Source organism: Dufourea novaeangliae, unplaced genomic scaffold (assembly GCF_001272555.1).
Source record: "Dufourea novaeangliae isolate 0120121106 unplaced genomic scaffold, ASM127255v1 scaffold21, whole genome shotgun sequence".
Lineage (NCBI taxonomy): Eukaryota > Metazoa > Arthropoda > Insecta > Hymenoptera > Halictidae > Dufourea > Dufourea novaeangliae.
The window spans coordinates 7,077,360-7,199,568 of record NW_015373910.1 but is presented as its reverse complement, the minus strand read 5'-3'; the positions used below and the strand labels follow the sequence as shown (position 1 = coordinate 7,199,568).

The following is a 122,209-nucleotide window of genomic DNA, read 5'->3' as shown; positions in this document are numbered from 1 at the left end:
TCTCGTCATTCCTCTATTCATATTTCGTTCGAAAGCTTCTTTTGGCACTGTTTGGCCGTCTATTCGGAATCGACACGCGTTCGTTAATATCGGATCGATTCAGGCGAGACGCACGTCTGCGTACAATCATCTTCGATCAGGCGTCAATTTAATTATACCCGTAAAACACTTGCTTATTTATTTTCTGAACGGAAGGACCGCGCTCGAAATTTCGTTACGCGATCATCTGTATCTTTCTAGTTTCCCATATTTTTTTTATGCTTCGAATTATGATCCACACTTTCAGAATTGATCGGTTTGAACAGAAACGGACAATGGCACAGAACGTTTTTACTAAACCTCGTTTACCGTTAGCTTTGATTCAGCAGTTTGTTTTCGTTTCTTTTTTTCGTTTTTAAATTATTGGCAACGTGTGACGCGCGTAGCATCCGTTCGTCTCTTTAAACATTAACATTTTCCCAGTGAATCGTTCCCCTTAATCGTTCCTAGTCTAGTTTCTGCCGATTCCTGTTTCGCAAATATCTCTCTCACTCACTCACTCTCACGCATACTTTCCGTTTCTTTCTCCCTTGGATTCTTTCTACGAGTTTCGGTGTTGTTATTATTTCACCCCTGGCGGGAAAAGTTCCCACCATTTTCGTTCGCGTCTCTTGGGTCATTGTGCGTCCTTGGAAATCTTGACTAGCACATGGATTCTCGAGCGAATAAATTGTCGAACGCCTTTTTTTCTCGCAATTTCGTGTCCCTTCTTTCAAACCCTCGCGACGACCGTAGACGACGAACAGACATATACGATCGTACATGCTCTATAAACAGAAATGCGAAAAAAAACCTATTCTTAAAATTTATTCGTCCCCACTGATGGTACAGAACAGATACCAAATGTATCGCCATCTTTATATATTTCACTTCCGAAGTAAACTCTGGTCTGAAAGCTACCGGCGGTTCTCATGTCTTTGCTCGTTTTATTGCAAGGTGCACAGCAACCTATCAGACAGTCTGTATGTACCAACGATGTTTTGTAAATCGGCGAGCAAGCGTATTTAAACGACACGGTTTTATACAACGTTTTATCCCCCGGGTATCGATCACCAGTCTCGGCTATTCACACACGTAGATATTCACCCCCCCCCCTCCACACGCACAACAAACGTGGGGTATAAATGTCCAATGTTGTATATGATTCTCTCAACAGTGATGTCGCACTGTCAAAATGGTTCGAATCAAACGGGAATTACATTCCTCTCGAAGCTCCGCAATCAACCACTAATAAAGACGCGCACAACGATACACGGAAAATATCTAAATATAATATATGTACAATATATAATCCTTAACGAGTAGCAAACAAAAAGAAAAAATTAATTCAGAAGTATATAAAATCACAAACGAATGGACGAGAGGCACGATACTGTTTCTTTTTTTTTTTCAACGCGAGCTTCTTTCGCGCAACGTACGGGGAAGGGAAGATCTCTTCATAAAGCTTTCTCTCTCTCCCGCAAGATATAACGCTGCAACTTAATATACCAAAGACGTGAAAAATCTTACACCCTAAAACGGTAATTGTCCCTGCATCGACTGACTGTGAAATATATTAAAAAGAACAACGCATCTCTCCTACGTAACACACGCGCGTGTATACCGATACAATTAACTGTAGACTACAAAGAAAACAGAAAAGAGAATATCTGAAACTCTTAGGACGTTGCAACGTGGTATAAATTCTTTTTTTTTTCGGCAAACAAAACAATGAGTCCGCGATTATGCACACCGGCTGCTTTATCGGTGCAACATCACTGTCAGGAAGTCCAGCCGTGTCACAGACATCATACCACATATACAGAGAAACACACAACAAACACCTCCCTTGCTGTCAAGTAGTACAGATCAGTCTATAATAAATGTTCGAAATGAAAAAGCTCTCTCGACTTAATCGTTTCCGAATCGTCACGGATTGGACTTACTGAGGAAGCTAAACAGCATTCGTTCATGCCTCGCACTAAGACGAGCGAATCTCTTAAGTATCGCGATCCGAAGCGTCGCGGTGTTTGTTGTTAGTTAATTCTTGCTATTGCTACGCGGACTCGCCGGCTGACTGTTCGCCTGTTGGGCGCGTTGTATGTAAATGTTCAAAAGTTTTAGCTTGCTGGTATACAGACAGCTCAGATGAGGCTTCAGTACTTCCTCACCGACAGCCAGGTGTATCGCTACCATACAGAACACGGCGCTCTTGCGCACTGCACTCTCATTATCGTCGTAAGCCTGGATGAGATGAAAATGATTGTTAATATTTTGTACAAGATTTGATAAAACCCAACGACAGTACCCCCAACCCAAACGTAAATTATTCAGCTTCCTAAGTATAGTGGACTCTATATTGCCATGTTGCGCCGAGGCCGAGGCTATGACGATAGAGCTTAGCATGGGGGGGGGGCCTGAACTGATTGTCATTTTACTCCCTTCCAGCCTCGACCACGGCAATATAGTTAGAGTCCACTGTATAAGATACTCGTAACATATTTTCTGAACTTGCCTTAATAAGACCGGGCATAACCTTAGATAGATGAGGCTCAATCGCGTCCCGACCCCAGTGTTCCACTACTTTGTGCAACATTTTGATTGCCCCCATGTTCAAAGGATACGGTTCAGTGGTAATTATAGTTGACACTAAGTGTATGATTTGCTCTGGCTTTAAAACCATCGCTATCGTTGCGGCACACTTTTCTGCCATCCAGAGAACCTGTGGGTTCGTGAAGCATTAACAAGAGATTCGAATGCTGGATCATCGTTTCAGGAAATTGATATTATCCGATGTTAATACGTGTATACATACCGGGGATCTTGTATTGCTGCTACCGCCGGAAGAATCTGGTTTCTGATCGTCCAATTTGTACGCGTTTATTACTTTTAGAACGAGCAGTTCGGGGTAACCCGAGAAACTGTCTACGAGTTCTGGGCACTTAAGCATGTCGATCAGCGTCTGAAGTACTTCCACTTGCATTTTCTTGCTGTCGTTAGTCAAACTATCTAACAATGTTTTGAGCAGTTTCCTAAGAAGTACAAAAAAAAAGGAATAGAAAGTCTTAACAATTCGAACCGAAAAAGTCTAAATGTCTATCCAATTCAAAAAGTCTAATGGTACTGAGAAACACTTACTTGAAATGTTGTTTTATGTACGAGGCATCTCCTTCCCGAACGTACAATTGGAACTCCTGCAGTGCTAATATCTTTTCTTCGGTCTGGGTCATCTTCGACTGCAGTGTCTTAATCATATTATCTAAAACTTCTGGCCTCTTTATCGAGTCGGGCGAAGACCCTACACGCGAGACAAGTTAAAATTAACTCCATAAAATAAGAAATAAAATTATTTATACTTCTTGAATGTAGAGGCTGTATATATACCGTGTGTCTTGTAACCATTGTTTTCCTGAGGTAGAATGAGATCGCCTGCGATTGTATCGCTCGATCCGTTAACAGTAATATTCGCAACGGACCGTCCTCGTTGAGTAGGCGACGAAACGGAAGACGAACGACCCTGGCGATATTAAAAAGGAAACAATATAAAAAAACCCGTATTCATCGGACAATACGTACATTGTTCATTTTATTACCGAGTTACACAACGTAAGACCTTCCATCTTCTCCTCCACGTCTGCCATATTGCTGATCCCGCTGTCTTTGCTGGTGGTCGCCCTTTCTAAACGTTCAAAACCGTAATTCTGAATTTCCGCAGTGGTGCGTCTTAACGATCTGTGGGAAGTGCTTTAAAATTAAAATGACAAACAATTATAAAATTAACGGGTCATCGGCTTGGACGTCCATCAATCCACTCACTTGTAAACCTCTTCCAGATTTTCGTCCGCGTTCTCCACGTCGCCTTTCACCTTCGAACGAGCCGGCGAACTTTGAGCTCTCGGAGGAGGAGTACCGGGCGACGCTGGATTACTGGACCCTGAGGACTTTCGCAGGTGATTCTGTACCAGTGGTAGCGCCGCCTCCTACAATGCAGAAATTATTTCTGTTATAATGACCCGTTAAATACAAGGTTGAGAATGTACACGTTGCTACCTAATAAATTATCGTTACCTGATAATATTTGGGTAGATCGGCCAGTACCATGGTCACTTTTGGGGGATTCAGATTGTACAACGATATTACAGCGTTCTGTGCATGCCTCCGAACGTCTTGGCTCTTGACGTCGTTCGACCAATCGAGTAACCTGGCAAGCGCTGTCCCCGCTGATGTAATTAACGCAGACGGTTCAGCTGTCTCTGCTATTTGCGTGATGAACGTAAGGGTGGCGATTTTCACGCGGGAATTCGGCGTCTGTGTCGGATCGGTGAGATACCTCATTACAGCGGGCAGTAATTGCTCCCCTGGGAAACATTCCCTGCAAAGAATGTTAACAAACAATTATTGAATGAGAACTACGCCTTAGGATGTATAGTTTAAATCACTTATATGGCCACGGTGTTTGCCTCACCTGACGACATCGAGGGTCTTGTGAATTTTCGCCTGGATCGAACCAAGCAAATCGGTGCCCAATTTATTCAACAGCCTCGCGCAGAGCACATAGAGCCAATCGCCGAGATCCTCGCTGTGAGTGGCGACCAGCTCGTTTAACGTGTCCAAAAATAAACTGAACACCTTCGTATGGGAGTCCATGAACATTTTCGTGAATATATCGGTCACCTTACGCAATTCCGTCGCCGTCAGCGTGTTCCCGTTGGAGAGGAAATGTTGCAAGCCTACTAAACCTTCTTTCCTGTCGCCCCAATGCTTGTGCGCACAATTCTCAATAATTTCCTTAATATCCTAGAAATCAATGTTTCCGTTTATGTAAACACCAATGGGCACAGCGAACAAACAAGAAGGGTATTTCTCATACAATCTTCATAAAGAGTATAAGGTGCATTTTCGATTCACTTTCGAATAATCGCAGAAGAGTATAGTATATTTGTATGGAGTAAATGGATATGAATAGTAAATTGAACAAACCTTCGGGATAGACTGATCCCACATATCACGGTACAGTCTTTGCTGGGAGCCACTCCATGAGAACGACTAATGTGGGTAGAGATGGACGATGGACAGATATGGAGAACAGAACACCCGGCGCATCGCGTTAGTCCAAACCAAACAAATACGCCGCAACAAAACCAAAAGAAAAAACCAGACATGCGTTATCTACTATTTTATCGACGGATGCCCGAAAGCAATGCTCTATCTTTAAAGCCTCTGATCGAAATCTACCTTCGAGTGAGGTCAGGAATCGCTGGGAACACTGGGTATGTTTAAGGATTGAACGAAAATAAAAAGAACATAATCTAATAAAAAGGAATCTATGTGATTCTATATTATACTCTGAAATAAAACTGAACATACTTTGGTCCTGTATAAAAACAAAATGATCAAAAACAATGCTTTTAGCGAGGGCATTATATGGCGTGTGATTATCCGGAACACCCAACTACGTTTGAAGACGTGTACGTTCAAAGCATCTTCGTATTGCATAGCAAATGTGGGTACCCCTTAAATGAGAATAATACAGCAGCCGCATATGATATAATTTTTATCGCACATAACATTAGAGAAGCGTTAATAAATTAAGTAAACATATATATATTAAGAAAGCGTGGTGTACAATAATTGTCTGGAGTGTGTCTGTAATGTCAATGCAGAAGTGATTTTCCTGTGATCATGTGCAGCAAGTTCATTCGATCCATACAAGCTTCAAGAGCATGAGCAGAGAAGGTTTCCTTTTCTTAGATGTTACAACAAATTCGGTATAGGTATGCAACTGTAATTCTATGTGGCTACCGAAACCAGACCCTGTAATGTCAATCGAATGTCTCCTGGAAAGAGGACCTTCTACGTCATCAAGCCTTGAAGTCTGTACAGAACGAATCAAATGAACTCAGTATACGAGAAAATAATGTATAGTGTATTGGAATTTCATTTTGTCTCACTGGTCAGACGCCCAGTAACGCACCCAATCATGTACCCCGTTACTATTTAACCCTCATCCTTTCCTCATTTGCCCAACGGAATTTGTCCGTCGGTGTCAAATTGACACAGTGTTAGAAAATTTATGTAATGGAGAAATAGTTAAATTTGCAAATTCTTTAAAATAAAAGTCGCGGAGCCTCAGCTGAATTTACCTATACACGACAGAATAACATAATTTCTTAGGATGAAAATGTGTCAAATTGACACAAGGGGCGGCGGATGAGGGTTAACAGAAAGTCTGAGACATCAAACGGTCCAATGTATCGAGAGGCGTTACTAGACTCATCAATATATTATTTATCACTTAATTACTTTACTCTTCTACTTTGATCATAATAACACGATCATTGGCTCAGTTTATTTTTCCAAATTCTGTAATATTCTTTCCACTCACGTCATTCGGTCGCCTAAAGCTGTCCATGCTCCTCTCCGAGCATATGCTGCTGGTTTCACTGTCGTCACTGTGGTCGCCTTTACCCCTCGGTGTTCTCGTGTAACTGTCAATGTTATCAAAAGTGAGCGCGTCCGCCAATGCTGATTCGGCTTCACGCGACTGTTGGAGCATTTTCTGTGCCATGACTGGCCTAGACTGAGGCCTGTCTGTCGGAGACATGTGTAAACTTCTTCCCCTACGAGTACAAAAACACATTTCTTCTAGATAATCGTAGATTGAACTCAATGACACAGGCCCTGATTAATGCAACACATCATTATCCAAATAATGAACAGACACAGAGATAGGAAGGAAGATCTTTAAGTACAAGGCTATTAAGTGGTAAACTAAATCTTTGGTTTCATGAATTTAAAGAAAACCCACACAAAATTGTAAATCCATAATAAAAAAATTACACGTAGAAACAATGTTAAAATCGCTACACAAGAATTCCTATGCAGGTGTTGTTTATATCAAATGCTGTGTTTTTCTCGAAGGTGATAGATGTTTTTTTTTCCAAATAACTACATATCTTTTCCTGTTACATCACGTAGTTAATGAAAAAATATATTGTAATATGTATTATGTTATGACCTTCAAATGACCTGTAGTTATTATAAAAAAAAATATCAATGACCTTGAAAACTTAAAAAAAAAAACTGACCATTTAATACAATTCAAATTACGTATAAAATATTTATAGCGTTTTCACAATTAACAAAGATATTTGGAGGGCCACACTTAAAATGAGACACCTCTATATTCGTAATCACCATATAACACATGTAAGTGAAGAAAAAGAAACGCAAAGCTTCAGTTTACAAATGTAATGTTACTCTACAAGAGCGTCATTGAAAAATCCTTCACATGGATAACAAATCAAGTAACATAACCTCCTAAGTCAATTCCCGTTTTAGTACATTTTAACGATCCTTATTTCACTGCACTAATACGAAGCGCATAACTGTGTAATTCCGATGGTAAATGCCATACCTTATTTTACTAGCGAAACTCCTATCCATTCCGAACCTTTGCGGGCTAGGTTCACGGCTGTTGCCGGTACTTCTGATTCCATGTCCGGATAATCGTCTGGGTCTCGCGATCAAGGATTCCCCCTCGCGATTGTACGTGGCGTAACTAAGCCTGGACGACGGTGAGCCCGACCGACTACTGGCTGTTACACCGTGTGTGATACACAAATTTTAAAACCATTCCGACGGAGATCATATTTCATCTCGAAGGGAACTATTCCCCCACTTTCTTTCTACTTACGCTGAGATTGCGACACACCGGCGATTCTCGTTCTCGTTCTTGCGGTTCTTTCTGGACTGGCCACTGCTGTGGTGTCTGGTGATTTACTGGGGCGTGCTGAATGAAGAAACGATGTGTGTCAGTCGCCTGAAGTGGATCGCAACGGCACGAATAGTAATGGGGGTCCACGAACAAACAGCCCAAAACGTGTTTGAGCTTCTAACTGAACACGAGAAGTTTGAACAGTCCGAACAAAGTTTGATTGTGGCTTGACTCCTAAGTAGTTGAGTTTAAACTCCTCGTCAAAAGTTCAGACACGCTTGAACGGTTCGATTATACCCATCACTAGGTACGAATAAGAATTTCAATTAATAATACTCACGAAGCGATGCTTTTTGTCGGCTGATGTTCGCATACATCATCCTGGCTTTCGCTCTTTGCGCCGCCTGCAGATCTATGGCGCTGGTGGATCTGACTCCAGACGTTCCGCGATCTGAGAAAAATTATTGTGGATATACATATATATGTATGTATAAAAATATATTGACAGTACTCTCTGTGTATATATCGGATGCATGGGTGCAATAGTCTAAGTCGCGGTGATGATTGAAGCAACACAAACAAGAGCATACAATTATAATGATGTTCAGTCGGTCTTTGGAGAACTGGAATACCAGACTGACGATAAGACCGTGGCAAGGACGGGGTACGTCTGAGCGGGCCATGTGGTTGGCCCGAAGTTTGATGCAAATTTTCCGTACTACCTTCATACGTTTAATGTAAAGAGGAGTCGCAAAAGCAGCATGAAAAAAAGTGAATAAGTATTTTACACTTGCGTTGCTCTCTTACTGATTGATCGTTCTCCATTTACATCTAGTCTACTTACTTAGGTCATCCCATAAATTCGTGTTCCAAGATCTTGAAATCTTAATCGAATTATCAATGCAGAGAACACAACGGGGAATTTATAAAATGACCTAATGGCGTTTAGTAAAAAAAATAAATAAATACCATACTAGAATTTAGGTTATGAAATTCACCTGTGGCACTCATTGCTGGTCTGGATGTCCTAGGACTGACACTCGCCGATCTCGTGACTACATTCAAACTGTTAATACTACCACTATTGCTCAGAGACATTAAAGAACGTTTGTACGCGGTGTCAAGACTGTTGAGTAGGGCTTCTGCTTGCTCCGGGAAATGATCCTTGAATGCCCAAAATGACCTGGAAAAATATTTAACATTAGTATTTAGATATTTTTAAAAACAAGGGGGGAATACTATTTAATAATGCTCGAGTATTTGATTCAAAGAATTAGTTAGTGACACTCACTTCCTAGCAAATGCTCTAGCCTCTGAATCCGAATCGGCGATGCCCTTTTTAATGGTGTCTTGTAATACTTGTACATGTTTCTGCAATATCTGGGTAGGCCAGGTTTGTAGAATTAAATTCAGATACTCGCAGGACGCCCGACGTATGTCTTTGCTTTTGTTATTTAAACAGGACGTGATAATTGGCACGTAACGACTGCAATGCGTATTCTGTAGCATAAACCTCACAGCCACCGCGCCAGCTGTTGCCACAACCTGAATATGTGCATATTCGTTTACAGACACACATACGAGAGTTACACTCCATTTCGTTACAATTCCCATCCGTCAAGCGTGACGACCGCCGACGATTTATCACGAATCTTACCTTGGCACTATTTTGTATCAGGTTCATTAAGGTGAGTAAGACCGCCTCTCCAAAACTGGCGAACTTATTTTTCAAGTGTTGACTAAGAAACGCTAAAGTGATACACGCCTCCCTTACAACCTGCGACCTCAGATCCGTGCAGGCGACTTCGAACGGTCTCTGTATGCTCTTCAAACACTCCAGAAAGTTTTCGTAATTCGTACCGCCCGCAATGATAATCGACCGTAACTTTTTCATCTGTTAAATAAATTGTACCCGAATTATATACATTTTCTGAGTTCATATATTAGATAGTTTGGGAATAATGTAATATTTTCAAGACGTACACTCTCTGTCCTCTGCTTCCAATCCTTTTTGTCATCGCCAATGCTGTCCCTTACGGTTTTCATCTGTTCTTCAAGATCCTTCGCTGAGAACAAGTTAATCGATGGCACATCTTCGAACGCTGTGAGGAATGTCTCCTCGTCGACCGCACCAGCCTGACCTGTATATATCAATAATAATTTTATACACCTGTGTGCAATAGCACACGAACTGAAAGTACTACTTGCCATAAAGAAATTTCACTTTGCAATTTTTATATGACCGATTACGATGTTTCGAAAACATTTTATGGTCTCTTTTATGATACACTCAGGAAGGTTTAATGTATTTCAGCCTTGAATATATGAATGTTTGTACTGGTAGAAATTCTGATTGTATATTATACAATACCTTCATGATCCTAAACATTTCGTGCTTCAAAAAAATATGAAGTGAACGTGACACAAAAAGCGGTGCAAAAAAAATATTAAAAACGTGTAAGCATCTTATTGAATTCTTTTTTCAAACAAAGGCGATAAAGCAAGGGGTTTCAAATGAAAATATGCATGGCGGCATACAATTAGTGTCTCTGATCAAATTTTAATAATTTTCGTATTCTTGTTATTTATACCGTGATGGTTGTAAGGGATGAAAATAAAAAATATATATATAAAGATAATAAGATTTAAACGGAATATACATAAACTTATTGTGGGAACCATCACGGTATAAAATGAAACTAGTAAAGCCAATGGAGTTTTAGATACCTGTTGCTGATTTTACCGATACGTTTCTTTTCACGGTTGCTGCCCTTGGAACCGTTTGCTGAGTATTACCAGGTTGAGCTGTCATGCAAGCGAATAATTAGCATTCTTGTCACCCAAAAACGTCAACGGTGAATCGACATTTTATCGGTGATTGTTGGGAAAAGACATTATTAATATTATCGCGAACGCTGAGCCACACATTTAGAGTTAAAGCATAAGGGTTAATTTATGCACGCTTCACACCTGTGCAATGGATGCTAGGGAAATATGTGCTTTGACAGAGTTAATTGTAATATTTGCAACACTCGTCTGAGGTAAGTTGAACACTGATATTTTATGTATGTAGGCTTATAGCACACAAAGCACTTTAATTAATATACAACGCAGCATAAACGGAAATTTATTAAAGAAAGATTAATAATTAAATATATTACTGAAGAATTATGAACAGAATTGAATTAAACTTCTGAGGTATATTAGAATTAGTACCTATTTTAGTCCTGATGTGTCTAATTAATATACTTTGATGTATTATAATAACATTTTTTCTATACTTCTATTTGATTATAGATCTACATCAGGTCAAAGTTATATTAGCATACATATGTTTTTGTATATTGTAATATACCATGCTCAAAATAAAACGATAAAAAATTATGATCATAATACCTTCCAATATTATTGATTTACAAAGGAGTACATTTATTATTAAATGTCTATCAAACCTACATGTACCTATAGCAGAAGTGGGAGTTTTTGCAGGTCCAAACTGTCCTCTTTTTGGGGGGATACCTGACCTCTTTACAGGAGCCGACTTAATCTGCAATTAGTAAATTTATATGACTTTATTTAATCTGTGAACATTATAGAGATCCTAACCTTTTTAACAATAATATCTGTAACACTTACCGCTCTGTCCGGCTCATCTGTGCTCTTGCCGACTGAAATGAAAAATATTAAAATGCGCATTAGTTTAGCAGAAGTGTTTTCCTTTTCCTCTAAAAGGCAACTGATTAATTCATGAAGTTATAATCCATTGTATTCAATGATTTATCTACTTTTAGCACTGTGTACCTAAGTCTGGGTACAGCCACGGTGGCTTGTGAATGTCACAATGGCATCCTCTGGCTCTAGCACCCGGATGCTTCACAATATTATCCCATTGAAGTATCCATCTACTACTTGGATCCCATAGTTTATGATCAATACTGGGATATTTTTTTAATCCTCTGTGTAAACAGCGATGGCCAATCGGCACTATAATACCAGCGTCATTCATTTTGCAAGGAACAGATTATCACACAGTCAATGAATGGCACAGCCTTTGAAAAATCTCTTATGTTGTATAGAGTACAACTTAGACTTCAACATGATTTCAGAAGACACCATCACAGTGTGAGAAATCTTCATTGTAGTACAGTCACTTAACGTAATCTTCTGGTTTCCTTAAAAGTTAGCATCTTGCTAATTAAGATGACACACATTGATAAATGACGAGATATTTTCGTAATGGATGCAAGTTTCCATTTGGTCAAAGAACAAATGATATGAAAAAACTTTAGAATACACGATTTAAAAAAAAAAAACGAAGGCTCGTAATTTAATATTACAACATTCATCCCCTTATTAAATTCCATTATTTTAATCTCTGCAGATATTACAATTACCTGACGACACCATCTTATATTAAATAATTACTTTAAAAAATCATCAAAACTATTATTAATAACAATTATTGTAGTATGTAAAATGTATATTTCTCACATTTTTCAACTGAGTATTTTGTAACACCGTGTAGCTAACGATCTATATTATCGACAGACACATCGGAGAAGGTGATTTTCACTGTTTTGTAATTGACAAAAAAAATCATTCTAATTAGTATTCCATAATTACTTTGATTTGAAATGAACGGAATTTTATCAATAAGTTCGTTTGATTGGGTTGCAGACACTGTATTGTAGGAACAATACCAACACTACATCTTTTTATGATGTTTACCCAGCCGAATTACAGATAGTTATCAACGAAGGCAAACATTTATTCAAGTTTACAATGTAACAACAGGGAACCCAGTCTGAGAAGTCGCAGCAACTTTAAAATTCTAATCTGTTTCCGTGATTGCCGAGACATTTATCATTCACTGGTCTGATTATCCTTCATTACACAAGATCGGAAACGGCAAAGGCAACAATTACCAATGAAAGACATATAAAACATCATGAATGGTTGTTACCGATTGAACTCCGTATTGAGTACGAGTTCAACGCGCTATAAGGTGAGAAGCTAGATTTGCATCCGTGATATCACTCGTAATAACTGCGGCAATGAGAGAGTTATTTTCTCACGTTACAGATAACGCGCGCGCGCGCGTGGCAGCATCCTCGTCTTAATAAATTGTTAAAAAATACTAATATTTGGTGCCAACTATTCTCCAGGTCAAGTTTAGTCGGTCAAGATTTAAAAAAAAAAAGACAAACGAATTTCCCTTCAAACGTGAAAGAAGCAACAGCCTTGAAAAAAACCGCGCTGTCCCCACCCACCGACCCGGTCGATAACGCCAGAAAAGAATACATTATCACGAAAAGAATAAATTTCAGATTAAGAATTCCTACGTCAACGCGATGCTGATCATCTTCGCAGTTTTACGTAAGAATTTTTCCACAGGTTGCAACCACACAATCGGCAATACATTTAACGGAAAAAATGAATTGCATTTCCAAGGATCATTGCGTCACGAATGCCGCGTGCGGCGTTTACGAGTAATTCATTACCACACACACATATACACACATGCACGTGTTCAAGCACGAGCCTTCGCCTCTAATGCAACGTCTTTTAGCATCGTTGATTTATCTCTGGAAAATCTATCCACCTTTCACGCGGTATAATAAAATGCTACGGGGGCTCTCTGCCTAGAGAATCTAATCGGAAGTACAGAAGATCCACCTCCAAACAAAAAACAACGGTTTCGTTGAAAGTAAAATTCTCGTTCACCGTGACACGCGAGAAAGTGCATTAATAATTCAAACGGATTATTATTCCCGAACTTTTCGTCGACGTTACAACCGCTGCGAACTTCACCACACAGAATCACAACACACACGTTCGTTCAGCAGGCTGGAGAACTATGGCGACGATTCGACGGTTATCTTGCCGACGAAAGAATTGCTTTCGAAGCCGAAACGAATCGACAGACGCATTTACGGGGACTCGTCCGGCAGCGGAACGAATCTATTCCATTCTCGAAAACACGTCGGTCACGATGACTGTGTTCTTCGCGGGGGACACACGATTGTTCGTATTTTGTTTCTTTTTTCCCCTCGCCAAATACCACGGGCCTATTGTAATCACCGGAGACGACAAACAAAGGAATCGTTTTCTAACACGCACGGTTTTTTCTGCTTGTTTTTTTCACCTAATTACACAAAGCACACTGAACGACTGGTTTTATCGCGAAAATATTCTTTGCCGCGGCGATAAACCGGTGTGTGCGTGCGCCGGCGGCGTCGCACGAAACGTTTGAAAACCCCGCGTTACCCAACGCGTATGCAGAGGATGGTTCTGCGACTAAATTAATCGTCGGACTGGAAACGTCGAGGGTATATAATATCGTCCCGATGCAGCTGCGTGTCTCGTCTGATCAGGTAAACAAACAATGTGTCGTCGCGGAGAAACTGAAACGATCGTCCTTGCCCATTGTGTCCGTGAACAACAGACGGTTGCGTGTGTGTATGCTTCTCTGTGTATTCGCTAGAGAACGCGTGCGCGCGCGTCACTCTCCCGGAGCACTCGTGACACAGAAAGAAGAAAAAAAAAAATACGATCAAGATCAAACACCACTGGGGGACACGGACGTTTTTTTTTCCTCGCGATTCCGGAGAATCGTTCGGGGGGGACCGCAATATAGTGCTTAGAAACACGGTCTAGTATCGAGATACACGCGTCTCTCACGTTGCTAAATGGCGACTCTCGTTTACTCTACGAGGAACTCTCCCGGTAAGCGGTGTGCTTACGCGCGCGACGGGAGAGGAGGGGGGACCTTACCCTATCGGTGGCCCTGATTGGGGGGGCCAAAACGAGGGGGCCATCGCGTAACACATCACCTCTGTCGGTTACGAGCAGCTGACGATTAGAGGATCCAGATTGAAACTACTTTGTATTGGGCCATCGCGTAACACATCACCTCTGTCGGTTACGAGCAGCTGACGATTAGAGGATCCAGATTTAAACTACTTTGTATTTTTTTTTCTGTTTATGTTTGATGTTTGATTGTTGATCAGCAATGGAGACGAAGGAACGGCGAGGAATGATTCGTGCCGCGGTAGGCTCCCAGGCTTATGGCCGATACGACAAGAATCATTTGTGTACCGGCATTCAAATTACTCACTGTGAGTGATGTAAAATTTTCTGGGTTATTCAGAACCCAATAAGATACTTTAAAAGAGAAAAGAAGTTCCTACATTTGCTCTTGTCTTAATAAATTACTTCATAAAATGTCATTTTGAATAAAAAGTTATATTTTGAAAACAGAACGAAGGCGATCGGATTATTTCCAAGTTTCCATACTCAGGGGCGGCAGTTTTACCAAAATGGCGTCTTTGAACAGCACAATGGACCTCCAACGTGAGTAAAGTGTCGCGATACACCTTGAGCAAAGTTCGTTATCGTGTTACCAAACTCGATATCGAGAAATTAAAGGGGGGAAATTTTATAGGCCGGTAGCCGTGTTCGAATATCAGGTTCAGGGGGAAAGAAATCCCGAAACAAAAGCTTCTGGAGATCGGGAACTCGATCGGTCTTCCCCGTCCCCGGTGGAATTCACGTTCTCCATACGGGACTGGTGTCGCCTTGAATCGTGGCCGGTGTTATCGCGTCATTTATCAGGGAACGAATGACATAATTAAACGTGGGGCCGCGACCAAATATAAAAACGCGGGTCGAAACGACTCTGGTCGTTGCGAAATCAGCCGACAAATCGGTCAATCCACGTGAACCAAGGCGACTGATTTAATGCTGGGGGAGGGGGCACAACGATGGGACCGCAAGTTCAATATGTGCTCATAAAATTCGGATGTTTCATGGCAAATAGCATAAAAACAAAGCATTTCATAAGAAAGTATTTTATACAAAAATTGTTTGGTTTTGAGGGGGAAAAAAATTACATTATTTATGTTTAATCTAGTGAACGTTTGAAAGATTGTTTGAAGGTAAACCTCGTTTTTTTAAACCGATACCTACACTTTTTTAACCGAGATTATTAATCCACGCAAAAAACTTAACAATTCTTGATAAGTTATATATAATAAGTTAAAAAACACCGTAATAATTTCAATAATAGTAAAATAACAAATCCGAATTTTCGACGGGTTTGGTAGTTCTAATGTTAGAACAGGACACTGCTCGGTTTAACTGGGTCCCCATTATTATCAGCTATCACGAGAATCTGCGCCGCCTGTTTGAAAGTTCCGTTTCCTGGAGCTCGCGAGAACGGAGGGCAGACAAACAGCGAGAACCCCAGGCGAAGATTGATGTCGGCTGGAATCAGGAATCAGGTCGCGGAGACACCGAACCCGCGTGAAAATGTCCAGCTTCGATACGTGCGTCTAATAGTAGCTTTCCGGCTTGGAACCTAAACAGGTGGTACCACCTGACAACTGTCACGAAGAAATGACAATTTTTTATGTAACGACGAGTATAATTGTCATGAAGAGATGGCAATTTTTTATGTAACGGCGAGTATACTCGTCGTGAAGGAATGACAATTTTTTATGTAACGACGAGTATACTCGTCATCGCGTCGTTCTAGCGATACTCTACGTAGATGCACGCTGTAAAAGCGCCATCAGAACTAAGAGGTTAAACGAAACGAAAAACGAAAAGAAAACGACTGATCATTCGGTAGCCCAGTATTACCATTAACGTAGCCACATGGTACATATATCGTGGGGCGTAATTAAAGGATCTACCGCGGGCATGGGAAAGAATGTCGCCGGATCACTTTATGATTACAATGTTCAAACTGCAATAAGCCCGCGGGCCCCCCCCCCCCAATTGGGCCGCGCAAAAGTCGCGCAAAACACACGCAGCCAGCACTCGGTTGTCCCTGTTGCATCGATGAAGAAATAAAACATGTTCCACTGGGACATCGCGATCCGGACATAATTACACGGACAAAATGGAACATCAAACAGGACAATTAACGTCTTTATTCGAATGGACCAAGGGAGACAACCTGATAAATCACCCATAGCGGACACGTATGCACACCAGGCCCGCGTTAAGATTCCTTGTGGCCTAAGGCTATCAAATTTTCGGGGCCCACCTTGCTTAGAAAGTTGAGGGGGGTTTTTTATAATACAGCACAACAAAATACATAAATCTTCAGTAATTGAAATTTATTTTAAATGATAATATTTTTAAATAATTGTTCAAGACAGACTGAATGTGTAATGCACAAGTTAGTTCTGCGCAAATTATTTTAACGCGTAAATGGGCCTTTAGGCGACCATTATATTTACATTATTCATAAATTTTCGGCAATTTGCCTGATTTTCCCTGGAACTTTTTGACGAGGGCCTAATACATCTTTATGGACCGATGGTTCCGGAACCAACCGCTCCGGATAGCAATGTGGGTCGCGACGGATTTTTCCTCCGCGTCGATCTGCCGAGGAAAACCGGAAACTCTCTTCGGGGCTCGATCCGATCGCGACCCGTGTTTCCTCACCGCTAGACACGGATTTATGATCGCGTGCGTGTCGGGAATATCGGTAATTACCGGAGCAATTAACGCGTAGCGGAGACCACGCGTGGGTCGGACAGAGGCGCCTTTTCTTTCGAGGGAGGGGGGAGATTTCAACGCCTCAAGCCGTATCTCCACTACAGGCGCTTCTTCGATGCTCTAGAAATTGCGGACGTGTATCGGTTTTGTTCGATTTTTACCTCGACAAGGGACTGGTTCACTGGAGAATTTCTAATCCAGAACTATTCCAAACAGTTCACTTCTCAAGTAACACCACTGAGTTGAAAAAAAAAAAAAAAAAAAAAAAAAAAAAAAAAAAAAAAAAAAAAAAAAAAAAAAAAAAAAAAAAAAAAAAAAAAAAAAAAAAAAAAAAAAAAAAAAAAAAAAAAAAAAAAAAAAAAAAAAAAAAAAAAAAAAAACAATTTGTTAATGACATTTCAATACAGTATTTCTCTGACGCTTCTGAGACTCCAACAAAACTTTCGTATCAACTAAATATTTTCATTTGCAAAATTTTCAGGCATATCGTGCTGGTCATCGTCCAAGGAGAGTGTGGAGATCGGGGACTTTAGAAACCGCGTGTTACGACGAATAAATTACGGATAGAAAACGCGAGTCCGCGGCGATTCTTTCAGAAAATCGGTACACGCAACGCGAGTCTGTCGTTCGACCGGGTGAAAGTCCACGGTTATTTATTGTTCCTGGGGAATCGAGCAACTTCCTATTTCCCATCGAGCCTGGACGACACATTTAACCCTGGGTCACTATGAACTATCATAAATATTACGACCTCGAATTGCCGATTCTCAGAAGGTTGTCGACATGCATGTCCAGGTTAGGCTGAATAATTACTGTCTTTATTTTTCATTATTTGTACGTCCGACTATCTTAAATACTTCAACGTGGATTTCGTAGTAGGACGAATATACTTGTCGTTACGTAAAAAATTGCCATCTCTTCATGACGAGTGTACTCGTCGTTACATAAAAAATAACGGTTAACTCGATTCCAAGCATCCTCTCGTTATACTGCCGGATGTTTCCCCACGGCACACAGTACTCCAGAATTAAAACTTAACAAATCGTATTTTTTTGAATACTCACTTGAGTTCTTAAGGTACTGTCCATGAACAGTTTTCCACGTGTAAACAGATAACTGAACCACCAGTGCGGCGGCTGCGATGAAAGGGACACGCGAGAGAAAGAAGCATAGAAAGGGAACACACGAATGCCGATTCCATCAATTGGTTGTTAAATGTTGTTGAAAGGGGAATCGCCCACGCGTGACCGCGCATCGAAGGCGATAATGGTAATTTATAGTACCCCTGACGTTACGTAACCGATCGTTCAACGACACCGCGAAGAACGGGTATATTATCGCCCGGAGGACCGGTCTTTTATCGTACGGCGAGCTGTTGGTCGCGGGTCAAGAAAACAATTAATGCCCCATTAGGGTAATCTGTTGGATTTTTATCCCTGTTAAGAAAGGTGAACGCAAAATCAATAATTATCAAATTAGTAAATAAGGTTTCTTAATATAATACCGGTTTGTTTTCGTTTCGGTAGAAGTCCCTGCTCAGTAGTGGGAATAACGCAGTTGTTCGTCTCGCATTAATCGAAGGAACACTGTATTGGGAGAATCGAGAGGCTATACACGATCGAAAGCGACCCGTCGTCCCGAGACACCTTTGATCAGACCTTTTGTTACCGAGATTTTCCGCCGGCGGAATGTCAGCTCGAGAATCGAGGGGGAACCCTCTCGATAAAAAGGGCATCCGCGGTATTCCATGGTTAATATCTGATCTCGCCGGGGACCGTCGAACGTGTTCCGAGCGCCGTGGGCCCCAACACTCGGGATAGACCCAATCGGCGCTACCCTACACCTTTCACTTCGCGATCGTTCGCTAGCGCCCGTGTAGACACGAGTGTCCTCGGGGTAAGGTCAGGGAACAACACAACGAGGAGGCGAGCACTCCCGCGGAATCGGTGTGGGTGCTAATTTTGATCGATACCGGTGAACGGGACAGGGTGAATAATCCGTGGCGGCGTTGTCGCGGGAAAACCGGTGTGTTGCAGAAACACGAGATTCCGATCCGTGGGCCGTCGCAGAAAAACGGAGGCGACCTGGATGGCGACGAGGGTAGGGTTCAATCGATACCGCCAAGGTATCGATACTTTTACTTCTTGCTAGTATTGTATGAAGGTGTCGATACTTACTCGGTATCGAAACAAAAGTATCGAGTAATGTACTCGTATTTACTTGTACCGATTCATCCCTAGACAAGGGGGCCCCTGGTTCGAGGTTTTTGGTCGGAACACTACCACTTTGCGAACAAGGGAACTTCGGTACCCAGAGAATTCAGAATTTATTGAAACTTTGTAAGTCTGTAGGGGACCAGGATAGAAACATCGGGCAGTTTTTCGTTTTTGCTGATATTCGGTTCTTTAGGGCGAAATCAACCCTTAAATGTTAATGTGTCTTTTATCATTTAACGATCCACGGGGGCAAGATCGATTGACCGAATGGCGTTCCCTTAAGGGAATTATGGACGGATTTTGTAGAATAAACGCCAGCTGGATAATGCACGACACCGTTAACCGGCAGAGAAATCGGATAGTGTAATCGCGATTCAACGCGGACCTCTGACAAACACACACAGAGTCTCATGTCGGGTCACAGGGATTTTCGCGAACACGGGGCTTATGCAAATTTTTCTTTGCGTCGTGCTAGCGCTCAACCTTTCCGTGTCGCGTACAAGGATACTGTTGTGTTCGGATTCCACGAAACTCCAACGAAGAATCCAGGACGTCTATCCGCGACAAAAAGAATTCGAGTCCGCGTAAAACTCCTCGAAACGACTATACGTTTCATTCACATTTCTTGAATGAAAATTATCCTTCAGAGACATAGATTTGGGGTTAAGATATGGTATACACTTTGGTGATTATATTGCACCGTTTGTTCCATTCGTATTATTGTTTTAATGTTGTTCAGAGGAAGTTAAAATAGATCCTGGACTAGGTTGAAACATAGTCATTTTATTATAGAAATTTCAAGGCCTTATAAAATTATTACTTTGTCAGGCCTTATAAAAATAGTTACTTTGTTACATATATGTAAATGCTTGTAACTATTAGTACGGCTGTTGCTAACTAATAGTTGCGGGTACTAACAGTGGAGACATAAGAGTACCAAATAAAAATTATTTCAGTTAAAAAGAAATATTTTTTAACCGTCTATTTTTCAATTGTTTTAAATAAATGCCCTGTTTTTATACCGGGGAACTATTTAAAAATTTGAGAAAAAATGATGATATAGCCCTATTTGCCCTCTTTATAGACATATGTTCACAAATATGGACACTTTAAAATCGGCCGTATGAAAATTAATTGAAGTGAACGCTGTTCATCACGATGAACATAGGGTGATCTATTTCCCTGCTGGATATTTGGCAAGTATACTTTCAACAGGAAAACATGTCGGGATAGGTGTACGCGGAAGATCCTCGTTAGTTGTTCACGGTAATTTGGCGTTCTATTAATATACCTGAAATCAACCGAGGAGCCGTAATTCCTCTTGCCAAGCCCATGTATGATCTAATCGTGATCAGCGTGCATGCGCACGACCACTGGAAGAAGAAACGTGCCGGGCTCTTAACGCGGACGACCGCTAACTCACGAATTTGATATGCGGAACAGAAAATGCTCGCGAGCATCGTTTTGCGTACCGTTCTTTTTTTCGCAGACTACCGGATTTTTCGCATACCGGGACACTAGACATCACTTTCACTTCTTCTGCTCGAAAGATCGTCGAAATAGTGGAATAAATCACTATCTAAAATTTAGGCGATCATTATAAACTCTATTCGAGAAATGCACAAATAGAGCGATTATAGTCAACACGACATTCATTTAGTAAAACAGGGGAAGTTAGTAAAACCTTCGATAAAGACACTAAGTTCTGTCTATTCTGACATGTTCGTTCTTGAAAATCTGCATAAATATTATTTAATCATCCACTTCGTCTGAATGTTATTTAGATAAAACTTATTCGACGTGTCGACGCGTCCTCAAAGTTTCAATATACGTAAGCACAGTTACGGTGCATTTTCAGGTGACAGTAAAAGTCATGGCTTTTGTTGTCGTGACACTGTATGACAATGTAAATCAATGTCACAACGTGATATCTAGTTTTCACGACGACAAAAGTCATAATTAAACTACGGATTTTGTGTATTTGTAGACTATTGGGTTCCGTGAAATTCAATGAAAGACAAAACTCTCATCTGATATAACAATTTTTATATTTTATTCTGAACCCAATAAGGTACTTAGTGTAAGAAATTCCTAGATTTGCTCTTGTCTTTATGCATTACTTTAAAAAATGTCATTTTGCTTAAAAATCCGCAGTTTAGTCGTAACATTTAGCGCCATGACCGTAAGTGACAATCCACTGTCATGTGAAAACGTACCTTTAACATTAGACCTACCAAGCAAGACAAAATGACTTGTCAATACACTTTTACGACGATTAAAATGTTATAACAGTACATTTCCTCAGATATTTTGCACCTTTTATTACGATATGAAAATGAAGAAATTAGTCAATTTCCAAATTCCTAAATTTTCAAAAGTTTTTTACGTATATCCACCGATCGAAGCAAATGTGCGCTTATCGTCGGTAGTTCTAGTGTTAATAATACTTATTCAGGTGATCCTCGAGTGAAATTATCCATCGAGCAAATAGAAACGTTCCCGTCCGCACCAAAAACGTTGCTCAAGGCAGAATCGGTGGCGTTTGTCTTTTGATCGGTTGTTACGTAAGAGGAGTCCCTGTGTCGATTTTTTGCGACGAGACAAAGATTGATCGTGCAAACCGAGGGAATGCGTGCGCGCGCGTGAGTCACCGGGAGTCTCGATTTACCTTTTTCTTAGCCCCTTTTTCCCCCCACGCGTCGCGACGGTGTTTTCACTTCCCTTCGTTTTATTTTTTCTCTGTTTGTTTTTTTCTTCCTGCTAGGACAGAACTAATATATGCGAAGTATTCGATTGCCGGCGACACGTAATATTCGCAATCGAAATTCGAACAGGCCTCTGTGTGTTGTGACGCCCGACGACGATCTTACAATGTTACAAGACCGACCGTTTGGAGAGCCCGAGAGGCCGCCGGTCCGGTATGAATTACAGACGCCGTTTGAAACAATACACCCAAGCGATATTGCACCTCGGTCCGGCCGTGCCTATGGGAGGATTATGTAATGCCACGAGAACCGATAAGAATTGGCTATCTCATTGCGCCGCTAGGAAACCACGCCTGGACCCACTGTGTTTAAAATTCGAGTGCACCTGGGTAATGGTTCAGGATCTCCTCGAGATTACACCTTGTATCTTCTAAGTGGATGTGTAACTGAAACTGGATGTATTTTGCATTGTAATCTTCTATACACTGTCAGCTGACACTGTGGTGGCTAGCTGCCAAAACTTTATGGGTCGCCAATTGTGTCAAGGGATTCTAGATAACACTGATGCTAATTACATTCAATTGCTTACTACAGTTATTATTGTAAGCGGCTGGAGGGGATCCCATTCTTTAGAGCTGGCTTTAAAGCCTCTGAAGTCCTAACCTACTAGCTAAATGTTGAAGTAGATTCTGTTCTTTAGCTAGCTCTAAAGCCACCAATGTCCCAAACCCTAGAGTTAGTAGCCAAAGGCTTAAGTCAATCCCACCATCGATTGAATTTCCTCCAAATGTGTTGCTTGGAACACCAGATTCCTGGGAAATTTAGTCAACCATAGGTGGTTCACTGTCACATAAAGATCCTCAAAGATCAATTCCAAGTTACTCAAGACACCCCGGGCCAGCAGCCTGTATATTGGGATGTTCTTCACGTTGATTACCCGTTTTTGCTGCCCGTTTCTTTCCCAACGTCACCGGTTCCGTCCCCGAAACGGCGGTCCCCTAATTGCGCCCAAATTTGTACAACAGGCCAATCCCGGGGGCCAGTTACGTGCCCAAAGAAAAGGAAGGATGAATCCCACTCTCTGGTCAGTCGAGGACAATTGAACCAGAAGTCGGGAAGAAAATACACGACGGGGGCCGGCCAGGCGTAATTAAATTCAAATTGGCCGTGTTTTACCGTGGCCGCTTCGGCGGATATTCTTATCACGTTGGTGGACAAGCGGTCCTTGCTAAATATTCATCGTGTGTACTCCGGTGAAACGTGAACGAGAGAGGCCGGGGAAAGGAGAGAGGTGGACGGGCCTGTTCCGCGAATACGAAGAAGGTATTTTACTGCCGATTGTGTTCGTAGATGGCAGCACGACACGGATGGAATAACATTTACCGGGTAGAGGTGACACGTGGGCCTTTTTCTGCTTGTCTCCCAACCCTCCCAAAAATTTTTCTTGTACTCACCGTCCGAGGACATAGCCAGAGGCAGCATATCGCCGGCGGCTTTCAGCTGGTCAAACTTCTCTATTAGCAGCAGCAACCTGGAACGTCATATGGGTACTGTGAATTATCACAGAGCTGTATTCTTCTCTGAGGTATCATGAAAATGACCCGTGGCACATATACAGGGGTATTTCGTGTCCCTGGAAGTTGTATCAACGACGAGGTATAGTTGTATGACTTGTCACCTTACCGGGCTTGGCGGTCCACCTAATGTCTAGTACTGACATCTTAAAAAATCTGTGATTTTAGTGACCTCTACGTTATAAGAACGGTGTGGGCAGTGACACTAAAATCGTAATGGGGCTCTAGAGCCCCAGAAATGGGGCAACGTTGCCCCAGAAAAGTGGGCCGCAAGAATATATTGGATCTTAGGTCTACTTCTACATCTCGTCGTTGGTTCTATAGATTGGCAATAGTAGTAACTGACCAGGAAGATTTACATTGAACATTGTAATCGTGGGAAGACACTGTTTTCCGGATTGAACTGGTCCAGGCCAATTCTCTTTACTTACTTAGCTTGCGGTACATTGTGCTTTCTCTGCAAATCGACGCGCAGCCGTTCGCCAACGTGTCTGTAAATGTCCGCCAGCGTGTTCATCGCTGTTTCACGGACTTTTTCGGATGGATCCGACAGCAGCTTCACGATGCTTGGTATCACGCCCGACAGGATCATCTCATCCGCGCCATGCCTGGAAAAGGATTCATGGTGTAGTTTACAATCACATTGTGGTTTACAAAAATACACTTTTTCCTTTCAGACAGACACTACTCGAGGTTTCTTTATTACAATAATTGAGCCAAGTAACGCAAAAAGCTATAAACCCTCAATAATCGGAAATGAAGTAAGTTTAGTTTGAAGATTTTAATCTTTAACAAAAATTTATTTAATAGTGAGTAGTATAATTAATATTATTTTAAATTTTTGATTATGAGAATGGCATAACTCAAACATCTAAAAAAAACTGGACGAATCATTTTTTTGCATTTTTACAGAATAATTAATTGACTTAGGCCACTTGCACAATCAGCGCCACAAATAGAGACCTCATCAAAGTTTACTGAATACTTCAGTGTACCCAGATTAGGACAATTGGCCGTGCAAGAAATGTACAAAAACCACAGCTTAATTACAATAAACAAACGTAATCTACAACATAAAGGGGAGTTCATATGCATCCAATAAAACGAATCCTTACTCGTTCAACGTAGTCGTCAGCAGGATCAGAGCTTCTTCCCTTAATTTAGCGTTCTTGTGATTGAAGGCCGGCCGTAATCTGTCCAGAAGCTGCTGAGGCGACATGCAACCCTTCTCCATAATTTTTAGGAGTACCAACTGCGCTTTTTCCCGGGTCGCATCCTTACTGTCACCTGTGGACATGTCAAGCTTAGAATTTCCTTTCGTCACAGGCCAAATAAGGCAACACCTGTGGGTGCCTAGGGGAACTGAAGGGGTCAGCAGCGGTGGACATATCTACAGTGCTTGTCCATTTTCTAATAAAAATATACAACGAACCTCCTTTTGTTCTATTAACAAGGAAATTATTTGATTTTATCGGTTCCGACACGTGTCAAACGATAAAGTTACAGCCGAGACATGCCGTCTACAGGACCAGGGCGAATAGTTTCTCAATTACATAGTCAACTAAACGCAAAGGATGCTGGAAGGTTGCGGTTTAATCTCTCAATTGTCAAGAATAACGTACGGACACAGCGAAGACAAATGGCGGGACAGGAGAAACCGCAACACCTACCTAGTCTATCTATCGTTGGCTGAATAATGGTGGACACGTAAGGCTTGAAGTCGTGGCCCATTCGGTCCGCCAGGTACGTGAGGATTTCCAAGCCGTTCTGGACAACCTGCAACAAGGAACAAGAAACGCTTTTTTAACGGACTTTGACTGACAAAATACGAAAGAAAAAACCACCTAGAATAAGTTAGTAGAATAGTACTCCCCTTCCTTTTCTTTTTCCATCTTATCTACTTTGCCTAAACACTCTTCCACCTTCTAGTATGGATTTATAACCATATAACAATATAAATATCAAACGTTTACTAAATAATAAGAACTATTTTAAAATAAGAATAATAAAAATTAGAGTAAGGATAGCGCAAGAAAAATTATAATTTAAAAGCTTCGAATTAGTGTGCCTAATTAAAGGCTTCCAAGAAGAATTCTCCATGAAATCGTGAATGTAAAATGTTACCTTTCATTAAAGAAAAAAATACTTAAACGTTAATAAAGCTATTTCAGTATTTTTTATCTTTCGATCAACTAGAAATCAATGAAGACTCGGCTGCACGAGAGGCGTCGATTAAAGACTCATCAACGGAATTAATTTGAATGTTTCGCGGAGGAGGGGTGGGGGGCTTGTTAAAATTCTCCAGGCAACCAGGGGTGTTAAAGTGTACACAGCACCATGGGGTCCAGCACACGTTATATTGATCCAGGCAAAGACAAACTCTGTCAGCGCTTCCCTTAAACCAGAAAAAAATCTGTAAACCCCTAGCGCGCGCTTTCCCTCTTGCCCGTAATTATGCTTCGTCTGCGAGCCCTCTCTCCTCTCCGCGTGCACTCGTAATGATTACTTCACGGGAATTTTTTTTTATATTTTCTGTGTTTTTTTTTTTTTCACCTCCGGAGGAGGACGCCGTCATCAGAAGCGTAATTGCGGAGGTTTGAGCGAATCACGCACGCGTTCTGATTCCGTGGTTGCGCACTGGAACCCCCTTAATGCATGGGATTTAACCCTAGGATGCATAACGTGGGTGTTTTATAGCCACTTGAATATTTATTCTTAGATTTTTTTCTTGTGTAATGGAACAATCGCGTATGTGACTTTGTGTATTCCTTCCTTACAAATTCATGTATATAATAATTACTTCTTAAGCGTAATAACAGAATAATTAAAGGGAAAATAATTATATATTCAAAAGTATGAATATTCGAAATATCAATATTTGAATTGAAAAGTATCGATATTTGAACTGAAATATCGATATTGTAACGCCCATCGCTACCATGAAGTTCGATGAATCGTCGACGTCCAGACAGAGGATCTATCTAAATCCACTGTCCCCGCCAGTCAGAGGAGAATCGTGAACGATCAAGGCACACGAGGTCTCGGGCGTTAATGATCGAGGCGTGTGCTAATTATATGGAAGCCAGGACACCGAGAGAGAGAGAAAAACGAGAGATAAACGAAAAGCCTCGGCGCTGAGCAATGATGTCACAGGCCAGACGACAGGCCCTGAGAGAACGTTTACCCCGCGGGGCACTAAAATAGGTTGATATGTCTATGTATAGCGGTTCGTTAATGGTATTTAAACCGTCGTCGCGGAGTAATGGACGGTTTCGTAGACAGGGAGTGACATTGGATCGATCGTGGACAACCGGCTGAAACCGATTTTTCTGCCGTTAACGAGACACTATCGAATACAGGTTGACGTCAGTGTCAGAGAGATGAGTTTGAATTTTTATTTTAGTAGGACAACCAAGCGGAAAATTTTTGAAGCTCCAACGTTTTAGTGACTCATATAAATGGACACTAACAGGGGAATTTTAGTACCCCGAATATTCCGATTTTTTTTTTAACTAGTTTTTAGGAGATCTTAATAGATGCAACTGTAAATTTTATGTTGTTACTGATATTTGGTTCTTCGGGGTGAAACCACCCCTTAAAGGTAATCGTTGTCCAATTATTCATCTCTGAAACGACACGTCTATGTTTAAGGGTTAATCTTCAATGAAGGATGTACGAGTCTGTTCGAACCCTTTCTATCGAACTAGTTAAAAAACTTCGTTCTCCCGAAGCTAAACAATCAGTCTGAAATGTTTATACAGTTAAAATTAGTATAGGTCAGATTAGACTCAGGCACCGTCCGCCGTATGGGTATTGAGACCACCAGGGTTGCGATGGTTAAGCCTCGTTATGGCTCAAGGAAAGTCGAAACGACGGGTTTACTACCGGCTAGGGGGTTGAACCGAGGATAAATGCACCGCGCAACGCTACACTTGCACTTTCTATATTGATCTGGCTCCTCGTCCTCCCGTAGGAGCGGTTCGTTCACCCTTCGAATCCGTTCGCGTGTTCATCGTTGGACGGTTTACTTATTAACCACCAGTCTTGTGTGATCGTTGGGCGTGGTTATCGTCTGGAAAGGAAACAATCGAATGGAAATTGACGGGCTGTTCGATGGATGAAAAAGATCCAAGATACCCGAAGGCTTATCGTTAGTCCAGTGCTCAGGGGAGCAGCCCTCTAGGCCATTTGCTTTTCCAAGTTTGTACGCTAACTCTTGTCAAAAGCAGATCTCGGTGTTTCGGATAGGATCAAAGTATTTCAGACTTGCTGATCGATCGTTTGAAAGCATTCTTAGAGGACAATCCTTAAAGATTAATTTAATGGTGTAGAAGATGAAGTAACAGTGAGCAGACAGTAATAATCTGAAGTAGTATAATATGTGAAATAATATTTTCTGTGACTTTTGAACATTCAGAAATGTATGAAAAGCATTACAGACGCCTCTCGATTATTGTCTGGCTTGTTCTACACGATTATTGTCCAGGCATTATTCCCATCACTTCGATGGAACCTGTCAAGCGCATACTTTGTTGCTGAAGCATTTCTCCCTGCAAGATTATTGTCCCAGCGCGGACACGAGTTCGGGACAATAATCGAGAGGAAGAAAGAGGTGATTTGAACCAACTGTTTCCTCAGCGAAAAACACCGACCAGTCAGAGCGCGAGTCTGCCCTGCTGAGCACTGATTGGTCGGTGTTTTTCGGTAATATCTCGTTAACGAAGCCTCGTAGAACTTTTTCGCTAAGGAAAAAGTTGTTTCAAATCACCCAAGGAATCAACCCTTACAAGGATTTACACCTGTTTTGGGACACCTTGTATGGATCGAGCAACGGCACCTTGAACTCTATCTGGCGAATCTGCTAGCCCACTGAGTTCCCTCTTGAGGGGCAGAGAGGCTCTAGGCGACCTCTTCGCCGAGCGACAAGTAGATCACGAACAAGGGAGGGGGGGACGACAATAGATCGTACGTGCACACGGTTCGAAGATCGTTCGGAAGGCACGACGCGTGGGCGAGCTGTCTGGCCTTATGCTCGGTCCAAGCAGAAAGCGGGGTCCGTTAAAACTGTTAAAGCCACGTGGGAGGGCGGCTGCTGCCTCCCCTCTTCTTCTTGGCCCGTAGTGCCGATCGCAGCCGAAATGCATTCGCATTTTTCCTTTCTGTTTTCTCTATTTTACCCGGTATTTTCGGCACTTATAATTATACCGGGTCGTTACCGTGTGCTATGCTCGATTTTACTGAGGGTAAATCTATTAATTCTGATCCAGACAATTGAGAGAATGTAGCCAAGTCTGGGGTGGAAAGGGGGTAGTGCACAATTCCGAATTCTCTGCTGCATTATCCACGCTTATTTAACGTTTCTACGGCGACCTTTCGGTCGTGTTATCGAGCGGTGTGCAGTAAGGTGCACATCGACGGAGACGTTATGCAAGTGACAGTGTATCTATGTGTGTGTGTGTGTGTGTATGTATATACACACGATCTGACGCATGTAAAAAGCATCGAGATCACCGTCGGTCGCGAAGGTGGTGATGTCATGGTTTTAATTCGTAAAAGGAAACGTTCGTGGCGATTGAAAAAAAAAAAAAAAAAAAAGAAAGGAAGAGAACGACCGATAGAGAGAGAAGGGGGGATCGTGAATGATCTACAGTTGTCCTGCGCCCTTGACATCGATACACCCGGTGCAACGACGCCTTGGAGAGCAGAAAAACAAATGGCTCGGCTCTCCTCGGGATCTTCCATAACGAGTGGCGCATTGTGATCCAATTCCAGGCGTGACGGTCGAACGAAACCGATACAGGGTGTATACATACGGAAACGATCGTCGAATGGATCGTTCTCCTTGGAGGAGCTGTGTGTCCTTTGTTATTTAACACTGGAACCGTCAGACGTTGAATTTTCAATTGTGTAATATAGTTATATACAGGGTGTGTCACCTAATGTTCGCACCTCAAATATCTATGTTGTTTTTAAAGATACGTCAAATGTCTTGAGAACAAAATTGAAAGGTTGAATGGGGCTCACACGATGTCAAAAAAAATTAACTAATTCTTTACAATTCGTATATTATACTATACTAAGCTATACTGCATTATATATTACAATGCTGTTAATTTTAGTGTTAATTAAAACATAGGATAAAGAAGGTCCTCGTGTGTATCTAGGAGATCAAGTAGATTTTCCTCGTGCGTAGTCAGACACGGGCAAAATCGGTCGATGACGAATTCATAGGTAAACTGTGTGGTTCTTTTAAAATGGAGATTCAGGTTTTGTATAGTTTTTTTTTTTCAAGTCTGTATAAATTTATCCTCCAGACTTGTGAATTGTTGAAATTTATGCCAAATTAACATTCGATTTAACATTTATATCAGTACTTGAAATAAATTTACCAAATGGTAGAAGGCCTTTCTCTTGCGCCACTTTTTCCCCTAGCGGAAGCCAAGTTTGCTTGTGAGGGTACATGTTTTTATGGCGTACATCTGATGGTGATAAAAAAAATCCTATGAAGGTCATTTTAACGGTTTTTTCAAGGTCGTTGTATTTTTTTTTTGCATATTGACATGTACTTTTTATAAAGCGACGTGGTAGTCGGCGTCAAGATGAACTCAACAACCCACACACCATGCCCTTAGAGTGACCTTGAAGGCGAAGAAATCAGCTTCAGTTTGAAGAATGCAAAAGTAAATAAACGTATTAAGTAAAAAACATTTTATCACCATCAGAGGCACGCCTTAAAACCATGTACATCCTATTGAGTTATTTTTTCTTACTTTCAATAGTAGTGGAATAATTTAGGTGCTCGAGTTAAAATTAACACCCTCTATATAGCACACTGGAACGATCGATATTTATTATCTCCGCTGCTATTTAATGCTTATTACGTAATCGGACGCATTGCGGTTTCGTTGTAACCAATTATAATCTCGGAGGATACGGTGGACAGAACCGAATCGAAAGCTTGCGATTCTACACGTTAATAAATTCGTGCGAACTCGACACTCGAGCTACAGTTTTGTGTATTTCGTCTTGTTACGTCATCGTATTTTTACGTGACTCGAGACACGTTGCAGGATCAATTCGTCTTACGAAGCGTATCGTGGACAACTGGCAGCTCGTGATAAATTCCGACAATGAAAGCACGTTCTGACCGTATGGCACGAAAGATTGAAGAATTAATATTTTTTCGTGCAATTTGTCGAATATTAACCTTTTAAAGAATGAATAATTAATATTGTTTGTCCCGTAATTACATTGTAATTAGATTACATTTTGTCCAACTCTGCCAAGCATGTGTCAAATAAGTACTAGACTGTTAACTTAAAATTGTATTCTGATTCATAAAGACTTAATTAAGAGGTACAATTGTCGCTTCATTTTCATTTTTCCTTAGCTTCTCCATCATGGCCCCTTCCCCTATAGCAGAAAGAACTTAGGCCTCCGTAGTTTGTAAAAGACCTGAGTCCAATATAAGATCCAAAATGGAGATTGCAGCAGGCTCGATCTAATCCATGATGCAACCAGCATCCGGAAAGAAGACCAAACAGATCCCACGAGCTTCGTGCAGAATTGAATTTAGAGGTAAGGAAGCTAGGCCTGACAAGGCTACGAAAATTCAATGTCGATACTCGAGAGAGGGAAGGCTGAACTCTCGACCGCAGCGTAAGAAACATTCGAGCAGATCGATAGGGCCTATCCTGGCGAAACACAAGGTTTCCGAAAATAACTTCGACACCTGGAAATGAGGGGTTCTTGGGGTGATTTGGAACAACTTTTTCTTTAGCGAAAATCTTCTCCGAGGCTTTGTTAACGAGATATTAACGAAAAACCCCGACCAATCAGAGCGCGAGTCCGAACTGGTCAAGCTTCCGCGGTAGCGTTGGCTACGCACTATTGGTAGCGGTAAGCTCGGCTGGTTCGGACTCGCGCTCCGATTGGTCGGTGTTTTTCGTTAATATTTCGTTAACAAAGCCTCGGACAAGATTTTCGCTAAGGAAAAAGTTGTTTCAAATCATCTCAGGAAGCCCTCATTTCCGAGAGTCGAAGCTTTTTTCGGACACCCTGTATAGGGAGGAGGGCTGATTACGTAGCGGCCAGCAGGCTGTTTGCCAAGATCACGACAGTGGAGAGTTTCGCCGAAAATTAAGAACGAACCGTAATCCACCAGCCTTTTCGATGCATCTTTTCCAGGGATCTAGCTGGCAGATCCTGTGATCGTTTTCATAGTTCGTTATTTATTGTTTTAACGTGTATTGGAAGTTTCTTGGTGAGGTATTTAGAGGATATGAGAACCTGGGCCCTTGTTATTCTACAATTTTAAATTCTGTAATGATTTATTGTATAGTGGGGGTGCTTTGAAAATGTTTGAAGAATAGAGGACATGGAAGTCTTTATTATTCTATCATTTTATTTCTCTATTGTTTTCCTAGGAACTGAAAGTTTATCGATGATATTCGAAGAGTCTAAGACCTTAAGTTTTCACTATTCTACCGATCATTCTTTCTTCAGAAATGTCTATTTCAACCCCCCTATGTCCTATTCCTACGTAATTACTGCAAACTTTCCAGATTCGGATGGAAAAACAATAAAACTGTGAATTGATCGCCTCATAAATCTGTTCACGCTGGATTTTCACGTGAAACTTTAAGGCACTGAATTATACATCACTGAAAGCGTTGCATTATTCCTTACAGATCCTACAGGTAAAAAGAAAATTGAGTCTTATTACATCTTGGATATAGCAATGAATTAATTAGTTGGTTCTTCGAGCGTATTGTTAAAATCGTGGAAGAATTAAGGTGGTTAATGTATCAAAATTACATCTATGAAGTTCAATGACATTTCCATTGATCATTATATTCTAAACAAAAAATATATTTTGGTTAGCTGCGTTGAAAACTGAATTTTTTACAAGCTTTTCCTTATTTATTTCATCGGCGACCGAGTCTCAAACTTTTTTTGTGTCTGTACTTCGTTCTAACAAACAATCTGTATGAATTTTATTTAATTATCTAATCTCCCGAACCACCTCACGCGGTTGGATTGATAGAAAGTAACCGATTCGCGTGGCTCGTATCAGTTCCACCTTTTGTACGAGCAAATAGAGTGAGTTCCTCGTTTGTTACGGGCATTCTCGAAGCTAATAACGAGGCCTACAGCAACAAGTGTCACTGGATAATGATGGTCGCTAGTAGCATATGCTATTCAAATGCTAATGCATCCGGTTACGGATCCCGAGGACTAGACAGACTTCTAGGATCCCCAATGCTACCAGTTCCCGCAACTTTGGGCGGTATCCAAGCTGCCCACTTCCGAAACATTCGATTCAACCATGTCTAGTACTTAACAAGCACTAGAAATAATACTGAAATATGTTCTCCTTTATCAGGAGAGTTCCAAGTGAAATGAAGGTCTTAAAGTTCCAAGCGAAGTGAAGGCATTAATGTACCAAGTGAAGTGAAGGTCTTAAGATTCCAAGTGAAGTGAAGGTCTTAAGGTACCAAGTGAAACGAAGGACTTATTGAACTCTACTACATTTCTTATTAATTTGTATCCTTCTGGTACCAGTTCCTGTCAACTAACCAAACAATTTCTACATTTTAAATGCATCAATTCCCTATTTCTTGGTTTCTATTCAATTCAACCAGTTAACACATTAAATTAATCCCAAATTACCTATCTCTTCGTTTACCATTTTATAATATTGTACACTGAACTTGATCCGATTCACCAAACACCCTAGGCTGGATCTACTAGATCACTGGATACCGGTAGCATTGCAGTGAAACGGGGGTAACGCGATCAACAATAAATAAAAACAGAATACGGCACGCTAAATATAGAGAGGGAACGGTCAACCGTACGTTATAAATACGGCCGTTTTCAATGTGCGTTCCCCCGGTGCACTACACACGCTCGGGGAAGTGTGTACCACGGGATGTCGCGCCTCGGTTCCTCATGCATTATGGAACAAGCTCGGAATTTTCATCGGCAAAGTTCACAAGGGTGGGCGCGACATTTTTGCGTTTCGCATGCAGTCCCGACCGTGCGCGGCGGATGACGTAAGCTTTATCGACCGACGATATTTGGCCGGTGACGATTTTTTTTTTTTTCGAGGTTCCACGTGCTTTGACGTCATCGCGGGGCCCATTTCCGTTAACGGAATTGGCACGAGCGTGTAACTAACGCCTAAAGACCGACCATGTACCATTTTGTGCCGTTATGAAGTCTATCCTACCATTGCACAGTTTTTGGTACCATTATACAGTTTGTGGTATCACTGTTTAATCTTTGGTACCATTATGTTTTTGACATATCTATAGAGTCTGTCGCACAATTATAATGTTCTGAGTACCATCAAAGTCCTTGGTACCAGTGTAAAGTTCTTATTTTCATCGTAAGATATTTGGTGCCATTTTCAAAGTTTTTCATACCGATGGAAAGTCGTCAGTGCCATTCTAAAGTCCCTTTACCATACGTTTCCCACAGGAAAGTCACGAAATTCGCGCTCCTGTAACTTTCTCCTGGATATTTGCACGTCTCGGAATGGACACAAAGACCCTGGAAACGCGACTGGAATTGAATTTCCTGGCCAATTGGCGTCGAACTGGTTCCATCAGGTCTTGAATGGAAGATAATGGGAAAAGTCCCGTTACCATTATCCGTGATACGCCGTTTGGCAACTATTCCTGATCCGGCCTTATCAAGCGACACATTTCAGCTCTTCTTACCGTTAAACATATCCCCACAATTCATTCTCCATGGTACCAAACATACTAATTAATAGACCACGAAAGTCTATGCAAATCCAGAGTATGTAAATAATTTAAATGGAGCAGAATTCTGTGCCAGAGGCTTCACGTTAATAACATCACATAAATGGTACTAAATTTGATTTAAATTTTTTAAATCAAGAGGTGCTATAAATGCATAAACATTCGCAGTCTACTAATTAATAACAGAATGCGTAAAAACTCATAAACTGCCCTTAATTCTTTTCATTCATCGAAATATAATTCTTATCGAACGGACAATCCCAAAATTTTCATCCGTAGTGTACTCGAACCTAAACAGTTCTGTCCTCGCTGATACTGCATACGATCGAGTCCATAAATCGAGACCAATTAAATCATTAATATCAATACGTTCATTCAAACATCCACATTCGAATTCTCGTCGAGCACGTGATCCCAATCTTATCGCTCATAACGTCATCGAGATTAAGCGGCATCGTTGGAATTATCTAGTAGATCGAAAGACGCAAACCGAAGAGGCTCCATGCGTCCGTCGTTTCGCGAGCTATCCGCTTCCACTGTTGTAAATTTACAGCGAACATTCAATGCAACTTTGAATTAGAGGTGCCACTATCAATTATCGACAAATTATCGATATCTTACTGATACATAACGATACATGTATCAATAATATTGTTAAGGCGAATAGAAGCGACGTAGGTAGAATGCAAGTCTATTTCGAACGGTCCTCCTGACCAGATACGAAATCTTTCCGCGGCAGAGACCGTACCCGCCGCAGGTGACACACACGACTCCAAAGGACAAACGCCGCTACGTACATGGCGTGAAAGTTTTCTCCCTTAACGGGTGGTTCCCCGACACGAGTGACCGGAGGAGATTTCGCAGTGACGGCGGATAACCGGGCCGACGGATTCGTGGTAAATAAATCGTTTGTAATGGCGTGGCTGATCGACGATCGCTGTAATTGGTAATAACCGGCCCCCGCGAACGGCCGTCACGCGACAACCACCGTTGCTAAAGCCTTAAGGTCGTGGATAATATTGATTTTGGGCCAGCTCAAAGGCTCCATGGGTGCAACACATCGTGTATTCGTGTTAATGAACGTTTATTTTCGTCTGTAATCTGAGTGTGTAAACGAGGCACCCTGAGGCACTTTTATGGATCTTGATCAAAGGTCACGATGAAAAGCGTTACAATTGCATATGATTAAAAACACTGGGGTATTTCAGTCGTTTGAGGTACTCTGGAGGTTGAGAACCACTGGAATATCCTGATAGCATTATACCAAGGTAAAGAAAAGCTCTATTGTTAGACTGAAATGTTCATGGTGGAGGAATAGAATTCAAATTTAGATTGATCGGGATAATGGAATTCAAGATACTCTTGCGAGCATTCATGCTCGAAAAGGGTTTGGTTGTTTAATGATGATGCAATACCTTGCAACGTTCTGAGTTGGAAAATATGCAGGAGGTAACAGTGTACCCTACTGAAAAGTGTTCTTATTGTTGCTCATTCTTTAATGTAGGTATTATCGATACTGTATAACACATATTCTCTCATTTCTTTTGCTCAATATCCTGATGTTCTTCTGAAATGGAAACTTCTAATTGTTCCGAGCACCTGATTCATGTCCTTCAATCTCACAGTAAGATCTCCCATGTATTCTGAGGGATATATTCAATTTGTTTGTCTGAATTATCCAACCCAATGGTCTCATTACTATTCTGAGAGATAAATGCTGATTAGCTTCCTAAAGTGCCCTCATTTATATATTAGTCACAAGTGCTGCCGTCAAAATATCTTCAATAACACATTTAAAACGTTTTCCTGAATTGCATAAAGTAATGCAAGCTCCCATTCCTATTGGGCAATGTACATGTCCTCCATTCCCCTGAACCATGACCACTGAAAGCCTTCGAACTACAATTTGAGAGAATAAATATAGTTTCTTTTCTTAAATCTTTCAAACCAACCGACTAACCTGTTACTCATTCTGACCAGTGAATATGACTCATTTTCCCATACATGGACAGAATCCATCTATCCTTACCTTGAGCCACATAATTAATTCTCTTAAATATATTATCCATAATATTTTCAACAATACAGTACTTATCAAACACGCTATTTACACAAATTCCTATGTGTGTGAGAATTATTCAGAGCACGAGATTCAGCTAATCTTGTATCGCTTGGACTACTGAACCGTCTAATCCACCAACGCGTCTAGGGGTAAAAACAGCGAACAGATGATAATGCTGATAAATTAGTTCGGCCGATCTCCTAACGGCGATCGATTGTGCAATCGAATCGTTGCGACGAATCTTTCGTAAGATCCTTGTCTAAAAACCGAGCCCCGTCGTACCTGTCTTTTCTCGCGTGGCAAACGTTCATTTTTTTTTCTTCACTTAGTCCACGATGCGTGAATCCGAATTTAATTTACAAATCGGTCCACGTTCCCTATCCCGCGGATCGTATCGTTCATTCGGCAAAGGTATCGAGCGTAGAAAGTTTCGAATGCACACGGGTAGATATAAGGTCGACGAAAATAAAATGTACACAAATACTGTCTTTCGGGCCAAGGGAATCCCAGACGACCCAAAACTATCGGCCATTAATCATCGACGATATATTAAGCACGCGTATTAACATAAATTCTATAATTAAACACGTTTATCTATTCGTCAGACGCTGATTAGCCATTTTTCAATTTTTCCACGAAACTCAACGACGAATGAGCACCGCTGCTCGTACGCACACACGATTCAACCAGTTTTGTCACCCGGCACACCCCACTACCCATATTTCTACAGAGTCTCTTTCAATACGTTTTATCGAGAACAATTCCAACAATTCATAATCCCTTCTGTTCTTTTTTCATAACCGATATATAGAATCACGATTAATTCGTTATAAATATTGAAAACGTTATTATGTATCTCCAATTAACGTTGAGAAATCGAACAACGACAGTAGGCGGTTTTCACGGTCTTGTTTACATATCCACGTATATTTAGTATCTGTAGAATCGCCATCGTACGAATTCAGTTCCCGAAAAACTGCGAAAATCGAAGGTTTGACAGAAACGTTATGTACAGCGATTCTAGTGAACCGTATTCGGTGTGGGATTATAAAGGGTACGGTACTTTCGTATGAATCAGCTGGAACCGTAAATGTTCGAGATCCGTCCGATGATTTCGGTGATTAGCATCTGGAAAATTGGTTGGAGGATCGTTTAAAAAGGCATACCTTCGGATTTCCGTTGCCGAGCCATGGTATGATGTTGTCGATGAACTGTCCGATGTCCTGACACTCGATACTCTTGCTCACGTCGCCCAAGTAATTCAACAGCAAACACCCAACGTTCAGCTTCTTCTTGATGTCCGTCGTTGACAGGAGCGGCATGAAACCGTCCATATCACGCGGATTCACCGCCATGGTGGCCTGACCACACGTCGTCCACAGTATTCGCGCACCGTTTTACCGCGAGTCTTTCGACGATAACTAGATCTCACCCGCTCCACTGGCCGGGGCACATAGCTCGTTCGTGGTCGTTTCGCGATGCACGAGGACCGTACGGACGGCGTCTTTCCTCGTCATGCCAACGAATAAAGGCTACGTAACAGATCGACAATTCGCGACGAGACGAGGCTGCGGTGTCCCGTTGCGGATTTAAAAAGCATATAACACCAAACAGTGTGCCCGTACACCTTTGTCCCACCGTTTTGCGGCCCGTTCAACAAGCGCAAAATTTTTAATCGAGCACGCGCCAAAACGACGTCGTCGGCGCGGTTTTTCAAGCGAGATGTATTTCAACGGTGGTTACGCGATCGTACGCCGAACACCACATGCATTTTAGCCTTATTACGCACGAAAAAATAATAACGAACGCACGAACCCAACGAAGAATTATCGGCACCGTGCACGCGACGCCATTTTCATTTCTAGATCGTCCGTCTCTTTTTCTCCATGACCGTAGCGCTCTGTAGTTCCAGCGGGCGTCGCCGGAACATGGGAACAGTTCGTTGAGCGAATTACATACGATAAATCCGTGTTTAAAATTTGTGCCCAAATTTTCTTTTGGTTTTTCTACACTTCTAGATGTTTCGTGAGTATAAATACGATTAATTAATTAATTGGAGGTTAAAGCGTCTGACGTCTGCTTGAAATATATTGATAATAGATGTGTAATTGTGTGCATCTATTCAGATGTATTCGTGACACTCTGTAGTTTAAATTCTCCTACTTTGAATTTCATCGAATGTCTTAAATTTATTATTTATTCTATAATAAACAGTCTTTCCGATAATTGAATGCAATTCAGACATTTGTTAGTTAAACTGTACGCTGGATGTCTTTGTATATATGATATCGAGTAGTCGCGATCAGTTGGTTCCATACGTTGAAAAAAAAACCGTTAAATTTTGAACACTGTAATAAGAAATACTAGTGAACTGTTCGTTACTGTATGTTAATTTTGTAACCGTATTTTAATGAGGATGACGATATATACATAGTTACAGTCACATATACAGTATTATGTATTTACAATTGTTATTGATAATTATGCGCTCGCGTTATATGTAACGTCGTCATCGTCACATTTTAGCCAAGAAAATGTCTAGTAAAATATTTAAGAGTATGACCGCTCTCGACGCAGTGTCGAAGGTAACAATTTCCTTATGACAAATTTCGACGGCAATGTTTGCATAGTTCAATATTATTTATTTGTAACATGACGCCAAAGAATTTCGGCCGCGCAAATACTTGTTCGATCGTTTGGTTCATGAAAAATCACACAACTGTATCACAATATAACGATATTGGCTCTGACAAACGAACATAGTCGACATTAAACTTTTCCCGGTATCGTTTAAAAGAAATGCAATGATGATCGTTATAAAAAAATATTTTTAGTTAAAAGATATAAATTTCTGCAATTTTTGTACAATTCATGTATGTATATATATATACATATATGTATACATACATATATGAAATTATTTTATAATTTGATAATAAAAAAGATATAAATATGACTTATTAGTTAATTTACAAAGATACTTCACGTTTTCTTGAAATCATTTGCTAAATCAACTGAATTAAACAAAGTTATATAAACTTTTATTTTTTTTGTTTGTAAATTGCACTTTATTTGCCTTTGGTATAGATTTTTTGTATACTTATGTATACCATCTTTAAAAAATTAATAAATATTGCTTGCAGAAAATTATGTAATAAAAATAAATAGTATCTGCATATGTATATATACATATATGTATATATTACTCTCTGTAAATAGCATATTGCATGCATCTTCTGTTTAAACTACTTTGTTACTGCAAATAGACAATCCAACTCAATATCTGAGACGTATAACACAAGAATATGTGCACTTATATTTGAAAAGAAGGATTAAAACTTATTCTTAAATTTGAGTATTCTGTTACGTAAATTGAGTTGTTTGAAAGTATCATTTATTCAACTGATTTCTGGTTGGATTGTCTAGTTTCATGTACGATAGTTGCTTGAATGTATTAATTATATTTTAAATATTTATATATCCTGACAACTACAAGGTACTTAATCCATAAATATTTATCTATGTATATATAATATACCTCGTCAGAGTTGAGGAAAGATTCTTTCGAAATGTTTTTGCTGAGCTTGGCAGATGAACACTATTACAATCATTAATTATTATTAAAGCTTGGTATGTGAAACAGTACGCTCGTCGAAGTCACCAATCTTCTCTTTAAAAGCGTCTTGTTTCATTTAAACAAGTTCTACTTAGCATGTACAAAAAAAAGAGCATATAACTTCACCCAGATTGAAATTTTTATGCCTATAATTTTCAATATTGCTCTTTAATATAAAAAACGAATTGCTTATACATAATAGTTGTACTCTCAACACAGACAGACAGAAAACTTCCTAAACGATGAAGCTGTTTTAATAAGTCGATAGAAAAAACGATTCCATTTCTCATTATTCCTACAATACATACAGCTACGTCGGGCGCGTACAATAAGTACAAGATCAAAAAAAAATGATCTTTTTTAATGAACAATACAACTATCTAAAATTCACTACGTATTGCTTCTCTAATCGAGTAAGTCTTCCTAATTCTCAAACGAATTCAATGGAATGACACTTAAAACTGCCCCAAGTAACAATTACGATGTTTTCTTAAACATACGTACAGAAACTGTCATTAGGCTTCCAGGATATTCACAGTGTTATGTATACAACACGTCAATAATTAAAATCAAACATTTGTATATATAATATTAAAAAGTTCTACGACGGTTGAATATGTACAAATCATGTCTAAATGGAGTGGAACGTAACTATGGTTCATATGAAGATTTTCGTTAACGTCATGGATTAATTATGTTCCTATGATACCGGACAGAAAATTAAATCCTCCGTTTCTGTCACGAGTAATAAAAGTGCAGGAACTAATTAGGTGGCAAAGTCAATTGTAAATGAAGTTATACCTTAACTAGTTCGTTCCTTTATCATGGTTTCTGAACACTTTCTATTGTTGTATAATTTCAATTCAATCGAATCAACGTCGTCACGTGAAGTGCTATTGTTGCTGTTGCAGTTGTTGCAACAATGGACATACTTCGACTAAGGGTGTTCCTAAGATCTCTTGGCATACTTGATTCATGTCTGGTTCCATCATGAGCGAAGAGATTTGATCCTCCGTTAACATCTCCACACTATTTCCAATACAATATCAGTAATAAAATTCAATTGATTATAAACAGGATAAGATATTGGCAGAGTAATACTATACCTTGCTAAACTTTCACTGTCGGACGTTTCTTCATCTGCATTCAGATAAGTCAGGGTCTTTTCTAGTGGACTAGGAACCTTTTTCCCCTTTCCTTCTACTCTTTCAGACTTCTCAAACTTATCCTTATCTTTTTCGACCGTTCTCGGCTCGCTGGAACGTCTTTCGGCAAGACTAGAAATATTCAACATCATCATTCCATGACTAAGCAACTCTTTCACGCGTTCTCCAGTTCCGGCGCTCCACAACATGTCGAGTGACTGCCTCCTACTGGAACTTGCTGTAATATCGTAATTCAACGTTAAACATTCACTTTTGAAATGAAGTATTTCCTCTTTGAAAGCGGTATTCAAAATTACCTGAACTACTTGCACTGGCCTCACCACCAGCTGAACTTCGAGTTATCCAATTAGCTAAACTACTATCAAGCTTAGTCTTGCTCTTTGTCGATGGACTCCTTGTGACCTCAGCCTTCTTTTCGGCGCTCAAAGTAACTTCGTTTCCCTTCGACATCGCAGGCAGAGACTTTTGTGTTATTAGCTTCTTTCGACTACATACATCACCGAATGGCTGAATACATCCAGCAGTGGCTTCTGGACTCAGGTCCATTGGTAACGGTTTGTAGGGAATTTGATCGTCTTCGTCCGAGTACACTTCATTGTTATAATACACTTCGTCCGGAGAACTGTTCAAGCTGATCTCCGTCCACTGTTCACCATTCTGTACGGCCGCGTTGGTGTTGTTCGTCTCCGCTGGTGTCTGAATAGTAACACGCTTTTCTATAGGCGAAATAATATTCGTTAAATCCGACAATCGTGATGTCGACGAACTGGTCTGATTCAGGGATATGATATGTTTCGTGTCTGTTGCTGCAATACTCTTTGGACGGTCTCGTTTTATGTACTTTCGAGGTTCCGTGGATGAGAGGTTCAGGTTGTTTAGGCCCAGATACTCGGAAGAAGGCTCTCTGTCAATCTAGATAATAGATGGAAGATCAGTAAATTAGTTAATTCTTCTCTTAGGCTAGTAATTTTGTTTCTGTTGGAAAAGAATTTAAAATACTTACTCTTGTAGGCACAGGGCATGGTGTATTAGGACTCATTTTGTCAGGAAGGTGTAAATATTCATCGCTAGTATAATCGGTACTATCAGGTGACCCTGTCACACTGGAGTCCGTTGAATTTTCTGTCTTAGGTTGAGCACCAGTCTGGTCAACTGTGTTGTCTCTCGAATGTTTACTGAAGTCGTCCGTTCCATCGTATCTTCTAGTCTGTGAAGACATTCAAAGTTATTATAAATAATTCTTAGGTTTTGTACAATGTAATTTCAAACAGAACTGAAAGACGTTTATACCCTATGAATTTCATCGCTAATTTTTTCTAAGTTTCTCAGTGCTTCTGCATAAGTCATTTTAGCTTCACCCACTGAACTTTCTAGTGCACTCACTTTCAGCTTTTGCTCTTCCAGCATTTGATTAAAATACGCTTTCATCTCGTAGTATGGTCTGTGTAATGAACGATTTCAGTAATTAGTTTCTTAACAAACGAAGGCCTGCTGTTCTTTTAAGATTTTATACTTTATAAAGTAATAACTGTAAGAAGCATGGTCAAATGAAGCAGAACTTATGTATTTCAGTTTTCGTCGAACTTTTTTAGAACTCGTGCTCAAACATGGTGAATAAACCAAAAATTAATTGATAAATGGGAATTGTTCATAGCACACACAACTAAATAATGTGTAAAAAAAATGAAAAAAAGAATATCTATCCTACTTACAACATGAGCAAGTTGTGCCTGTAGGCGATACTGTTTATCAGAAGCAAGCTGCGGCGTGCACCCATACTGCCAACATGAATATAACCAAAAGACATAAATATTCTAATATCTATAGAAAATTAAAGTAACATGATAAACATTCAAAAATAAATTACGGAGTATTTATATACGGGTTATTAATTGAATGCAATACATTCCATGCATTATTATGTAAACTAGAAAATCATTCAATGTCACTAGCCAAAAAATCAAAATCGGTGACAAACACGTACCTAGATTTAGCAATTGCACGTTTTAATTCACGTTGCAGTCTTTGCACTTCATGTTCAGCTTTATGATACATAGCAGTGGTATGTCTGTGTTCTGCTTCGGATAAAGCTCTTTCATGTTCAGACTCATTGACCCTGGAAGTTGCATGATTCAGCATTTCCTGTGAACATTTTTATGAATTAAATTTCTTCAAAGTGTTATTATATTAATATCTTTATGTGGATAGACCAATACTGTTTCAGTTACCTGCCAAGCATGGTCAAAACATCTTCCTTCAGTTCTTAAACCTTCTTCAGCTAAATAAACCATTTCTTTGGCTGCTGCATGCTGGCTGTTGGCTCTTTCAAATCTAATGGCAGCTTTTTGCGTTTCTTGTAAAGCCTCAAAGAAGTCATTTACATATTAGATTAATACTTGGAATGCATTAAATTACTTAATTCATACAAAAATGTCTTACTTCTTTGGCCTTAAATCTGGCATCATAGTACGGTCTAGATTTCTCAATACAAGCACCAAGTTTCTTAGCTAAACTGTCAATCTTCACTGTAGATTCACAAAGTAATTCTCTAAAACTTGCTCTAGCCTCCTAAAAAATAAAAATGCAATGTTCATAAATGATGGAATACCAAAAGTTTAAAAACATCATTCATGCCTTTATGAATCTTAAGTTCTGACAATAAATTGAATGGGTATGACGTTTTAAGTCATGAAAACGTTTCTTTAGACAACACCACAAATGACTACAAGATGATCTCTCAGACCATTATCCATTTACTCCTGCCAATCACCTCAATGAAATGTAATCACAACCAGTTTCAAAACCTGTTCTTAATTTAGGTTCACCAAGAAGAGTGACTATTATTTTAATTGGTCAGAATGGAAAATTATCTGTGAATAAAAAATTTATAAAACCAGTCAAGTTATACTTACATCCAAATCAACCTCAAGCTTGTTGATATCATCAGTAGCAGTATTTAATCTTTCAAGTTCAATCTGAAAGGGTAATTGATAATAAATACATTGATTCTAACATTTATACATACATTTGAGGTAACAATATATTGCATAAAAACTATACTCATTAATTTTCAGCTTATCGGAACTTGCTAGTACAGCGTTACTATGGCAAATCTACGATCAGTGAACGGAGCAATCACGAAAAACATAGATCATTTTGCAACGTGGCAAATTGAACGTATAATCGTAAGGAGGTCAGTAGTTTGCAGTATTCGTAAGTCAATCGAGGAACAGGATGATCGTAATGTGTTCTAACGATAAACGAGATATAATCAAGCATTCTGTCCGAGTCAACGTGGAAATGTCAATATCATAAGTGGCTGGCTTCTGAAAGCCTATGAGTTATTTCTTGAGGAACGCAACGGTTTACCTGGACTCTAGGATCCACCGCATCGTCAAGACGATCAGAATCATCGGCACTGTCCTTCTGCACACGTCCACTCATAATTCAAGTTAGAACCCAATTTTATTTACAATTTTTCATACCACCTGTATCGTCTGCTACATTATCAGGTGGCCATGTTGAATGTTAGAGCGACTGACAGTACCGTCCACGTCGAAACAATCAAGGGCGCTTGTAAACTAGGCGTTCTACTTATTCACTCTTTTTCTTGAGAAAGTGTAACGAAATGTGTGTATAATTTCTTTGAAATATTTTCTGATATGATCGAACCATTTTGAATAGATCCTACAATGGCTTGTAAATGATACTTCCGTTCTGAGTGCCACTTAGAAATTTTATTCTAGGTAAGCAAATATGATATCACCGACGAGTACCTAGTTGGCGATATTATGTATAGACGAGTATATAAAATTGCAGTATATGAAGCAATTTTGACCGAAATATTAATGTTTCATCGCTTGAAATATGCAGTGTCTACGTAAGTAGAAACACTATGTTTTGTTAAATATAATGTACTTATTTTTGTTGAATGCCCAAAATGAGAAGAATTATAAACTATGGTGTTTACTATATTTGTACACTATTTGTTAAAATATCATTATTATCTAACAAGCATGCATCTAAACGAGTAATGTAATTTAGTTGTTTACATTTTTCATTGGAAAATGATACTATGTTATTTAGAAAACATCGACATTTTTATAAGTGCTTACAAAATTAAAAAAAATGCGATAATTAAATTCTTTATGAGAGGTCGGAGACTATACCATCATTCCCTTCAATTTTCAACAGTCGACTTCTGCAGCTAACTGCAGTCACAGAGTGAACGCTAAAAGTCTACCGCTTGTTCAATTATAACATATAATATAATATAGTGTATAATATATATTATTACATAATATTACATAAATAATATATATTATACCATATATATATATATATTATTATCACATATATCATAAAATGGGTCGATTTACGTATTGATCAAACACAGCAAAAGTTCAATAATAATCAGGGGATGCTTTATTAAACTCATAAATAGCTCCAAAAGAAGTTCTCATTCGTGTTCTAAACAGATACTTTCTTTCAGTCGTATACGAAACATGCCGCCACACGAAACTTAGTAACATGGCGACCGTTGGGATCCAAGATGGCGGTTCTGACGTTGTTCGCCAATAGAGGGGGCTGCCTACTCGACGGGCCCGCCTGTACTCTCAAACAAGACTTTTTCTCATTCGCATCGGTGGTTTCTGTGCCGTCGGAACAGGTGGATTATTGTGTTCAGGGAAAGCGGACGGACCCTGGTGTAGAAACGTCAGTCGGCGACGTCGGCCCAGTAATTCATCATCGGTGAGTGAAACCATTAAATTGCATCCAAGAAGTGAATGATTCGGTCCTCTGTGATCGTGATTCGATCCACCGTATCGCGGCCGGTGTTTATCCAGGGGACACGAACGGAAAGGTAGCGAAAAGAAAAACAAAACGAAAAAAAAAGAAGAGAAGGAAGAAACAGGATAAAGATAAAGGGGAAAAGATTTTAACCGCGGAGACTTTCTATTTCGGTATTTTTACGCGCGGGCCCGTTGTGTACAGCCCAGCAACGGAATAGCGAAAGGCAAACGGGGAGACAGAGATGAAGATATAGCGGTCGGAAAAGAGGTAAACGCGCAAAGGTCTGTCCGTGATCCCTGGACAACACGCTGGCAAATGCAACGCTCCTTCAAGCCTGGAAGGCGATCGCACAGGTCTCTCTTGCATACGTGTGGTTTCTAGGTGAAAACCTTGTTATTTCTATCGCGCTTTCATTTTCTTTCTCAAGCGGTTCTGGCCGTTTCAAACGATTCGCGCTTCTTCGGGTTATTGTGCCATGCGTGCTTTAGCCTGGCATATTTTCGTACGTACGATGGCCGTTGAGATCGGGCCAGATTGTTATCGAAATGAAAAGTCTAGGGTATGGCGTGAAAAGACAAGAAACTTTCTATCATATATATCGTGTAAATTTACGAAAGAACCGGTACAAGTGAGACCCTGTTTCGAGTAATCTATTCGTTACTCGAGTAATTTTATTTAAATGAATGGTATTTTTGATAAATTATATTCCTTAGTATACGGACAATAGGTTCGTTTATTTTGTAGAAAGAGTTAGGAACTTAAATGTATCATATTCCTGTACACTATAAATAATTGTACAATGGAAAAGTGTAATAAGCTACTTTAAATAATTTATTTTGGAGCCTTTATTTAAGAGAAAATACTGAATAAACAGGAATATTGGTTTTCGTATGTCAAACCAGTACAATTTTATTTGAATAACGATCGACAACATTCATTCAATATTTCTTGTTCTCCAATCACCTTTATTTCTCATTGAAACAGTATCGTCAGGCCAACAAAATTCGATCGACTCCGGCTACCAACTATCAATCGAGGCCCAATATTTACTTAAAATTTAGAATTGCTACGGGTGTGTCCAAAGAAACAGAGTACGAGACGAACAATAAAATTTATTCTAACAATAATGGTCCTCTACAAAAACACAAGTAAACAAAACAATTCTGTGATTACACGTCTCACGGAGGATCTCCGTCAGTTCCACATCGCGAAATTGGCTGAATCCACGATCGATGGAGGTTTCAAACTCTTGTAAATATTGGGAAACGGTTCCAACGGCCAAATCCAAGTTCGGTTGTGGCGTGGTGAATCGACTGAAGGACGCAACAGGAAACTGTGAATACCACACGGGACGTCATAAAGTCTCCTCGTAGCCTTTACGTGTTGTGTGTAGTTGCTGTCGTCGTTGTCCGTTCTGTCACAGTTAACTTATTTCGTATTCGTGCGGCGAAAATGTATCCGATGTCACGACAAACGACGCGGCGGTACGTGCGCACGCGATGGTCCCGCCACCCCTTTCGTTGTGGCTGATTCAACGAAGTGGTCCCATAACCTATACATATACAGGGTGTCTCAGGTAATTTGATCACCTCGAATAACAACTTAACGGTACACTTTATGAAAGTTTGAATGAATTGAATTTATGACATTTTTTTTTAATTTTGAGGCATGGATCTTAAATGGCATCAAGTGGCACATCTTATGAGGGACGTGCTTTTGTTCCGGGTGCAGGAATTTCAGAGATTTCAAGGTCACCTTGCTTTTTTTATAACATAGATCGATAGAGTATCACATTCGGAGTAAAAATTTGTTGAACTTCGTACGTGCTGAACCTAATAGTTGACGAGATATTTACAAAATAATTTTTAATACGTACAGTGGACTCTCACTATATTGCCATGGTCGGGGCTGTAGGGGAGTAAAATGGCAATAAGTTCAGAGCCCCCTTCATGTTCAGCTGCCACTGTACTTACTATCTGGAAGCTATAAGTGTTCGAACTGATGACCCTCAACTTCAATACAGTGATTATTTTTTAAATATTTCGTTAACTATATGGTTTAGGACGTACGAAGTTCAACAAATTTTTACTCAGAATTTGATATTCTAAACTGTACAGATAAGTTATTATTCGAGGCGATCTTGTTAGCTGGGACACCCTGTATATGTACAGAGAGGAGAGATTGTTTGCCGTGGCTTGTCGTTCAATGAAACGCGAGCATGTCGACGGCCGCAGATAACTTTTCTATATCGCGCGAACGCCCACTAAGTTCACTATCGTCGTGCCCTGTTTCGATCTTTCTTTCTCCGGGTTCGTACACCCGTTTTCACACATTTCCCGTTGCAACGAAATCGCAGCAGTGCTGATAAGTATGATTCAGATAAGGAATGGATGCAAGAGATACAGGAATAGAGTATAACGACTGTAAAAGGGAATCTACCGTTTTGATTGATTATAAAGTGGCTTCAGAGTAATTACAGTAAATCCTCGATGAGTGTTCGAAAGCTCGTTGACTTCAATTGAACGTGTGCTTCTTCAGAGTGAAACCACCCCTTAAATGTTACTATGTCCTTTCCTATTTTCCTTTATATCTTCAGAACTATAGTAGATGTAAAAACATTGTTAGAATAAAAATTAAGTGTCTTTTTATACTCTATAAATTATGTGATGAAATTGTTAAAAATTTGTTTACTTATTTAACAGTTTCTTTACACATTTTATGACATAAGAAGTCATTAAATTTGTATCCCAACAATTTTTTTATATCTATTACAATTTTCGAGGGGGTAGTTTCACCCCGAAGACCCGAATATCAGTAAAAAAAATTAATTTCCCAGCGTTTGCATTGGGGTCCCTAAAAAAAATGGAAAATTTCGAGGTACCAAAAGTTCGCCTGTGTTTGTATTTATGAATTTGGAGAAATTCCATTCAGGATTGACTATTTTCTAATCAATGACTCTGTCCCAAAGAATTTTTAAACTATATACTTGGTGATGTAGGTAGTTTGGTCATTAGATTTCAGCGGAATACCGAATAATTCCAGGACCATTTTCTTTTTTTCGTTCCACCTCCAACGGACTGTTATGTCAGAGACCGCTCTGTGCTAAATCGTTGGTAGCGTTTAATTTCTCAGTGAACATGAAACACACAAATTGGTTTGATGTAACGTGGTGCTAACCATTGGTCTGTCAATTACGTGACTCGTCGAATCGCGTGGCAGCGCTCGTACGGTCAACTTGATGTATACAGGGTGCAAAAAAAATGTTGGATGACCCGGAAATGGGAGACTCGTGAGGTGATTTGAAACAAGTTTTTCCTTAGCAAAAATGGTATCCGAGGCTTTGTTAACGAGATATTAACGAAAAACCCCGACCAATCAGAGCTCGGTCGGCAGACTCGCCATTCAACGATGGCGACATTCAATGAGTCACCCGATAGACACGTGGGAATATTCGTGGTGCATGCATTTCGTGGAATCAGGAAGCCTCCCCTACCTGTACCCGCTGGGGAAAAGCTTTTTCCATCCGGAACGTCTTACCTTTTGCTGCTGGACCCTATTCTGTAACGATGTCACTGCATTTCGTATCTATTCATGGAAACACCAATTAAGTTGATGTTTTTTTTTTGGTTTGAGTTTAAATCGTCCTTAAACAATAAATAACGTAGACGTTTTGTATATTACCGAAAAAATTCAGCATATTATTGTCATTATTAAAAGTGCTGAATCGCTCGTTTCCCAGAACAAGGTTCTTGCAGTGCAACGTCAATTAGTCTTAGCAGGCCAATATCGGTATGATGATCGAGTGTCCCCAAGGAGGATTTTCCTGTTTCTCGCTGCATCCAAGGAATGTGAACAATAATTCATACACGCATCACCGCGCCCAAGGATGACCATATCCTCTTGAATGGCAAATAAACGAGTGAAAATAAACGAGGGAACGGCGTTTCCAACGTGGTGAATTCTACATAGAAATTATTCGATTCTCCGAAGTGATCGTTCCATGCGCGATTCAGCCACGTGGCTCGAGAATCGCTTCCGTGGTTATCGTTACACAAGACACGTAGGTAGGTACTATCAGTTGGGGCCTCTGTATCCCCAGCGCGCGTGATTATTCAGTCGCGGTGCACAATGTAATTAGAAGGTTCTGCGTATTAAAATGAACCAGACGTTCGAGTACGTGTGCACCCGCAGTCGCGTTGATCATTATTCGTGTATATAGGCACTAAAGAAAGAACCGTGCGACGCACCATGCCTGCGGCGTCTTCCTCGTGCTCAATGGGAATAGGAAACGCGCCTGGAGGATTCTATGGATCGTCTAGATATGCAATACATAAGCACCGTTGTCGTCGATCTTTTGCATGGAGATAATGGCACGGTTAGAGACGCGCGTGACTCGCCGTCAAGTCGTGAACACACGGTGACAAAGGCGAATAGTGGAGTACGGTGATCATTTCTGATTTTATGAGCGTGACAGTAAAGTTTCGAGGATAATTCATTTCAACGTTTTGGTAACCGTTTGAGATCTGAATTTTTTTTTTTTTAAGAGTAAGAAGGAAAATTGTATTACACATTTTAACTCACAATGGAAGGCACGGAAGTGTCCCCCTCCGATTTTGATGAAACTTCGTATGTCTGTTAAGCAGTCAGAAATAAGGTATACGTATTTTTTTTTATCGGCTGAGACGCGACTTTAAGGGATGAAACCGCCCCTCGAAGTTTCGATCCACTGTAGAACCGGGCACGTATAATCAGCTGGTTCCTATGGCCATGCTCTTGACCGCCACCAGACGAGACCCGCCTTCGCCCGCATTTTTGGTGCGACGACATTTGTGTCGCGTTCGAACGGGTCGATGGCTTCTCTATACCGGGTGGATCGATCGCGTGTGTCACTGTTCGTGTGTTCGTCGAGTAAAAACACAGTAAACTCGCGATAATTACCCGTGTTGGAAGCTCTGGAGATGGGCAGTTCTACGAACGGGTAATTATCGAGAGCCAACAGTAGGTATGCGGGATCTCAGTTACCTATCGATAACACGTAACAATTAACAATATATATAAATTCGAAATCGACCAATTTGCGACCTGCGATTTCTTAAAAAAAAATTCATGCCAATTTTCATAAAAAAGTGGCCCAAATATTGATAAATCGTCCAATCTGGCAATATTGGTAACAAGAATTGTATTTTCGAACTGTTGTAATTGCCTTCTGGTAATTCACACAGGAACTAGTATCCCCTTATGAAAATATTTTCTATAGCGACCGACACGGGTTTCTAGATCTGTATTGTAAGGAGATTCCTCTCTCCGGTGGAATTCAATTCTCTGTCTTACACAGGCTCCCCCAGCCGAAAACGAACAAAAGAAATGCAATTCTCACCGAGAACGAGAAACATACACGAGTTTCTTCCGGCTGGTAGGAGGAAAAGGATTCAGTTACTCTCGGAAGGATCGTTGAAAATAGTCTCTCTTTGCAGTAACACGATTCTCGCTCTTTATTTTCTGTCAAACGTTATTCGTGCACGACAGTTTCCTTCTCTTCATGTTATACCATGGAATCCCCCCCCCCCCCCCCCCCATAGAGGGAATAAAGTGGCTTTTACCTTTCTCTAAAATTCGATTTTACCCCCTTACCCCCTAAAAGAAAAAAATAATATGAAATTTACCTTAAGATAACTTTTGCCCTCCTCCCCTCGACTAGTAACTTGGCCACGCCCATGTGAGTTGTTCGCCATAATGGCGATTTCCATAAGTTAAAAATCGGTTGCCCTCGTTCGAAGACATTCGTCCGTATAGAGAGAGAGTCGTACCGATCCCTCCAGGTGCCGTGATATTCAACCTGTTCGCATTGCATCGTGTTCCTGGATCTCTCTCTGTGCGCGCGATTTCCATGCATTAAACGGGGGGGGGGGGCGCCTATGCGTCGCCCGGGCAATATCTGTACTATGTGTGTCAGGCATAGTGAATCGGTATACATACATACATACTTTCCCTGCTTTCGCGCGTATCCACCGTTCGAGACGAGAGCCTACGCTAGACGGTCGAGCATTGTCCGGGGTCCAGTGGGACAGGCAGTGAAACCGGAACTCGAGAAAGTTCCAAAAAGATCGACCAGAAGACGGGAGGATTGATCCTGGTTCAACGATAAAAGCTGTAGGTAGCTATAGTTACTTTGAAGATATAGCCTTAGCCATGGGCGTAGCTCCGAGTTATCAGTCGAGGCGTGGGGGAGGAGGCAAAATTATAAATTATACTGCAATATTAAATATTACGAAAAAATTTTGTAACTCTAGGAAGGAAAGGGGGGTGTAAAAATCCAATTTTTGTTGTAGGATGGAAGAATGGATAGAATCACTTCGTACCCGCTTGCACATATTATTCGGCCGCACCCCGTATACAAAAGTGTGCTTGAATGATTCTTACCGTTCCAAGCGGAAGAACTTACGGTCCAAAACGGCACGAATCATTCAGGCATCTCGTTTTTGATCCACTGTCCGCACGACGAGGATTACCAGCGTGAAATCGGAAGTGTTCGCCGTAAAGACGATCAAAACAAAAATTGTGCAACCAGCGTCCCTTCGTCGATCGATCGTATAATGAATGAGAGGAGGCGCATATACGTGGTATACGCGAGAAAAAAAAACCGGTTTTCCGTTTCGCGTGCTGAATCATAAACTGAAAACCTGCTCCCCGCATCTTTGACATTCGCATACGAGTCGGTGACGTCCGTGACGATACCACGTGCAACACGCGGAGAAATCATACACAACCAACCATGGGCGTAGCCAGGTTATCAATCGGGGGGGGGGGAAGGGGGCAAAAATATTAACACATCGACTGCCACAGTGAAAAAGGCCGTACGTAGCCAGACACACTTTATTTTGTTTTTAAAGTCATAAATCGTTGAAAATGTATGCGTTCTGTTAATAGAGGCTGTTGGTTGTATTTCAAATTATACTGCAATATGAAATATTACGCAAAAATTTTGTAAATCTGGGAAGGGAGGGGGCAATTCAATTTTTTTCTTGTAGAGTGAGGCAAAAGCCACTGTTTTCCGTCTAGGGAAGGGGGCAGGTGCCAAGCAACCAACGGGGATACCGCTAATTTTTCACTGATATTCGTATCTCGACGATTCGGCGTGTTGGCTTGTTCCATCACGTCGTTGTTACGTCTATCCACTGGAAATTCCGCCGATTGGCCGTGCAGATTGTGCGCGGAATTTTTACGCAAACGGTGCTGTCTTTTTTTTTTCATCGAAGTCCTTTGTTCTCTCTGGTAATCGTTGGATCTTCTAGGTTTCTGAAGGATCATGACACGTTTTATACAGTTTTTTTTATGAAGATACCTGTTTGCTTGTACCCTCGCGAACAAACTCGGCTAGGGGAAAAAGTGGCGTAGAAGAAACGACTCCTACCACTTAGTAAATTTATTTCAAGCACTGAAATCAATGTTAAACCGAATGTTAATTTGACATAAATTTCAGTGACTTCCAAAACTAAATGATATTTTTCGAATGGGTTTTCACCCGTATGAATTAAATTAAATTAAATTAAATTTTTCGATTTAAAATTCCAAGTCTACAAAGTGGATAAGTACCTTAAGATTCCGATTTTTCACCTATAGTACAACCAAGTTCATCGAAAGGATTGGAATGTATGGTATTTCTATCCATGGAATACAAAGTCCAACCACCAGCCCAGCCCTAGAAGACCCAGATCGTCTGGGATCTAGAATTCCAAGGCCCCTACAGGGACCCAGCTTTTTTTATCGTTTCCAATCGGATGGATGTCGACTAATCGCGATACGCTGGAACTTTTTTCACTGAATAAACACGAAGATCGACGACTTCCGAGGCTGTACGAAACCGTAGAAGAAGATTTAGGACGAGACGCATCCGCGACAGGATGCTAGCCGGCTTGTTGATGATTGCGCGCGCAATCGTGTCTCTACGCGTGAGAAAATAAACGCCGAATTACAAAATCTGCAACCACACGGTTATGAAAGTAGAGTTCGACGGAACAAGAACGCAAACTTTTCGTGCGAACCGCTGCCATGGGAAGTCTGACAATGAGAAATTCCTCGATTTCCCTCGACGATGATTCTTACGTGCTTGCGCGTTTGTTTACGAGTGAATCGAGTTCTTAAAAGCTGACGAAAAATAATAAGTTTTCGATATCGTCGTGGATTTTAATACCAGCTCGAGATCTAAGTGTAACATTTTGAACAGTCCTGCTTCTCTTATTTCTGAAAAAAGGAAAACGCAGAAAAAAAATCAATTTTTATTGTCAAAAAATATTTTATTATGTTTTAGATTATCGAAAAAAAATTGTATGTGCTGAAATTTTACAGTAGTAAAAAAAAATTGTTTTGTCCAGCTAACATTTGTAATTGAAACACTGTACGACGCGTTGAAGTGTCAATTTTCAGAATACGTATGTAATTTATTAATTAGGAGCAGTGTTTTGTACTAAAATCAAAAAAGTATCATCCTACTGCAGAAGACCAACCCAATAGTTTCTCCGTTCGAATAAAAGATATAATAAGTGTATGCAAGTAACGACTATTACAGAATATGGAGAAAGTTGGTCAATAATAGAAATCGAACTGGGGAAAAAAATGCTGTTATCGCTATTCGATTGATGTCATAAACGGATCGTCGCGAGAACGCGCTATCCTTCGCTCTCAATGATCCGTGACAGAAGAGGACGGACAGCTTTGGTCTCGGTCGTGGCTGGCACCACCATCCTCCTATCCCTTCTCATTCTATCATCTACGATCACCGATCGTGCATCTGTCTTCATTCCGTCTGTTCTCCTTCGAAATCTCTCGCTTCGCCGCCTACCGACAACCTTCCGTGGACACGCCGCAGTACCACCTACAATCCTCGAAAAATTATGATACAATCATCTATCTTTTCTTCTAGAAACAGGTCTTCCATTACAGTCGACAATAAATCACAAAATAATGAGAATCGCGAGTGCGAATGGTAGCGTTTGATTCGGTCTTGAAAACTAGGGATCGAAAATAATTATGGAACCTTTTAATAGGTTCTATTTAAAACATAGACCGCGGAACTATTCTTTTTTTAAAAAACGTTCTCGCATTATAAGCTTCTATGCAGAACTTATAGAAGAGATAAACAAAAGTTTTCAAAGTGAAACGAAACACTTAAAAGGAGTGAAACAGTTAATGAGATTAAATAATCGTTTCCCACAGGTCTACTTATTCAAGCATTAGTATTATTTTGTAATTACAGAAATTGGAATTTCCACGTTTAAACGGTGAAAAATGATGAATCTTTTTTTCTATCTTTTCTTTGTTAGTCGAATACGAGATAAGGTAATTCCACCGTATCTGCTTCCTGTTAGGACCATCTCTAATAACGATCAATTGCAAACGCGGCTGAAACTGGATGAGGAGGACCATGGTCTCGGCCGTGGCTGGTACCACCACCTATATACACGCATGCATCGGGTACCTCCTCATTCCACCGAATAATCTACCGCCAGCAGCACCGATTCCCGACTCCCACGACTGGTTCTCTCCCACTCTCGACGATACACCATTCGTCGATTCTCCAGACTCGCCTGCTTCGGATTTGTTCGGTTAATAAACGCGGGCGCGCGTCGATCAGTCCATCACGAGCCGTCGAGCGGCGTGTGTCACCTCGACTTTTTCGTTATTTTCTCGGCAACCGGTCGCGTAGGTATATTATATACTCTGTCCCGCGAATTTTTACGAGCATGTGTCGCTAGTTTTTCATATTGTTGGAGGCTTACCCCACCCTGTTTGGATATTGTTACCCGATCGCCTGTGTATCTTGGGTAAGCTGAAATTATATATTTCTGCGGTTTTTGTACGAAGACGCTTGGGAATGATGTTCGTAATTGTTGTTCACGGTATTTGATGAACTTCGAAGTATTTTCCGAAGTATCGTAAGAATCGTATACAGATATAGTCTTTCTACTCGACAGTGTTACTTAGGTAATTGAGGTGGTTGTTAATATCGTTGAGGGGCCTGTCTTTTGGGAAATGTATATCCTCTGGTGTGCACCAGATTGGTCGAGAGTACTTTCTGCAGGTGTGGATACGCACCTTAAAGAAATGTATACAGTATTGTTTTGCACATGTGGGGTATATACTCATGTTGTTAGGTACATATATGATCACAGACTCCTCAGTGGTTCGAGTTTACATTTGGATACTCCGAGGATTAATTGTAAAGCCTAATACGCAGTTAACGGTTGTTTTATTGTAGAATTGTGTGCGGACAGTGTTGTGGTTGGTTTGTCCGTTTTAAAAACTGTTAATTCATACATGTATTCTGGAGTTCTAGTCTCGTAAATTTGTTAATCTTTCGTGGTACTTATTTCAGACTGGAATCTTTGCATCCAAGTGGGTACCAGGCTTAAGTCGGAATATACACAACTCTGAAACATGTTAAACGTTTTGAATAATACTGTAGATTACGTGGAATAATCGTAGGATATTTCCGCGACATACAGTTTAAGGCCTTGAACTACAAAGAACAACATAAAGCCCAGTATCCACTTGAAACTGCTGCACTGTCAAAGTTAGTAAGTTAGTTAAGTAGTAAAATTATTTATACTACACGAGCGTGCCCAATGTTAACGTAAATGTGACAAAAAAATTAATGTTAGTGTTCACTTCTGTGAGATCAGATGTATTACGTTCAAGTGCATACCAGCCTTAATGCGTCTCTCGTCTATTCAGAAACTGTGCTGTCCCCGCGTGTGTGTCCTCTCTTTGCGCGCAGGCTCGCCTTTGTTGGAATGTTTAATTGCCAGTGGAACGGTGCCATTGTGCGAGGGTATTCGAAAGTCATCGTTCCTACCTGTTCTTCCGTAATTAATGGATCCAAGTAACTGTTTGATTGAAGTCTTAACCGACGACCGACGGGACGGTTTACCGTTGAGTCACTCTACGACGGAAAACTTTTTCTAAACTGCGTCCATTTGAATGCTTAAGCCGCCCGCGACTTGCTCGACTTACCACCGTGTGAACACACTCGTTCTTACATTGTTAACCGTTTAAGTGTTTTATGCCCTTTTGAAAATGTGCACTTGTGTGCTCAATTACTTTTAAACTGTGACGAGTATACTCGTATACTATTTTCTTTTATCCTAAGATATTCTAAAATGAGTCAAAATTACGAATATGTTTTTTGTGTTACCTAAATGTTAGTTTAAATAACAAATGAAAATTTTTTTACTTGTTGACGAGTATACTCGTAGTTAAATAAAAAAATGACATCTTTTTCGTGAAGAATATACTCGATATAAACATCGAAGGGTTAACCGACCGAGTGAAGCATATCATCGAAATCTGAGACGGTCGTACAGAAACAGTGATGAAGTCGATTTAGCTCTTTGTTGGTACTGTGAGTCATTGAAGATCCATACAAAACGCAGTTGCTCTATAAACGTCTTCAGCATCTGATTCCTTTGTCCGATGCAGGAACAACTGTGTACTTGTTCCACTTACTGATTTAACGTACAGAATGAATCAGAATATTATGAAGAATTTGGTTGATCTTCTCAAAGTGTTTAGATCGATAATTCTGTCATAGAGATTTATCGCAATACAAGCTGTATCGAACTGTAGGTCATTTCATAGATGAGTTGTCACTCCACTACATTACAGAATTGTTCCTTAAGCGAAATGTTTAAAAAGTTTGTCAATAAAAATAAAAACTCGGAAAAATATCCAGAAAAAATGGGAAGTAGCTTGGGTCATTAACGACCCACATTGCCTACGGAGAGTTTGGTGCACAAAAATGAATCTAACGATTGAGACTAGTTGATGCATTATTCTTTCTGCAATTTCTCTCTTTGTTAACGAGTGTACAGTTTTGTAGATTATTCTAGTACTGTCCCAGACAATGTAATCTGCTTTTCACGGAGGAAAAAACAAAAAAAGAAGGCAGCACGGTTTCACTTTTCATTGACTAACCTGAGCAGCGGCGTGGCGGTTCGAAAGGTTTATGGGCGAGATTACGTTATGCTTTTTGTAAGTGAAATCCCCGGCCTCTTCTCTCAAACGTTCTACTTTCTACCAGCACCGCCGTGCTATTTACTTTCTTGCGTAGAAATTGCCCGCAATTGATCAGACCGCCGCCGCCGCTGTTGGAATCCAAGGAGGAACGATAATAAACGTGGAAAATTCGAGGCTCGCCGCGGTCCATTTAGATGCGTTGGCCGTTCGTTGACCGACTGGGGGATCCCTCTCGGTTGACAGTAATTGTCGAGATTTGTCGTGTCGGTGAATTAACCAACGCCTCCGTGCTCCTACGAAACTTTGGAAATTTCCGAATTCCAACTAGAATATTATCCAGAAGATTATCCAGAGAACAGTTTATCTAGATTATCTAGAGCTTGGCTCATTAGTGATTACATTGACAATTTAAGAATATGGTCGAGGTTTAACTTGTTGAATATTGAAGTGGCCTAGTGGAATTGCATCTGATTAAATTATTATGCTTTAGGATTATGAATATTCTCGTTCTGTCCACATTAAGGATGAGAGACTTTATCATATGTAGTATCTGGAGTAGACACATCGTAGATGGTAAATTAAAGAATTAGTCTCTAAAGAAGGATACAATATGTCACTTTAGGATGGACGTTGTTGCATAAAAGTACAAAGAAGAAAAAAGTATTTGTATGATCTGACGATACTGTTTTCAATATAATATTAGGTTAAGAATGGTTTCCCTTTAATAATAATAATAAGCAACTGTAACGATTAAGGTTAGTGTCGATGTGGAACTACGTAATTGGAAATGATTTTCATTTGACCTCGCACCAAAAAACAATATTATCATCAATGCATAACCTTCTTTCCGTCACTGTCTGTTCCGGATAGATATCACGTCCAAAGAATCGGATGCGTAAAAATCAGTTCGCGAGATATCTCGTCCACGGACGCGTAAGGGTTAAGAACCACGGTAGATTGTGGCAGGTTCCGCTGACCTGGTGTAACGTCCCTGTATTCTTCTCGCTCTAGATGTGCTTTTAAACGTCCTCGTATTTTATTCCCGTATCTCTCATTACGGTAATCGCCACGCGGCTATTGTGTTACCGGATCGCCGCCGAGCGAAGAACTAGTGGGGAGAAAAAAAGGACGAAAAATCAACACCGAACGATTCCCCGCGCGTTTTCGACGGATAACAGTAGGTTGCGATCGCGTTTCGAGACAGGTTCCGTCCGCGAGATGGACCGGTTTGAACGGCGGAAGCTGTTTGTGTCATTTGTACGGATCGCGTCGGCGGGGAACAGAAAAGAAATCGATTATGGCGCCGGCCGATTAGTAATAATCTCTCCACCAATTCAATTCCACGAACACGACCCCTGTGACACCACGGTTTTCGTGTCGGTGGCCTCTTCTGTCGCCGATAACTGCCTGGCCTCCTTGCGTGTATGCAACGACAATCGAGTATTTTTTTCTCTCAGTCGGCTTATCGTGGCTGTCGATACCCTTGGCGCTTGGAATTTTCTACTCTATTTTTTCTTCTGGAAATGTTTTGTAAACTGTAGATCAGTGGCTAACCCGTGCAGACGTGTATATGTCATATGTATCCACGTGAATGTAGGAGTTTTTTTAAACTGTACGTATCGAGAATCAGGGCCGTTGGTCGTGAGTTTAGAGTTTTTTTTTCTGTGGATAGATGGTCACTGGAAATGGGTAATGCGCACTGTTGACACTATGGCCGTTGATTTTTTACTATGCTTATCGGGAATTGGAGTCGTTAATGGCTTATGTGCTATTGGGACACGCTGTTAATTGTTAGACATAACAGATTTCAGGGGTTAGAACTGATATTGTGCTATTGCGTTGTTGTAAGTGTGTCAAAGGATGATTGATTGAATGGTTTAGATGTGATTCATAGAACTAGTCTTATGCGTTTGGAATTGATATGTGATAACCCCCTTGTCAAAATACGGTATCAGTTTGAAGACGAAACACCCTATTTATTAAAACATTTAGGTATATTATTTTAAAATTAAGCATTGTTAATTACAAAGTCTTAACTAGACTACGGATGTTTATGCATTCATAGTATCTTCTAAATTGACAAGTAAAAAGTAAAATAAGGGATATAATAAAATTTAATATTATGTTAAATGTGTGTCACTATCACGATTCACGGAACAATACAATACAACCTGCGTGCGCGATCATTCTTTTTTTTTTTCGGTTTTTCTGCCTTGGACCACCGATTGAAATCATTCACGGCGGTCCGGGTGAAAGTGCGTGCAAACATTTTCTAATTGCCCGCATCCGCTGGAAAAGTGGCAGGCAATTACTGTTCACCCTGTTGAATGTATAGTTAATCGTTGATTAACGGCGCCAGGCGGTTGTTCCGACGGGTAATGACTCGCGAAAGGAGCCCGGTAAGATGTTCCCGATGTTCGTCTTCGTTTTTCCTCGGCGTTCTTAGCTTCCACGCGCCAATGACTTCGCGTTCGATTTCACGCTGCTCACAAAATTACTTTCGATGAACTTTGGACTTTTGCTTCAGGAATCAAAAAAACAAGTTGAACCTCGCCAAAGGTTCTCTGAGGAATGATGGACGACTCTCTTGGGAAATAACAAAGGCGAAAACTCGATCAAAATTGTTGTTTCTGGAAGCATAAATTGACCGAAAATGTGTTCCAGGTTTTATGGATCCAGAACATTGTAAGAAGGAGGACTGTATCAAAACTAATCACGAAGGATTCTGGGAATTCCTGAAAACCTTGGAGTAAAATGAGAACAATAATCATTCCTGGAACTGCTTTTCCTTGAAGTTGCCCTAAAAAGCTCGATGCAACGAACACTCTGAACACTATACCAGCGACACACTGGGGATCAGGGATTAAATTAACAACGACAACTAATTGACAGAGACCGTGTACAGGGAGAGAGATGCGATGACCGCAGAGCGGTGAAACGCGATTCGCGCGATAGAGGGGGAGTGTTTCACCTTGAACGTGTATTATGCAACCAGATGATTAACATATGGACGGCGGAGCTGTCGTGGGTCGTCTGTGTTGGGGGTTAGTTCGTGGAATAACTGCGTCGGTGCCACACATCTAAACGGTACCAGTGTCTCTCGGACGAGCAATTAGAAAATTCCATGGAAGCGTTTCTCCGCATCGCTCGCGAGCGAAAACAGACTCTTCTGCTCTCTCCTCGGATACGCTTTTTCTCGCCTGTAAAACTCCTCTTTTAACGGTCATCTAATAGAGCAATTACCCCAGCGTGATGTTGTTTACAGTTAACTTGACGGTCTAATCGAAAATTTCAAGCGTGTCCAAAAGAAAATTGGGGGAACACGCGTGATCGATCGTACACGAACGAAAGTCGGCTCGGTGCGCGCCGCTTCCGTCGTTCGCCTTATCAGAATTCGTTCGCGTACGAAATTGGTGGCGAAAGTTGTTGACATTAAACGGAGCACACGGTCTAGCGGCAGGGTCTCTACGGTCGTCACACCAGCAACGTTTTATTCATTATTCATGACGTAGAGGTTCGCGGTAATTATACATTTTAATGATTCGTAAATGGAACCTCTCCGTGATGACGTTTCGGGGACGGCATTCTTTCGATCGGGTTCATTGAAAAAATGTTCCTACGGTTTGAAACTGTTAAACAACAAACGATATTTGATTTACAAATGACGGTGGAAGTTTATGCAAAATAAAAATTTTAAATACTAGTACCTAACAATGAAAATGGACCAGAATTTTGAAATCGATAATAGAGGCTTTACTATATTAATAATGACACATAAATAGTATTGAACTTTATTACAATATTTATTTCATTGCATTTTCCAAGTCACATAAACGTCGTATTTTCCATAGAGGTGACAGTTCCATGTTATTGCCATTTTAACCATATTTAATGTTCGTTTACACAAAGTAACATTGGACACTTTTTGTCCCTGTACTCTTCAGATCGTAATCCTTGCCTTTATAAAGTCTTTTTAATCAATTCTTATGCTGTGGAGACACTACTACACATATATGCCAAAGATGCGTATCCACTTGTTGCGTACTGATATTTTTGGTGGATTTTTCGAAAGGGGAGAAACAAAAAAAGTTGTAGTTTCGTTTTGACTTTAACAATTCGGTAAAAGAAAATGTGTAGAAGTGTCAGTAGTGCCTTTCAGGAATCGTTTTGGGAAGAACCGTAGAGGGGAATGGGAAATTTCGAGGCCAGAATCCCGCGAAAATCCTCGATCCTTTTCCATCGACACAGATTTTTCTGCGTTCCACGTGGATGATGCGCTGCATCGAGCGAACGCATGCTAATAATATCGCGCGAAAGTCGGAGTCGTTTCGCGTGTGTATGCTCGCGTGGAATCGCCTTACTGGGATCCAGTTTTACTGCCGGCTACTTTTCCTACGTCGACGAAAGACGGTTGACTGCAAGAGAGATCTAATAGGTACATCACGAAAATATTGAACAATATTTGTACAATGGGTTATGCCTTGGAATTTTTTTCTTGTCACTTGAGAACGGGGCGTCTTTTTTTTTTTTAAATTAATCCTTTGGCCACGTGAAGTATCAGTATATAGAAATGGATTTTGTTATTTCTACCAGAATATGAATCTTTATGCAACTTTCTCGAGTTAAAGTTCATCAGAGTTTAATCTGCAATGTATGAGTTAAGGGGCCCAAATTTGGCACTCCTAAGATTTTTTGGTTCTTGTTCGAAAACTAATCTACATTATAGTCTGACAAAGATTGCATTGAACACTCTAATATGTTGTCTATAATCGCTTTCAATAAAAATTAATAAATTTCAAATGATTTTGACAGAATTAATGCCTTGCATTCTACCTCAGTCGTTTCTATTCGTTTTAATAATATCTTAACGATATTATCGACAATCGATAGTTGCACCTCTAGTCGGAACTTCGATTCGCCTCCTGCGAATGGGAACACCCTGTAGATACTCGTGGCAGCCGGTGCAACAGGTGTTGAACGGATCGCAACCGAGGTATGTGTGTGTATGGTTTTCGTTTCCGTGTAGCTACGCCACAGCTGGCTCTGTGCACAGATCTTGCCTATAGTTTTTGTGAGCCATGAAAATTCATAAGATGCATAGGAGCGAATACCTGAAACGTACTGTCGAAACGTGCGAGCTTCTTATGAGTTATTGTGCATATTCTTGGTAATCTCAGTGATACGAAATCGTCAGTGGACTTATTTCCCTGTAATTAAGTATAAAATGTGAATTGTTGAGGTGACTTTCGTATTCGTTCAATTTGGGTTTAATTCCTTGCAGAATTTCATTTCGAGGTACCATTTGTTTGAATTACTTTTCTGGCCGTCTTGAACCCAATAATACAATGACTAACAAATTTGTTCATGAAAGACCGTAATATTTATTTAATTAAATTACATACCAAAATGTAAATTTATATTTAAAACTCAGAAGAATTTATTATAAGTGGAATTGAAAGTAACACGAATAAATAATTAAGAACGGTGTAAACATTTTTTTACACTTGTCCTTTCGAAAGTATGCTAATAAATCTGTGACGCACTGTATGGTTGATAGAAACGATATTTCATGAATTATAACGTGTCTGCACTTTGATTTGGTTATTGAATTCTTGTCCAACACATCATTTCTTAGGATTCGTGTGGTTTATTAGCAGAAACTGAATATTTGATTGGTCTTCTGGAAACGGATCGAGTATTAAAACTATTCAAAAGAATATTCGAAAATTGTAATATATCGGTCAGGATTATGCTGTTCTATAAAATACAACGTAACGGTGTCGTACAATTTACACAGAATAGACCACCAGAGTATCCAGTTTCTTCGAACTCGACGTCCTCACGATTAGAGCGAGCTCAGTGACGGATGGGAAGTCATTGTGTCACCGAGAACGACAGAGCCCAGTTCTCATGAGGTCCAGGACCTAGCGTGTAGGGGAACACACGCAATCAGAATGATTTCCATCACAGAGGAGGAAGCAGACTTCGAGTTAAATGGAAAAAGGACTAGGGTACAGTCGAGTATGAAATAATACATTCCATCTTCGAACTCTCGAAATTCACTGCTTATTTAGGGTCCAGAATAGAGGAGTGAACGATATGCAGTAAGCTCCAACAAGAGGAGACCGCGTGATGTGTTGAGAATTACTAGATTCCAAAGGGATAGTTAGATTCCAAATAGACAGCTAGATTCCAATTAGACAGCTGGATTCTAATAGGGCAGCTGCATTCCAATTGGACAGCTGGTTCCCAATAGGGCAGCTGCATTCCAACTGGACAACTGAATTTCAAAGAAAAAGCTTAAAATTTCGAATGTGTCCTTCAGAAAATTGTTTTTGCTGATCACACTATTAATTTGACCCTCCCAATAAAATATTTTCCTCTCACATTTTCTTCTACCATCAAAAACAAGTGTGATATTTAGGTGCTCACGTTAGGTGGTACCACCCTCCATTGCTCCAACCAGTTTACCCTCACGAGCAAACTTTGCTTCCGCTAGGGGAAAAAGTGATGTAAGGGAAAGACCTCCTACCAGGTGGTCTCGGAGTTATTAAAAATTATGCGAAATTAACCTTCGGTTTAACATTTAATTCAGTGTTTGAAATACATTTATCAATCAGCAGGAGGCCCCAACTCCTACATTGCTTTTTCCCCTAGAGGAAGCCGAGTTTGCACGTCAGTGTACAATCGATTCCTCCCCTATCACCTGCAAACTTAGCTGTTTCCCCTCGACCAGGAAGACTATTGCAGGGGACTGTACGCGTGGCAAGGGCATACGTCCAGTCACGGAAAGGCGCACACACACATATCGGGTACCAGAGTACCATTCGGTTCGCCCGACGGGTTCGCAGAACCGTGTGGCAAAGCGATACGTAGGGGCGTTCGCAGGCAGCCGCAGCGCTCTCTGCTCTTCGACCTCTTTGCGGGGCCTACGTGGGAGGAATAGGAAGTCGTGCATTAAATCCCGTACCTCCATCTTTCAACGCTTTAAACGCTTCTCAAATAGAATGTACAGGAGATAGATACCGGCCAGCACCGGCACAAAAGCGGGATCTCGTGATTGCGCGCGCGCTCATTTTTCAGTTAGTACACTCTCGCGAAACTCGTGCTGCGCTCGCTCATTTTTCCCTTGCCGCCGCTGCACAATGGGACGTGACGGGTAAATCTCTGGACATTCAATTTTCTTCTAAACGACTAATCATATTTTTGCCAAACTTTTTTTAACTTGTGAAAATTTTTGACATAAGGCTCTCCGGTCGCAGCCACGGATTTAAATCGGTATATTATCGAAAACCGAAATAAATATCGGTATTTTTTCAATTTCTATAAGGGTAGGGCTTATATAGGGTTTATAGGGCGAAGGTACAACCGAAAATACCGGTATAATAACGGTATTTACCGTTTTTTACGTTTCGGTAGAAGTCCCTGGTCGCAGCAGCGTCGATGCCACACGGTTGATCTAATTGAACAACACCAAGCGGTCGCGCGAAGTGTGAATAGTGTCATGCGCGAGATGATGAAACGCGCGAAAGGGTTTAGCCTTCGTGTCCAAGGCTGACTGCCTCGAACAATCGGCCGTCGTGCGTCGCGTTTAAGCCGGTTTCACGCGGTTCGACAGTAAGAAGCCTGTGATTCGACGGAACAATATGATTCGTCGTCGTCGACGTCCGATCGTGAACGAGATTTCGATCTCTTGACGACCATCTTCCAGCGTTATTGGGTTATTTCCACTCATAGGGATCGAAAAATCATTTTTTAAAAGTATAACACCTTGAAAATTTGTTCTCCAAGTGATATGCTTCAATTCATTGAAATGATGAAGTTTTTAAAAAAAAATGAAATAAGTAAATATTAAATATTTTAATTGGTAAATTGATAGGATTTTCGTATCGATATTATCAATATTTAAAAATTGTGCATTTTCTGTTCCAGGTGTTCCCGTGATCAGGTGACAATCGCAGGCCAACAGTATGAGGAACTCAACGCTACTGAAGTGGGCGCAGAACTCGGCGAATAGCAAGAATCAAACGAGCAAAAACGGTAAGTAACGTTCCGAGCAACGGCGTGTTCTCTGAATACAATTGACCGTTCCCATTCGGTTGTTCGTTTGTTATGGTAAAATCGGTGAATTGTGTTTTCAGGAACGAGTAGGAACTGGATACACCCACCGGATGCGCTTCAAAAAGGCCACATCGCCTATTTGGTCAAGGTACTGACCGTTTTCCTCCTTAATTGACTCATTCAATCGTACAGACGTGCCACGAAATTGCCGCGTAACAATTCCTATTCGAAAACCAACGGATCAAAAGTATGAAGTAATGTTCGTTAACGTGATTTCACCAAAGCCACTTGGCCAACCCTCGATTTCACGGATTTCTCCTGAATTCTTTGTACACCTCGTTGCTCATAGGTCACGCAGAACGTTTCAAAACAAGTGGGGCTTATGATTCCATTGAAAATGAAACGAATGAAACCATAACTCATTGTCCGTTGAATTAACTGCTGATTATACAGGGTGTCTCATCTGACGTGATAGCTTTAAATATCTCATTTGCTTTTGCTATGCAGAAAATTTATTTTAACAGATTCTCAAAAACTTCAATTCCTATTTGCACTAATCCCCCTATCGTAATTGTTTTATTATTTAAATCTACTCCCATAAATTTCTGGATTTTTCGTTCTCAAGGTCACACGAAGGTCACGCAGCTATACGTATAGGTTACTAGAATGGTTTTGATGTCAGCTATCACGATAACAAAAATATATTGCCCATATTATTAAATGTACCTGAAGATATACACCCCACCCTGACTGCGCTCATGTCACCAATGGTTTTTCAATTTCACAGATTTCTCCGTGGCAGGTCTTTGCGCCGTTAATTGCTCCCGTTACAGAGAAAATGCAACGAACTTAGTCCTTCTTTTTATTTTTCATTGATTGGCGAAGCGTTGAAAACGCTCGAGCCAAGGACAAGAACTTATACGTACGGGGACCGTAGGTAGACTTTCTAACTGTTTGAGCGCTGGAAGAATTCTGTGATCATAATTCTGAAGTCAATTGTGAAACACTCGAGTATTTCTTCCATCGAGAAGACCTGTCGTTATCCTACGTACAGATTTTAATAAAAAAAAAAAAAAAAAGAACATCCATTCTCCGCGGCATAATTCGCAATTTTTCGAATCACTAAACATAGAAGTTAAAGAATATTCGGGAAAATTCGTATTCAGTAAACAAGTTTCTGTTTAACTTCAATCTCTGTAAATCAGTCCGATAAATTTGAATTCCATCGTGCGACAATCGAAAAGGGGAGCCGCAGCCTCGTGCCCGAATCCAAGCACTCCATTTATACAAAAAAATAATTGAATGAAATTTTGTTTACTGTTCCCCTTTTAACACAATTAGAAATCGCACTAAATGTAGAAACAAATGGGAACATAGTTATTAAAATATAACGAAGCATTGTTCGTTATAATCAAACGTTCGTTACGATGAATGTTGCTTAATTTTATTGCAAATTTATGTACTTTCTTGTATATTTTATTTTGTCCCCCTCCTTTCAACCAAGAGATCCTTCAAAGGTTTGATAGCTCCGGGCCTAAAAAATCATAATCCAAGCCTGTACGATGCTATGTTGTCAGTGGTTCCTCCCGTAAAGTGCACGCTAAGCGAGAACACGCCATCAGGGTCGACGACGACCAGCGAATTTAGCAACACGATCACCGAGGTCGGGCGTGGTTGCAAAATCGATCGGGATTCGAATGAAAACAAACAATTTCCAATCCCGACGCTGCCCGTATGCACTAGAGATGTAAATATTTCGTCGAATCTCGAACTTTCCGCGAAGAGTCAAGGTCACGATACGACACACTTCTGCTATTTTTCATTTTACCTTGTACCCGCCGTTGTTGAAAACATTGAAATTCGCGTGTTCCGCGAAAATTCAACGACCACGACCCGCGATCGTGATTGCGAGAATAAAACCGTGGATTTAAGCCGTTAGATAAAGACATAATTTATTGCTTCGTCCACGGATCAAAAGACAAACGAAGATTCCGTCTCGAAACGCGTGAAAATCGTATCCCACTGCGTTCCTTTCTGTTTTACAATGTTTTAGGTGTCTGTTTACAATTGACTAAATTTAGAAGGTCGGTCTGCACACTCCAATACGACCATTAAACACTAAAGATAGATCAGCTGAATCAATCGATGATACAATGTACTAATTGCATACAGGCATTGCATTCAATAGACGTAAGAGTCTGCCTTGACCATTGATCCCTGGGTGTCATGGCCTGTATCATCTCTATTGCTTATAGAGCAACGGTTTATGATAATGATCGCGAACGAATGCAAACGGCCCAGAAATGAACGGAGAAAAACTGTGGAATGCATAATGAATCTAGACGCATACATTTACCCTACATTCATAATCCTATGTTTATAATCTATAACAGTAATACCATGCGTTATTCGATTAATAAAACTATCAATTCAGTTTACTAACAAAGCATCTGTATCTCCCGAGTATTACGTAGAGTTTTTTTTTATGAATGCTTCATATCAATTCGAAGTCTGTTTGAATCCAACTATCAACATTTTAAATGACAAGTAAGTCCTTCAAGTGTTCCAGTTCTTAGAGAAAGGGTGGTGTAACCTGTTATCATCAATTAAATGATCAGAGAGATCATAATTTGTGTATTAAATGTTTTCAGTATCTGGGCAGCACAGAAGTTGACCAACCAAAGGGTATTGAGGTGGTCAAAGAGGCGATCTGCAAGCTGAAATTCAACCAACAGTTGAGGAAAAGTGAGGGCACGAAGACTCCGAAGGTGGAGTTGACCATCAGCATCGATGGTGTCGCGATTCAGGAGCCAAAAACAAAAACGACACCGAAGGTATTATCGAGTTTCTGGATTCCTATTCAGTTTTCGGTATTAAAGTGATCCTCGAAGGGTCGTTTTTCAAGTCGATGTACACCTTTCAGCGGATCATGCATCAGTATCCACTGCACAGAATATCCTATTGCGCCGACGACAAGGGCGAGAAGAAGTTCTTCAGCTTCATCGCGAAGGAAGAGGACGCTGAGAGGCACACGTGCTTTGTATTTGTCAGCGATAAATTGGCCGAGGAGATCACGCTCACCATTGGCCAAGCGTTCGATCTGGCGTACAGGCGATTCTTAGAGACGTCTGGGAAAGATTTGGAAACGCAGAGGCGATGCATGGTACTGCAACAGAAAATAAAGCGACTGGAACACGAGAATAATGCCTATCGTCAGCGGTTGCAGGACATCGCTGCCATTAAAGGCTCGGTTAGTTCCAAAGATCACAATGATATCTTGCAGATGTAGCATAGGGTTGAATGTAAAGATTGTGATAGATTTAATTTACCTAAATGTGGATGGGATAACCACTAAAAGTGTTGGAAAGAAAATGCTAATTTTAATTACACACTTTAATGAAGATTAATAAGCGATAGTCCGTCATCTATTCTTCTGTTAGGCTGACGTATCAGCATACCTGTCGCAACACAACCTGCCAGATATCCTGCACGTTCCTGGAGCATCGAGCGAAACAACGCAGGTAAATGGAACGAGTAACAAGTCCTCCAGTAGCGCGAACAGCGATACCAATGGAAATACCTCGAACGGTTCACAACCACCGCCGGTACCGCCGAGAAGTTTTGAGAAGACGTTCGACGATAATTTTATGGGGTACGTAGGAAATACATACTAGTATTCGTGTGTTCGATAAATATTTAACGAAGATACAATGGTTTACACGATCAGAAGCGAACCAGCTTCTACGCCGTCGGTTGGTACCAAGTTGGAAGGACTCCTGATGGACGAGTTCGAGGAAGATTTTAACCCAAGAGCGTATGAAACCGCGACGAACGGAATCGTGAATCACCAGACAAATCATAATTCTCTTCTGAATGGTCAGCTATCCTCGAATTCGAACTTCTTCTCGCAGAGCAATGGAACCACAAGTCCTCCCCCGTTGTGTAAGTGTTAATAAGGTATTCTTGTCTGATAGAAAAAGATTCGAGGTTTAGACGTCTGCACATTTCTTTTTCGTGACGGTTTAGTGGCTCCGCCACCGAAAGCGAAGGACTCCAGACGCCAAAACGGAGTGAAGGAGGATTTATTCGGCAGCGTTCCCTTCAATCCGGCTCCATCATTGAATACAAAGAATGAAATGAACGATCCATTCGAGATGGGTGAATTTGGAGCACCGACGACGATTTCCAACCCCAGTCAACAGGAGCTCGAGAATGCTATTGGTCTTTTAGACAAGAAACTACTCGAAATGAAGGTATATAGATTATGATTTTATATAAATTTGAAACAAACATTCACGGATATTGGCAGAAGGAACTGTTATGATTGATATTTCAGGATGGTTTTAGTAGAGGTCTTTCCATCGATACCGACGATTTCTCGTTGGAAAGCTTGGATCCCCTACGAAACTGAATGGAGAACACCCTCCAAGAGAGGAAAAACAAGGAAAAGGCCAATTATGCATTGTATGTTCGTTAGAGAACATAAAAGTCCAGGAAACGAATAGGCAAATTAGAAACTACATTTATACGAAGCCAAAATTAGTCAATTATTATTATAATTATGCTAATCATATATTTAACGTGATGTCTGATATTTATCAATTGTCTACTAAATATCGATAGTAGCTTGAGTCTCGACACGGAACGGTGCAGAGATTGTTCATCGTTGATAACATTGGAAAACAAATGGTATTCATACTTGTATAATTCTTCTATTAATACTATTTGTTTTTTGTTTGTTTTAGAAGAAATCGAATTATTTTAATGCGATATGGGTAAACAAAACAGTCTATTGTGGGTTAATTGAAAAAACAGGTTCCTGAGTCAAGGACAATAAGAAAAGAAGGCTTTAGAAGTCTTTGTATTTTCTACTTGATTACTAAGTATATAAGTGGAGGAATCAACTGCTACGAACTGTTAGAAATCTCAATATGAAAAAAATATTTCGTTTGATGGATGAAATAACGAAACACCAGGAATGTTGGTAGCATTTCTATTTAAAGTTGCCAACGAAATAGAAATTCCTACCATTAAACACGATCAACTTTCAATCGTAACAAAGTGGCAATCTTATATTTTTTTATCAGAGAATGAAAGTAATGCTGATAATAGTCGTCCCTATTACCATAAGGTTCAAGAGAAATTAATAATATATTTTTATGCAGATATAATCTAACATAAGGTCAATTATGTCAGTGCATTTTTTTCCGATGCGAATTCGTAGAAGAAAACAGAATTGAAGGACTAACTGATGTAGCGATAGATATCATTACTACTAATCGATGTATGTATGAATAACATCTGCAATCCTCTCATAAAAATCGTCACCTACTTTCCTTTGATTGTTCTTCCACTTCCCTTGGAGATTCAAGAAAAATGCAGTCTGGCACGAATGTTAAGACTTTAGTCCCAGATTTTACGGACGTTTTTGCGATATTTGGAGACCGAACAAGCCGACGTGTTTGATACAGTAAGAGGGAGATTATTAATTGTGTACATATGAAATGCTGTTTTATTATTGTTGCTCTATTGTTTAAGCATTATCGTTAAGAATATAATGCGTGAATATTGTAATCAAGAAATCTGTTTTTCTTTCACACTGTATCCCATGTATTGCGTATAGTCCCAAATACAGGGAGGGTGCACCATTTTAGAGGGCTCTTCAAGACGTGTCTGTCGTTTTCAGTGATAGATGTCGGAAGTGACCCATTTATTTTAAATAAAAGAATCATACCTCTTAACTTCTAGCTCGTAGCTGTTCAAGACCAATCCATCTGGGTGTATATAACATTAACAACACGATCTTCACTTTCAGTGATCAAACTAATTCACGACAATGATTTCTCATTCATTTAAAATCATATAAATGATTCAGTTGATTTCCAGATATTCTAACTACTAGATTTCATTCAGTAATACTTTCACTTTCTATAAATTACACACATGCGATACATGGTCTAAATATAAACATTATATCATAACCATTAAACCGTGGATTTTCTGCGTTTGTAACATACGCAACTAACAAGTGAAACACAAATTTCACATTCCTCTTTGCCAAGTAAAACCTGTTCATAAATTAACCCACGCAAAAATGTAAATGTATACAAATATCCGCAGTCTAAACAATAATTCTTCAGAAGTCTCGGAAACGTCAGTTTTCAATGTTTCCCGCGCTGGGAACCGTTTCCCGCCTTACCGACCGCGCACCAGGTCACCGTTAGTTCCCACACTTGTCGCCGGGGGGGCGCCATTGTCGTAAACGTGGCGCGGCACAGGCTGCGTCAGTGTTCCGCGAGCTTCCATCGCGTTCTGTTGAGTGTGCGTCGTCGAGGAAGGAGAATCGTGGGTCCCGTTCGTTCGTGAACTGCTGCTGCGGAGAATCGCAACGCAAAGAAACAGACAAACAAAAACAAAGAACGAAACGAGTGCCTTTCCCCAGTTCGCTACGGTGCAACGGATTCGAGGATGGCGGACGACGGCCACGAGAACGGCACCAGCAACGGCGACGTGCCCGAGATCGAGCTGATCATCAAGGTGAGTCTGGCACGCGTGGAGACCGAGAAGACGAGGAAGGAGCGAGCGAGGGAGACAGGGGGGAGGAAAAAAAGGCTATCGTTCCGTGCTGCACGATATGGGCGTGGAACTGGACTGGTTTCTTCCTGTGCTCTCTTCTTCCTGCACGGCTTCTTCTTCGTTTTCGGTGATCACGAGCGTCGTCGATACACGGACCCGGTTGACAAAGAGGATAGAGCGCGTGCATCGTCGTGTGTCGTTTTGTCACCGAAAAAAATAGAGAAGCTGACCATTCAGTGGCGTGAGCGCGCGTTCGTTTTTGCCTCTGTCCTTTCGTCGGTCCCAATCGATCCGGCGGATCGATCGTCATAATCTTGATCCGTGACATTACACCAAACCGTGTGTGGACTTTGCCTCGCGGAACATGGTGGCGGCCCGCGGCGTCCAGGGAGAGAGAGAGAGAGAGAGAGAGAGCTTTTCGTATTCGTCGATGACTAATTGCAAGCACGATATACGTACATATATTTCAAGCGTTTTTTACGAAGAGAGACATTGACGTAGAGAACCGGGGGAAAGATACTTGTACGTAGGATTCTGAGATGTAATATAGAGGGTGTACTGACTTCATCGCCTGAAATAGGTGATTTATCCTCTGTTTATCAGACGTAGCAGTACCTGATCCACGATCTTTTGTGATGTGTAATTTTCTATTGTACTAATTGCTATTTGAGCCGAATCCCAGCGAACGGAGAAAATCGTTCAAATTCGAAACAGCTTCCCGCACTTTTCTTTTTTAAAAATGGCGGAGCGTGTGTTGACGGGAACCGAGAGAAGTGACAGGTTTCTGATCTTCTGGTTCAAGAAATAAATATTAAATTAGACAAAACTCGTTGCATTGCTTATTGATCCGCCTAATGCTTGCGGTATTTAGTTTGAAATGTTTCTATGACGTTTTATGGTTTCCTTGGGGGGGTATACTTGTGCCAACGAATACACCTTGGTAAGATTGAATAAATTTTGTAACAGACGTATTACTTATTCGAAATTTAGCCGACTGTATACAACCAAACATGTGTCACATTTCAGCTACGAATGTTTGACATTGCAAAATGGAAAATACTACTTTGGAGTGACTGAATTTCTCTCGAAAGAGAGAGAGTCATGTTTCTTTAGAGTTTAGCTACAGTTCAAGGTCAACCGGAGCGAACGGAGACCATATGTACAGGAAATCATGAGACACCATAGGTAGAGTGGTATTCAAATATGTACTAGGAATGTTCTCTACGTTCGTAAATGGGTCATTCCACGCGAAATCAAACAATTTTTTGGAGCACCATTTCGGATTGCCTTCAAATATGGATATAGTGTAGTCTTTATCGATATATAAACGTATCTCGAAGGATTTTTGAAAATTTTTAAAATTATAAATTTTACAGCTGCTTGAAATTTAGGGTCAACCTTTTTTCAATAAATCATAACTATTGAACTAACAAACTGATCGAAATGAGCTTTGCAGGTACTTACAATGAAGATATAGGAGTAGCAAATAAAAATGATTTCAGTTAGAAAAAGATATTTTTCATTTGCCCTGTTTATGGACATAAATTCAAAAAATATGGACACTTATATGGAAAATTAAAAAGTGTCCGATTTCGCGTGGAATGACCCAAAGCTAAGTTAGAGAGACTCTCTGTATCTTTACTACGTCATCGGTGGTCTTCTACATTAGAAGGACAGAAACCCTTGACTCTCCTATCTACAGCGATACGCGTCCCTGGCGTTTAATGCTTCGTTCCTTTTTCGGTCGAGAAGCTTGTCGCCGTTTGATTCACAGTACATACGTACTCTGCTCGCGGTTTTCCTTTTTTCCCGCGTAATTTCGTCGGGTAAAAACGAAAAGCAGAAGAACAAAATAACAGATACGAGCCAGTCGGTCAATGACGACCGCGACGCATTTACACTGGCCGTATATTAATTTAACCAGATTAGAGTCGTATGCACGTACACAGCGAAGCAACGGATAAGGAAGGCTAGCGGCGGGAGGCTCTAAATGTCTTCAGGCGATTCTGCGATTCAACGTTAAGGCGTTGCTCGAGTGAATTCTGTATGATTTATATTATTTTCAGACTTCCTTTGAAAATGATAGTAGTAACGCGTATTTATAGCATAACGTGTAGTACAGTAGGATGTAGAGACGGTTATTACAACATGGCAATCTTTTTGATAAAATAATAAGGTTAGAATACAGTTTAACGATATCTATGTGTTATTATTAAGGTATATAAATTCTGTCTATTCTTGGGTTTTATACATTAGCAACATCCGCCGTTCAGTGATGATGACGCTACACAAAAAAAAATTAGAAAATTGTATTTTGTTAAATTAATTCAACGTGCCATTTTCACTTCTCTGTGTTACTACTACAGTAAATTATCGATGACATTTGTTGCAGCCGCATACGATCATTAGTTTATGAAATATTTAATATTCAGTGAAGAAAAGCCTTCGGACACTCATCGATGATTTACTGTAGTACATTAATTTAACAAGAAACAATGCAGTCAAAGATAATAAAACGTAAAGTACGCCAAATCAGTTTACATGAAAATTATCGAACCAAAGTTTCAGTGAAAGATTAAGGAACATCACGAAAGTTACCTATCCGATATCTGTTCCAACATGGCGGCCAGTGTACCCCGGTGAAAACGATCATTAAAGGTTTCGTGAAAACGAGGTCGCTCCCCCGGGTGATCCTCCGTCACGACACAATTGATTACCCGTCGAAGACAATTTCGTCGCTCTAATTCTTAATTGTTCTGCCTCCGCTAGTTTCCGAACTGAGAAAACGGAGTTCAAAGTTTACGCAGTTTAATATCATAGAAGCCGGAAAGTAGTGAAGTAATCAAACACACTATAATATCATCTACTAAATATCTATTTATAACGATATTTAACAAAATTTGATCTTATTATCAACATAAAATTTTAATTGTCAGTATTTGGTGATTCCAACGTTAAGAAAAAAAAATTCCCAAAAAAATTTGAATTTTCTATATATTACGATGCATTTGTATTCTTTGGACCAATAAGACGCGCGTAGATCGATTAATTAAATTTTTATGAAAAATGGAGCTAGAACAGTTACGTACTCTGGCGACGATTTGTCCAAGTCCCTTGGCCAATCGGTGTGCACACGTATTGTACGTATGAAAAATCGCAGATACGGTCGCATTCTTTCCCCTGCCGATCTAGATAATCGTTGTCAGTGGCTAACCGGCTGCGATCGATTCGATCGAGGGCGAACTCGATCCAGCTTCTCGAAACGGTCTTTCACCGAGCTACCTCATGGGAAACTTACGCTCCTTAAAGGGAAAGAGGCTTCCCTCGATTGTCCAATTACGAGAGCCCAGCCGATCAAACTTTCGCCAATCCAGCGATCCGCTAGACTCGCTTCACCTGTGTGCGTCGCTCCTAATCGAGGATACCAGCCGTTCCCGCGGCAATGTCAAACGGCCCTAATCTTATCGCGTCAGCAGCGACTGGTCGCCGATGAATCCAGAAACAGCGCCCCATTGGCAGTTGGTAGTTTTTCTCATCTTGAATGAGCTTCACCTTAGTAAATAAATAAACTGGCAGACGGGGTGGATTGTCGTCTGACCGAAAGGGGAACCTTGATACTCTGAAAATTTCGATTTTTTCTCGTAATTTTCGATTCAAGGAGAGCTTTAAGACGATGGTACCAAATTTTTCGTCAACCCCCTTTTCCCAGAGTTTTTAAGGCCACTTTCAATTTTTTTTTATCCATAAACCTGTAACTTACACATTACTTTTTTAGCGGATACTAAGACGAATTCGGCAAGCATCATAACGAATATTTGGGCGTAAAAAAATTATAGGTTTATCTGTAAAAAAAATTGAAGGTGACCTTGAAAGCTCAAGGACAAGTTGACAAAAAATTGAAATAATTATCTTAAAGCTCTCGATAGTTTAGAATCTATATGCGTATATGATATCATGTATTTGATACTTGGACGTTTAAATGACCCCACGGTCCCATGGCTGGGTCACAGGCGACCTTTCGACGAACACAGTTCAAATTACTATTTTTTTTTTCAATCTTTTAAATCAATCTGGATATACCGTTTAAAATTGAAATACCTTGGCAACAATTCCAATTGTCCCGAGAATCTCCGTTTTGCAGATAAACATTTATCTCGTTAACCAGGGGAAAAGTTTAAATTCACACGCGTCTGTATTGTTCTTATCAGCTGTCGATAAACTGATACGATACCAGGACAAATTAAAAGGAACGTTATACACGATCGTCACGTAATAAACGTCATCGTTGAATGGTTACGATTCACGTGTAATTACAGATCACCTTAGAAACGAAAGATTTTTTCACGATAAGTACGATCCATTCCATTTTTGGCGATTTTCTGCCAACAAAGTGTCGCTTGTTGTGTTTTTAAAAATCAGTCGAAAAACAAAAAAATTACAAATTTGCAATAATTATACAAAATACATGTTATATACCATATAGATTACAATTTATAATAATTTATTCATTACTCTCCATTGCACCACATTATTCCCTTACGTTATACGATGTAACATTTCTGTTGTCGTTAATATAAAATATATAGGTTATCTGACGCGTGCAAAGAACCGTTGCTACGTTCTCCGTTCTAATCAGGTACGATCACGAATCACTGTGAAAAATCATCGCGATTGGGAACGAACGTGAACGAATCACACGTAATTCACCAAGTATCATTTAACGCCATCTCGGTTTATTACCCTGACGTATAATTGTCGCGCACGAAACGGAAACACGGGGGCAAAGAAAGAAAACGAGATAGCCACGGTTGGAAAACGGAATCCTGCGGGAAGCGTTAGGAATATGGCCGATGATGTTTCCGTTTACTTACACGGGGAGAATTTAATGGTAACTGGCCGACCTTGCACTCGGAAGGCGATCATGCGGAGGTCTCTCCGGTAAGTGTGTCAAACGGGATGAAACGACGGGGGATCTGAGCCGAAGTCCTCGAGATTCTACCGTTAAACGATGGACTCCTTTGCCTTCCGCTTTGCTCCCCCCACTCCCCCCGCTTTTGCTGCGTAAACGCGCTTCTTTTCCCCACTCTCCTACAACACCACAGTGCCCCCCCCCCCTGACGGTCAGTAATTGGGGTTAGTTTGCATTTCCTTCACGATAGTGGTCGTTGACATCGGGTACAATTTCTGCACCTTTGACTTCACCACAGACGAGGTACATATAGGAGTAAACATTTCCGTAGTACAGACACCTTAAAGAGCCTATAATTTTAGCGACCTCTGCGTTTCGAGAACGGTGAATCTGCGGTGGGTAGTGACACTAAATTTAAAGGGGGAAGATCCGTTTCATGGAATCACTCGCTGGAAAATTATGAAACATCGACAACAGGAAGAATATCGCGCGTGTCGAGAGCGGTTACAAATAAAATCGATCGGATCTTGCGGCTTTATTCTTCCGTAAGGTCATTACACAAGCGTCACCGGTATGAGGTGGCCTGACGACCGTGAATCTTCGAGCGAGGTCACGGAATCATTCTCCAATGATTATACATGAATGTTTCTTTCTCTCTGTACCGATTATCCGCGAAAGCCTCGTATCAGAACGATTCTTCCTAACAGAAAATATTCTACGGTTGGTCACAAACGTATTCGTTGGTAAGAAATGATTTCGTTACCTAGTGTAGACGCAGCTTTACCGCAGACGCTTTGATTGGTCGGGGTTTTTCCTTAATATCTCGTTAACAAAGCCTCGGAGAACTTTTTCGCTAAGGAAAAAGTTGTTTCAAATCTTGGTACACCCAGTATAGACCGCCTGAACGATTTCTTGTCGTTCATTTGTGTATACACCGCCTTAGAGTCCCTATAAGAACTAGTCATTTGTATCTTCCAAGACGTTCGAAAACGATACGCAAAGTAAAAGTCAAGCGTTCGGAAAATGGGGGAACCCGAACAATAGTGATTACTAGACTGCGGATTTTATGCAATTATAGCCTCTACTGCCCTGTCAAATACAATAAAATACAATAGTTTCATCAGATGCAACTAGTTTTCTATTTTATTCTTGACCCAATAAGATACTTAATGTAAGAAAGAAGTTCCCATTTTTGTCCTGGTCATAAAATGTAATTTTGCATAAAAATCTGCAGTCTAGTGATTAGTAATGCTAGTGGAATAGAAGATTTTAATACATTCATTTCAATAATTATGGAATTTAATGTACATAAAAATAATGTAAGGGTGGGAGGGCACAGTAACTGACACACTTAGCCTATGCGTTCAGAAAGACGATTCACCGTCTATCTGTGGGTCATAGATGCACCGATGAACGCAGTTTCATAACGCACTTGTCTCCCCCTCTGCAGTGTCGAGGATACGAGGCGTCGTTTCTTCTTTTTGCGAGCCTGTTTCCCAGGCCTGTGTCGTTCATTAGACACTGATACTAGGTGTTCCGTAATAAATCGCGTTGCAAATGAGAATCAGGTGATTTTACGCGTGGAAATAAATTGGACAGAATATAGCTTTTGTAGCTGCTCGCGCAGGTTGAAATGTGAATCCAACCCGCTTGTGTAGGTGCACCGGTTGCGCGGAGAAACGCTTATTTCGGAAGAAATCAGGAATTTGCTTGGGTCAACTGCCAGCCAGGAGAGGTTTCATATCCCACCGGTGGGCATTTCGAGCAGCTTGCCAGGCGAAAAATCGCGACACGTGAACTGTGTGTGTTTCATCGTCCAAAATGGAGACCAAGTTATACGATGACGGTTATTCAATTACAATTTACATTAACCTTTGTCTGCAGGTGCAAAACTTGTCTCAGAGATGAATAAATTCAATAATGATTTACTTCCTTGACATTTTTAATAGCTAACTGAAATGTTATTTTCCGTTATCGTTTCGGAAATAGTGTGTCACTCACTGTCAATCGAAAGTACTCAAACGCCTTGAGCTTCAAATAGGTGGTGATAGTGAAAGAAAAATTCAAATTCGTGTCTGCGACCAGTGGTCTGCGGTTCAGGTTTTTTTGAACTTAACAAATTCCTTAATGGAAGGGACAAGCCTCTCTTTACCTTCTATTCTTCAAGGTTTACTGCGAAAATTTGTAATATTTTTATTCATTTTTAACGTTTAAGTAGAAGATTCATCCTCTGTTGTACTGGTTCCAAACAAAATGGCGGCAAAATTCATCGTAGGTGTTACTAGCTGTACCAATAAACAATCCACTATCTTTTTTTTTTTTTTTTCATTTCTACTAAAGCGTGGTTCAGATTAGAAGTAATTTTTTTGTTCCTCTTATCGGTACACCTAAATAATTTACGACAAAGACCGTGAACGTTGATCGCAATCGAATTGGCGAACTTTCGCAAGAGAGAAAGGACGTGATTCGCGGGTTACAACCAACGATCACGCGCGCGTTCGAAGATGAAAGACGCTCGCAACGTCTTCGTGACATTTGATCCACCGTCGACGCTTTCTTCGCCACTGATATTTGATGACACGGATACCTTTGCCGGTTTCCGAAGTTGATCGAAGCCGCTGGGATCGATTCAGGCCCCGTTGGATCGTTGAAGAAAATTGCAGTCGATCGTAGAATTTCAATTCCCATTTTCATTATTTCTTTCGCAAGAATCGGGAAGTATTTACTTCGTCACATTAAGAATTAGTACTAGAACTACAAGGAAGATGAACGTGTTTCTATTCCTATCACTTTGGTAAAATGTCAAAATTTTTGAAAATATACAAATCGATAAATTAACGAACTTCTTCAGTTATGCAGTAAATCTTTGATTAACGCTCAGAATTTAAGACCACTTTGGAGCAATTATGGCAGAGGGACACAATTTTTACACTTCATGGGCTGCATTTTGGACCGAGTATTCAATGTGGAACCACCTAGTAGTGGGGATGAAGCAAAAGTATTTAACGTAGAGATTTCTCGGAGCAGTTATCGAGAATTTACTGTATATTGCAATGCAAGTTGAGAAAAGTCTCGGAAAATACATTGTTATGACATTTTAATAATTCTTACTAGAGTTTACGTACCAGCTATTTCAACTGCTTTGGTAGCTCTAGTATTAACTAAAATTTATTCTGATATAACGCTGTCCACTTTACATTGTCCACGGATCCATCCCCTAAGGCTGTAGGATCATTTAGTAAAAGATACCAATTTTTGCATTAACAGTCTTATATTTGGAATATCTAGAATCTATCCTGAATCGTGGATCAGCAAAACGGTGGAAAACCAATAAAACCGTACACCCCAAGTCATCCCCTAAAGCTGTAGGGTCTCCGCCCAAATAGGGACAGTTCACCAACACTTTGATGGTTGGACTTTTTGAAACTTGGATCAATAACCAACTAAACAAAATACCCTCTACATCTGTAAAACAAAACTGTGCAAAATAAATCACGACTGACTGGTAAAAAGAGCATCAACATTGCGAATAGAAGCCATTTGGTAGCCAAATGTTAGATGGACAATTTGTCATGCTGGGACTCGTACCGTGATAATTATCAGAGTCATGCAGGTTCGTTTTCCAAAAATCATGCGGAACTAACCGACCGCGAAATCGTTCTGACCTTGGCCAAAAAGTGTACACCGTCGATCTTGGCACACAGGGAACGGTCTCTCGTGTTGCACGACTCTAACAGAGGACGCGCTGGCTTACGTCAGACAGTGAAAAAAATAATCTCGTCGTGTGAACGCCGCCTCCGTCCATTCCGCGGGTTTTCCCCTTTCCGCGCAGTGACGGAGAAGTCCCGATACGCTGGGAGATTTCGTGGATCCGATACCTCTTCCTCCACTCGCGATGTGCGTTCACGAAACTGAGCGAAAATAGAAGGGACGCTCTTGACGCAGGCTGCTGGCATGCTGCCGGGTTTCAATTTACTCTCGAATCGCGTTAAAGCTCGATGATCCTGGTTACGATCGCTTGACAAGCCGAATAGAGGGTTTCGCGACGGAAAGACAAAATGGTGTTTGAGTTTTTATCTTCTAAATTTAGAGACTGTGGAAGCAGGCACCATTTATGAGGTGGGACATAACCAGGCTCCAAGTTGGACCTGGGCAATGTTTAGGTCCGTGAGCAGTATTTTCCTTAGAAGACTCAGTGCAATGTTTATTACAGTAGAAACATATCCGAAGGGCTCCGAAGAAATTTCTAAACCTAGTTTTCAATTTTCCAATTCTACGAAGAGAAGCGTCCCGACTTCTGAACAAAGTTTTCGCCAAAAAAGATTTTATGATTTCCTTGTATCTAGTCCATCGGGTTATACGTTCGTTTTCTCACATATGTCCGTCGTACTACACAACATATCTGGGAAAGAAAGAAAGCGGGGTGCGTCACCGAGGTAATAAATAAACCGTGACATCGGGGAAAATGAGAGCGGAGCGAGTAGTCTAGATACACTCGACCTGCTCGATCAACTGGAGAAAACAGAGCTCCGTGTTCGTACGTTCATGCCACGATCGGTTCGTTGTTGTGGACACCGTCAGGATGATGATGCAGGAATTGTGAAGTCTGTGACTGCATAATAATAGGCACTGATTTCCCTATCGTTGATAACAATTGGCCCTCGCAAAACAGACTTTCCTGATGATCGAACAGACACCAGTGACCGAGTCCAAATAGACCCCTACGCATCTGCCTTTGAATGCATTTTCGAGTCTTGAGTCAGAATGGACCCAGACACCGTCCTCGGGGGGTTAAACGACGCGATTCGTATTCGAATACAATTTCCAATGTGATAAATATAATGTTTATGGATTTACAGGCGTCAACGATCGATGGTCGCCGTAAGGGCGCCTGCCTCTTCTGTCAGGAGTACTTCATGGACCTGTACCTGCTGGCCGAGCTGAAGACGATTTCTCTAAAAGTGACCACGGTCGATATGCAGAAACCACCGCCAGACTTCCGTACGAATTTCCAGGCGACACCGCCGCCGATACTGATCGACAACGGGGACGCCATTTTGGAGAACGAGAAGATCGAACGACACATCATGAAGAACATACCAGGTGGACACAACCTCTTCGTTCAGGACAAGGAAGTGGCCACGCTCGTCGAGAATTTGTTCAGTGTTCGTAGAAATGACAATTAATTACAGAAATAGGGAAGCTTATGAATCAGTTGTTGAGAAGAACGTGGAATTTTGCATTGCAGAAATTGAAGCTGTTGCTACTGAACGCGAAGGACAAGGACAAAGACCCGAAGTCCTCGTCCCTGATGGCACATCTGCGCAAAATCGACGAGCATTTGGGTCGCAAGGGTACGCGTTTCCTCACCGGGGACACGATGTGCTGTTTCGATTGCGAATTGATGCCACGGCTCCAGCACATCAGGGTCGCCGGAAAGTATTTCGCCGACTTCGAGATCCCGGAGACTTTGGTACATCTGTGGCGGTATATGCATCACATGTACAGGCTGGACGCGTTCCTGCAAAGCTGCCCGGCCGATCAGGACATTATTAACCATTACAAGCTGCAGCAGGTAACCGATTCGCGAGGAAAAAACATCCTGGTACCTTGAGTATATACACTTCTGGTGGAAAAGATCCGCTGTTGTCATGAAATTGTGGGGGAAGTTAACGTAAAACTGTCTGCATTCAATGTCAGTACAGACTCATCTCGATTATCGTCTGGCTTGTTCTACACGATTATTGTCCAGGTGTTATCCCCACCACTGGGGGCGGGGGAGGGGGTGCGGAACCTGTTAAGCAAATACATTGTTGCAGTTGTTGTGGAAGATGCTGTGGGGAGCAGCTGTATCTATAAATTTCCCTTGAATCTAGATATCTTTTACTTCTGCATGTATCATTCATATCTACAATCATGTCCACGTATTATGATCTACATTCTGGGTAATAGTGTACAATTCGGTCGGTATCTCCGATTTTCATCAAACTTTCATATGTTTAAAGGGTCTGTCTAAAAAGGCAAAATATCATTTTAAACAATGTCGCCAACAATTATAACTACCTTTAATTTCAAGTTAAATCTGTAACCGAAACCTAACATAAACGTCACTATAAATGTAGATTAAGTGAAAGAGCTTAAAAGCTGTATTAATAGACTTTAAAAACTTAAAAGCTTTATTAAGCTGTAAACCGTAAAAAAGAGATTTAATTGTTTATTCTCAAAGCATTATAGTGATCAGAGTTGGTTAGAGCTAGTTTAATGAAAAAAAAATAATTTTCAAAATTGTTTACATCTTTTAAAATGATATTTTGCGTTGTTAGAGAGCTCTTTTCAACATATTAAAGTTTGAATAAAATCGGAATTGAAGAAATCGTACACCCATCCTGAGTTTATCATCCCCAACGTTTCAGTTCTGAGCAATTGTCATATTGCAGAGTATGAAGATGAAGAAACACGAGGAGTTGGAGACACCAACATTCACGACCAGTATCCCGATCGAGGTCAACGACGACTAGGCTGGACCTGTGCCGTCGAGTCTATGATCTCGCCCACATTGATTCAGGAAAGATCATCATCAATCGTGTCGTCGGTATCGGTGTGTAGACACGGTGCATACACGATGGCGCAGTAAAACACTTTTTTTATAATCGTCTTGGGACCCTTCCATATGCAGGAAGGAGATCTAAGTATTTATGAGGAAAAAAAGGAAAAAAAAGAGTAAGAAAAAGTATTTCGAAGCCCGTGCGCTCCAAATCGGACATTTCCATCGTTTTTGGTTCCTTTGAACGTATCGGTGCCGCCTACACCGATTTCTTATGTAATAACACTTTTTTGCTACGTATATATTCGATAAACCTCACCGTCGACGCTGTTCTATGGCCTAAGTCGAAGTGCCGACTAAGTAGCTTTTTTACCGCATGAGACAGGAAGAAGATATATATATATATATATACGTACACGAAAAAAAAAGAAAAAATGTATTAAGGCTTTCAGAGACGACCAGTACGCGTGTTCCAGAGAAACATATTATTATTTTTTTCTTTTCCTTTTCTTTTTCGTTCGTCGCTGTTTCATTTCTTTCCCTTATTCGCTTACGTACGAAATGCTCGTACGTAGACCTGACTTTTGATTAGCGTTATTATTAGAGAATGGCATTTTAATATTTTACATTCTACTTTAGAACGAGACCTTGTATATTTTTTAAGTGTTTAGACGGTTTCTCACCGATCATTTTAACTGGTGAGTAATCGAACGAAGAAGGATTGCTAAAGAGACGTATGCATTTTTTTCAACGGCCATTAATCGTCGGCTGTATTAATATATTCCCTCGTTTCGTTTTTCTTGGAAAATCCAATAGGTTCGGAATTATGAATAAAATGACACTGCAGTGTTTATTCTTCGAGAAACACATCCTTTTATTGGATCCTGCAATTATGGTAAATAGTCTGTGTGAGAAGGGATATTCTAGTCTGATGAATTTTGTGCAAGATTGAAAATTTCTAAAGTAATATTTGATGTTTCAACGAAATAGTGCATACGTTTCTTACGGGTTAGGTGTATATGTTAGGTATGATACGGAAGTTCTTAGTTAAATTCATTTAATTTGAAATTAGTATGTTCGTGAATGGTTTTGTGAGTGGGAGGAATTAACGAATACTATACTTTGTTGTTACAGTCCTCTTTGTAAATGTTGATTTAGAAGAGGTGAAAGAATCATCGTCCCCGGAAAATAGCGCTTCTATTAACTCAGTCCAACGATTTAACAAACTCGGTATTTTCGTATTAGCAATTATATTATTATTATTATATTCTAAACGATTATTATTGCTATTATTGTATTACTTTGGTTTATACTCTTAGAAATGAATATACCAGTGTTTACAATAACTGGGCCTGATAATGTATTTATTGGTGCTCCTTCACAGACACAGGATAGATATTTATATATTTACAAAATAATTATATTTTTTATCGTGCTGTTTGTGGTTACAAGATGTTATAATCTATATTAGTCAATCACGAATATTCTACATTATGGAAAATAAATGTAATTGTATTTTTCATGGGCGAGCTTCGTATCTTTCACATAATGTGCTAATATATAACATCTTGTACTAGTATAATATACTGATATAAATATTAAAACAATATAATAAGCATTATTATATTGTATAATAATATTTATGTTACTATACTATACTAAATACTAGACTGCGGATGTTTATGCAAATTTACATTTGAATAAATTCATCTTCAAAACCAGAAATTGAATGGAAACTCACTTCCCCCGTCAATGGTGTTTCATTGGGTGAAAAAAAAAACAAGGGAACATATCTGAATACAATCCGCAGTCTTGCAATAATATTTACATTCGAATCCGTGAACATGTGTGAGCGTGTATTGTACATTTCCATGCATAACCGCGCAAAATTATAAATTCCACTTTGTTTTTTTTAATTTTCAGCAATTATTCGTTACAATACAGCTTGTATAAATTATCAAGAATTATGCAGAAGAATCTGACGATAATGAAAAAGAACATGTCTTTACACCGTAGACGTCGGTGTCCATTCGTGCAAGTTTTAAAATAGCACGCGTTTCCCCTTCCTCGTGACTGCGCAACTATTACGACGCGTCTTTCCCATTCATAAATAGGGAAGCAGTTGTCCGGTGCGGGCGGCCATTTTGACTATGTGGATCAACAAAACCTCTTTTATTTCGATCGCCGGAAACCCACGTCTCCCAGCGGGGTACTTCGAACGCGAACCCCCAATAAATTACAACGATATACCTGCGTAACGGTTTCGAACCGCTTTTTCGTGGAACCGTGGGTTTACCTTCGACACTTCTAGTTGTTCCGTTGACCACCGTCGTGCCAGTACGCAGTGCACAGCTGATCAGTGGCCCCAACGGACGGTCGCCGCTCGTGTCCGTGCTTTGAAATCCCCGAAAAACGACTGAAAAGTTACTGTTACCCGCGTCGACCGTACAGTGACAGTTGAAATTTGAATCCCTATCACGTGGAGAAACGTTGCGCCGTCCGTAAAGTGTCTCTGTTCAGTGGCCGAAGTGTGCGTTACCGTTCCCCGTTCGTTGGACGTTTCCAATGGTTGCCGTCCGGTGAGTACAAGGCGCACGATTTTAAACCGGGTCCTTACCCGTTCGAGATGCAATTACCCCGGTGCATCGACTCCATCTTTAAAAATTCTTCGATCGTTCTATTTTCCATGACATTCCGCATTTAAAAAAAGACACCGAACGAGGAAACTAGAGGCGGAGGGTGGGGGGAAGGAAATTGAACTTAAATACTTAATTTTGACTTTTAAGTTCGAACCACACGCGACACGAAAATACATAATCGCGACCGAACGCACCGGAAGTGCCACAACAATGCGTTCGTCGAATGTTTTCTGAACACTTTCGATGGGCTAAAGTAGCCTCTGTGAAACGTGGTGATAGGATCCTCTAACACTTTTCTGTCTGGAAGTCTTTTAGCAGGCTTCTGGATTTTGGTACTTATTTACGAGGAGTCTAGTGCTCTTTAAATGAGAGTTCAAGGTGAAAGTGTTACACCCTGGTATTCGAGCTGACTTCTCATTTTTCTAACCTTGTTGAACCTCGTAGACCTTGAGTAAATTTATTCAACTTATGATTTTGGTGTGAATTTAATTTCAGATAAAAAGTTGTGTCGGTTACATTGTAAGTGGGTGACATAGCAATCGGAATGTTAATAATCAAAGGATTGTTTTGACTTCCGGTCAACGTTACGGTATTAGTAGTGTATGAACCTCTAAGAAGCCGGACTGATCAAATTCGTAAAGTAAAGAATGTCAATCATATTATACATTGCTTTTCAAGTCCATTTTTTTACGTGTAGTCGATCAGTTTAGCCAAGAAGCTCATACCTCATATTCGTGTATATTCTACTACGTACAAATCCTTATCAATAACCTAATCAATAGCCTCGTTTGTTGACTGTCGTAATGCTTCGTCAGACGAAGTCGGTATATTTATCGTGCTGTGTGTATTTATGCGAATATTATCATCGAAGTTCACTATAGGTTGAAAGCTCTTTATCTGCCGTCGGAATGGCGTAGGAATGCGGTTGTTCTTTCGAGGGAAGCAGTCGCGAAACACTTTGGAAACTTACGAACGATTGTAATTCTATTTTCTCGAGCGTGTCATAGGCATAAGAGGAACCAGGGTCAATCGATGTTACGAATTCCAAACTTCGTCCGACGATTTTAGCCACACTGACGTGCCACTCGATTTAAAAACTACGTAAGCCGATTTCATAGAACAAAAGTGACCATAAACGATATACCGGGTATTCTGTGAAAACAGTGTTTTTGAAAGAAGTGGTTAAATTGTAATACACTCAGGAACAGTTCTATCAACTACGGTGGAATTGTTATAATGCTCATCCAGTTAAATATACTGTTTTAACACTGTATTGATAGGATATTTTTTACAAACTTTTTTCGGGTCACCGTGTATAGATTTCTTCTTCAAATATCTAACCATGGAAGAAGTATTATAATTTCTCAAAAGTTTAGATTCTTTCTAAGGTACATTAAATAGCAACAGGACATTAAAAAATAAAGGTTATATTCTATGTGACACTATATTTTCCAACTAGATTCTGTACTTTCTGAATAACATTCATACAGTCAATTTCGCAGAATGTATAAGACCTCTTCCTTATCATTGAAAAAAACTGATAGTTTCTGACAGTGTTACTGGTACAGGTTATGTAATCGTACATAAACAGCTGCTCCGTCGGGATCGTTTCTAATTAGACAGAATCGATCGAAAGCGGTCACCGGATGGTTCCGAATACATAAATGGGTTGAAAAATGGAAAATTTTTTGGCACACGCGGAAACGAGACTAAGCGCCGGGGCTATATTTGTGATCGGCGTGAAAGCGAGCTGCTTAGAGAGTCAATAACGAGCTTTACGGGGGCCCCACGTGAATTATAGCAATCATAAAGAACCGGGCGTTTGAAAGCGCACGGCGGTTAAGCCGCGTTCGCAACGTTTGCCCTCGTCCTCATGGCAGGCACAGGGTGGTTAGATATCTGCGGTGTTGGCGTAAACGTTGTTTTCAATGGACCACGGGAAATCGAATGGAACGTTGATTTCAACGTCTGACACCTAGCCCAAACCTAACGCAGGAAGAATAATATGTGTCAAGCAGTGTTCTACTCAATTGTATTTAAATGGTAATTAAAAAAGGGAATAGTTTCTTACTTATTTGTTTCTGTTTTTACTAATATCGTATCGATATGCATTAATATCGATACCTTTTGTCTGATATAGTGTATGTATTGATACTAAAAAAATCGATACATATCGATATTTTTGTATGTATCTGGCATCGCTGATGCAGAGGAACAGTCTCGGTTCACGGTGATTGGTGTTCGTGGTGTTTGCGTAGCGGTCGCGATATGCTGACGTTTTTCTACGAGAGAAAAAAGTGTAACATTATTTTCAGGGTGGTGTTTATTTTCGCCCCGAGCCGTAACTTATTGGGCTCTGCTTAACGTTACCGATGCGGTCCCCTCGTCAATTATTATTCTTGGTTCCTTATTTTTGTCCGTCGCCTAAACCCAACGGGTATATTTTTTTCCGTTATGGCGCGGTCGGCCATGTTTATTCCCGCGCAATTTTCACGTAGTGAACCAACCTCTTTCTCGTTCGTGTAACTCGACCAGCAAATAATTGTTTGACCAAGAATCAGATACTCGTGAACAATTGCACCTGTACACGTTCACAATCACTGTAATTATCGTCGATTGTTTATCGTTTTCCTCAATGACATTCACGTGAGTTATACTTGTGATCGATACACGACGTATCGGATATTTATGGGTTAACAATCGATACTTGAATACCAAAGCATCATTTAAATATTGATTACAAAATATCGATATTTGAATTGAAAAGTATTGCTAGTCGAAATATCAATAACAAAATATCGATATTTTAATTGAAACGTATCGCTAGTCGAAATATCGATATTAATGTACAGAGTTAGTGTAGCAGTATTGCCAACAGATGTTTCCTCTGGTCTCGTTTGAAAGTTTTTCCTAACCTCTTAATACATTGACTGCTGTGACAGTCATCAGTGACCGGTGCAATTATACGCAATTGTAAATATAATTAGTTAGATAGCAAGAATACATATATATTTCGGTACCAGTGTAACCGAAGTGAACATAGACTGATTTAAAAAGACTTAATTCGCGACACACGTGGAATATGATCCGGTTTAGGCTGTTGTGTGGACGTTATGATAGAATTAGATTGTGAAATTCTCAAGTGGCGAATACAACCGACAGAGCAGGACACGCGTTCGGGACGGTGAAAAAGAACCTCGCGCGGTGAAAAATTCTTCCAAATGCGTGAAAACACTCGTGGAATTCGCTTTTCCACCACGTCGCGAAAGGAGCAGACGAAAACAGCACACCACGGTGTGTGTGTGTGTGTGTCTCGTGGGTTATTTCATGACACAAATATCTTGCCGGCACGCTGGAATTCCGGTTTTCCTTTTTCGCCGGCTCCCGACGAACGACACTCTCGTTCCTCTCTTAAAATCCACCGTCTGTCACCAATAGAAACGTCCTGTGTGTCTCTGTTGGTGCAATTGGATCCTTCTTTCCTCCCTAGTCAGTCAGAAGCTTCCACTGGAGCATTTCTACATGACAGTAACGTTATTATTACTGTGACTTTATCGTTATTACGTTTTATTTATACCCCGTGGACGTATACATTTGTTAGTATTCAGGAGTGGCCTAATTTGAAAATTATTGGTTACTGTGCTTTCTGTATTGTAGAAGTAAGAAGAAAATTTGGGCACCTGCAAAATTCCGATTTTTTTTAAACTTCGCAGGTTTGTTGTGGGCCTCGATGAAAGCATGGAACGATTTTTTGTTTTTGCTGATATTTATTTCTTTGGGGTGAAACCACCCCTTAAAGGTTACAGGTGCGTATCCACTTGTTGCGTATCCCTATATCGTATCTCTGTTGTGGATACGCACCTTAATCTATGCTGTCTTATTTCCCTGTGTATCTTGAAAACTATAGTAGATATAAAAAAACTGTTACAATGAAAATTTAATAGCTCCTTATTGTCTATAAAAGTGTCTATTGAAATAGTTAAAAATTTGCTTATTTATTTATTTGAAAAACAAATTTTTGACAATTCTATTGCACACTCTTTTCGAGCATAAGAATCCATTAAATTGTTATTCTAACCGTTTTTTGGTATCTACTATAGTTTTCAAGATATAGAGGAAAATAGGAAAAGACACATTAACCTTTAAGAGGTGAGAGGAGTGTCCTGTTTCGATATTTTCTTTTTCCCCACTCCCAAGTCGCAGTAAACCGTATTAGATTCGGACAGGGTCAGTACGAATTCGATCCGCTGTCGCGCGTTTCCGCGTCCAAACACACCCGCCCACGCGCGTTTATTTTGCAGTTTCGTCATTTGCGTGTCGAAGAACCGCCGGTTGTTGGCAAACTTTGCAGCAACGGTGCAAAAAATGCCCATCCAATCGAAATATATATCGATCGTTCGTGCGTTTTCGAATAATTCCAAAGCGATCGAAATACAGTAAACTCACGATAACTGCCTGCTGGATAAATCACGCTAGGAATGACCCCTGGTCACATACGCGCGCACTCCACTTTCTGTCGTTTTCTGTAGCCAATAATTTGATGGAGTTATTCTTTATTCTATTATTAATAATATTATAATAATTAATTTCGTTATTCTACATTCGTTAATCCAAATAAAATGTACCTCCACCTTCGGATCGACGCTTCATAGATTTTCATGGATCCTCCGACAGAATCGGGTGACTCGAACGGGGCCGCGATGGATCTCGATTTCTATCGGGTGAGGGGAAGGGAGGGGGATGTGTACGCGAGTGTGCACCTGCGTCGAGGAAGACGCATGCGTGCGCGCGTGGGAGCGTGGCACGCGCAGTGCCGGCTAATTATGTGGCACTCCTACGTTCCACACGCGGCACAGGTGTCCACCGTTCCTTCGGCCGTTGCCAATTCCGCGACGTACCGGGTGTTTCGGAGTTATCGACCTTTCGAGATTCAACCGAGCTTCGAAAGTACACCATTGGCGAATTTTAGATGAACAGGTGCATTTATTACGATTTATGTAACTGAAAAAAATTTTTTTCGTTACAATCGAAAAATTTATGTAACTTGAAACGAACAAACATCAGCCTTTAAATAAAAATTAACAATTATTTTACAATATTTAAAGTCACGCGGGGCTATGGAGGGTTAATGATCAATTTTGATATGTACCCAGAGGTCGATTTTTGAGAAATAAAATTCAAGAACAATACGGGGATTCGTGGGAATAGTTTTTGATTTCGACACGCTCGAGGAAACTTTTTATTTTTAGGTTGAGACAGGTGATCGACGGACGTGCCGTGAGCCACGACGGTATTTGAAATTCGTGGTAGTTTGTGTACATATCGCTTATTTGTTGTAACAATGATATAATTCAAAATTTGCAGTTTTTAAGTTATTAGTATTGAAAAACGCTTGTTGTATGTACTTTTTATCGGGTGAATTCTGTCAAAAAAATCAAATAAATTCATTTAGAATACACTTTCCTTGGACACTGGGTATATAACCGGTATGTACTTATAACTATAGGACAAGTTCGTACGATCTTCGCATCCCTTGAGAAATGGGTCAAACGGTCGTGTCCGTTTAAGTGAAGCTCGAAGCGTCGTGGAAACTGGAAAAGCTTTTGCCTTTTCTGCCCATAAGAAATGTCAAAAATCAATACAGCAATTATTTTATAACACAGTTTTTGGACTCTCTGGTTAGAAAAATAGCTACCATCACAAAGATCTCTTGTAACCACTCAATGATCCATCGATCTCGAGGCAAGATCTAATGAAGGAAAATGGCCACTGATAACCACTTAGTAGCAAAATTTACCACATTCTCGAGCCAGAGAGATGTGGTTGTCCTTCGCTATTTATTACAAGATCGTAAACTCGTGGCTAGATCGCGTAGTATTTCGATGGATCGTCCAACACGTCGGACGATTTGCCCCGCGGCCAGGTTCCACGGTCCTCTCCCTTTCATTTTCACCGCGACTTTGTCACTATTAGTCGCCCCCCCCCCCTCCTACCTCGCCTTGTCCGTGGTTTGAATAATTTGAAACAGTCTCGCGCACCGACACCAACACAACGCACGATACGTCGTCTTTGGAGGGCATCCAAATCGTTTATCCGGGAAACCACGAAAATTCCGACGGTCTTCTCCTGCCTAGCTAACGTTTTTGGGGGCTGTTTGAGATATGGGAAAGCGTTTGTTGCGCGGTGGCGACTTCGGAAGATTGAATTAGGAATCCGAAGAATCGAAATGGGAATGGAAGATATTCTGTTGTGGAATTGGAGGACATTGAATTGGTATTCTTCGGGGGGTTGAGATATTAGAATTTTCTGAGGCGTTACTGTCTATATTTGGTGGACAAGATGTAATGAACTCGTGAAATTTCGTTGGATGAAGCGGTCTTGAGAGCCGGATGACCGTCTGCATGGAAATTGGAGACGTAGATAGCTCGTTCAAGATTGTTGAAAGTATCTCGAGCGAAAGATAGCTTCCTTGGATTCGTTGGAACGATTAGTTCTTGAATTTATTGTTCAGGTTCGGTACGAATCCTTTTTTGATCTTAGACCAATAGATAGGAGATCAGTAGGGACCAGTGGGGGCAATAAGGGACAATAGGGATTAGTCGTGATCAATAGGGGTATTATTGAGCAGTAGGGGCAATAGGGACCAGTAGTAGCAATGAGGATTACGTGGAGCAATAGGAGCCAAATATGTATACCAATAGGGTCTATTGGAGCAATAGAGTAATAGGGGTCAGTGGACCAATAAAGACAGTAAACTTTAATAGTTGTCTTCGAGGTTAGATGGCGAGACGAATTTCACGAGGTCTCTAGGACTTGTCCGTCGAGTACTTATACACACGTTCCACACGCCGTTTCCTGTTGCCGTCCGATGAACAGAGATTGATGATCGTGGCCACGGCCAATCTGTCTGTCGGCGAGTCACAACGAACTTGTGTGTAACGAGAGAACCTGGCGCCCGCAGGTAGGCCTTGCCAGGAGGATGGGGGCCCACGATGGGGGAGTGCCATTGCTCTAACATCGCTATCATGCAGCTGTTCCATGAGCTGAAGCAGCAGTTCCCCGCGCTCCCTGATCACGTCGTCTCCCAGTGCATCGCCCAGGTACACAGGTGCTCTTTGCCCGCGTCATTGGCTGTTCCCGGGGGATTCTCGATCCAGTATTCGACCGATCATCCCTTAACCCCTTGCCCTATGATTTTCTCGATGTCCACAGTCTCCAGAATTATTTTATCATCAATAATTCCGCAGACACAAATGGAATTCGTGTACTTATCGCAATTGCACATTTACTCGAAAAGTTAATGATTAATATTACCAAACTGGTATTTCACTTTGACCGAGGGAAAACGAATAATATTTCTATTTGTTTAATATATTTTGATATCGTCACCACGAGTACGACTCGATGTTATAAGGCAAGGGGTTAACCGCATAACTGATTGCTGATGAGTAACTGGTGTTTGAAACCTTATCAGATTGCTGGAGTTTCCAAACATCGTCAGACTGTTTGAAAACGACTTTCTGTTGGAACGTTTCGCCGTGACCTGACTTAGCCTGAACTGTTTAAACTCGTTCGTCAGATGTTTAGACTAAACACGTTTGAAACAATCTGTTCGCAAATCCAGTATTAATCATAACCCCCGCGTTTGCGAATTAACAGCACACTTCTCCTACTTCCTGCCCCTTGCACGAGCGTGGAACCTGTGTGCGTGTGTGTGTGCACGTCATTTGTGCTGGACGTTGGTCTTTTTTTTTTATACTTCTTTTAATAATAAGCAACGGGCTATTTGTCTGTGCACGAGCGTGGAACCTGTGTGCGTGTGTGTGTGCACGTCATTTGTGCTGGACGTTGGTCTTTTCTTTTATACTTCTTTTAATAATAAGCAACGGGCTATTTGTCTTAACCCTCGGATGGCGGACTTGTCCGACGAAGTAACAGACGGTGGTTCCTGGGTCCTGTTGGACACCGTTTGATCTGTTTTCAGATATTTTTTAACAATGCGCTGGTACACTTATAGAATACTAATATAATACACTTGAGTTGGTTCCTATAAACAGACGAGATACGTGAAGGTCATGGATTAAAATCGACTCCGTTACCGCCATCCGAGGATTAATCAGTAAAAAATTGATCCCACTAAATATTGTCATTTAATCACCTGACCACGGACCTCAGTACACCCAAACACATCTAACACAATACTGAGAAACGGAAAAACCAAAAATTTTGTAATTAAGACGATCTCCGTACAAACCAGGAAAATTTCAAAAGAAAATTCTCGGTTCACTGAGGTTCCTTTTATTAGCCTCAACACGGTTCCAAAGTTGCCAGGAGTAGCGCCTCCGAACCATAAACTTGGCGAAATTTTTTAGCGATCTAGGAATTTTATCTCGTCTAGACAGGCCATATGCGCTCTGCGCGTGTAGTATATACACTAAATACATACATAACAACTTAATACAACTATATACATAATAACATAAATATATAAGTTTATACACATGTATACGTGTTTACGTCGCCGTGGATTAATACCAAAAAGCGCCACAGGTGTGCACACGGTCCGTCTACACAAGATTAGACCACCAGAGATATAAATCTGTTCATCCGCCATTTTGGATCCAGTGGATGCATAAGTCTACACAAGGTCTAGGTTAAGGTCTTTCATTGCTTTCTCCAGACAACCCAAACTGGCGGATGAACATACTCGTCTCTCTAGTGCTCTAACGAGACAAGACCCCTAGATCTCTAGAAAATTTCGCCAAGTTCGTGGTTCAGAGTAGCTAACCCTGGCAACTGTGGTTCCAGAGCTTCCGGAATCGGTAAAACACGCTGACCCCGGGTACGTCTATGCGTTCCAGAACAGTCACGACCGGGAGACATGCGCGAGAAGTCTACGCGCCACACAAAATTCACGACCGTCCCCGGGTGCGTTCCCTCCAGCCGCAGTCTGCGGCATTCTTCAGCAGCAACCGACGCAACCCCGTCAGCCAATCACCGTTCAGCAACCGCAGCGTTGCTGGCCGATGAGCCAGGTTCAACGGACCAGCACTAGCAGCGCCAACAACGCACGACCACACAGGCCTGCATCGCTGGACATCGGGAACACGACGCGTCGCTGCCCGCTCAGCTGTACACGCGCTGCGATCTCCTCATCCTGCGCGTCGCCGATCGCTGGTAATCCAGCGACACCCTCCTCGGCACCTGCCGCGTGCACCACTAGAGGATTCTTCGAGGATTGCACGGGGCCAACTATAGACGCAAACTGCAACAACATTAACAATAATCACGTACAGAACGCGGGAAACGAGCCAGCCGGATTCGAGCTGAACGTGAACGTCGCCTGTAGTCCTGCTGGCAATCGCGGTACGCATCAGAGACTACGGATTTTCGATTCCGATTCGATTCTTCGGAAAATCGATTTGGATTCGATTTTTCGGAAGATCGATTCCGATTCGATTCGATTCTTCGGATGATCGATTCTTCGGATGATCGATTCTTCGGAAGATCGATTCTTCGGAAGATCGATTTCGATTCGATTCTTCGGAAGATCGATTTGGATTCGATTCTTCGGAAGATCGATTCCGATTCCATACTTCGGAAGATCGATTTGGATTCGATTCTTCGGAAGATCGATTCCGATTCCATACTTCGGAAGATCGATTCAAGTGATAGGTAGCCGTTTCCCTACGCCACTTTTTCCCCTATTACAAGTCGAGTTTACAAGTCAGTGTTTAATGGACGCGCACGTGGATAGATAGCTATTCGTCTACAGATACGTTTCATTATGACACTTCCTTGAACCGACTACTCGCAAGTTGCACTGTACTGTTGTTGATAAATTGGATACATGTAGCCTCCAGTCGGTTGCGCAACACGTGAGGAATTACGTCGTTCAGGAGCATCCCGTTTGTATGCAAACGGGAATAAAACAGGTTCCTTTCACGCGCAGCGTCGTATCTTCCGCTCATTCCGATTACATTAACGCTCTGTGACCTTGCGGCCACGGAAGATCCTGCAGATTAATCGATCTTCGAGAGAATCGCCAGTTTATTTCAGTCGAAGCTGTCGACTTTATCTTAGTCGTCTTCTTCGTTGGTAACGTGATTTCAAACACTCGTAGGATTTATCAAAAATCGTAATCGTTAGCCACAGTGAAATTCGTTTACACGAGAAAAAATTGAATTCGATCGCGTGTCTCACTCTTGTCCGCCTTTTCTACTGCAAAATTTGTATTGGACGTGTGTCTGACTCTGGTCCAGTTTTTCTACTGAAAATAATGAATTCGAACGTGTTCGACTACCGCACACTTTTTCTACTAATTGTAAGTAGTTTCTGTCAATTATTCTTACAACCTACGGCCATAAGTAGAAACTTCCAGTGATGTACAGACGCAGTAGTGTAGGTAGATAATTTCTCAGAGGAACCAGCTCTTTTGCTGTGCAATGATTTTCGATAGATCTTTTCTCGGGGGACTGGAATGTAGAAATGTAATGTTCCCTAGTACACGTAAATCCAGCGACTAGCCATATACACCAAGGTCCAGACTTAGATTAGTGATTCGATCTTCACCCTAGATTAGGCTAATCGATTCACCTCAGGTTAATCGACTCACATATACAGTAATGGACAAAAAAGTTACCATTTCTTCAATTTGTTTTATTTTCATTATTTTTCACCGTCAACTTAAAACTTTAGTATTTTTATTATTTATTTATTTAAAACTTTCGTATTCTTATTTTAAATCCGACCCCACTTTACCAAGTACAACCATAAAACCCAGCTTACCATTCGAGGGTGTAGGATGTCAAAAGATAATAAAAATAAAAAATAAATCAGAAAAGTGGTAACTTTTTTGTCCGCTACTTTTTCTAATCACCAAAAAAATCCATACAGACTTTCGAACGGTGCCCACGATCGGCGGTGCCTGTAAACGAAGCGATCTGATTGTCGAACCGCGTTTACACTACGCGGACCCCTTGCTCACCGTGGAGAACACCACAGTGGTGCCGCAGATCATCGATCATAACACGCGGAGCTACACCTCGGTCAGTCTGACGTTGAGGCCGCCCTCCTCGGAACCCCAGCCCCCGATCGATATCAGATCGCAGGGCTCCAGTCTGATCTATTCGACGTCCTCCCTGGACCCGCGTGGCTTTCAGAGCCGTCTGCAGATCAGCATCGGCGCGGGTGCCGTTGGCAGCGTGGCGGCCGCTAGGATCAGACCGCCAATGGGCCCGATCAGGCCCAGCAGCTTGATACCACCACCGGTGCAAACCGGTTCTCAGAGGCCACCAGGTACGTCTTACACCGTCAACGTACAATTTTCATTGACCCTTTCATTCAGATATGTTTGTTATTTTTATTAACTTTATGCACACTGTGAATCTGCGGTGGGTAGTGACACTAAAATGGAAATGGGGTACGTAACCCCATAAAAGTGGACCGCAAAAATACATTGGATGAAATGTCTACTCCTATACCTCGTCTGTGCTTTATGTAACCGATTATAAAGAAGAAATATTTTTTGTATTTTTTTTTTCCATACAGTAAATCATCGATGAGTGTTCGGTCGGATCGAAGGCAGTGGTGGGGATGACGTGTGAATACTATGTGCCGAGAAGCATTGGAACATTCATTGACGATTTACTGTACAGGGTGTCCCTCGGAACTGAGATAGCGTTAAAATGGTAGAGAATGGAAAAAAATTTTGTTAGAAAAAATTAACGGGTTTCGAGTGATGTATCGCGTGGTGTGTGTGACTTTTTTGTTAAACATCTGTTTTCATGATATTTCATGGATAACTCTAACCAAGAGGTACATATTTCTTCCAGGTCTTCCAGCAGGACCACCCAGCCAGTTGCCACGGCCGACGACGACAATGAGCGCGCCAACCACACCGTCGGCACCGTCGACAACGAACATCGTACCTCTCATCAGCCTTCCAACGACACCGTCAGGACCGACGACGACGACCTCGCCGCCCTCCAGCCCCGTTGGCGAACGGATACAGGCCAATTCCGAGCAGAATCGTTCGCCGTTCAATCAAGGTATCCCTCCTTCCATCCTCTTCCTATTGCTACCTAAGCTCAAAAGTACGGCGTTCGAAAATAGTCCGCTGGCTATTTTTATATAAAATGCTATATTGTATTCTCTCGGTTCGATACATCGAGACCTGTGAGGCTTTGTTTCCACGGTGAGAGCCAGCTGTATTATACAGGGTGTAACAAAAATGTTGCAGGTCCCTGAAATGGAACACTCGTCAGGCGATTTGAAACAATGTTTTCCTTAACGAAAACGTTATCCGAGGCTTTGTTAACGAGATATTAACGAAAAACCCCGACCAATCAGAGCGCGTGTCTACCGGCCGAGTTGCCGCGGTAACGTTGGGGATCTGCAACAGTTTTGTTACACCCTGTATATACAGAGGAACACACACACGTATATAGTTACCTGTCGAAAGAGAACCGACCAGTCTGTTCCCGTCGCATACGTATCCACACGCCCACGCGCGTAACACTGAGAACGATATTTACGCATTCCTGACCCCACGCCACCGTCTATACATAGCCAGGCTGTCGGACGGTTACTCTACGCGCGCGGACCACCTGATCCGTTTCTCTCCTTTTCGCCAAAGCGGCGCGGGGCGTCCTCCTCTTTACCGCGTGCGTGCTGCTTGGTGGCACCACGCGAGGTGTTCCCCTGAACGTCGTTTGCGATTCGTGTCTGACGAGTTGCTTGCAACCGTGAATCGATGTATTAAGTGGTATACGTTGAATAGATTGCATTTAGATTTTGGTACCGTGAACCATTAAGGTTACCGACACTTACGGTAGACTGCCTGATATTGTACATCTGTGTCCCGTGTAGGTCATTTGTTATGGTGTCCTTACAGTACCAAACCTCTTTTTGTCACATGAACGACTGAGGAGGGGGGTGATACTTTATGCCCACAACTGGATCCCTAAATAGAAATAATAAAACTTATTATATCTGAGAGAAACCTATATTATTGTGCTTTGAACATGCAGCTTATAAGTATTAGGCCACCCACTCTGTATGAAGAAAATATGTTTCATAAGTATATATATATTGTAGGCGATTTTTATTATTATATAGTATAAGCATTGTGCATCGAGATTTAATATTCTCTAAACACTATTTATTTCAGATTTTAAAATAAAATATTCTATTGTAATTATTGGAAAGTTAGTTGACATAAATAATTTTTATAAGACTAGAGAACTTGGTTCGAAATGGGACTTCAGGCAATTCTGTAATATGGTGGGCATAAAGTAGCCCCTTTTTAGTATTGTGTCAACCAACCTAACCTTGTATACCACGTCACTATCGGGGGTCTTTCTGTACGTTGTTTGATACTACTTGTATAAATATACATATAAGTATTAGGTTGTACAATATTCATCACGATTTTCTCTTTATTCGTTACAGTGGCGGAGCACCAAAGGAAATTGGTAGCCGAGCAATTAGTCCGTAAAGAGAGGCTCGCCCGGGAGCTGAGGGCCGAGAAAGGACGACTCGAAGCGATGAAGAAAGAGCTGCAATCTCTTTCGAGACCGTTCGATTCCTCGATGCCGCCGCAAGTATGTATACACATCGTCGCCAGACTTCCATAGTTTCAGTAAACCGTAACGTTAACATTTTCCAGGAGCTGAAGAGAAAATTGAGGAGCGAAATCTATCAGCTGCAGGTGGAATGCGACAGATTAGCGGATGAAGTGGATCAATGGTCAGATCCAAGAGGTACTTTTACTTCCTATACATTAGAGAAAGAAGAACCTGCTGATTGGATGTTGAATGATAATTCCGATTCTAGTGTCTTCTTTCTCCTAAGAACTGTTTTACAGAGAAATCTATTTGAAACGATAGATATCAAATAACGAATCTCTCATGTAAAAGGGTTTTAATGGTTTGTTTCACAACATTCAATATGGCTGCTGTGTGTAGTCATTACCCTAGAGCAACGGTTCTATCGGTCTGTTAAATCCCTAGTACCTCTGGGAGAAACTAACGAAGAATTCTATCAAGATATTTATACCGGTCAGCCGTTGCCATCGACGTCCACCGGTTCGAATCCACCACCATTACCAAGTCAGCCGCCCGCCTGGCAACCGGACGTGACCGGGAATAACGTTGACAGAGAAGACCGGGACGGTCCCTCTTGGGTCTGTAGAATGTGTACGTTCAATAATCATCCGTTGATGAACAAATGTGAACAGTGCGACATGCCCAGGCTGTTGGATCATGGAAACGCAGGTACGACTTCCAGAAAATTGATCGGGCAACTGGCCGCCTCGTTAATACGCTTGGACATCGATCCATCGCCTCCGCCGCCGCCCGAATAGCGAAAGTGTGCCTTAACAGCATGTGTCTTTTCTTTGACATTGGTACAATTTTTAACGATCGACTGACGTCTACGCGTTGATACTGTGATGAACTGTGAAACCAAAGGTGGTAATTGAACACTATGACATACCCGTTGAGAAAAAGGCAGTTTATGTATTGACAACCGCAGAAGATACTGCGCGTATTAATAAAAGAGGATAGTGATATACTTAAAACGTAACGCATGACCGTGTGTTATTTTTCAAGTAACTTAGATCTATCTCCTATGCTTTGCGAGATGTATGGGAACTCGTGCGTTAAGGCCGATTAAAATGCTCTTTATTAATTGTCTCAGACTCCACCTACCGGAGGGTAAGGAATTAACTTGCTGTAGATTTAAGGAGAGTGTAAACGCATGCATATTTTTGTTGTATTTGAATTGATTCTAATACCGTCTTATTTACTGTGCTACGTCGTTCTTTGTTGCGAACGGTGGTAAGTGATGGAATTTTAAACATATAAAAAGATGTATTAATTGTACAATCGTAAAACTGAATATCGTACTTACAATCTTCAATTTACAGGCGAGACCCAAGATATTCACATACGAGTTACACATCATCACAATTTTTCACCAAGCCGTGAGTATACTGTTTGTAAAACTACAATGAAAAACATTTTACAGGTGTATGTAACATAATGCGAGTTTTATTTCTTTTCCAGGAACAGTACATAGTTGGGTGGTATGATGTAAACTGCATTAGAAATTTGAGAAACTGTATATAAAATTATTATTTAAATTGAATAAAAAAAAATTGTTGTAGGAAATCAACAGATCGCCAGAGGAGGGCACAAAAGTTTTAATAACTTAATTCAGTTCTTCTTTTTTATTTACTATAGCGTACGTCATATGAAATTAATATATAATGTGATAATATATATAATTCGACCTTTTCGATACAGGAACACGGGATTAAGATTGGAAAAACCGCATCTGCACTTCTCGTTATTAAACGGTCAACGACTCAATAGTAGTCTGACTCCTATTTGTATGAGTTTTGAAGTACTATTTACAATACAACGTATTTATAGTAAGTCCATTAGTCCTAAAGTTCTCCCATTATATAGCTGTACCCCTTTCCAAGTTCAGCTTCGTCTCGCGTGTGTATTCTCCGTAGAATCTCTCCAATTTCTGGTTGAACTTAGCGTTACGTTCATTGATGTAATCAATGTCAGCATCATCGTTGTGCATCCTTCTTCTGCTATACTTATCTCTCTTTGCGATTCTGCAACAAAATAATGTATATTAATACGCGCATGTTGCATCAAGTTTAAGTACTCGATATTACTATACTAACTGTTTTTCCAAATCTTGCACCATCTTATCTACAGCTTCCTTTTTGTCCTCGTGAAGACCGTGCAATATAGTGTTTCTATCTCCATAGAAAGCTGGCCCTAATTTATCCTTAGCTTCATCGTATGTGTCCATATTTGGCTTGATATTTTTAACCAGCCTATTGTACTGGCGGATGGCTGCTTGCTCGTAATCTGAAAAACCTGGATCCGGATTCTTCTTATTCTTTTTTTTTCTGGCTATACGCTCTGCCTCTGTTGCATCAATGTGCAGCAACTTTGTCCTTTCGTAGTCCTCTCCCTATAAAATACATCACGTAAATAGATCTGCTTTTTCGACAATCCAAGATTGCACATACTTTTTCCTGGGCATCTTTCCTTGCAGACTCATCCTGCACAATCCATTCCGCTTGTCTTTTACGCGACTCCCAATTGGATGGGAGCTTATTCCTTTTGTCCTCTTCAACAACCTCTTTGTGGTTCTGTTGCCTGGCTTCATTCTACGAAAGCAATATATTCATATAGGGAATATTTCCTCCAAAAGATCCGTTTCGAAACAAGATTAATACACTAAAAGATATCTGCCATTCGCAAAATTACTACAAACATTTCTAACCTAATCAATGCATTCAACGTTACATACCCTCTTTGCATGTAGATCCCGTAACCGTTTCATCCTCTCTGCGTGTTTCTCAGCGACCGATTTCTCGACCGCAGTGGATCCTTCCTTTTCCATCGTGGCACAGGTACCTCACAAACGATCTTCGCTCCAAAACACAGACGTCTGTCACCTCTTAACCAGGTTAGAACACAATAATTAATTTTTTTGTGGTGGTCCCTACCGTTTTAATCATCCAAGTCTCAGAGCGTGATGTATCGCGATAGATCCGACAGATGTCAGCATGCTACGATCGACGAGAAAGGCGAGCTCGGGAATTGGTCCGATCACTGTGATCGCCAGTGGTAGAGCCGTCTGAAAATCGATCTTCCTCTTCCGAACCGGACGGGCAGCGGTGGTATCCGTGGGATCGCGTCGCGGGGAAAATTGTCGGGTGAATTTTTTCGTCTGCCGGTAGGATTGAGCGTCATACCGGCCGCGATACGTTCCATCGACCGTACTTTTTCAAGCGGTTCGCTCGTGCGTCAGGGTTCGTGGGTTTCTATCTCTCTCTCTCTCTCTCTCTCTCTCTCTCTCTCTCTCTCTCTCTATCTATCTATCTCTCACTCGAGACGACGACGATAGACGGTGAAAACGTGACGTACCAATTTTATATTACGGTTGTCTGACGCGGAGGCGAGAGCCCGCGCTCTCGGAGCTTTTTGCGAGGTATAATACATTTTCCCGCGGTGCGCGCGGGGACAGAGACACGGAGACCAGGCTGCCACGAGCCACGCGTGGCGGATCTCGCTAAACACACCACGCATCAGGGGCTTGAAAGCTTTCCTCTCGCACGCGACGACTATAACACAATCGTCGCGCGGCGCGAAACACTCTCGGTTGCTCCCTGTTGTACCGTTATGGAGACCCTCGAGTCGAGCCGCGTGTGCCGTCTCTGCGGCAAGCAATCCGGTATCTCTATTAATATATTCGACAAGAATGAGAACCACGTGAAGAAAATCAACGCCGTTCTACCGATCATGGTACGTCATACATCTTCGCCACAACACACTCTCTGTTTCTCCCTTTACGAACAGACGAGCCTGGTATATTCCGCCGCGGTAACTCAACGTGTCCTTTCCCGATAATCGTGAACGCCCCCTCCTCGACCACCTTCTTTCTTGCTACGAATGTGTGCGAGAGGTTCTTCTTTTTTTTCCTTTCTTTCGTCGAATCAGACGGGACACGCTCGATCGTTTCTTTTATCGTTGGAATGATTCTTTTCTTTTCTTTTTTTTTTTCTTTTAGAAAGTCGCGTTTGTATTCAGAGCTTAAGTCCGTTAACGGGTGGTATTTACCGCTGGCGAAAGTGAGGTTATCATTACTTTGCGCGCCAATATGCTTCATTAACGATTCCAACGTTATTGCGTAACTTCGGAAATGTAATCATCGCTTTTTATTCCTTTATTGCGCGATGTATGTTGCGGCTGGATACTGTTATTGTTTGAAGGATCTGTTTCTCAGGGGGATCGCGGAAAGGCGCGGGACCATGTTGATATTGGGAGTACATAACGCGGAACGTTGCCAGCTGAAACAGTCGCGGGAGTTAATGGGTGGTCGACGATTGAAAATCAGTTAAAACCAATTCGAATCGATGACAAATTATTTCGATATCTTACATCATATCGTGAAGTAATATTCACGCCTCGGTACTAGCCATTATAAGACGGTTTAATGGTCATCGATTACCTTGCATTAAAGACTGATCAGAATCAGTAATTGTCAAATCTAAGCTACCAACTTTTACTCTAGGTCCAATTATCTACTGACTAGTAACTACACCCAACAGAATGACAACATAAATAACTACATCGATTGGTTGACCTTAAAATCGAAATATTTTCACCTTAACAGAACGTTACTTTTACTTCGATATTAAATAGCCATTTAACGGACAGATGTATTGATTATCGGGCAGTTAATGATATAGCCTTCTCGTTAGTACCCAGCCCTAGTAATAACGCCATTGGTATTAAATTTATTATAAACATTATGTATTATTTTTCTTAAATATCGAGTATCCTCAAAAAATCATTATCCTTCTCTATATCATCGTGCATCGACACCACGCGTACAGTACCCCCCACTCTTTCCGTCTTCAGCATCGATCCACGCAATCATTCTGCATCGACTGTATGTATCCGTAGGTGCATGAGATGGACCTGTTGCCGAAACACATGTGCCATCGGTGCAGCTACAAGCTGGAGGAGTTTCACAAGTTTTACGTCGACTGTCTGAAAACGGACGCGAACCTGAAGAGTCAGTTGTCCTGGATGAGAAAGGAGGATCCCCAGGAGAGGGTCGGTATACCGATGGTGCAGATCGAGAACGTGAAGATCAAGATCGAGCCGCCCGATTACGACGCGTACAACATCAGCCCGATGGCTGACAACGTGAACTACATTAATTCCGTGGCGTTCCAGCCGAACGATCTCTCGTACGCCGCCGCTGCGTACAGATGCAGGTGTTGCTGTGATAAAATGGACCAAAGCAATCGAAATCTATCAACGAATTATCAACGTACCGCGATGTCGCGATGCAATCGGAACGGTAACATCGAGACCGTGACCAATGGTCAGGCGAACGGCACGTTGCTGGTGAAGAGGAATCTCTTCAACGATAGAACGTTTCAAGAACAGTCGAACGTACCGACCACCGTTACTGGAAACAAGAAAAAAACGAATTCTTCGGATATAAAACCTATGGAAGATGTGAAAAGTATGACCGTCGTTAACGAAGAGGTAACGAAAAGCGTGTTTGTCCGGAACTTGAGACCCAGGAAGATATCTGTGAACTATATGGGAAGTAAAAGGAAACCAGCTGCGGCGCATACATCGAAGACACCGAAATCGGATGTAACCACGCCACAGCTGGAGTTCGAGGCGACGCAGATCAAGTTGGAGAAGTTCGACGACTTTGACGGTCGTATTCTCAGACCCAGGAAAGGGACGGTCGATTATGTAGGGCCGAAGAGGAAGTACTCCAGGAATAAAAACCAAAGATCGAGGGTAAATGGATACAGAGTGGACGAGCATAAAGTTCGTAACATAGCGAGTAAATTGAAGGTACCGTCTAGGGAGGTGTCGATAGGGGATATGATTAGCTCCGTGAAGCAAGAACACCTTTCCGATCTCGAGGATAACCCGTCGGACGAACCGTTGGCGTCGTTGTCGAGCAACGAACGAAGCTCCAATCTGGCCAATGAAATTGGCGCGTTGTCCAACGATCTTCTAGCGAACATTCAAAACGAGAGAGTGAATTGCGTTGTATTGGGTTCAGCGGAATCCTTAGTCGCCCTCGACAAATTGAAGTCCCCGAGGATCACGTCGAGAAGCAAACCGAAATCGGAGAGGGTGAATTTGAACGGGATCGCGGATACTGGGTATTCGACCAAGTATTTGAGGAGTCACGATGTGATTCTTCGAAACGGCAGGATAAAGAAGTTGGGCAACACCGAGGTGTCCGCTAGGAAATTACGGAGAAGCCTTCGAAATCTAAGCGAGGCGGGTAAACCGACCGAGAGGGACCTGATGAAGGCGATCAGAGGCATCGTCACCGCCAAGAATATCTCAGCGTCGATAAAGCTGGTCGATAATAATATTAAGCACTATTGCGAGGAATGCAACACGAAGTTCGTTAGCAAAGAGTTATTTAAATTGCACGTGTGTTATCATTGAACTCGCCGCCGGCTTATGGGATGAAATAGAGATATATATGTATATATATATTTTTATTCGAGGAGATTTTAACGAATATTTTCAATCAGGTTCGCGTTCATTGTGTAACGTGTGGTAGGATAGAGCTAGGGACTCTTAACCGGGAAGGGAGCAGTGTCTCTGAATAGTACTCCCGGTTATAAGATATCGAAAAATATTGGGACCGTAGCGAGGAAGTACTTTCGCGAGCATGAACCAGCGAGTAATATATATATGTACCTTTATCCGTGTATTTTGATAATGAGAGCGATAGGGAAGCGTTAATATAATACCTTATTATTTTTATGAACGACAAATGTACACTTACAAGTGATTGTCAGACGCTGACGCAAAAAAAAGACGGCGACAAATGTTACAATATATACGCTTAAGGAGTTTATGTACAGTCAGTCACAAAAAAAAGGGAACTTTACGTACAACCCATAAACTTGCAATATTACGAACAAGCTTTTCGTGATATAAACGGCGAAGAATATGTTAGAATAATTGGTGTTTTTCTGGTTGAATGTATTTACATATAGAAAGTTTATTATTATAAATATGTTTCTAGTTGATTGGGTATCTGTGGAAGCTATATAATTATCTGTAATCGACTTCGTACTGGTAACCATAAAATTCTGTTGAAAAATAATTTAGTAACAAAATGGCACTGTCGAAAATTGTGTATTCTAAAAGGAAATGTTACAAATTTATGGGATGTATATGTAGACTTTCGTAACTATAGCGAAAAAATTCACAAGACGCCTTCGAAGTTTAAAGGATATGTTCATATTATATATACACATATATATATTTTATGATATATAAGAGATATAGATTCATATACACGATATTGTGATATGCAGGTGTTATGCGTGTAAAGTTATTCGTTAATCTACATTGTCCGTTTTACCCAAGACACCCTTCCACAACGATGAAAGCAATTTTCGTTATTTATATAAATGTAACATTTACGTGACTATTGCAATTTAGGACTCGTGGAAATGCTGTAAGATTCGCGAGATCCATAGTGTGTGATTGGGTTCGTGTAAAATGAATAATTATTATCGGTGTTCTATGCATTCTGATCTAAATTGTTATAAAAGTTAAATTCTCTAATACATTGTTATGGCTTGCTAAGTGCAATCGTCACCCTCTTGTGCACTCGTCGTTATTAATTAAAGAAATGTTCTTTACGATTAATTAATGATTTAACTAATTACATGAATGAATAAATTGCAATTACAAAATTACAAATAGTATTTTTACATTAATGAAATATTCGAATCTTGAGCGATGAAAGAAACATTTCTGTAGATTTTTCTTATATAAATGGTTACTGTTCCGTTCATTTCTTCACAAATAAGAAACTCCCTTTAATTGTCTGTAATTTGCTGCTGAGAATCTTATTGTATTTGGTTTTTTTTTTTAATTTTTCTTGCACTAGGGTGTAAGAAGTAAATGTACGGTACTGGACAGGTGAGGTCGCTACGAGACGACCATCGAGCGAATTAAAACTGACAAACAAACAAAAAGCACGGCAAGTGTCAAATGATCCCGGAAAAATGATCGATTACGTTAATTATAGTGACCGAAAGTGTTGTCAGTAAAAAATCCGAATGTCTTCGAACGCAAAAAAGTCACCTCGTCTGGAGGACGTGAGTTACTTCGTTTTTTATACGCCAGTTACGTTAACCTATTCAGAGTGACACTGACGCTTTCAATTTCTCTCATTAATTTCCTTTTGAATGACCGTTTCTGTAGAAAATTTTGCTTGATCGGAACATAATGTTACATTCTCTTTTTACGAAGAATCTCCAAACTTCATACATAATTAATTTGTGTACAGCTAATATCAACTGAAGATGATACCTTGGGCTCTTCCATCAGTCTTAGTATAGGTGAAAATTCAATTAGAATAAAAGAAAAGCCCAAGGTGAATAAAGAATTGGAATCAACCGAGAAGAATGAGAAAGAGAAATGGTGGTTGAAAAAGCCGGAGACCAGGCTCGAAGTGTCCAATGCCATTCAGGTTGAAGTAAAAGTCAAGCAGACACCTTCACCTTCGCCGGATATTAGCTCTTCCATGAAAGAATTTTTGGAGAAAGAAAAAATGTGCAAAGTAATTAATAATAGTGTATAGTAGTACTTATGTAATAGCCATTATGTAAAATACATTCTGTTGTATTCTGTTTTACATAGGCCATGCATAAAAATGAAATTGAAGCAAAAGATAAAGATGATACCTTGTGTGACATTTTGGCTTCCACAGCTTTTGACAAATATCCTTCAGATTTCGAGAGTAAGTTTATTTATATCAATGACAGCTGAAAATATTGGATACGGTAGAAATATGGGTTTTATCCATTAGAATTCCAAACAAATATTAATGCAGATAGTAATATCACAGATCGAATCTTTTTAGCTGTCCATTATTTTCTATAGTATCTCAAGGACGAACAAGTTAAGATTACTAACAATTCTATTGATACAGACGCGACTGACGAGGACATAGGTAGTATCTTAGAAGAAATGAGCAAGATAGCTGGAGCTCTTAGCCCAAATTCTGCTCCAGACCGTACGAAGTCGAGGAACTCTACCAAAAATCAAACAGAGGAAGAGAAATCTGTGGAAGAGTTGCTAGAGGAGGCTGAAAAACTTGTGAGAAAAAACAGTAGTAGTTTATCCAAGAGTGGCTCGAAAACCGACACTTTAGTACCTGAAAATATCGCGGAAGACATGGAAAGTCTTAGCAGAGTTAGGAAACTAGAAGCTGATATCTTTCAAATGATAGAGGAGGAGGTGCACAAGGAGACAGAAAAAATCAAAAGGAGTCCAAAGAACGAGAAGAAAAGGGAAAGCAGTCCTAGTATCGAAGTGCTATATGAAAATGTGAACACCTTGAGAGCTCCAAAGACATTGGAGTTGCAACGAAGGAAATTCGAAGAACAGAAGGTGGAAGTGTCAAGCAGTTCTGATTTGGACGATCCAATTGAAAGGCATTCGAAGTCTGAAGAATTAAGCAGTACCAGGAAGGTCGAATCGGACAAGGATAATTTGCAAAAGGAGATAATTGACGTAGATAAAGATTTTTTCGAGGATTTATTGAAGAGATCGAAGGAGAGAGTCGAAGGAGGCATGTCAGGCAGTTCGAGCTTTGGGCAAGAAGATTTTTCACACTTTTTGAAGCTTTTACAGGGTCAGGCCGATAAAAAGGAACAGAACTCGAACGGAGGTAATCATGCAGACCCGTTTCCTTTAAAACCTGAGGATAAGGCATCTGTTCTGGAAAGGAATCTCGAGAGCGACAAGAGTCCTGAATTTCCGGAAAAGGAGATTTCTGATATATTGGAGAAAGAACTGTCTCAGATGAGTGAGCCGAAAACTGAGCACGAAGTTCTTGAATTGGATTCCAGCGCAGCAGACACAGAACGTAAACCGTCGCAACACGCTAGTAGCAGCAGCAAAAATGAGGTGAAAATACCTGTTAAGAAAGATCAACAACCTCCGAAACAAGTAGCTACAACAGTAGACATAAAGAAAGAAGAATTATACGCAGTTGGTCTGACGCCAAGGTTGGAGTTGTTCGCAGATGCGATTCCGAAGTTGTTGGCCGAGAAGTCAGTAGAGAGTGCGAAATACCAAACTGCTGAAGCTCCAACAGACCCGAAAACGGACGTTTATAAGACTACAGCCAGGTCAGAGATTAAAACAAGTGTAAGTGCAGCGACAACTCAACGCAGTAGCGTAGAACGCAAATCCTCCCAGTCAGCTAGCGCGTCAAGTATTAAGCCTCCAAGAAAAGAAATCAAATTCTCCAAGTCCAAGAGTTACGATCAGATTTGTAAGCCGCCGTTTCGAACATCCGTAGAAAACTTAAGGACAACCAAACCATTAGACTTTTCAAAGAAACCCGCCAGCTCTCTGACCAGGAGATCGCCAATACTAAAGCCAAAGTTACAACCTACAATCAAACCAATCGCAAAAGCCCCACCCAAGACCAAGGTATCCCCAAAGCCAAAAAAGGATCCGGTGAAGACTGGTTCCACTTTCTCGTTGTCTTCCATGTCCAGAGGATACCCAATGAAATCACCGGATAGTTATCCAAAGCCCACAATGGCGGGCGGTGATAATAAATTTAATCTAACCAAGCAGAATTGGGAGTTGTTGTGTCGCGAAGAGAGACACAAGAACGCTCTACTGAAGCAACAGCTCGAGTCTGAAGTGAAAATGTACAAGAGCCAGATGGACAATATGCGTGTGTCCTTTGAGGAGGAATTATTCGCCCTGAAGAAGCAGAATATAGTTTTAAAGGCGAGGGTGGATGAGCTGTCGTTGAGCGAAAAACGTCCAGAACCGTCGCAGCCTCGAAAAGACACAAGGACCGTACTTCTGGAGAAGGAGCTGGAGAAACAGGAGAAATTGATTCGGGGGTACGAGACAGAGAACAAGAAGCTGGTGCAGGACGCAAAGCGTTTGCAGGATGAGATGAGGCAGCTGCAAAAACAGAAGAGTACAACGTTCGAGTCAGGCAAGCTGCAAGAGCTTGTAGACAAGGTGAAGGACCTCGAGGAGGAAGCTTTGAAGTTGAACTTGGAGGTATCCGAGCTTCGAGAGAAGAACGCAGACTGTGCACTGAAGAACGAGGACTTGACGGAGCAGAACAATCTGTTGAACGACGAGCTGGAGATGTTCAAAGAGCAACTGAGAACAAAGAACGATTTTATCACCGACAGGCTACAAGCCATGACGACAGCGGAGCTGGAACTGAAGAAGAAAGTCGAGGATTTGTCTGTGAAGCTGAGCTCCAAAACCGAACAACTGCGTATAGTGAAGCAGGAGTTTGAGAAGCTTCAGCAGAATGTGCTTCCGTTGGAAAAAGAGTTGCTGGAGCTGAGAGTGAAAGAGGGTACTTTACTGGAGAAGCTTCAGGTGGCTAAAAGTCACGTGGAACGAGAGAAGAAGTTGTCGCAGAAGCTGAAGGACCAGGTGATTCTCGATAGCAAGAAGATCACAGACTTGAACAGGCAGGTGCGTGAAATGGAACGGATACTGAAGAGGAAGAATCCTGACTCAGTGTCTGCTCTTATACTGACAGCGAACTCCGAACAAGAGAAGATAGGATCTGAGAAGCTGAAGCTGTTGGAGGATCGAATAGCAAGTTTGGAATGTGAAATCAAGGAGAAGGATGATTTAGCGCAGCAGAAGCTAGTTGAATTCCAGAAGAAGTTCTCTGACATGAAGGAGAAATACTCTACGCAGATAATGGAGCTAGAAGGGAAGCTGTTGGAGGCCAGTATTAAGAATCACAAAGTGTACAATGATATGTTCACTCAGACGGCATCGAGACCTGTTGAGAACAAAGGCGTGGAGACTATCAGGAAAGAAGAGAGGGCTGGGTCCTTCGAGAAGGACGATAAAAGGGACCAGAAGCCACAGGTTAAAATAAGCTTGAAGTCTCAGAATCCTAAGGAAGACACTCATCTTTTAGCTACCATAAGAGGACTGAAATTTGAATTGACGAACAAGGATAAAACCGTTTCTAAGCTGACCAAAGAATTCCAAGAGCTACAGAAGACAAACAGAAGGTTGCAGAAGGAGAGGGAGAAACTGTTAAACGATAGAAAAGCCATCAAGAATATCGACTGTGAGAAGATGAATCGTGGTATGGTGTCCTCCGATTCGAAGCTGTTAAGTCTACGGTCAACAGAAGGAAATGACCAGAACTCGAATGTCTATCAGAATGGGCACACTCCAGAGATAAATACTCAACGATTGTCCGCGTCTGTGCAGAAGCTTTATGATCCCATGCAGTACACAGAGAACACTGATAATAATCTAGTGAAGAGACTCACAGATGAGAATGACATTCTGAAAGAGGAACTGAACAAAATGAACAAAGACTTTATGGCCCTGAAGAACAAACGGTTGCACGACTTGAATCTTCTGCAGGAAGAGCATGAACGTGAGATGGCCACTTTGCTGAAGGAGTACAGTGTCAAAGTGGGCGACTCTAAAGTGGTAAAGTTACAGGTCTGTAGTATTACGTGCAGTAGTATTAACTGTTACCATTTGTTTTCGCACATTCTGTTCTGTTTTCAAATGCTTGCACGTAGTACATCTCATCGATGAACAGTTTAATCATGTTGCTTGTCTGCTGTTCTTGAACAGAGCCAGATAAACACTCAAGTGGCTGTGATCTCGCACTTGAAGCAACAAATTGAGAAATTGAGGGACTATAAGGAACAAGTGGTTGTCTTGAAGGCTGAGAGGGAGCACTTGGAGAACAAAGTGAAGGCTTTGAACGAACGTGTCAAGTACTTATCGACGCCGGTATGTAACAAAGTGTGCGTTACTTTGGGGTTTTATATGGATCTTTTGATGTGCAACTACTTTCTCATCCTGTATTTGTAGAGTACAGAGCAGCTGCAGTTGTTACAAGACAAGATAACGATTCTTCAGCAACGACACGAGAGCAGGGAAATGACCTTGCAAAGTTTGGTGCGCGATTTGCTGCGGAATCGAATGCAATGTAAAGACTGTAAGAACGAGAAGGGGAAGAATCGGCAATTGTGCTACTTCAGGCAGGAGCTGGATCACATTCTGGGGATGCTCCAAGAGATCACCAACGTTCATTAATTCTGTGAACCTTAAATGGACCAGCGTGAAACCCTGGTGCTCGCGTAATATCGAGAGAAAGGGATAGTTTCTCGCGATTCCGTTATTGGGCATTGTGATAATTTGTACTGTTGCGATGTGGACACCGAAGGTTTTTGTCAGAAGATGTTGTCACATTGTTAGTATATGTTCTAGAAGTATAGACGAGGTATAGGACATTCGTAATAATCAGCGTATCCTTGTGTCACGTAACGGGGGGTACTCTAAAGGTTCCAATAATCGTTATCGAATCCGAATATAAAATAAGATCGTAACTCTATAATTTTGTCAGGAATAACAGTATTGTACTTAATACATAAAGGGCGTAAACGATAGCATGCTTTTCTTGAAATAGGTCTCTATGTGACACAAATGCTAATAAGTCTGTCGTGTACCTCGTTTGTGATAAGGAAAAAAAAGAAGAGGTCAACATGGTGCACAGCCAAAAACAATTGGTCGATGTTTTTTGTCGACCTTTTGTGTTCGAACGGCGACCAATTTTGCTGTTCGAGATCATTCTTGCAATATCTTTAGTCGTTATTAGTGTACCAAAACCGTAAACCAGTGAAAATCATATCGATCCTGGGTAAACTCGCGTGTAACGATCGACTGGGATCACTGCCAAAGATATTATCAAACGATAAAGAAACGAACGAATGACGATGTTACCGTTTTATCGTAACTTCTCGTCGACATTCCTTCTTGCCATTTGTGTGCGTGCGTAATACGCGCATGGACTGCGTCCATAATGTAACTATGATAGAGAATCGATTTATCAAACTGACATATAGAGATATTTTGATCTATATTTACTGAAAACAGACTTTTTATTTATCTAACGACTAGTAGGAGTAACAAAACGAAAGTAATCGTCGAGCTTGACCGCTTTCGAATTCGGAACTTGTAACTTTAGTCCCGTACTTATCGTCAAGACTATTCGACGGAGCGTTATAACCGTTACGAGTATACATATAGTTGGAAAAAGCGGCGTCGACACGAGATATCTTCCAGAGTCGCGTAGAACTTAGTTTTTTACATGAGGCTTTATCGGATCACGCTGTCTGTAAGCGTAATCTTCGATTGTTTCAATAATCGTACGTAATTTATTTTTTATTTTTATACACGGTGTCCCACAATGAGCGTGTCCGTAAATTCGCTCAGATTGGGACACGGTGTGTATATACATTCATTTTTTCGCCATCAACGAAGCCATTTCTACACACAATCGAGTCGTCCAATCGTATATATGTATTTAGTACATTTTAGGGAGATTCATTATTTAATCTGTATTGCACCACACGACGCACACGCATATCGCACAAATCACGAGGTGTTTTTGAATGTAACGACCTTTAAAATGCTCTCTCGTTCAACGGGCGATTGTTTTTCTTATAGAACAGTCGAGACTTTTTTCAGGTTGTACCTTGTATTTCATCGGATCATTGTAATCACGACTGCACACAGAGTATACAGTTACTTCTTTAATACTGGATATGTATGTGAAATCATCACCACGTTTTTTTAATATTTAAGCCGAATCGCCGTAATGTACAAACCGCGAGATTGAAACTTTAATAAATTCCGTTCTCTTCTCTTTACCATTTAAGTCGGTATATATATCTTGCGTGTGTAAGTTATTCCACATACTATTCTATGATAGTATTCTGCATTCCGTTTCTTTAATCTGTCTCAGTCTTGATAAGCTTTCAAACAGTATACTTTTTGTGTTTCTGCAAATACTTCTTATCCTTTATAAGGTTCAGTATTTATAATGGAAGTAATTGTTCTGTTTAGTGGCAACTGTTTTCAGAAAATTTAGAGTTATATCTATCCCATAGGAACCTACTTCAGTTTCTTTAATTTATCTTCAGTCCTAAGAAGCTTTCAAGATACTTCTTGTCCTCTACAGATTTGACTATTTATAATGAAAGTAATTAATCTACTAGTTTAAGTGTCCACTGTTCTCAGAACATTTGTAGTTACACATCTGTCCTATAGGAACCGAACCCAAGCTCATCTATGAAAGTGAAATCATTCATGGAATCTTCAGGAACTACCTCGAAGGTAATGAACACACTGTGTCTAATTTTGATCTGAACAATTTATTCAGGCAAAATATATCTTTCTAGGTACAGGCGATACAATTCTGTGTCTACATCGGATACATTGGGCTGTACATTAATATACATATCGAAGATTGTTGCGATTACAACGGTGCGGGACTATTACACTAATAACAACGACTAGAAAGCGGATGTTGGAAGTAGCGGATCGTTGTTTATCCTCGACGAGTGGACTTCTTCGTTTACCATAGGATGAAGCGTGGAGCCTGCCTTATCACGTTACTGCAACACACCATTACACCATGATCTTATATAATTAATTCTATACTTGCTTCTAGGAATGATAATTTAACAAAATCTTTATTCCGAGAATAATGAGCTAAGAACCCTTAGTAATTAAGGAGTTCAATGCAAGAGGGCGATATACCACAATAGCAGTGTTGTAAGATATTAAGGCTTTTCTGAAAAGTAGTGTATTTTACAGTACGTACAATCATCGTGCAGGCAGGAATTTGGCTACATATATAAATACGAGATAATAACTGGACATGAAGGGGTGCCAGAATGAATAAAAATCTCATTTCTCAACATTTTGTGGTACAGCTCCCTCTTGCATTGAACCCCCAAGTGTGAAGTAGCCATTTATAGCTTAGTAAATGAATAACCAATTTAGGTTAGTAACTGAAGATCATTATCATAGTATTTTAATATTTTTAGTAACTAATCAATATATTACCGATTCTGTTGACGATCGCTTACCTAATGAAAGACTGTTTCCCATTAAATATGGATAGACCGTAGACAGCACAGAGACCAATCACAATTGCCTGGCGTACTACTTCAACGGTCATGCTGTTCATCATTGAACTGTCTGCTTTCATGATCTCCGGCGTACCCAGAGTCTTCATCCTCGAAGGGACATCATCGACACGGTTCAAGCTTCCACGAGTGAAGGATTTAGGATCACGAAGAGAGTCCATCGAATCTTTCCTTGAGTCTCGATAGACCTGCTGATCCACTTGGCGGGATCGTCTGGCATCGTTCAAGGATCTTCGAGGAGTTATCAGTCTTTGTCTCAGTTGTATATCATTCGAAAGATCACCGATACGTTGCTGCGATCGATTAACATTAATCTTTTGTCGTAGGAATCGTTTCGAGTCCAAGTTCCTGTCAATCTTCTCGGCGAGGCGTTCTGATCTACGATCACGGGTTAGATCTCTAGCTCGTCGTTCCAATGTCCTGGCGACGGGAATACGCGATTCACGGGCTAAATCGATGCGATTCGATATTTCTCGACGGTCTGAACGAAGTGTAGATCGCTCTGAAGCACGACGATCAGTTCTAGTTTCCTCACGATTGATAGAATTGAACGATCTAGAGGACCTTCTGGATTCTACGAGTGCTGCTCGACGCTCTGACCTTTCGTCAGTCCTGATTTCTCTGCGATTACTGGCATTGTCCTGGAATTTCCTGTCCATGGATCGTCTTGAATCAACAATAGCCCTCCGTTCTGACCGCCGATCACTGGATAGATCCCTTACTCGTCGCTCCAGGTCGCGTTTAGATGTCCTAGCCGAATCGATTCGAGCTCGACTAGCTGAGATTAATCTAGAACCACCTCGTCGTTCCAAATTATCGATCCTGGAACGATCCACACTAATTTCTCGACGTTCTCCAGACTCGAGGGACCTAGAATCCACAGTTACTCTGCGTTCGGATCGTCGATCACTGGATAGATCCCTAACTCGTCGTTCCAGGTCGCGTTTAGGGGATTCGGTAGCCACGGCAAGACGAGTTCGTGATTCACGCATGTCACGGGCTACGTTTAATCGACTGATCCTTTCTCTACGTTCGGAATTGTTGATCCTTGAACGATCAGTCCTGATTTCTCGACGATTCACAGAATCGAAATCGGTGGATCTCCTGCGTTCTGATCTGTCGGCCCTGGCTTCTCGTCGATTCAGATCGTTATCGTTAGATCGTTGTTCCATAGATCTAGAATCTAGAAGTCCTTTACGTTCTGTTCGTCGATCGCGAGATAGATCCCTGGCACGTCGATCCACGTCGCGTTTAACAGTTTCAGAGGATCTAGCAAGACGAGCAAATCGATTTGTCCTCTCTCTGCGATCGGTATTGTCGAGTCTAGATCGTTCAAACGATCTCAGAACAGAAGATTCTCGTCTTTCGTTCGATCTAGCGTCCGATCGATGATCCAATCCACTAGTTCTTTCCCTTCGTTCGCTGCTTCCCTGGCGTCTCTCCGATCGTACAAGGGATCTACGGTCCAAATCGATTCTAGAGTCCCGTCTGGTTGTCAATTGTACACGATTTCGATTGTCTGTGGTCCTTGGGGAACGATCGATCCTTTCACGACGAGAATCGGTGGATCCAAGGTCCATGGATCGTGTTCGAGAATTGAAATTTCGTTCGCGACGTTCCTCTAGGCTCACGGATCTCTTCGACAGTCTTCGTTCAGATAGATCGTTTGTAATTCGCGAGTTCTGACGATTAAGGGATCGAGAATATTGTCTGGTTGTTCGTTCCGTACCACGTGATCCAGAATCAGGTTGCCTGGTTCGAACGGATCGCCTATTTTGATCCCTTGAAGCGACAGAATTGCGTCTGATGTCCAGAGAAGATCGAACGTTTCCACGGTTTTCTTCGAGATCTGATCGAACAGAGGATCGTCGATCTTCAGCCCGTCTATCCATTCGATTTACCAAGTTCCTTCGACGATCCTCGCGAACGATCTCCTGTTTCTCGCGAATACGACGTTCCATTACCGGTTCTCGACGATCCAGGGATCGTGATCTACGTTCTCGAATCTCTCGACGGTCTTCCTGTCTCATTCCACGATTTGATGTTAACTCTCGTCGTTCCACGGAATACGATATACGATCCCTGACGTCAAATCGATCGTTCGATTTTGCTTGTCGTTCGAAAATCCTGCGTGCAAGGGCTTCACGATTTTCACGACGATCGACAGCCGATCTATGTTCGGTGTTACGTGATCTACGGTCCAAGGATCGTGTGGCGAGACGACCATCGAAATCCATGGATCTAGAAAGTCGAATCTGATCGGATGAACGTCTCTGGGAGTCTTGATTTCTGGTCCCGAGCCTGGAGGAATCGGTTGTCTCTCGACTGGTCAGTCTCCTAGAGTCTCTTCTTGATTGCAGACGGTTACGGGAGTCACGATCCAAGCTTCGTGATCGAGAGATCCTGAGAGCATCCGGTAGGGGACCAGCCCTAGTGGTTCTGGTCGCTAGAGATGCCTTTGGAACGCTGGTTTGAACCTGGTCGAGGTTCGCATAAGAAGGCATCTTGGTGAAGGGACTGAAATTTGGACAGGCATCCACTCTGTGAAGGGAGAATATGATTAGAATGGATGGTCTTGAGGCACTGGGTGGTAGAGAAAACATGGTGGAATTTGAAAATGTAGTAGTTAGTGACTATGGTTAGTTTGGAATGAATTAAGACACTTCAGGGAACAGTAAAGGTACTGAATAAAAAGTATATAACTAAAGTTATTGATGGAATTTAGATGTCAGTGGAATATTAAAAATTTAAGGGATTGTCAATGTCGTCTTACTCATGGGGAGCTTGATGTTGTAGTTCCGGTCCTGCAAGACTTCCAGCACGGCCTTCCTTGTCCCGAGATACCAGGCCTAGTGTCAGACAGGCCAGTGACACTATCAGAAGACCAATATATTGCCAAGCCCTTACTGGCAGCGCAACGTGTCTTGTGCGCCGCATCCTATTAGAAAAGAAGTTAGCTACTGAAAAGTCTTTTCCACATTCAGGCAAACTGCTATATACATACGGTAAATCCTCAACGAGTGTTCGAAAACTCCTCGGCACTGAACATTAAATATTTCATAAACGAATAGCCATACATGGCTGAAAGAAATATCATTGACTTCAAAATTCCAAGCTCTATCATTGTCCTAAACCTCATTAGAAAGTCAGCGTTATACCTGGAGACCTCTGCTTGTCAATGACGAGGAGCCTTCGAACACTTATCGGGGATTTACTGTAGATATAATTTCAGGAATGAAATAATCAAAGTAACTTTCATCTAGGCTTCAAGTACATGTAAACGTTCTTCATATGTACCTTTATGATTTTATGCATTTATAGTGTCTACAGTTTTCTGTTTTATTCTTAATTCAATAAGATACTTAATAGGTGAAAGAAATTTCTACTTTTGTTCTTCTCTTTATGACTTACTTTATAAAATTTTACATAAAAATCCACAGTCTATACAGTGATCATACATGAACACAAGGTTTTCTGAATATATTTCTGACCTTCACCTTTAACTAATGTCTCAATACTCTACATTATTAATTTTGTATTAAAAGTCTAATAAGTTTATAACATTCTAATAGCCCCAGAGGCATAATTTTAATATACTATAGAAGATATCAGAGACAAGATTTTCCATGTGCCTTAATTATTTTATTTCTGTTTTTTTTTTTGCATTTTCACTTACCTGTTCGTTCTTTCCACTCAACAAGTCGTTGGTTTTGTAGGGGTAGTTTCGCCGTAGTCTCAGTGACTTCAATGCTCGGAGGGATCGTTGTTACTCCTCGGAGCTCCAGAGAGCTGCTGATGCTCCTAGCCCCGAGGTGTCGAGCTTTTATACTCGCGGAGATCTCACGGAATTCGATAGAAGTTCAATTCACTGCTTATCAGCGACGACCACATGGGACCCAGTGCCCCGATACGTGAAAATCACCGTGAATGAAAATCGAGTCGGCCGATATATACCACGGTGGGGCAAACTAACCGCGAACGCCTCCGTAATCGGTTAACCATCTGGAAAATTGCAAGCCCCACCGGACACCTGTGCGGACGCTGATATGTCGGTTACCCGGTTGAGTTTCTGAGAAATCGTTAGATTGATCCCTCGACCAATCTGGACCATTTTCTTATCGAGTATCATATTTTTATTACGGTCATATAGTATATGTGAAGTGTAGAAAGAGTAATGGAGAATGTCTGTTTCAGTGGAGGCAATTGAATTTCAATTTTTGTTGTGGTGTTAATTGATATTCACTAAAATGATGGGAGATTGTGGAAAAAGCAGATCAGTCTGTAAAAGAGTTTGTAATAGTTTAAATGTTTGAAAAGTAGTATAGTGATTCAATGAAAGTATAAAAACTGTAAAGTAACGGAATCAATTAATGATTCCTTATAGTATTTTTTCTTTATCTAGAATTATTTCTCATTTGGTTCAAGACGTTTTTTTTGTAAAAGTAAAGAACTTGTAAAGTAATGAAATCAATTAACAATTCCTTGGGGTAAGATTTCTTTCGTTATCTAGAATTATTTGTTATTGCGGTTTAATAATCTATCCTTTATAAAGAAATTGTATAGTAAACAATTAATAATTCCTTAAGGTAATACTTTTTTCTTTATCTAGAATTATTTGTCGTTGTGGTTTAATTTAGGTAGCAGTATTATAACCCTCAGGATATATTTAATTCTATACTGATTGCGTTTGTTCAGTGACTTTAGATGAACGTGAGTTAATTGATGAATAGATTCTTTTAAATTTATAGGAATGATAAGAGGAATATTTATATGCAAACGACGTTTACCAAAATATTCAATTGTTCTCCGAATAATATACAAATTTATATTATTACTCGTTTACAGTAATACATAAATTAATTAACAAATTTTTCAGTGACTCTTGGCTTCCTTTTGAAGTCACAATAAAACCAAGATGCAAAATAAAACTTATTAATATTGATATATTATAATTGTTTCTATAAATTATACCCATAATTATTTTAAACATGTATCGGATGATTGCACGAGCGTGTACAAATTCATTGAATAAACAAGCATTAGTTATTGTAATGATTTTAAAGGTAAAGCTTGTTTCTTCCTTCTAATAAATTTTCTGTTACGTTTGATACATCAATACGATACTATCTCTCAAATTATTAATAAATAAACAATCAAACTTGACAAATCACTGTTACAAAGATTCAAATTGAACTATCTCTATCGTATTAGCGCACTGCGCCGAACGCGGATAGCATGATATTGTAGTCGCAAGGGAGCAATTGAATCGAATAGACGTATTCTACCGTAACGCATCGTATTGTATTTCAAGCTTTTATATCATTATAATTTATACGTATACATATGTATATTCCAATAAACATACGTCAGTTAATATAAGCTTCATTTCATCGAATTGTCTTAAATATAACTGCATATACAGTGTACAATCTTATACTAATTATAGTTGTCTGGTTCAACAGGTTTCTACAGAAACTAACTACTGCCTACGTCTTTTAAACTTGGGCTGTAGTAGTATCTGCAGAAACTGCCATGGGTGCTGGGGTTATTATCTAATTTCTTCACGGGAACACGCACAAGCGTGAGTCCCAATTCGAAACGTGATCCTTTATCGCTGTTGCTCGTACAACTCTCGAGCTCGGTCGCATGTTGCTCGTGCAACTGTCGAATTGGGACTGACGCTTGTGCGTGTTTCCGTGAACAAATTGGATAATAACCCCAGCAACCA

The 122,209-nt window shown here is 40.9% G+C and overlaps 9 protein-coding genes across 19 annotated transcripts; 5 read left to right on the top strand and 4 right to left on the bottom strand.

The window, feature by feature from the left end:
- Positions 1 to 1,967: 1,967 nt before the first annotated feature.
- On the bottom strand, positions 1,968 to 38,414 carry LOC107194177 (CLIP-associating protein 1-A). Of its 5 annotated transcripts, none has more exons than XM_015583748.1 (26): positions 37,741 to 38,414; positions 25,411 to 25,516; positions 24,856 to 25,027; positions 24,172 to 24,348; positions 23,621 to 23,697; positions 11,372 to 11,403; positions 11,192 to 11,282; positions 10,463 to 10,540; positions 9,719 to 9,876; positions 9,393 to 9,629; positions 9,027 to 9,280; positions 8,734 to 8,918; positions 8,076 to 8,186; positions 7,715 to 7,810; positions 7,436 to 7,616; positions 6,404 to 6,638; positions 4,999 to 5,064; positions 4,484 to 4,815; positions 4,087 to 4,390; positions 3,835 to 3,998; positions 3,612 to 3,762; positions 3,403 to 3,535; positions 3,157 to 3,316; positions 2,834 to 3,050; positions 2,534 to 2,740; positions 1,968 to 2,262 (listed from the first exon to the last, which is right to left on the bottom strand). In XM_015583748.1, the coding sequence occupies exons 1-26, from the start codon at positions 37,927 to 37,929 to the stop codon at positions 2,059 to 2,061; spliced, it is 4,317 nt and encodes a 1,438-aa protein (XP_015439234.1). In that variant the 5' UTR covers positions 37,930 to 38,414; the 3' UTR covers positions 1,968 to 2,058. The 5 variants fall into 5 exon arrangements, with proteins under 5 accessions (XP_015439234.1, XP_015439236.1, XP_015439235.1 ...); XM_015583750.1 differs by having other exon boundaries at positions 3,612 to 3,750; XM_015583749.1 differs by having other exon boundaries at positions 11,198 to 11,282.
- Positions 38,415 to 41,075: 2,661 nt separating this feature from the next.
- Positions 41,076 to 44,811, bottom strand: LOC107194088. The gene is made up of 11 exons (XM_015583653.1): positions 44,726 to 44,811; positions 44,269 to 44,331; positions 43,796 to 43,924; positions 43,585 to 43,719; positions 43,341 to 43,498; positions 43,069 to 43,134; positions 42,647 to 42,797; positions 42,360 to 42,563; positions 41,653 to 42,268; positions 41,297 to 41,573; positions 41,076 to 41,219 (listed from the first exon to the last, which is right to left on the bottom strand). Exons 1-11 carry the CDS (start codon positions 44,798 to 44,800, stop codon positions 41,084 to 41,086), a joined length of 2,010 nt encoding a protein of 669 aa, XP_015439139.1. The 5' UTR covers positions 44,801 to 44,811; the 3' UTR covers positions 41,076 to 41,083.
- Positions 44,812 to 46,006: 1,195 nt separating this feature from the next.
- Positions 46,007 to 70,892, top strand: LOC107193975 (PTB domain-containing engulfment adapter protein 1-like). Of its 5 annotated transcripts, none has more exons than XM_015583517.1 (9): positions 46,007 to 46,108; positions 66,095 to 66,202; positions 66,304 to 66,371; positions 68,875 to 69,057; positions 69,129 to 69,473; positions 69,664 to 69,875; positions 69,951 to 70,165; positions 70,250 to 70,476; positions 70,560 to 70,892. In XM_015583517.1, exons 2-9 carry the CDS (start codon positions 66,133 to 66,135, stop codon positions 70,632 to 70,634), a joined length of 1,395 nt encoding a protein of 464 aa, XP_015439003.1. In that variant the 5' UTR covers positions 46,007 to 46,108; positions 66,095 to 66,132; the 3' UTR covers positions 70,635 to 70,892. The 5 variants fall into 5 exon arrangements, with proteins under 5 accessions (XP_015439003.1, XP_015439007.1, XP_015439006.1 ...); XM_015583521.1 differs by having other exon boundaries at positions 69,147 to 69,473; positions 70,560 to 70,891; XM_015583520.1 differs by lacking the exon at positions 46,007 to 46,108 and adding an exon at positions 55,818 to 55,849.
- Positions 70,893 to 72,524: 1,632 nt separating this feature from the next.
- LOC107194026 (chloride intracellular channel exc-4) lies at positions 72,525 to 85,772 on the top strand. Its single transcript, XM_015583582.1, has 4 exons — positions 72,525 to 72,760; positions 82,568 to 82,873; positions 82,957 to 83,283; positions 84,146 to 85,772. Exons 1-4 carry the CDS (start codon positions 72,692 to 72,694, stop codon positions 84,224 to 84,226), a joined length of 783 nt encoding a protein of 260 aa, XP_015439068.1. The 5' UTR covers positions 72,525 to 72,691; the 3' UTR covers positions 84,227 to 85,772.
- A 715-nt stretch (positions 85,773 to 86,487) lies between these two features.
- On the top strand, positions 86,488 to 102,083 carry LOC107194191 (TGF-beta-activated kinase 1 and MAP3K7-binding protein 3). Of its 3 annotated transcripts, XM_015583775.1 has the most exons (10): positions 86,778 to 86,831; positions 93,853 to 93,991; positions 95,753 to 96,257; positions 97,788 to 98,189; positions 98,726 to 98,941; positions 100,344 to 100,495; positions 100,561 to 100,654; positions 100,904 to 101,167; positions 101,821 to 101,877; positions 101,960 to 102,083. In XM_015583775.1, the coding sequence occupies exons 2-10, from the start codon at positions 93,884 to 93,886 to the stop codon at positions 101,983 to 101,985; spliced, it is 1,824 nt and encodes a 607-aa protein (XP_015439261.1). In that variant the 5' UTR covers positions 86,778 to 86,831; positions 93,853 to 93,883; the 3' UTR covers positions 101,986 to 102,083. The 3 variants fall into 3 exon arrangements, with proteins under 3 accessions (XP_015439262.1, XP_015439261.1, XP_015439260.1); XM_015583774.1 differs by lacking the exons at positions 101,821 to 101,877; positions 101,960 to 102,083 and having other exon boundaries at positions 100,904 to 101,581; XM_015583776.1 differs by lacking the exons at positions 93,853 to 93,991; positions 101,821 to 101,877; positions 101,960 to 102,083 and having other exon boundaries at positions 86,488 to 86,831; positions 95,758 to 96,257; positions 100,904 to 101,580.
- Positions 102,084 to 102,139: 56 nt separating this feature from the next.
- On the bottom strand, positions 102,140 to 103,444 carry LOC107194193 (pre-mRNA-splicing factor Syf2). Its single transcript, XM_015583777.1, has 4 exons — positions 103,233 to 103,444; positions 102,949 to 103,089; positions 102,595 to 102,890; positions 102,140 to 102,522 (listed from the first exon to the last, which is right to left on the bottom strand). The coding sequence occupies exons 1-4, from the start codon at positions 103,323 to 103,325 to the stop codon at positions 102,357 to 102,359; spliced, it is 696 nt and encodes a 231-aa protein (XP_015439263.1). The 5' UTR covers positions 103,326 to 103,444; the 3' UTR covers positions 102,140 to 102,356.
- A 376-nt stretch (positions 103,445 to 103,820) lies between these two features.
- Positions 103,821 to 107,428, top strand: LOC107194040. The gene is made up of 2 exons (XM_015583603.1): positions 103,821 to 104,230; positions 105,395 to 107,428. Exons 1-2 carry the CDS (start codon positions 104,108 to 104,110, stop codon positions 106,922 to 106,924), a joined length of 1,653 nt encoding a protein of 550 aa, XP_015439089.1. The 5' UTR covers positions 103,821 to 104,107; the 3' UTR covers positions 106,925 to 107,428.
- A 1,101-nt stretch (positions 107,429 to 108,529) lies between these two features.
- On the top strand, positions 108,530 to 113,832 carry LOC107194010 (centrosomal protein of 162 kDa). Its single transcript, XM_015583567.1, has 6 exons — positions 108,530 to 108,600; positions 108,792 to 109,064; positions 109,145 to 109,244; positions 109,437 to 112,975; positions 113,114 to 113,275; positions 113,357 to 113,832. Exons 1-6 carry the CDS (start codon positions 108,562 to 108,564, stop codon positions 113,579 to 113,581), a joined length of 4,338 nt encoding a protein of 1,445 aa, XP_015439053.1. The 5' UTR covers positions 108,530 to 108,561; the 3' UTR covers positions 113,582 to 113,832.
- Positions 113,833 to 115,755: 1,923 nt separating this feature from the next.
- On the bottom strand, positions 115,756 to 120,247 carry LOC107193956 (micronuclear linker histone polyprotein-like). The gene is made up of 4 exons (XM_015583496.1): positions 120,158 to 120,247; positions 119,255 to 119,419; positions 116,422 to 119,022; positions 115,756 to 115,944 (listed from the first exon to the last, which is right to left on the bottom strand). The coding sequence occupies exons 2-4, from the start codon at positions 119,416 to 119,418 to the stop codon at positions 115,905 to 115,907; spliced, it is 2,805 nt and encodes a 934-aa protein (XP_015438982.1). The 5' UTR covers position 119,419; positions 120,158 to 120,247; the 3' UTR covers positions 115,756 to 115,904.
- Positions 120,248 to 122,209: the final 1,962 nt, after the last annotated feature.

What these genes read in the sequence shown, in the direction of transcription:
- LOC107194177 (XM_015583748.1), bottom strand. Translation starts at nt 37,929, where the DNA reads ATGGCGGTGAATCCGCGTGATATGGACGGTTTCATGCCGCTCCTGTCA. An exon ending in CACAATGTACCGCAAGCTAA is followed by an intron (nt 23,698 to 24,171) that starts GTAAGTAAAGAG and finishes ATGACGTTCCAG; the next exon opens with GTTGCTGCTGCTAATAGAGA. An exon ending in GCTTTAGGCGACCGAATGAC is followed by an intron (nt 5,065 to 6,403) that starts GTGAGTGGAAAG and finishes TACCCACATTAG; the next exon opens with TCGTTCTCATGGAGTGGCTC.
- LOC107194088 (XM_015583653.1), bottom strand. Translation starts at nt 44,800, where the DNA reads ATGAGTGGACGTGTGCAGAAGGACAGTGCCGATGATTCTGATCGTCTT. An exon ending in AGGCACAACTTGCTCATGTT is followed by an intron (nt 42,798 to 43,068) that starts GTAAGTAGGATA and finishes TTCATTACACAG; the next exon opens with ACCATACTACGAGATGAAAG. An exon ending in TTAGCGATGAAATTCATAGG is followed by an intron (nt 42,564 to 42,646) that starts GTATAAACGTCT and finishes ATGTCTTCACAG; the next exon opens with ACTAGAAGATACGATGGAAC.
- LOC107193975 (XM_015583517.1), top strand. Translation starts at nt 66,133, where the DNA reads ATGAGGAACTCAACGCTACTGAAGTGGGCGCAGAACTCGGCGAATAGC. An exon ending in TTCGACGATAATTTTATGGG is followed by an intron (nt 69,876 to 69,950) that starts GTACGTAGGAAA and finishes TTACACGATCAG; the next exon opens with AAGCGAACCAGCTTCTACGC. An exon ending in AGAAACTACTCGAAATGAAG is followed by an intron (nt 70,477 to 70,559) that starts GTATATAGATTA and finishes TTGATATTTCAG; the next exon opens with GATGGTTTTAGTAGAGGTCT.
- LOC107194026 (XM_015583582.1), top strand. Translation starts at nt 72,692, where the DNA reads ATGGCGGACGACGGCCACGAGAACGGCACCAGCAACGGCGACGTGCCC. An exon ending in AGATCGAGCTGATCATCAAG is followed by an intron (nt 72,761 to 82,567) that starts GTGAGTCTGGCA and finishes ATGGATTTACAG; the next exon opens with GCGTCAACGATCGATGGTCG. An exon ending in ACCATTACAAGCTGCAGCAG is followed by an intron (nt 83,284 to 84,145) that starts GTAACCGATTCG and finishes GTCATATTGCAG; the next exon opens with AGTATGAAGATGAAGAAACA.
- LOC107194191 (XM_015583774.1), top strand. Translation starts at nt 93,884, where the DNA reads ATGGGGGAGTGCCATTGCTCTAACATCGCTATCATGCAGCTGTTCCAT. An exon ending in CGGTTCTCAGAGGCCACCAG is followed by an intron (nt 98,190 to 98,725) that starts GTACGTCTTACA and finishes TATTTCTTCCAG; the next exon opens with GTCTTCCAGCAGGACCACCC. An exon ending in TCAATGGTCAGATCCAAGAG is followed by an intron (nt 100,655 to 100,903) that starts GTACTTTTACTT and finishes TTAAATCCCTAG; the next exon opens with TACCTCTGGGAGAAACTAAC.
- LOC107194193 (XM_015583777.1), bottom strand. Translation starts at nt 103,325, where the DNA reads ATGGAAAAGGAAGGATCCACTGCGGTCGAGAAATCGGTCGCTGAGAAA. An exon ending in GGAAAGATGCCCAGGAAAAA is followed by an intron (nt 102,891 to 102,948) that starts GTATGTGCAATC and finishes TGTATTTTATAG; the next exon opens with GGAGAGGACTACGAAAGGAC. An exon ending in GTGCAAGATTTGGAAAAACA is followed by an intron (nt 102,523 to 102,594) that starts GTTAGTATAGTA and finishes ATTTTGTTGCAG; the next exon opens with AATCGCAAAGAGAGATAAGT.
- LOC107194040 (XM_015583603.1), top strand. Translation starts at nt 104,108, where the DNA reads ATGGAGACCCTCGAGTCGAGCCGCGTGTGCCGTCTCTGCGGCAAGCAA. An exon ending in ACGCCGTTCTACCGATCATG is followed by an intron (nt 104,231 to 105,394) that starts GTACGTCATACA and finishes ATGTATCCGTAG; the next exon opens with GTGCATGAGATGGACCTGTT.
- LOC107194010 (XM_015583567.1), top strand. Translation starts at nt 108,562, where the DNA reads ATGTCTTCGAACGCAAAAAAGTCACCTCGTCTGGAGGAC. An exon ending in AGTCACCTCGTCTGGAGGAC is followed by an intron (nt 108,601 to 108,791) that starts GTGAGTTACTTC and finishes ATTTGTGTACAG; the next exon opens with CTAATATCAACTGAAGATGA. An exon ending in ATATCCTTCAGATTTCGAGA is followed by an intron (nt 109,245 to 109,436) that starts GTAAGTTTATTT and finishes CTATTGATACAG; the next exon opens with ACGCGACTGACGAGGACATA.
- LOC107193956 (XM_015583496.1), bottom strand. Translation starts at nt 119,418, where the DNA reads ATGCGGCGCACAAGACACGTTGCGCTGCCAGTAAGGGCTTGGCAATAT. An exon ending in CAACATCAAGCTCCCCATGA is followed by an intron (nt 119,023 to 119,254) that starts GTAAGACGACAT and finishes CTCCCTTCACAG; the next exon opens with AGTGGATGCCTGTCCAAATT. An exon ending in GGGAAACAGTCTTTCATTAG is followed by an intron (nt 115,945 to 116,421) that starts GTAAGCGATCGT and finishes GGTGTGTTGCAG; the next exon opens with TAACGTGATAAGGCAGGCTC.